At 32.2% G+C, this 118,231-nt stretch overlaps 4 protein-coding genes and 1 long non-coding RNA gene across 7 annotated transcripts; 4 read left to right on the top strand and 1 right to left on the bottom strand.

Annotated features, from left to right (window-relative positions):
• The first annotated feature begins 6,798 nt into the window (after nt 1–6,798).
• On the top strand, nt 6,799–7,934 carry LOC134262522 (uncharacterized). Its single transcript, XM_062744922.1, has 2 exons — nt 6,799–7,747; nt 7,861–7,934. The coding sequence occupies exons 1-2, from the start codon at nt 6,799–6,801 to the stop codon at nt 7,890–7,892; spliced, it is 981 nt and encodes a 326-aa protein (XP_062600906.1). The 3' UTR covers nt 7,893–7,934.
• A 21,798-nt stretch (nt 7,935–29,732) lies between these two features.
• On the top strand, nt 29,733–76,774 carry LOC134262526 (platelet endothelial aggregation receptor 1-like). 3 transcript variants are annotated; one of them, XM_062744928.1, is made up of 10 exons: nt 29,733–29,852; nt 31,064–31,324; nt 32,820–33,074; nt 33,712–33,849; nt 34,870–35,007; nt 35,214–35,354; nt 71,146–71,283; nt 74,523–74,618; nt 76,184–76,295; nt 76,428–76,774. In XM_062744928.1, the coding sequence occupies exons 1-10, from the start codon at nt 29,753–29,755 to the stop codon at nt 76,591–76,593; spliced, it is 1,545 nt and encodes a 514-aa protein (XP_062600912.1). In that variant the 5' UTR covers nt 29,733–29,752; the 3' UTR covers nt 76,594–76,774. The 3 variants fall into 3 exon arrangements, with proteins under 3 accessions (XP_062600912.1, XP_062600911.1, XP_062600910.1); XM_062744927.1 differs by lacking the exons at nt 71,146–71,283; nt 74,523–74,618 and adding exons at nt 35,707–35,844; nt 42,185–42,280; XM_062744926.1 differs by lacking the exons at nt 71,146–71,283; nt 74,523–74,618; nt 76,184–76,295; nt 76,428–76,774 and adding exons at nt 35,707–35,844; nt 42,185–42,280; nt 45,022–45,133; nt 45,256–47,643.
• On the top strand, nt 48,418–57,393 carry LOC134262528 (multiple epidermal growth factor-like domains protein 10). The gene is made up of 6 exons (XM_062744929.1): nt 48,418–48,493; nt 50,632–50,772; nt 54,393–54,536; nt 56,025–56,120; nt 56,662–56,773; nt 56,893–57,393. Exons 1-6 carry the CDS (start codon nt 48,436–48,438, stop codon nt 57,290–57,292), a joined length of 951 nt encoding a protein of 316 aa, XP_062600913.1. The 5' UTR covers nt 48,418–48,435; the 3' UTR covers nt 57,293–57,393.
• LOC134262529 (uncharacterized) lies at nt 56,116–62,212 on the bottom strand. The gene is made up of 3 exons (XR_009991021.1): nt 62,156–62,212; nt 56,454–56,487; nt 56,116–56,252 (listed from the first exon to the last, which is right to left on the bottom strand). It is a non-coding gene; the product is annotated as an uncharacterized LOC134262529 (long non-coding RNA).
• A 10,018-nt stretch (nt 76,775–86,792) lies between the features above and the next one.
• LOC134262521 (multiple epidermal growth factor-like domains protein 10) lies at nt 86,793–103,620 on the top strand (the record flags this gene model as incomplete). Its single annotated transcript, XM_062744921.1, has 7 exons — nt 86,793–86,817; nt 92,376–92,609; nt 93,244–93,498; nt 101,607–101,744; nt 102,592–102,729; nt 102,957–103,097; nt 103,469–103,620. Coding segments are annotated over 7 exons (1,083 nt in total), but the record flags the coding sequence as incomplete, so codon positions are not given.
• Nucleotides 103,621–118,231: the final 14,611 nt, after the last annotated feature.

Raw genomic sequence — 118,231 nt, 5'->3', positions numbered from 1 at the left:
AAAGCAGCAATAATTGTATAATACCTGGTGATATTAATAAATTATTCCCTTTTTCTCATATAAAAAGAAAATCTTATGCAAATGTAGTGATGGAACGATTGTCGCCGACGATCGATTGTCGGTCGTTAGAAGCTCTTCGATGCTACTAATCGATTATAAAATAAATGTCGCCGACATCGCTAACAAAAAATAAAATTGTCATACTTTAATTTTATTACCAAATCCAAGTGCAAAGAGCATAAAAGTAGTGATGAAAGTTGAAAACATGGAAGGATTCCGTGTCTTGTTGATACTTTTACCGCCATGATTTTTGGGGTAAGACTAATACCAGGAAACGGTGATATTGCAAGGATTAACAATACAAAGGAAAACATAATTAGCCTAGTCAATCTTTAAACGTAATCATAATCAGAAATATGTTTTACATCTGGATAACTACTTTTAAAACTTGAAATTTTAACTAATTAAAACTAATTTTTAGAAATAAATACATATATTAAATTATAGGTAGGACTAATATCAGTAAAATACCCATTGCATGGACTTTCTAAAAAAATGAATTCCCATTCTGTTTCAATAGTCCAATATTGTTCAAAGTAAACAAAATATTATTTTCCACATTTTAAAAAAGAAATTTCCATTAATATTTTTGAATATTTTATGTAAGTAAATGATTTTTTGTAAAAGTCTGACAGAAATCTGAATAAGTTTTAACTTTTCTATATTAATTTCATTAGAGTTCAACATTTCGATTATAATCAATTATTAATCGATTATGCCCAGCCGATTATTACCGATAATCGATTCTGATTTTTTTCCGATTCCCCATCACTATGCAAATGTATATACACTGTACAAGTAACCCCCCTCATTCCATAGTTATAGACAAAATGTGCATAGTTACATAATATATAAAGTAATTTAATTTTGATATTTATATTTTAATTGTAGGATGCCTGGAGATGGTCCAAAACAATATCCTGTTACTGGAGCTGTTACTTGTTGGTATTGTCAGTGTCGTGCTGGAGCCAGAGTTGTCGGGGCATGTGCCCATGTGGCCTAAGTATTGTGGTTTCTTGGCTATGAAAGACGCACGAACTTTGCAGTAAGACCTATTCAAGACTGGGCTGACTACCTTGAGGATGCAGCTGTGCAACCTGCAGTAATGGATGGCTCAACAGAAAGTGAAATGAGTGCAACGGAAGAGTGACATGAATTGTGACATTGGATTATTGAGAGTGAACATTCTGCAGATTATAGGAGTCTCCATATGAATGAAAATTCTCAAGAGGGACGTTAAACAATATACAATCAATCAATCAATCCGCAGGTTATGATATCCACTGCATTAGACTTCCATTATTCTTTTCAACAATATAGTGGAAGGCTGTGTATATATTGTTATTAATTAATTGTAAATAGGGATTTTTATGTATCTATGTTTTTTTTTAATGTTTAAATTGTGATTTCTTAACATCTGTTATATAATTGAGAAATTAAAATATAGTACATCCCAAAAACATATTAGATTCATTGCATGAGTTTAATAAGTTCGGTTGTAAATATTGAAAGATGAATTATGTACTTTGACAAATGAAATGATTTGTTATTATCATATGATTAATTGTTATCAAAATTAATATACTGATGTAAAATGCATAATGCATCACAAAATATTTCTCAGATAATAGTAACAATTATAGTTTATTATGCAATGTGTTTATTTGCATATTGAACTTTGTTAATAATTAACATGACTATATAATAGTACTTGTTATTTTTTGTAATACAATGTAATTACAAAACCTTTCCAGACAAACATGTACTAGAATAACTAATTCTTTGATGCTTAGGTCATTTTTATGACATTGTGAGGATGATAAACATTATCTTATTATGAGTAAATGTAGTGTTTAAGGCATGAGTGGTGTGATGTTAAACTTTTATGATCTTTTTGGAAAAAGTATAGGTGGGTGATGGGAGTCTGGAATTTGTTTAGACCAACCCAAATCCCTTATTATTTTTGTCAAGTTTAATGAATTGTTATTAAAAATGTTAGTTGAATACATTTCTTGTTTGTTCACTTTGTGCATTCAATGTATTTTTATGTTAAATACATACAAGCAAATTGAAAGAATTGTGGTGCCCCGCTTTCGGTGTCTTTGTGGGTGAGATGTTATTTTTATGACATATTGTGTCTAATATGAACACCCTATCATATGTCATTTATTTAGAAATTATCATTGAAGTTGATTTTTTTGAAGGATGAAAACCCTAATCCTGACCGTTAAAAACTTATGGCCAAAGTGAAAGTTTTTAAAGTAGGTCAACTCCAAGGTCAAGATCAAAGGGTCAAAGTTGTTGGTATCCAATGAAGGTCTTCTCACAAGGATTATGTATGTGAAGTATGAAAGTCCTAGCAAAAGTTACCGTTCAAAAGTTCTTTAAGGTCAAGGTCAAAGTTGTTGATATCCAATTAAAGCTCCTGCCACAAAGAATATATATGTGAAATATGAACGTCTTATTATCTATCGTTCAAAAGTTGTGACCAAAGTTAAAGTTTTTTAAAAGTAGTGAAAACTTCAATGTCAAGGTCAAAGGGTGAAAGTTGTTGGTATCCAATGAAAGGTCTTCTCAAAGGATTACATATGTGAAGAGGAAAGCCCTAGCCCTCACATTTCAAAAACTATGGTCAAGGTTAAAGTTTATTCATAAGTATGTAAATCTCAAAGGTCAAGGTCAAAAGGTAAAGGTTGTTGGTATCCAATGAAATGTCTTGACTCAAAGAATACATAGGTGAAAAATAAAAGTCCTAGTATCTACTGTTTAAAAGTTGTGACCAAGGTTAAAGTTTAAAAAGTAGTTAAAACTCCAAGGTCAAGGGGTAAAAGTTGTTGGTATCCAATGGAAGGTCTTTTTACAAGGATTACATATGTGAAGTACGAAAGCCTTAGTCTTCAACGTTCAAAAGTAATGGTCAAGGTTAAAGTTTTTTTTCATAAGTACGTAAATCTCCATGGTCAAGGTCAAAAGGTCAAGGTAATTGGTATGCAATGAAAGGTCTTGCCACAAAGAATACATTTGAAGTAAGAAAGTCCTATAGTATCCATAGATAATAGTTATGGCTAGAGTAAAAGTTTGGAATTTTTGTGAAAAAGGGGTTAAACTTAAAGGTCAAGGTCAAAAGGTCAAATTGTTTACCCAAAGAAAGGTCTTGTAACAAGGAATACACATGTGTAATATGAAAGTCATAGCTACACTTAATCAAAAGTTATGGGAAAAGGTTAAAGTCTTTGTGATGGACAGACTGACAGACTTACAGCCTGACGGACAGACGGACAGACGAATGAGATTTAATGTCCCCCCACTTTCCAAAACTGGGGACAAAAACAACTGTTTTACATTCAAATCCGTTTTTTTTTACCACTTTTAGCAAAAAAAATAGTTTCTATTCACAAGTTTAAGATCATTTCTGTTGTACTTGTATTAAACATCCATCTTTTATTTCTTTAATCAATTTACGGGGAAAAAAAATTATTATGGTTCGCAGTCGACTGTAAAGTTTCAGTTACGTCACATCTAGTTTGACAGATGCGCCCGGCGTAAACAATACACGCCTCCTACATAAGATCTGTTTGATTGGTCAACTATTTTTTAGGCGGAGTCAAGTATTACATCAAAAGTTCGGACAACAACTGGAATTTTTTTTAAATTTTAAATATTTGAACATTTTTTAATGCTTAAAAAAATAAATCATCATATTACAGAAAAAAAGAACATCGCAATCTTTATGCGCTATTGGTATTTGGATATTAAAATAAACTATTTGAAAATATTATATAAAATTAGAAACTCTTATGGTATATAATTTGATTTTTTTTAGAATTATCGGAAACTAAAATTATTATGAATCGAACGTTTTTTTTTTCATTGGTAGGAATTTTCTTATAAAAGTAAAAAGCGAAGAGCTAAATTTTTTTAGAATGAACATAAATTGTATACATAATTTATTTAAAAATATTAATACAGAGAGTTTTTTTTGGACAATAAATTTTTTAATTTAAAAAACACAAGCTCAGTGTCATTATAAGCGCTTTTCCCGGGAAAAAAAAATTACTGTATGGTCTCTCTGAAATTCAAAATGAAAATAATAATACACTGCTGATAGAAGATAATCCAATTTAATATTACGCTTTGTTAAATTTTTCCCCAGTTATCTTTATACCCTGTAGAATCGGGTCCTAAAATCAGACTGTTCAAAGATAAAAGAAGTCAGTCGCAGCTTAGTCAGTGTACTTTATCTGGGACTGTATGACTTGTACCCACATCAATGTATATACTATGTAGGGCATCGTCGACTCGAGAAGCGGAGATACAAATCTAATCTTTAATTAGATTGAGCTGCATCCTGTTTGTAATTCTTTATCACATAGATATCATGAAAAAAATAAAAAAAAAACATATACATACATCTCACTTTAATAATTGATAATGTACTCTGTATTTTCAAAAAACGAAAGGGATCAGCTGACGTTATCTCTTCAAAAGCCTCATAAACAGCAATTTTTAAATCGACATTCAATAATGTGATGTATCTATCTGCTTTCAGAATTTTCTTTTTTTTACGAAACACTGCTTCCACTGGGTTCAAATCAGGGGAATATGTAGGAAAAAAGGGAAATATTCGACCCCACGTTGGCAAATAATTGCGAAGCTCCCTTTCTGCCCTGTTGTGGTGTATTGCTGCGTTGTGGCTATCAAAATATCCCCCGGGTAAAAGACAGGTTCCCCCTCGTCGTTAAAACTTTGTGTAGCCTCGGCGATAAATTGAACGTATTCGTTACCATTAGATGGACCATCAAATATTTTCACATATTTTATCCACTTATTCCAACTATGGCATTTACAGTAACGTTTGCATGGCGATTGTATCGAGTTAATTCAACATGGAAAACCCTTTTGTAGAATGTCCATGTATTTTGCCCATCTGAGAGTGTTATTCCAATTTCGTCCATAAATTTTAGTGTGTATGGATTTTTTTTGGTAATGAGATTGATGAAATGTTGCGTGTAATTCAAATTTTGTGGAGAAACGTTTTTGTTTATTTTTGATATCCGCTTATAGGTATGTTTAAGTCATTTCGCAATGACCTAGAAATTGTACTAATACTAACATTCTCTACCGAAGTCGAATTTTTCAACAGTTCATCCCTAATCGATAACAAAGGCATTGATGGTCTCACTTTTTTAAGACATGAACACTCCACATCTTCTTCCGTTAATTTCCTTTTACTTCTTCCATTGGGTTTATTAACTGGGACTTTTACAACCCCTTCATTACAATAATGCGTCCAAAATCTTTTAATTGTAACTGGGTTTAATTTAAATTCCTGTGCCGTTTTTGTACAAAGTCCTCTTGGAAAAGTATTCTCCAGCCTTGCGCCATTTCTTTCCATGTAATCAATGACACTCCTTCGATAGTCAATTCCTGTAAAGTCCCTTGTCATAGACCCTCCCTGCGCTATTTCTTTTTTTATTCGACAACATGCCTTAAAAATCAATTAAAACAATTTGCAGTCGTTAGTATGTATTTGGGTATATAAAAGGGGGAAATATCGGTATCGAAACTTTTTTTTAATTGTTGTTACTCTATATATAGCATCGTTTTTAAAAGTGAGGGGTGGGGCAGCCAGAAAAAAAATGCTTATCTGAAAAAAAAAAATTTACATGCAAAAGATATAATTTTTTTCACCAAAACTCGAAATCCATTTCTTGAAAGGGGGGGGGGGTATTCAATTGGGTAGACCAACTTTTTTTAAATAATAACTTCTTTTGGTATCTTTTTTTTAATGTAACACATGTGTACTACATTACCCTTATTTTACTTTACTGCAAGAGGGGGGGGGGGGGTTTTCAATAACATTTCAATAGTTAAAGTTATGTTTGAAAAAAGTGGGAAGGCCATCCCTCCCTGTTTCATACGTGCCTGGTTACTAAATTCGGATTCCTACGGAGTTTATTCAATAATAGATTTGCTATTGTAAAGTGGAGGGGTCAAAAAAAAAAAAAACCGGTACACAAATATACATGTATGTCCTCCCCCCCCACATCCCTCGACTTCTCATTAAAATTACACAGTACTTATATTGATCATCACATAAAAAAAACAGCAAGGCCTATCTTTAAATCCCTGATGTTCAAACTATATGATGCTACACTCAAAGTAAGTATGCGTGGACGAGGCACAAAACACAGTTTAAGGCTGTCTTATTCACCCCCCCCCCCCATCTAAAGAGAGGCAAAAGCCCCGGGAGGCCCCCCCCCACGTTACTAATTCTTGAACTTCAAATGTTTTAATTAGGAATATTTCTCCCTTACCTATAGATTCTCAGCAAATTGTACAAAAGGTTGAAGGTCAAGTTTTATTTTTGTATATAATTTGGAATTTTTTTTTTGCAGCGGGTACCTATGATTCTCGCAAATTTCCAAAAGGTTGAAGGTCATGTTTTATTTTTATACATAATATGGAATTTTTTTTATGTAGCGGGAACTATCTTGTTGTTTGATTGGTCAATCAAATTTTGACGGGTCTTTACATTAAGTCATTAGACTTTAGCTGTCCAAATTCTTTATCAAAAGAAGTTCAACGCAGCTGATGAGATTGATTTGAAGATTCACTATATGTACTACAATGAAAGTCGAGTCTCGCTATTTATAGAATTTACTGAGCTGATGTCGCTTGGATACATCGGACTGGAAGCAGTCATACAGTCCCATATATAGAAAATACATCAGCCGAATGCCGATGCTGAGAATGTCATACAAGGACAAAGAGGGAGATTATGTGGATCTTTCTCCAGCTAATTTCTCAAAATTCCTCAGGACCGTGCGCACATCAGGTTCAGACGAAATCCCTGTCGTTAATATCAAAGTATCCGAAGGAACGTCGCCGGGACATTTCCAGTCACTAAATAATCCTCGATCCGGAGAAACGGCAGCTCGAAAGGAGTTGAATTTCCAGACACCCACATTTACTAAAAGCACCTATAATCCGAGTGATGAATTTCTCGATTTTTACATCTACCGATCGCCAATCGAACAGTCCATAAAAGATCTTAACAATGACATAGAAGAACTGGAGACAGAAGTAGAAAGTGCAAAGGATTACGCATTGAGTATGCAAGAAAAATACTGTACAGCCCCCCAAAATATCGGAAACTTTACCGGTAAGCAATGCGGAAATTGCCATCTGCGACTTGACCACAATGCAAGACAGTGCACTATTGAAAAATGTGTGACATGTCAGCAATGCGGTGATGTAAGTAAACATCCGGAAGAGAAATCAATTGTTGAAAGTTCAAATGAGCACATCAAACGACTTGAGAAAAATTTGCGAGATAAAAAGTTAGAACAGGAGACAAAAGTGAAGGCAATTGATTCTGTTAAAAACTCTTTCAGTCAGAAAATCAGGGGATATCTAATTAACAGCGACAAAGGAAAATATTTACTAAAAACTGTCAACATTGATACGGCAAAACTTGAGAAACATTTTCACGGAAAAGTGCCAGATAACTTGGAGCAAATATCGCACACGTTTCCTACAATAATAAAGAATTTTGACGGCGGACGTCCCAGACCTCGGAATATTAACATAGGAAATCCAGCTCGGCCAATTCTGGAGGCGAACTCCGTGCGGTTTCCTGCGGCATTAGGAAGGCCCCCAAGTCCAAACGAACCATGTCCCTGGGGTGAGTTAATGTTTTAATTACATAATTTTAATCATGTCACTTTAATATTAAGAAAAAAATCCCGATCTTTTATATTTACCACTTTATAATTTCTAGTTTTTTTTATATTGCAGATGAATCCGTGCCCCCTAAGAAAAGGCGTTAAATGTACATTGAAAACGTGTAATTAAATGGTTATGTCCAACTTTTTTCTTGTTTGTGTTTTTTATTCATTGTCTGTCACGAACAACCAATCAGGGATAAGGAGAAACTACCAATCATTTAGCTTGCGTCTAGGAGGCGGGTACTATTTACCTTGAGTGAGCTGTCAAATTAGATCGTGACGTAACGTGAAACTTTACAGTCGACTGCGAACCATAATAATAAGAATTTCCAGAAATCAGTGAAAATTGTGTTATTTTTGTATTGACCCCAAAATGTCTAAATAGTGGATTTTTCATCAAAATATGTCTGAAAAGGTGTGATTCAATCATAATTCTTTTAATACTTATAATATTTTGTCCATTATGGTTGGGGCATATTTAGGGTCTTAATGCCCCTGATTATTTACATTTACCCTAAATACAGTCTCCACTTCTCGCACAGGAAAGGGGGCAAGTCGATGAGCATAAGTGTGCACACGTATCTCCCCAATATTCTGTTTTAAATCCATATGTACAGTAGTCCTTGAGCTACATTCCCCAATTTTGCAATGGGGGTTGCACTGTTTTCCTAAGATTAAAATAGCAAATACGATTTTCTTTTGCTTTGAAAATCATTGACAGTGATGTAAGCAACTTTTATGTAAGTTGTTCAATTTTTTCATTTTAATTATGAAATGAAGGTAACTACCTCGGTATACTAACAAATGTGGATGACTAAGAAAAAAAGAAATTTGCAAACTTCAATTCAACATCTTAAAAATGAAAAGGATTTCAATAATTGGAACTTTGAACTTACCGTCTCATTTGATCGTAATGGTTTTCCTTACAGCTTGCTGCACAAAGAACTTATATACACGATCCAATATTAAATGTGAAGCATTATAATCGTGCAAGAAACCTTTTCCCTCTGTATTATTCTTTCATAAAAGATTTCAGAAGTGTAATTCAAAGGGGGCGTATTTTTTTTTTCTTCATACAGAACGAAACAAGATGAGTTTCTGAAATACTCTGCCGCCGATGGTAACACTATTGAAGTGGGACGTAGACTGAAATGGTTTACACTTACTCTTGACAGCGCAATACATGTAGTTATGTGCTAGAAAAATGTTGAAAACAAACAGACAGACATGACCCAAAAAATATACCCCCTTGGTCTTTCGATCCAGGGGTGTGAAAAAAAAATGCAAGTGGAATTTATTTTATTATATTGGCAATTTAGCACAAGCACGCTTATTGGAGTATAATGATATATATATTACCCAAATATGGACTACGTCCAAAAGTTAAAAAGAAAAATCCTACGATGGGTCTGTCTAACACTTTTCTGCTAAAATACTAGCTGGCTGCGGCTGTTTACAACTTTATTTGAGATACTGATTGTGACGTTACAATGCCGCTGCACGCGAACTGACCCTCCAGTGAATTCGGCTTCAAATCCAGTGAATACGTAATGTTATGAACTGATTGCGCTCGTATAGATTATATCAGGAATCTAAATAGTACTATATATAAAAATCATGCTTACTTATGAGAAGACCAGAATTAACCGTGAATTCGTTCATAAACTTTTGATTTGACAGTCCATGCATTTTGCCATGCAAACACGATGTATTGCAAATCTGTATCAAACAATTTGCTTCGTCGTTTTGCTTTTTACGTATTAGATTAAGAGGTGGTAAAAACAATTACAATATATATATTTAAAGTATTTAACTAACGGTAATATTTTTTCAAGTTGCTCATGTATTTGGCTAGTTATTTAAAATGTTGTTTAAATTGTATATATTTAGTGATTTGATCGTATTTATGTTTTCAATTGGATTAATTTAATAATTAATGTATATACTGATTGATTTTTACATTGATATGCTAATAAATCATATCATTACTTATAAAATAGTAAAATCAACATATGACACAATTTTACTGGGTGCTGTAGGTATTTTAGATGAAAATTAGTGAATTATGATAACATCAATATTACAAAGTACATAAATTTAATCACAGTTAGGCATTTTTACATGCCTCTAAAAGCTATCAAAAGGATATAATTATTTCCATTCTTGAAAAAAAAATTACTAACATGCATTGATGGCCCTGGTAGTCCCTTTTGCATCCATCAAAGCAAGTACCGTTTTCGGTATGACAGTGTCCACCAAGACAATTACTACTCCACTTCAATTTTTAAAAATAAATGTACACATGTTTGTCAAAGGAATAATAATTTTATATATTTATCCTTGGGAATAACTATATGAATACTATCAAGGGGGCAAAAATCAACAAAGCATAATCAATTGAATGATAAATGCACTTAAATAAATAAGGTACTCCTTTAGCCTCACATTCTGAAAATCAGGCATAAACTAATTGAATGCATTAGATATGCGATTCTCCACAAATCATATAGAAGAAACAGTTGATCTGAAATGTCAAAGATAGCAATTCTCGAAGAGTTGTTCGTAGTTGTTCGTAGAATTTCAACATTAAAGAAATCAACCATACTTATTTATTTATTAATTGATAAATCGTACAAGAAATATCAAGTGTTGCCATTATTTTCACCTAAACTATGATAAGGACGATAAAATATGCATCACATATTATAGTAGACGACAGTTTCAAACCGTTGCATCACATTTTTCCACCAATGACAATATGTGTCCATGGGCGATATATATGAAATGCAGTATACTAGTATATGTTAGTCTTTAAATAAATCGACTGAGCAAGAAGAGTATAAGTAAAGGTGACAGAATCCGAATCAGGACGCCTTCCTGTGACGTCAGGTGGGTAGAAAACGTATATACGGGGGTAGAAAACTGTAAACGGATGTCATATTTGCTTCTTTGATTTCAGGCGCTTTTTTTACCGCTAAAAATATGTCCTTCTACCGCAGAGAGCAGTTGTCGAGAGGCTTAATCCTGTCTCCGACGTCCTAGTATCCTTTCTGTTAATGTTCTGCTCAGGGGAAAATGAGTTGAGAGGTAAGTATTGTGTAGGAAGCATTGTCGTTTTAATAATAAAAAAAGGATTGGTAGAAGTTGTGTTTACGGACAAGTCGAGATTTCAGCTCACAGCTCTTGTGGTTCTATTTGGGCTTACAATTGTGCTATGGAATGTTACTTTGACGCCTTTGTTATTCAGCGCCACAAATTTGACAGAGGGAGCTTTATGGTCAGGGATGGAATGACAACACAGAAAAGGACTCCTATATGATTCTTATTATTATCATTCTAAATTAAACTACGGCGCAAGAAGTATGCAAAATTCCGATATTCGCGATAATTTTTTGCGGAATTCGCAACGATATCACTGAATAACTTAAAAACATAGAGCTTTCTGTATCACATATTTAATACACAAGTTGCACATGTACACTTATTAAATAATTTGTACATTGAACTATAAATGATATCGATGATCCAAAGCAATTAATGAGTATTGAATTTAACAAAACATGTAAATGAAAGTGTTCTGAGACATACCCCCTTCCAACTCATGAACCTACATACATGTAAGTACATACATTGTATACTTACACTGTAAAAAAAAAAACTTGTTAATGTCACAAAAAAAAAACTACATGTAGTAGATTCACTGTCCATACAATCACTACCTTAATAGTAGTTTTACCAGATATCGGTATATTTACTAGATAGGATTAGTAAATTTAGAATTGTTGAGTAACTTTCACTAGGTATCTAAGTATCTATACGACCCCCGCTCCACAACTCACTATCTTAACCAGTAAACGGAAAGTTTACTAATCACGACCAACGCTTTACGAAACACACTAGTTAAATTCATTAGGTTTTTCTTTCAGTGTATTATTAAACAAGGAGCCCATGGTCACATCGCTCATATAAATAGCTTTAACCATGCCCATGTTGTTCTTTACCACTTTCCCCCCTTGTAATACCTTAAGTGACCGAACTCTTCCCCCGGGGGTCATAACTTGGACAATATAAAATCTACACTACCCTATAATACTTTTGCATAAGTTTCAGCTTTTCTGGCCCTGTAGTTCCCGAAAAGATTTTTCAAAATATTTCCTATATATTTTTATGTAAAACTTGGGTTCCCTATAGTGGCCTTACCCTACCCCCGGGTCATGAATAATTTGAACTTTAGAATTTACACTACCATAGGATGCTTCCACAAAAGTTTCAGCTTTTCTGGCCCAGTGATTCTCGAGAAGAAGATTTTTTAATTTTTTTCTTATATAGTTCTATGTAAAACTTTAATTCCCTACAGGGGATACCATATTGTGGTCCAGCCCAAGCCCGGGGGTCATGAATTGAACAATTTCAAATCCACACTACCCAAGGATGCTTCCACATAAGTTTCAGCTTTTCTTGCCCAGTGGTTCTTGAGAAGAAGATTTTTTATTGACCCCATCCTTTTTTCGTTTATTCTTGAGTATCTTCCCTTGTGAATTGGCCCTCCATTTTAATAATTTAAACTTTCTTTCACCTAAGGATGCTTTGTACCAAGTTTGATTAAAATTGGCCTAGTGGTTCTTAAGAAGAAGTCGAAAATGTTAAAAGATTACAGACGGATGCACGGACGACGGACAAAATGTGATCATAAAAGCTCACTTGAGCCTTCGGTCTAGGTAAACTAAAAAGTTTAAGCTACTAAAAATAGAAATTATGTGTTCAGTAATAACAAGTTAAATCTGATTTCTTTAAATACATGTAATTTCTGTTTACAATTATATACATTTATTTTGTAAATTATACATCTGAATCTTCGGAATGAATCCCTGGTGGGATATATCAATAAGTCATCTATGTATAAAGTTTGCAATATTGGTCTCGGTTGACTAAAGTATTTTCAAACTTTTGAACTAAAAAAGTAGCAGTTAGGAATAATAAAATACTGTTATGATAGATTGACCTTTTATTTTTCGTATGTATGTACGAGGGGTGATCAAAAAGTTCGGAAACTAATTGAATAACTTCCATACAAGAAATAATATTTGGTTTTAATGTTGCATATATTTTAAATTAATCCTCCCCGATTTTAATGCACATCAACCACCGTTCTGCGCATGCGCGAATCACGTGATATTGGTGGTCACGTGACCCCCTCCGTAGCGTTCTGTCACAAAAGTTAAAAGATTTTTCGGAGTTTTATATTTCTTTCCATGTGAGTTAATTTTTATGACAAGAACAGTTAATTTGTCAGAAATGATCATATCTCGGCAACAGAATGGGTGGATGATAACATCCTTTCCAAAAATAAGCATGGCAACCATTAAAACACAAATCTTCTGTCTCAGGAGAGACCTTTATTCAAGGTGGATAGAGAATGGGTTCATCCTTTTTATCATATCTAATATAATTAAAGTAAACGATATCTTAGGTATTTAATACTTATATCATTGTTCAAATATTCAACTATTTTTCAAAGTGCTAATTGGAAGTCTTTGATAGCAAATTGCTTAATTAAAAATACATATCTTTTCGAACTTGCTTTCACTGGACAAGATGACAAGTATCATTTTTAACCATCAGCCTTCCTTCACTAAAACGATTAATCCAATCATTAATTAAATTCATAGGAACTCATTTATCTAAATAAACTGTGTACAAATTATTATATGATACTGTAGAGGGATTTCTAAGATATTACAATAAATTGTACAATCATTTGTTGAACGAGTTCGACTGAGACAACCATTTTTCGTCACAAGTGAACTAAATAGTGACGTCATTTTCACATTGTGACGTCACAAACAAGGAGAGAAACTTTATTCAGTATATGCTATTTATAGACCTTGTGTATGGCTATGTGTGTACGGAATTTCATTCTAATCTGAATTGTGGTTTTGTAAATAAAGAGATAGTTTGCGAACTTTTTGATCACCCCTCGTACTAGATTACCCGACGAATTCAATGTGTTATTGTAGGTGTAAAGAACGCATCGGTGCTAAAGGCGGTTACACGAACATATCAAACATGATTTCAGTATTACTTGGCACACAAGTAGAATACACTAAGATACACAATTCTGTATATTGGTTTTTGACTTTGATGAACATCATTGCCGTGGTTACTAAAAATAGAAATTTCTGTGAAATTCTTTCAAAATCCTACTCGAAATACAGTTTTTGTCTGATTATATCATAATGTAGCATGCAAGTAGACTACACTAAGAACATAAAGAGACTTAATCAAGGATCATTATTCTATTTATTGCTGTTGTAAAGTTCCAATTCCCAACTGCTTAAGTACTTTTCTCTTCCTTTATTATATAAGTTCAAACCAGTAGAGCTTCAGTCTCGACAGAGACTTCTGGTTGTTTTACCGAATTTTATTGCAAATGATGCAAATAATAGATTTCAAGAATATAAAGAAATTTTAAACCTTCTCTGATGTTCAAACTCTGCCCATCCGAAACCATCCTTATGTATAGATTATACAAATATTTTTCACTTCAAATCAAATTTTTTTGTGAAACTTTGAATAAAAAAATTAAAAACTACGCGATGAAACGTTTTTCTTTTTTGAAATTGTTTAACTCATTTAAACATGACCCAAGTGGTGGGGTCTCCATACGAGTGAAAAATTCTCGAGAGAAATGTTATACAACAAACAATCAAGCAAACATAGTTATTCCAAGCAACGATGAAACTGTTCACAAATAAGAAAAAAAGGAAAGGTAACGTGCCATTTGTGTTTGAAATTAAGAAAAAAAAATTGTTTTCTTAAAGGTACTTGGACACATATTTGAAGTCAATATTTTCTCTATAATATTGCGACTTATATATTTTAATAGCATTTCACACAAAAATTAATTAAAAACCTTATTTCATTTAAAAGTTATTAAAACTTCAAATTTTTTGACGGGTTTTATTGACACATCCTTGCACTTTCACAAATTTTAACCTTATTCTTAATCCTTAGGAAAAGTGGCAATCTTGTTGTGCATTAACGAGAAATATTAAAATTTTTATCCCGAAAAATAATTTTATTCAGAGTAGAAATATTAGAAAGCAAAACTCCTTCACAAGTATCGTCATTCCGAACTAAGAGTTGCGTACACAGTTTTTGTAAACAGGGCACGTGTTCTGTTATTGTTTATGTTTATAATTCGCCGGGTGCGTTCAATCGTCACAGTCTGCTTACCACAACTGCACGGACTGACAATATATTGTGTCTTTGTTTTGCTTTCCAACATGTCTACTCTGAATTTTCTGGATTATAGTATTGTTATTTTTCATTTATACAAAACGAGATTGCCACTTTTCCTAAGGATTAAGAATAAAATTAATTTGTGAAAGTGCAAGGATGTGTCAATCGAACACGCCAAAAACTTTTAAATTTTAATATCCTTTATATGAAGTAAGATTTTTAATTATTTTTTGTGTGAAATGCTATTAAAATATATGTCGTAATATTATAGAGAAAATAATTACTTCAAATCTGTGTCCAAGTACCTTTAATGTTAACTTTAATTTTGCAAAATTAAAGTATGGCACCAAGTATCCAGACTGTTCATCTTAAGGATGTACAACACACCTACCCCAAAAAATTCCCGTCGTTTAATTTTCGTTATTTTTGTATACTTAGTACATGACTATATCTTTCAGACGGGGGTCGATCACTTTGCTATGATTCTACAAATACGCATTTTTAAAAAAATCAAATTGCTTTTGCTTCAAAAATATATCAACTTAACTTAGACATTTAAAAGTTTTGATATGTAAAGCGTATTTAAATATAGATTTTTAGGCAATTTTTGAATACCCCTATACCACCCCCACCCCTTCCTTTTTTGCGTCGCAGGCCATTAGCGTTTGACGAAACGTTGTTAAGAGCGCAAATATACTAGTATTTCGTCATTTGAATCCCAGAGGTATGCATTAGTTTTTAAATTCATGAATGCAGAATAAATATTGACTACTGGTTTTATACGTATGAGGAAAAAATTACTGAAGGATTTTAGTGTTTAGCCAATATATGTATGCGTTATGCATTCCATATCACATGAAACCTTGAATATGTTGATTTTTAATTTTATTTCTTTAATTTTATTTTTAAAAAATGGTGTATGTTCAACTTTCCTGTGATATTAAGGGCGAAACGATTACACGTGTAAACGGCGACGTTTCGATTATATGCTCTAAACGTTTACAGTTTGAGCAAACGTTTACACGAAGGTCATTATCAATGTCTATCAGAAATAAAGTTTAACACAAAAAAAATTGTTTTATTTCATAATTTACAAAAGAAACACCGTCTTTGGCCATTTGATAAGCAACAATCTAAACCGGAAACATATTGAATGAAAATATCTAAAACTCGATACGGGCTAACATAATTAATTCCGATTTCCGAGTTGCTAATACTAGCGATGTTTTACGACACTTGAAATATAAAACTTGATATATTTTGATTAAATAAATATAATACATTTTTCACAAGTCTTTGAAAAGTTTCAATACATTCAGCAGGTCCTGTTTTACTTTTTTCGAGATTAAAAGATCCATCTTTACAATTATTTTTTCTACGTCCGGTAACCAAATAAACCAAGCAGTTGGGTGACGAGGTCGTAAGTGAATGAATTTAATGCGCCTCAAATTCTTACGGTTAAATCACAATGACCAACAATAAATTTGTAATAACAGCTCATACTTATATTAAAGTGAAAGAATTGATTATTAAATTCGAGTTTCATGAATGAGTAGCCATAAAAATCCAACATAGAATATTTCCCGTTTAAACGGTACCGTTTCGTTTACTGCTATCCGTTTAAACGTTTACAAAATTCAGTAAACGTTTCACCCTTATGTGATATAAATGGAATAATTATAGTTTCTTTCATGTCATTATTTCAAACGAGACAGTATGTGGTCGTGGGGATACATCGACATTTGCATATATGTATGTACACCCCTCACGATGTTATACTCATTCCTTCATTGTCGTTGCTTCTCAAGTTAAAATGAAAATTCCGTATTCGTCCACATTAACTTCAAAATATTAAATATTAAACTCATCATCTATTTTAATTTATATCAAATCGCACATTGGTATTTTTAAAAATCTTATAGGCTACGTTTTGTTTTGATTCGAGGAAATGCGAACCGACATTGTTTACAGTGACAGAAAGTCAAACGATTTGTTGCAATAGGATATTCATAAATTCAGATAATTTCAATACTAGTAAACAATTCTTTTCAATTCTATACTTACATTGTGTGTATGACGTCTATAGGTATTCAATTCTCGGATTTATCAGGTCTTGCTGTAAATGTATCTGATTTTGTGTAAATGCGGAAAACCGAGATAAAGAATAAAGGAAGGAAAACAAACATCTCCTACATTTTCAGAGTTGTTCCTCTTTGATCAGTAAGGGTCTGAGAACAACATCAATTTTAAAATGTAAAAAGTTTTTTGTTTGTTTATTGTTGTTTTATTTAATTAAAAAAGAAAAACAATATTTATATCGTAAATGCACAAATTATAAAAGACCATTAATCGGAATGTTATATAGGCAATTGTACATAATGAGAATTTCGGCAATGTAAAATAAAATTTTCAGAATAAAAAAAATGCTGCGTTTTGATCAAGAATACAATTTATTGTATATGAAATGAAATAAACATTAAGTGATGCTATTTTATGTCTTGCTTTTACGGACTTTAATCGGGTTAATTAAAAAAAAACTTATGGATTGAGTATGGTACTCATAATCACAGCCAAACCCCATATCCCATTTTTCTTTTATGATTGATATACATCGGGATCGTTCTACTCGTCACTTTGACGCTTTATTTTTTAATGTGTCACAAGGGCAGATGAACAGACAGGAAATGACGCAGAAATAGTCAACGAAAACTACCGTTAAACAACATTTTTCCGGAATAAAGAGTATCGTAAAGCGGCAAAAAATAAATTATAAAACGCCCCCTTTTTATTTAATTTTACTGTTTTTTATTTATTCCTTTTTAAAATTATCTGTTTGATATTTTTGTAACATTTTTAAATGGTTAAAAGAGAACTATGAAAATTAACTTTCACTTTCACTGATCTGACGTCATACATCGTGATTTCTCAATGATGAAAGATGAGCATAGGCCTTGGACATTTATTATCTATGTACATGTAAGTATCCAATAGAATACTATTGTTATATGTTAGGAAAAGTACACAATAATTACACCTTTTATCATCATCAGATTATATTTTGTTGGGGGGGGGGGGTAGGGGTAGGATCAATTTCATCTTTGAGTACCATATTTTCAAAGCCCTACCAATTACCTTTCTTTGAATACACTGCAACCCGTGCATGTTGAAAGTGAGGGGTGTTAAACCTACGCCTCAATATTCAATGCCTTTATTATGTCTATCTTTGCAAAAAAGGGACAAACGTTATAGCTTATGTATATAGAGTTTGCAAATAATTATTAAAATAAGCTATTTCTTGAAAGTGACTGTTGCCCATCAGATTCTACGAAATACATGTTCTGCTGTACCATCATTAATTTTTTTTAGTGGCAACTATCAATTTTGAATTTCTTCTTGTATGTTTTTCTCAGTATATGCCCTGATGGACCCCAAATTGGAATTAATAAATTTTATCTTATTCTATCTTATACTTTTTCCAAAGGATATAGTTTTTTATACAAAATGGAATGTGTAGGAAAGTATAAATCTAGAAATTGAACATAATAACTCATTAGGCCCCACTGGGCTAGTGTAAAGCCATACTTTAAAAAAATTATTGCAGAAATTAAATTTCTGGGAACTCGCTGTTGTATAATTTTCTTGTCAAATTTTTGAATATATATACATGTACAATTAACTGTTTTATTTTACATGACTACATTGATACAGAACACTATAGAGATGTCTTCTCAAGTTGTTGTATATAAATGGGTCATAGGTACTGCCTACCAATTAATTAAATTCTCAGGTCCATTTACTGTTAGTATTCGAGAGTATATTTCTTAAACTTAAAGGTAGTCCTTATCTTAACTTTTGTTAACATTTTTTGGGACAGATTATAAATAAACAAGCATGGAAAGAGAGAACTTAAGTAAAAAAAAATCAAAAAGGAATTAATTCTTTTAGACAATTACATGTACTGTGATGGAAATGGATAAACACAACTGAAAATCCTACTATATCAATTGTGCTAGTATGACCTGCATTCAATTTTTACAAATGTTTGGGCATCAGGCAAGTGTTTGTGGTGCCCACTGCTTTAAAGTCACCAAACTTTGTCTAAATCATGATATTGTTAAATCAGTTTTCTACAAATTTCCCTAGCCCGAATCTTGGAGTGTAAACTGCTGAATACATTACATTGTTGACAGATGCTTTTGAGCAATATTTTGTTGAAAATAAAACAAATAATAATACATTAAAATCATATGTCATGGAATTATTATACTGTCACAGACTTCTCCTCTTGCTGTGGCTGAGATATCTAGCAGCCTTTGTTAATTATGCTGATGTTCCTGATATATAAAGTTTTCTCTTTTAAATAATTTTTATTTTAATTTTTAAGACCAATAGAATTCAACACAATTCTGGGACCTTTCTCACAAGGAATCCTTTACTTAGTGGGTCTGTCACATAAATTTGAGGGGGTAACTGTAGAACATCAACCACTGTGACAATTAAGTTTACTACATTCTTTTATAGCAGTGCAGTGATAAAACAAGACAATTTTAGTGTGTAGACAACTCTGACCTTGACATTGTCTAAATCATCCGTGTTCAGGGTCATGTCATTATATCTTATGAGCATTTTCACTGCTAATGGCAACTATAATATTATTAATTAAAAAATAGTCATTTTATTACAAAATTAAGTTATGGACAAGAATTGTACTTTTAAACCTAGTGACCTTGACCTTGTCCAATTGTACAGATTGCACCCTTTGATAGTTGTCACAAGTTGACCTTATACCTCATAGCCGTTGGGACCAGGGTAGGGGGAGGGAGGCTTAGCCCCCAACTTTTTTTTTTTTTTTACAAATATACACATAATATAGGCATTGAAATTGAGCTTTACCTTAATTTTTTGTTGGTAGAGCCCTCCTCCCACTTTCAGTTACCCCTCCCCCCACTTTCAATTTGCTTCTGAAGCCTAATAGCCTATGTGCCTTGTATAAAAATTGTTTTCTCAAACTAGTAACTACTCAAGACTGAGTCTTTGAATCAATCTTGTGTTTAGAAGATAAATAGTGGACCAAGAATAATGCATATGATTCAAGAAATTAGTAAGAATTTAGTTATTTTCAAATCTCAATTAAAACAAAATTTTGTTTGATTCTTAGTAATTAAGTTTATATTACATGTATACAGTTAAAGTATATCAGTGAGGGAGTTAGCAAGATTCCAGTTCCCTAAGACGAGGGATATTTTCCGAGGCAAAGCCGAGGGAAATGGTTCTGGTTGAGGGAACTGGAATCTTGCATGCTTACTCCCTCACTGATATACTTTTTAACTATTTTATCATACCGTATATGTACATGTATATATGATACAAACATAAAATTTAGAGGATTCAGAGAGTGTGATTTTAAAGCAGGGATTATCTCACTGAACTAACAAACTGGTATTAGTCCATTCACATCTCACACCAATGCAAAAGCAAAATCTACAGAATTACTGATAACTGGGAACTACATTTTGAAGCAGGGATTAGTTTACTTGACTAATGCACGGGGAGTAGTCCATTTTTAACGATTTCTAGGGAATTATGTAAGACAGCATTTTCACCAAGTAATTCTTATATTTGTGCATTTGTTCATTTCACCAATTGTAATTATACATGCATGTATTTGAATACATAATTCATAGCTTTGAAAGGAGAAAAACAATAAATATGTTTGTAATTTTTTTTTTAGTGACCACTGCATTAATTTATGCAATTTTTGGAGAGGAATTCATCAACGATAACAGTATATCACCAGGTTTTAGTCAATATCCAGGACTTATCTCTTAGTGGACAGGACTATAAAGTTCAAACCAACAGCAAACCTTGAGTGAAATAATAATAATGATGATCTGGATGTGATTGTAACATAATTATGCATAAAGATGTTCATTCATGTTACAGAAAGATGAACAAGTAGCTACATTTTATCTATATATATTTTTCATCATCAGCATGCTTTGTGTTCAATTTAATTATGCCCCTCAAAGAAGGTAGGGCATATTGCTTTGTTGCTGTCTGTGGGTCCAAAAACAGTTACCGTTCATTTCCTCTTAGAGGTTGCATGAACTGAAATGAAATTAATTAAATATATCTTGGTCAGATTTTGTTTTGGGGTATGATCGAGCAATTTTAGAAAAAATCATGCTACTTGCTCAAGGAGGGAGGTGCAAAAGTGTTCCACATACATCTTTGTTTTAATTTGTGTTGTTTTATTTTTTGTATAATTGTTATTGCACTAAAAAGCAATTTCCATCTTAAATCTTATTTATATTTTCTAAAGTATTTAATAAATCTAGCAAAAGTAGCTAGTCTTACTATTTTTTGCTATAATCTTAGTGACAATCAAAATATTTGCATTCTCCTTTGAAAAGGAAATGCATGTTACAATAGAGAAGTAATAAAATCAAAGAATTTGCAAATATAATTCTGTCAATGATACAGTATGGGTGATGGAATTGGACTAAAGGAGTAATAAATACCCTTTACAAGGCATTTACAAAAAAAATTCCCACCTTTCACTTGATTCGAACAATGGATACCACTCACCCAAGGTGTGGGGTGAGCAGCAATAAACGTGAGCAAAAGTGGCTCAAGAACATGTACTGGTACATATATTCCAGACAAACAGCATGATTGTCTGCATTGACCTTGAATTCTGACCTTTTTATCAGAGGAATGATTGATCTTTAAGCTAGAAACTTTGTAAATACATGTAGTTCAAGGTCACAGCAGGTATTAATTCAAAATCGAATATATGCATGGAGATAATGAAGAGTAATCAAGCTCAAATGTCCTTTAAAATAATTCTGAACAAATCAGGAGCAGAACAAACATGGACCTTTAGAACATCAGAAGTGGGATCAGGTGCCACGGAGGAGTGAATATCCCCTGTCAACTGGTCACATCCAGCCTGTGCTCTTTGCCATGAAATAGGGGAATAAATTAATCTATGGACAATTCAGTGTGTAGATAATAGCCTAATAATTAGTATGAAAAATGTCCATCAGCATTTGACTCAATGATAGACAGTATTTGCGGACAAGGTCATTGAATCGATCATAGAACTTGGTGACTTGGCGATTTCAAATGTCAATGTTAATATTTATGTTTCATAAACTTATTTTATAAGAATTAAATTACACCATCCATTCTAAAATCGGTAGGGACCTTGTATTGAGATGAGAGAGTGTAAGATAATTTAGATCATGCTCATAAGAAACAAATATATTCTTCATTTACTGGATCATTTGACCTTGTATGTTGTGTAAAAAATTGTTGAAAATTTAGCCCTGGTCAGTATAATTATTTTCATTCTATTTAGATTGAATTATTTTACATTCAAATATCCTAAATTAGCTAAAAATGATACACCAGTAGATATAATTGACCAGGATAAGACATAACATAACATATTTGTTGTGTTTTTACTTTAAAAGTCTGTACAGGGAAAGGCTATGTAGAAATAATTATATTTTAGGAAGAAATTTTGTTTAAGAAAAACGATACCCCACCCACCCCCCACCCCCAGCTTTAAGATAAAAGAATGCTTGATTTGCCCTTTTGTCCAAAAAAAAAAAAAATACCGGCATTTTTTTCTCTGGCTGGTCGAGGAGAAATCCTCCCACAGGTCTTAAAAACAACCTAGATTGTAGCTTGTATCTATCATTTCGAACATTACGTGTATCAACAAAAATGATTTACAAATTACTAGTAAATGTAACATTCATAAGATTTTATGTTTGTAAGAGAGAATTTTTTGACACATGTTCATGATTTAAAAATTTTTATACATGTATTTTTTTCTTAAAGCATGTTCATTCTTCTCGTGGGTGTGACTGTAAAATTTAGCTGCAGAACAGTAGCTCCCTGCTTGAAATATTCGGACATTAAGGCAAAGAGCTACAGAATCTGATATACAAGCGTTGTCAAACCTTTCGAATTACACCTCATTTTTTTAATTTATTCAGTTTGTTTTGATTGATTACAATACATATTTGTATGTTTGTAGTTTTTTTTTTTTTGGGGGGGGGGGTGCTCACGTGGGTATTATTTCTTGTATATTACTTTATGATTTTCCTTGCTTTAGAATTTTAATGATATCCGATATTTTACAAAATATTTTTCTCCTTTTTTTAGACAAGCGTATGATCTTTTTGAAAGTTAATTTGTCGCACGATCTCTAACGTCGAAATGGAAATTTTTTAGCCGACATTCCAAAACAATATATAAACGAGCCACAGATCTAAGGGTTGTGAAAAAAGGTTTAATTTATGCCGCCTCAGCTTTTTTGCCGTTCACTTTGGGAATTTAGCCCGCTTTAAAATCAACAATCAAATAGACTTGCTTTTGTTATGCGTGATAGAAACATTTAATAAAATATTTTTTCCGAAAAAATAACAAAACATGTTTCTTGGATGATAAAGGTCACAGCTTTAACAATTGTTTCAATGACAATTGTCAGACAAGCATTTAACAATCATTGGGTGCCACACACCTAAATCAGTAACGGGCGTTATGGCATCTCGCCTTCTAGGGTAATCCATAGCAAGGCGTAACAATATTTATAAATCGACTCCTAGGGTACCCCTTAGCGAGTCAGCTGGGATATGTAATTGCCTCCTAGGGGATTCCTTAGCGAGTCTACTACCTGTTATACCGAACAGGTAGGCCCACTATACCGAGTAGGGCAAAAATAACCACCTGTTATACCGAACGGAGTACGAGGTTACTGTTATACCGAACAGATCCCTCACACAAGCTCCTAGTGCACTTCATAGCAAGCTTGACGTATTGGCTCCTAGGATAGCCTTAGCAAGCCACCACATGCTCTACCAATCACGGAAAATAGATAATCATACATAAACAATTATTAATATAATGATGACAAATGTCTCTGCTTGTCTGACATATCCGCCACTCAGAGATGTCTATACATCTCTGCCACCCAACCAATAAAGTTTAGGAGGAGATAAAGGCTTCTATGGGTGATTGAAGTGTTTGTTAAAATTGGATTTCCCACGTCAGACATATGGACCCCGTCAGCACGGTAAAGCCCCTCCTCCGAAAACTCTATATCAGGGTGATTAATAACTCTGCCGTTTACTGATGCGACCGCCCTACGAGCCGCTCTATTAACTCTTTTTCGCTTCCGTCACGACCCCCTATCCATTTTATGCGCGGGAGTATATCAGACCATATCATTTTGCAAGTTGGTAATCTGTTTGCCATTAAACATATGTCGTGCTCTATTCTGGTACATAATAACTCGCTCTTAATTGATGTGATATCATTCCCCCCTAGGTGGATGATTAAATATGCGGGAGGGGGACATTTAGTTAACTTCTGCTCCATAGAGTCAATGAGCTCCCCCCATTTCATGCCCCTTTTGCCAATCCAGGTTACCTGAACGCCTAAATTTTCCAAGCGTAAGTTAGTAGTCAGATTTGTAGCCGCCCATCTACATGCCCAGTAAACAATTGAAGATCCCACAATACATACAAGGTGCTCTAAAGAAGCAATAAATAATATGGTAAATACAACTCATCTACAAAGCTCACATCATATCTATTCTAATATACTTTAGGAATGCGCTTAATTTCCAGCGTCCCAATAATTGGATTTTGTCATGTGATACCCCTTTTAAAGCAAGACACGTTGCACCTCCAATTCCTAAAGAATGTGATTTGTAAGCAGAAATTGGGTTATTAATTCTCGAAAGGGTTTTTCTCAGGACTGCGTTAAACTGATATCTCGTTAGCGGGGATTTATTGCTATGCACGAATAATGAACCCTCAACACGTGGTTTCACTGCAAGAAATTTTTTCAAGTTATTAACTGGACAAATGTTTCTTTGATGAATAGATGGTAATAAAATATTGATATCTTTTCCTGTTTGATCAGTTTTAGAGAATCTTACCAAGGAACGCTCTTTGACGTACAAAATTTTATATCCTTAATAGTTAAGGGAACATGGGCGCAATGCTCCGAGGTATACACTAATTCCCCTACCCTAAATAGACCGTAAAAGGCCAAGGTAAAAACTGATCTAAACAAGAATGTTTCATATTCCGAATAACACACTTGATTAAGAGCGCAACAGATTTTAGCGAGAAGCTCTTCCGAAATAGGTGCTCTGTGGTCTTTTGTTCTATTCAATCTGCGCAACCCTTCTAAAGATTTCCTAACTATGAATAAATCTGCCGGATCATGAAATATAGGATGAAAATGTTGAAGCTGCTGAGCCCTTGTCTGAATGATATGCTATATATAACAGAATATGGTTTGAAGGAACTGGCCATTTATCAGGTAGTTTTGTCAATATTCTGAAATCTTTAAAATTCTTTAAAGCTTGTAAGTATACAACCCTGGTGTTTGCTGAAACGCTTGCATCTAACAATCGAGTGATTTCGTCTCGAAAATAGTCCAAAGTGCCCCTGGAAATGGTGTCGGCTGACTGTCTGCGTCCGGAGCCAACTTGTGAAATCGCTGAAATTGTAAACGTGACAAACTGTCCGTCAATGACTTCTGAACGCCCGAGACGTGCTGCACTTTAAATGAAATGTTCAACTGCAAGCATTTTAGAACGAATTTGCGCAACATGATCATTACTAATTCTGATTTTGATGTCATCGAATTTACAATATGTACCACTGATTGATTATCAGATCTAAATAAAACTTTTTTGTTGCGCAGCTTTCCCCCACATAAAAGTACTGAAACAAGCAAAGGAAAAAATTCCAACACAGTGATATCCTTAGTATAGCCCTCATTGAACCAAAACTCTGGCCATACACCGTAGGTCCATGCGCCGCTAAAATAAATTCCCAAACCGTTTCCTCGACGCACCGAGCTATCTGTAAAAAGTTTTAAATCTATGTTAGATACCCAAAACTTTTCTTGGAATACCACAAAACCGTTGAATTTATCAAAAAATTCCAGCCATACAAGTAAATCCGCTTTTATCTCTTTTGTTACTCTTAAATGATGATAGGGTTGACACAAACCACGCGTTGCATTTGACAGCTGCCTGCAGAAAGTGCGACCGGGAGGAATTGCTCTGCAGGCAAAATTTAGATATCCTATTAGAGATTGCATGGTTTTCAAGTTGGTTTTCGATTTCTTCAATATGCCTTCAATAATCATGCTGATTTCATTCACTTTTTCTTCCGGCAACCTGACCTGCATTTTTTGAGTATCAATTTCTAGCCCAAGAAAAGTAATAACTTCCTGTGGACCCTCGCTTTTTCCCATGCTATTGGGACCCCTAATTCTTGGCAGACCTGTATGAAGTTATCCACTATCATTTGACACTCGTCTGCCGTATGACCCCCGAACAAGAAATCGTCTAAATAGTGTAGGACTTCTCTAGATGTAGCTCGCTCGTGCACCAGCCACTCTAGAAACGATGAAAATTTCTCGAATGTAGCACAAGATATAGAACACCCAAAGGGAAGGCATTTGTCAAAATAATAACAGCCGTCGAACTTGAAACCCAGAAGCTCAAAATCACCGGGCCAAATGGGCATTTATGTAAAAGCGCTTTTGATATCCGATTTGCCTAAGTAAGATCCACGCCCTAAACGCTGAACCATGCTAATGGCCTCGTCAAATTTTGTGTAATTGACCGAACAAAGTTCTTCGTCAATAAAGTCGTTGACGGAGCTATTGGTAGGGTAGGAGAGGTGATGAATTACCCTGAATTCCCCCTCCGCTTTCTTGGGCAATACTCCCAGTGGCGAAATTCGCAAATTTGACATAGGTCGTGATTTGAATGGGCCAGCCATCCGTCCTTTGTCAATTTCTTTTTTGATATTGTCTCTAGCGACATCTGCATGTTTATAGAAAGAGGGCAAATTAGGTGCTTCTGTTTTTTCCCGAGGACCCAGGTAATGCAATCGAAAACCAAATTGAAAACCATTCATAAGTTCTTTTGCTACTTCTAAATTCGGATAATTTGTAAGAGAATTTTTTAAAGCTGCAGTGTTTATAGGGGAATTTGCTAATTTAATGTTTTTGACCTTTATTGGTTGCAGAGGTGCTGTTTGAGGCCTTTGAGTTACGAAAAGTATTATTTTTTGCACAACTCGATTTTGGGTGCTTTCCTTTACAAAGAGAACATAAATGCGCATATTTGCAATTGGCTGTAATGCAACGGCCTCTATTGTAACTGAAACAGACACCAGTTTGATTTGGTGCATGCGATGCAGCGAGGCTAAGTTCTGGCCTGGGTGGGACAGCTATCAAGCGTAGCCATAAATCGGAATTTAATTTTGACCAATTTTGGTAAGAGAGTGCTTGACGCACTCTAAACTGTTCGTCGTAATTTCTCCATCCCATGCCCGGAAATTTCCTCGCTGCGTCGCGAATGACATACATATATTGAACCAATTCGGCTGCCCTCCCTGGGTGCCTTTGAATATATATGTGCATGAATAATAGAAAAGCGTCAGTCCTTCTATCGATGGTTGCTATCTTCTCATTCAAAACTTTGGGCTTAGCCTCAAGTTCCCCCTTATCATTTAGAACAAAATTACTACCCGCAGCGAACTGCTGCAGCTCAGCGCTTCCCTTTGTAAGCAGGGCTAAGTTTATATAGTTCCCCACCTAGTTTTTTTTGTTTTAAAGCGATTGGAACATGGACACCTATATCGTCCCCAGCGCAAACCTCCATGTTTGGCATCGCCCCGAAATTACCTGCCGGTGATAGGGCAGCTTCCTCCGGGACAGGCCACGAAGTAGAAAAATCTAATTGCCTACCCTTATTGTTAGTAATGAGCGGCACATGCTCCTCCGCCATTCCCGTGGAGGATTAAACGTCTTCCTCCCAGGCCTGGGTACTTGTACCAGTCACAATCCGCTCGATCTCAGGGTCTGCCCTGGTGTCAGCGTGGTGGACAGCGGTTAGGTTTCCTCCCCCCCCCTCTGTCCTGCTGCTGCCTGGCTCCCTTGGTCCACTTGTTTGCCCTGGTGGACTTGACGGTGGCTTGGGACTTTCTGGCTCTAATGGGTGGCATGATTTTTCGATTTTTGCTGAACCGTTCTCGGAGGCTTTAAGTACTTCAAAACAATTATCAAAAGTGCAGAAACGCTGGGAAAGCTATCGAGCAAGAGGAGGAAAACGCCATGTGCGCCCCTCTTTTATACTCGCGGCAATCGAGGGAAAGTATCAAAAGACCTACCCCCTGTGTTTTTCGGAAATCAATTAAATGCGTTTAATTAGCGATTGCTTTAAACGACCTTATTGAAGCAGCAATTCTGGGACATGGTACATGTAAAACAATTACTAAATTCTGCAATATTCTGCAATATATTTGATTGTGAGGATGTGTAGGTGTCTTCTTATTAAAGGTTAATGTTGTTATTTTCAAATTGTACAAGTTTAGACAGCATTTATACATATAATATTGTCAGTTATAAATCTCATTAAAAAAAAACGACCCCATCCAAAAAAAATAATGCAACAAAAAATACCAAAAAAAAAAACAAGATTAAAAAAGTCTTCAATAGGACTAAAACACGGACCATATTAGAGGGGGTATCACATGCCTATGGGAAGTAAGCATCCCCCTGTCGACTGATCTTGCTTGCCGTGAGCTATATGTGTTGATTAGGAAGATGGAATACCTCGCAGTTATTTTTAGTTTAAAAACAGTGTCACAAGAAATTATAGTAAGAAGTTATAGTCTCTAAAACTACTGCCAAACGATAGTTGTTACAAAATACCCCCCCCCTTTCCAAAAAAAAAAAAAATAAAAAAAGACAATAAAAAATATGATTTCTATCACATCAACCATAGCAGCTGTTAAATTTGCTGAATGTTGACTTTTGATGAGGTTGAATCATTATATTCAAAATTACTAAATTGTCGGTAGATTGCCCCAGCTTAAGAAGAAGTGAGTGCACGCCTATAAGCGTCGAATAATTTTGAGACATAACACCATATGCAGCTTTAAATGCAATATTAAAACATTAATAAGGAAAGTTGACAATTAAATAGCTGAAGTCAACCCGTGTGTAGTACAATTAAGGTATAACTTTAGTTTGGAACTATGTCATTAATCAGTAAAGCATCTGAATATGAAGGAAACGTAGCAGGCACTTCAGTACCCTTGATTTATAGATCATGTTGAAATATAGGATTATTATATGAATGAAATTATCATTATTTATTGTTTCTACGTCATCGATTTATGTTAATGCTGAGTTAAAGATAAAATCAAGTATAGGAATGTCCGAATTCTAAAAGTCTAGATTTTCATATATCCTACTAAGATATGAATAAGAAATAAAACAGGGAAAATAAAAATATCGGTTTTCACATAGCAACCAGATTTAAATACCATACTAGGAATATTTGAACAAAAGAGTAACCTGTCATAACTTGGCGCATTTATTATTTGTTAGGGAATGAGTGTCAATAAAACGAGAAATATATAGTAAATATGACGTACTTTATTCTAAAAATAACTGTTCACTTAGGGAAATAGAAAGAAGGAAATATATTGAAGTACATATTGAAGTAGCTAAAGACTAAATTTCTTCAGTAATGATTGCTAATATCCTTATGTTCCTATCTACAACACAAAATCTCATAAAATGTAGATGATAACTGGGAATATTTTGCCTTCTGATTTCGTTCAGAAAAAAGGGTTTTCTTAAACAAAATCTTATTACACTTTATGCACACATATTATTCCGTATCAAACATGAAAAGTGGAACTGCTTTAATTTATTTTCTCGGTGAAATTTCATTGATTGGGAAAATAGCAGAGGCTTATGGTAAGATTATTTATTTTTTTACGTTTCTTTTTAGTGCACGACTTTCATTTTTTTTTTGGCTTTTCTTTTAAACATTTTTATCAATGAGTTACATATCCTTGGTAACAGCTATTTTACACATAAAAGTCTGTCGAACAATTCTATATTTTACTTCTGTCACTAAGAGCTTTGCTTATATTGCAACTTGAAATACGTATACTTTTAAGGAAATTTGAAAAGTGAAATCATCGTTTTTTTCATTTTTTTTCTTGTAATTATGCTGTTTTAATCAACTCCAAGAAAGGAAACTGATATTTCTCAACTCATAAATTAACGAATTTGTCAAGGGAAAAATGACCATTGAATTCCAACCTCCCGTTTTCATTTTGTGAAACAGAACACTACCATATCAGGAATTCGTAATCAGATTTTTAAAAAAAATATCTTTTACATATTTTCAGGTTTAATTAGTTCTTAAGTAAAGTTATAAAATGGTCTGCTGTTGATACAAAAATACCTCAGTCAATACCTTTTTCTTTGGCGTTTGATACTTTGGTCTTTGTATACGTTTTACATGTACTTTTTTTAAACATTCACCTTACTGTCATAAGCTTTATACACGTAGTACATGTATTATCTAATAACTAAATTGGAATAAGATATAGTATTTCCGTTGTATTTTTTCATTTATAAAAGTTGTTATTACGTAGGTCAATAGCTAAGATCTTCAGACTTTTTTTCTGCATTCAATTTTCAGTATCAAACAAACACATTATCTAAATATGTTTTGCTCTTATTGCAAATTTATAAGTCCATTTTGTAACAAAATAAACAGTTACTGTGCATATAAGATGCAGAATAAAAATTAACATGAATAAGCAATAAACAAAGATCTGTATTATTTTTCTGAAATATCTTAAAAGGCTCATTGTATAAAAATACAAATTATGAATTTCCTTCTTTTTATTATCCTGAAAAATCTAGAAGAAACTTTCAGATTTATTTCATTTTCTTTTTTTCCTATGATAATCTTGCTTTCAGAAAACCAACATGGAAAGAACACGGTATAATTATATACAAATACTGGTATACGTATCCACTTGAACATGAATATGTTTTATTTTTAAAGACAATCTTGCTTTGGAGGAAAACACATGCCAGGAGCATTGGAATATTTACAAATGCTTGTACATGTTTCCACATGAATATGAACGTTTTTTCTTTTTTTAAAGAAAATCTTGCTTTACGGAAACCAACATGGCAGCAGTATCCTTATATGTATAACGACTGGCCCACTTATTTAGATTTACTACTATATAATTATCCGGCGGATAAAGCCGTGGATGGATTGTTTTCAGACCGGTCTAATTCTGGTGGACAATGTACAATATCTGGTAATCAAAAAAGAACTGCAACCTGGCGGGTGGATCTAGGAAAAGTTCTTAACATACATCATATAACTATCTATTACAGGACGGACAACCTTCCATGGGGTACAGTATTGTAGTTTATTGTAACAATATAGAAAACAAAACATTTTTCCATATTAATTTTTATAAAAATCAAACTAAAGACTACTCTTTAAAAAAATCATTAACTTATTTCATTAGCAGATAACCGCTGTTTTTAACTATGTTATATTTCGAAACGTTCATGTATTTTATAGATTTTTTTGAATTATATTTTTACCAGTGAAATACTGTAATTTATCCATTGAATAAAAATGGTATTCTGTTATAGTTTGAAAAGATATCTAAATGATGTTCTTTCTCAGTTTGACAAATATCAAACTCTCGATGTTTCTTCCAAAAACAAAGATTCTTGTATCTTGTAAAACAAAAAAAACTCCTTTCTCCGTTAGAAAATGAACAAGAAACATCGAATACAACTGCCAAAGATTTGAGAAATATGGTGTTGAAATCCTTGTTTACATTGCTTTCAATCTCACAACACCTAGCTTTGACGTCTCAAGTGTTCAACTTTGACGTCATGTAGCCTATGACAGCATTGGAAAAAGACAGAGTAGAGGGAAAAAAAACAAAGAAAATTAAAAAAAAAAGGAAAATGCAATGTTTTATAGTTGAATATGGAATTAATTTCAATCGTGAGACAGGATTTTTTGTTACTGTTTCGCACTCGTAAAAAATATAAAAGAAAATTTCAAAAAATCCATTCCCATTCCAATAAATTTCATATTCAACTAAAAACATTGAATATCCTCTAATTCTTTTATGACCTACTTTTTCAATAGTCTATCATCAGCATTATGTTAAGACCAATATCTTGTAAATGAAAAGTGCCTACATATTTACCAAATTTGAGATACAAATTCCTTTAATGATGCTTTACAACTTTAGCTTGGTCAAATAAGGTGTTTCTTGGCATAATTTGTAGACAAACAAAATGAAAAAAAAACTGTATTTTAAAATGTCATTTTCAATAAAAAATTAAGAAAACCAGGCATGAATATGGGAGTTTTTTTTTCATATTGAACAAAGGAAATGTATCCAGATTGTCTACAGTCTCTCAGAAAATTTAAGATAATTAGAATGTTCATTGCCTCTTCTTTAAATCAAGATAAATTTTAATTTATATATATAATATACTTTTCATATGATTTTAAATTAAATGTCATGAAAATATCCTATTTTCTATTTAATTCTGCTAACGCCATTATTTACGGATAAAGAAAGTTGAAATTGATTATGATATCATAATGGATCTAGTACCCAAAAAATTAGCCTAAATTTATTTACTAGATCTTGACCTTAATTAAAATCAGAATTAACTAAAATTTTAACAGCCAACAAACATTGAATATGGGAGCATGCCGTTTATTTTCGTACTTTTTACTTATTTGATTTTTAACAATTAAGTGAACATTTAATACTACGTAAATGTTTTTGATATTTTTTTTAATCACAGTCTGTGAACGCATATTCCTGTAAGTTTCTATTTTACATTTTAAAGTTAATTATATTCCATAAGGCCCTGACAATGGATACACAAGCCGATTCCTTGGATTTTCGCTTTTTATATCGAACACCACCAACAAAGATGACGGTTATCTATGTTTTAAAGACACACACTACACTAGAGAAACGATACCGAGTAATATTACAATAGAATGTATAAAGCATGGACGGTACGTCATCTATTACAATGAGAGACTCCCAGGAGTTACCTACCCTGAAGGATATTCTACATACGCATTCAATGAACTCTGTGAAGTCCAGGTCTATGGTAAGGGATTATAGAATGCATAGCTTATTCTGTATAAGGAATACCAATAAATACTTTACGTTGTACTATATAAATGGTGCCTGTTTTAGAGGGTAACAGTTGAAATTGTCACGCCATGGAAAACCATTGTCAACCAATGCAATGAAACAAACATCTTCAGTTGTTATCTTATCTCACCACCAGATCTCAAATCGATTCATTGAGTTATTCTAGATCTATATAAAGTTTTAAACATTCGTATTTGTTTTTGCAAATACGCAGAAATGTTAGCGAGGATTTAATTTTGGCATTATTAGCGAGGATTCAAAGATCGCTAACATTGAATATCGGAAAAAATTAATTGCACTTTATTTGTTAAAGTTTATACATGTATAGTGAGCTTATAAAAGTCGCTAAAATTACATCTTGATAAAAATAAAATACCAATTTCTAAGAACAAATCGCTAAATACGTATCGCTAATATTTCCACCAACGGTATTTCAGGAGAAATATAGAAATCCCCAATGATTTGTGTTTGGATATATTTAACTCGTTATGCGTTTTTATCCCCCAGCTTTGGCTCAACGTAGAGCTAAATGAAAAAATATATTGAAAATATATATATGGTCATTTAAAATATTTTAATATTCAATATAGGATGCCCTTCCTTTGTTATTTACGGAGAAAATTGCACATTCCCGTGTCCACAGACTTGTCGTGAAGGAAGCTGTAACATTGTAGACGGAACTTGTTTTGGATGTATTGCCGGGCACAGAGGCTCACGATGTGAAAAATGTACGTAAATACAAGCGAATCCTGAAAAGATGGTTTCGTAAGAGAGAGAGAGAGAGAGAGAGAGAGAGAGAGAGAGAGAGAGAGAGAGAGAGAGAGAGAGAATACATAAATTAATGACTTGTGCTTTAATAAAAGTCCTAAAATCTTATTTTTTGTTATGATTATAACTACCTAATGATTAGGTTTTTATACGGTATAAAAGTAAAGGTATATCATAACTATATCTGTTACGTCAAAGAATTTTCAATTTCACCCGATTCAGCGAAACATCTAAAAGAACTCGCATGTATTACTGGATTGCTTGCAGTCTCCTTCATAGTTTGGTTTAAGTATAACACCGAGTGATTTCCGATTCATTTCATAAGCGAAGAGCATAATCAAGGAAGGAACAGGATACTGACTAAACTATTATCATTTATATAAATAATTGAGTACTGTTATCAAAACAATCAATTAACATGTTTGCAAAAAAAATGTCGTTAACATGGTTAGATCTATGAAAGTATGAGGTTTTTTTTTTATTTTTAGGCCATTATCTTTACTTTCTATTCAAATATTTACAGATTTTCCTTTTATCCCTGCAAGACAATATAGCAAATTATATGTACATGTTGCATTTAATTTTCTTTTCGCCTTCATAATTTAGTACAGATTTGGTTACTATAAATCACTTTTAATTCGCGAGAACTTTATTTTCGCGTAATTACGAGAGACAGTGTGCTCGCGAAAAATAAGTTCTCGCGTATAATAGTTTAATATATAAAGCAAGTACCATAATTCGTGAAAATTTTGTATCGCTTATCAAGAGTCAATGACTATCTCTCAAAAATAAGTTGTCGTGAAAATTTTGTGATCTTCAGTAATACAGATTCGTCATGCAGTACCAATATCCTCTTAATGGAAAAAAAAATCCATGAACATATATTGTAGGACTGTCGAACATATTTAATTCCAATTTTGTAATCAAATAATTGTTATATAAGTGATATGGGGTATATTAATTTTGTATTCTATCTACAGTTTGTGACGGAGGTAAATTCGGACAAAACTGTGCTCACTCATGCGGGTCTTGTCTTGATAAAGAACAATGTCATCACATTAATGGGTCATGCTTGAATGGATGCGATAGAGGTTACTATGGAGACAGATGTACACAAGGTTAATCAATCACTTATCTACAGTAAAAATCAGTATATTGTCTTTTTTTCATATCCATCAACCTACGTATCGTCAACCTACCAATTCATTTAAAAATAATATCGACCAACTGATGATCTTACAAAAGTGGAAAGAAACTAAGGAAAAATTTAAAATCTACATAACCTTTGCTACTTTTTAAAGGACTCTCTTCATTTTTTTCTTAGTATGTTCTGATGGGTGGTACGGATACAACTACCTAGACATGTGTGACGTCAATTGTGGAGAGCGGACAAGATGTGACAGGAAAACAGGACAATGTCAAAATGGGTGTCAGCCAGGGTGGAAGGATATAGAATGTGACAAGAGTAATAAATTGTTTTATATATTACATATTTAAAAAAAAAATGAGAGTATTTTACAGAAAATTCAAAATAAAATAAAACTAAACTAAAAATACAAAATATGATAAAATTCGTATACATGGACTTAAGTTATATTTTATTTGAACCCTTCTTTCACAGAAACATTTTTACATGAACCAAAATGACTTATTTTTAGTGTTTTTCTTCGAAATTAATAAATTCTGAAAGTTGAACAATAACGTACATAACGAAAAAAAATATTAGACTTCTAAATTGCATTAAAAAGGTACGTTATTTGCAAATTACCAAACATATTAGACTTATAATTAGCCATAAAAACTTTTTATTTCTTTAGAATGCGACGGAGGTAAATTTGGATTAAACTGTGCTCAGTCATGCGGGGTCTGTCTTGATAATAAACAATGTCATCACATTAATGGGACATGCTTGAATGGTTGTGATAAAGGTTACCATGGAGACACTTGTACACAAGGTAGCAAAATATGGCTCATTCACATGAGAAAAAAGACTTAATTCTACAAATATTTTTTAATGAAATATAACAAAATAATTGCAGAAGATATTTCTATATATTTAGACAACGAAATTTAAGGCTGTGGATACTTTATCATATAGACCCTAAACCGTGCTACGACACCAGTTAAACGGTACGGTTCGGTACGCTTTGTGCACGGAACAGTTCGTTTTGTGAACAGTACGGTACGCTTTGTGCACGGAACGGTACACTTTGTGGACGTTACGTTTTGTTTCTTGCACGAAACAGTTCGTTTTGTGAACGGTACGCTTTGGGGAACGGTATGCAAATGAAGTAGGCGGAGCCAGTTAGCTTTATTTCTTGATTGGCTACTAAAATTTAGTTCATTTTAATGCCCTCTGAAGTACTAAATGCAGGTATATTTCCGTTATTAACAAATTAATATCTCGGTTTCAGTTTAAACATAAATTTATAATGCAGCAGTGATGGAGGAAAAATGAAATAAAGAAAGGCAGAAAAAACATTCTTCCACCGATGTCTTTGGCATTATGTAAAGATTTGTATTGAAAAATAGAACTTGTAAATTTTTTAGTACTCTTTTTACGTTTGCTGAGGCTTCATTTTAAAAAGGAAAAAAAATTATCTGAAATATTTTTCACTTTATATACATGTATTTAACACTACGCACGTATACAAATTTTATTTTAATTGCTTGATCTATAAAAAAAATATGATTATTCTTCAGTTAGTAATCAGAAATGTTGTTTTTTATTTTATTTTTTTTTTAAATCGTAGATCTATCTTTTAAACGATTGCATCAGAAGAGAAATATCAATAAACGAAATAAATAAATAAAGAAAAATATAAAGAAAAATAATTTTAAAAAAACCCAATAACTTAAAGGGAATAGTAGATTTTCAGTTTTTTGTTCCCTTTTTTCTGATACATGTATAAATCTTACAATTTCTAAATCGGAAAATCAGCAGCGGAAACACGAAATCATTACAATATTTCTCGTAAGAGAAAACATTCTGTTCACAGACTACATGTAGTATTTATGATTTCAATATTCCTTTCAGTGTAAGTATTTATTTAAATGATTTTTTTTTTGTTGTTTTTAATTTTATTAAGTTATTCTTTTCTTGTAAAGTGTGTGAATACAATGTCGTGAATGAGAGAGAGAGAGAGAGAGAGAGAGAGAGAGAGAGAGAGAGAGAGAGAGAGAGAGAGAACCCTTGTTGCATAATCAGTAATAAAAAAACAACTTGTATTTACTCTCATTTTCGTTTTATTTACATCGCTAAAGTCACAAGTAATCAGTCTATGATGCTATTTAATTTCGATACTTTGGTTCATACTCAACCCATGTACAACTTTTGTGCAATCAATTCGTTTTCTCTACATGCATGCTGTACGCATGAAATCCTCGTGCATCACCTGTCAATCAAAATTGTATGCCGCTAGGTCACCCTAAAAGTCTGTTTACGAGGGAAGAATTTCTCTTGTGATTTGAAGGAGTGTCATGATCAGTTCAGAGTTCGCAACTGTTTAAAATATGTTGGGTCACAGCCGGAGGGGCGGGGGAGCCGTTTGTTTTTCACACCTTTCAAATTATTCAGTTCTGACTACATCAAGTGTATATTGACTCACTCAACTGACATCCACCGAAACTCTTTTCCAGGTTTCACCACAACATTGATTACAAATTTACATCCTAAATATTCCTTTTTCAGATAATAAATAAGCATTTATTCCTAAATTATAATTTTCCTTAAAAAAAAACCCACAATAACTTTTGATGAGTTTTAAGTAGCAAATAAGTATTGCCTTCTAGAGGAGGGGGGGGGGGGGGGCAAATATTATATGACTTGAAAGACGATTGGTATTTTTTTAATTTTCAGTTTAGTTTGTAAATTATCTGCTTTTTAGACACATTTTTGATACATTTTCTTTAGATTATTTTTTTATTGCTCCAACTAACCATTTTGCAGTTTTCTAAAGAACTTTTAATCAGCTAATTCGTATTGCTTTCTAAAAAGAGGATGGAGGTACAGTGTAACAACCCTTATAATATCATTATTTTTTCGCAAACCTTTTTTTCTTCATTTTTCATAAGATATATCTCAGAATGAGGTAATATTTGTACTGAAATTTGCACATTTAATTTGCTAGAAATTCGGCTGGCGGTCTTTGTATGCAGCGTGTCAGTTGAGTCAGATAATTATCTCTGCCTGTTCAGTAGAAATCTTCATTGCTTACCGCATGTTATATTTACTCCATATTTTGACATGATTACAGATTTTCGAAGTCTTACTGCACCAATGATACGCCTAGTAGTAATCTGAGCAGCATTAATGTGCGAGTCTAATACCGTAACGGTTTTTTTTATTGTATTCTAGACAGATTATATAATTATGTTTTAAAATTCTTACAAAATAATTCATTAGTAAAATGACGCATCTGATATGTACTACATATGAATGCATACTTAAGGCAAAAACGATCATGTATCTTATTAGATTCAACAATTTAAATGAAAAAAAAATTAAAATCGAAAGTAGAGACAACCAGGGAATAAATTCAAAAAAAAATCTTAGTGTTACATGTTCTATAGTCTATTGAACCTATGTTTATATCTAATAGGATTATGAAACATGAATGTACATGTACACATTCAAAGAGGGTTTTTTTTCCCAGGTACGAGCACCATTATATTGAATTTTGGGGCATCTTATAATATAAGTTTAAATATCTGTATAGTTAAATTACGAATATTTAAGTAAAATTAATATTTCAAAAGGAAGTTGATTTAATTTGCGTATAAGAAGAAAATGACGCCAACATTGTTCGAGGTCCACTGTGTCCCGTACGTGTTTTGCAGGAAAAACTCGTGGCCTGTACTTTACCTTTGACCACAAACACAACAAGTTGACCTAATTTATAGCAAATAAGAAATCGTCTCAAACTCTGCGTAAGTGTTTTGAAGTTTGTTTCGAGTAGTTTCCTTATTTTAACAATTGAAAGCCCGGATGCATGATACTTGATAATGTTGTTTCGAACAGCCAGACACAACCTCCGTCCTCCTTTCACAGGCGCCATAGTGAGAAATAAACCAAAATAACTTATTTGGTCATTGCGCGGTTTGAAAATCATTGGGGGCGTGGTTTGAATAATTAACCAAAGAACGGAACGGTACGCTTTGTGGACGGTACGGTACGCTTTGTGTACGGAACGGTTCGGTTCGTTTTTGAGGTGTAATAGCACGGTTAAGGGTCTCTAATTTAGAGTTTGACACAGTGCTGAACAGATGTTTATATGCAATATTTTTTAGTCTATACCTGTGAAACCTGGGGGACTCTAGGTTTCCTTTTGTCTGTCTAGTTTTACTTCTGATTTCTTTCTTCTTGTCTTCTTTCTTCTTTCTTCAATCGCTTTCAGATATTTGGCTGGTCTTTGGTATATATATTTATCATTATAAGTTATAGGTCAGGTTTTAATTGATATTTGACGGAATTTTGACCTTTTCAATTTTTAAAGGTTTCTCGTATTTTTTATTATTATTTTTTTTAAACACTTGCAGATATTGAAATGATTTTATGAAGGTGACTTTGCAATGACAAGTTTAAGAATAAATTTGCCTCTTTTGCTTTAATTGTTTTTTTTCCCCAGTATAATGGCATTTTCATTTTTTTCGGTTATTTGTTTAACTTGCCTGTAGGGGACTAGTATTGCAATACTCTCAGAATGTCTGTCTTATCAATTATACAAAGTATAATTGTACACAACCAAACAATGTCTAAGATACATATAATTGTTTTCTTTAAATCTAAATGACATTCGCTAGGTTACACTATGAAAAAGTCATATTCCCAAGGACAGAGAAATATTTTCCCAGAAGAGCAGCAAATATTACAGCTTTTCGCACTTTTTAAAATCAATGGCTTTTCGCATATTAACGTCACATATGGCGTATATTACTATACTTTATAAACGTTACAATGCTATATGGAATAACGAGGCAACAAAATATATTCTATAAGGGGTGTGTGACATTTCGACTTATTTTAATTCTAATTTTGTTTTTAATTAAAAAAAAAATACAAATTACATACACGTGTATAATACTGGGTCAGACTTAGATATACATGTACATTTAATGGAAGATTTAGCTATAACTAATATTGTTCAATTTCAAAGTCCATAAAAGAATGCAAATTAGGAGCAGAGAAAACACGGACGCCCAATGCATCAGAGGTGGTATCAGGTGCCATGAAGGAGTGAGCCTCCCCTGCCGACCGGTCACACCCGCCCTGTGCTCCTTGTTATGATCAGGAAATAATTGTTAAAATCCGGCGCCATTTCGGTGTTTAAATAATGGACATATAAATAGTAAAACGCTATTCAGCATTTGACTGGATCATTGTATCGACCATAGAACTTAAGAAATGAGGACTTTAAACGAGGCTGCTGGTATTCTTCTTGTATCAACTTGTTAGTCAATAATTTACCTCGTTTAAGAAAATGTTCATACGTAGAGCATGCTCTTGCGTATCGGATCAACTGAGATATATTAACTCCGTATGTAGATGAAGTGATGAATTAAAAAAGATTCCCAGTGGCTGTTTTGGTTTCTTGCCAATTTTAAAAATCAAGATAATCATTTTAAAGGACGTGTATCAATGACATGAGATATGTAATACTTCTTCGAATTATATTATCGTACTGAAATATTAATTTCAATTAGGGTGAGTTCACCATGCATCGGACACATACCTTGCTTCGGACAACTTTAGGCAATAAACTCTCTTTCAACTTAAGAGTTCTGTGTATTTGTTTGTTTCTGTCATAAAGACGAAGATTTAAATTTTTTTAATGATACCGATTGTGTTTATTATGTTGTGATAAAAATACCCCGCAAATGGCCTTGAAGTTACGTCATATTTTACATCATCAAAGGGGAATAACCCGAAATTTATGATTTTGCTATTTTTAGAGTTATTGTTCTTTTAAATTCGACTTCCACGGAACGAGTCGGACTTTGGTGAATTTTGTCAGGGATTGGTAATTTTACATAAATTATAATTAAATTTCACTTCAATGTTTGTTTAATTCTTATTAGAGCTGGTTATTACTAGTATGCTATTTTCACCGTACATCGGACACAAATTAACCATGCATCGGACACTTTTCGATGCAAAGGTAAGCACTACCATTTTCATGCAGAACCGAGCTGACAGCTGTTTTTTGCGGAAAAAAAAATAAAAACTCTATATTTTCAGTCAAAATACAAGTTATTGATATATGACGTCTGGAATTTTACTCAATTTATTTCTACAAACCAGAGTATGATAAACCATGAGAAAAAAGGCGCGAATTACGGCATTATAAGCATTTTAAAGCATTTCTAAGGCAGAGTGAGGTCTCGAGAATCGTTCTAAATTTGTGCAATAATATCGTCGATTAAATTAAAGTTGAGGGTTATTTCTGAGATAAAAGATGAAAATATATCCATATCAAGGATTTTAAAGCACTGTGATAAAGGTATGATATTTTCCCGGTATCCATACCGTCTGTCCGATGCATGGTGAACAATGTCCGATCCATGGTGAATTTTCAGTTTTTACTAAAAACTCGATTTTTGGCGATATTTTCTCAATAAACGGCATATAATTGTGTCCTAAATTGTTATTTTAATCACAAACTAAATGTTAAACTCCATTTTGATAATTTTCCGTCGGTAGCGATATCGCTAGAACTTGTTGAAGTACAAGGGTATCCGATGCATGGTGAATTCACCCTACAAGAAAAATGTTACCAATATTTTTGTGAAAAACCACGTGAGCTTAAAAAGAATGTGCCGATCTGTATTCAAAACTATCTTGAAATACTTAAATTCATGTTACGTGAAGTATTTGTAATTTTTATTATCAATAATTTTCCAACCTTGATGATAACAAGCATTGTGAGAGTTTTGCATTAGTCGTCTATAAGCATATGTTAAGTTTAAACTTGATTCCGATTAAAATTTGAAATGCCAACATTCAAAAATCATTAAAACAGACAAAATGCACACTTGATCTATAATAAATCAAGGTAAAGACATATCCGGGTATCAAATATGAGCTACATATCTGCAAGGTTTAGAAAAAAGTGCGCAATACGGACTGTTTGACAGACAAACAAAGGGACAGCTACCTATAGACGGCCGGATGGACTGACAGACAAAATGACGGACAGATGTAGAGAAGGCCTATAGTCCTTCTGATTCACTGTACAACATATAAAATACAAATGTTACACATAAAGATATCTCTTGATAATGGAGTCTTACTTCTAGAATGCCCGGATGGACGCTTTGGATACAATTGTGAGGGAAATTGTAGCAGCTGCCCATTTATTGAAACATGTGACGCAATATCCGGTCAATGCAATGGTATCAAATATTATAATATTAATTTTATGACATAGAATCTACCGTATAACGTGTTTTCTTGGAAAGTGTAAACTTTGGCGTTTTGCCTGCTCAAAAGTTTGCTAATTATTATGGCTCAATTTATTTAAGCAGAAACAAAGTTGCAGCTGTTTGCACATGGAACATTTTAGCAATTAAAATCCGATCGGGCTATAACTATCACTAAAACGCAAAAAGCCAAAATTAGCTATAGCAAACTTTTAAAATAACCAGCTACATGCATATGGCATATCTAATACAATTCATCTGTTGTACAATTTAAGAACTGAAAAACAATCTACGATAAATAATAGATATTCTGTGATACCTTATAACGCCTAAAAAGGTTCCATGAAGATAATTTCTAGAATATAAATCACAGGCATCGATTATTCTTTCCTTCTAAATTGACCAATAATTAATTTTAGGCTACATTTACACAGGTTCCCATTTGCACAAACAGGTTTTTTTCACCGCACTACCAAGCAAACAAAAATGGTTCAACAAAAACAAAGATTTTGATTGGGTTAAAGATCCGTAAAATGGCCGATAACTCTTGCAATAGAAGCAAGGGTTGCAATTTCAAAATTAAAGGTTATATGATAATTGCGTCTGCGATAAAGGCGCATACACCCACCCCTACTAATGTTATTGTGATTGAAATTCAAGACACGTGGTTTAGGTTGATTTATTTAAAGGTTATAGGGTAGAACCGGTTTTATAAATAAAATTGGCAGTAAACATGATATTACTATAGCCTGTTTCTTTTGAAAAAATGTTCTATAATAAATGTGTTCCATGGCCATTCTGAAAGACTTTCATGATTTTCAACAGAAAAAAAGGTGGCTAAAGGAGGGGGTGTTAAAATAAAAATATATACTTTTCGGCGAAAATTAGAGCTCACTAGTGAGTAATTTAATGGAAACTTTTTCTTAAAAAGGTTTAAATTTCATTTGCTTACATGAGGAACGATGTTTCCATCTTTTTTTAATATATCTGCAAACACATCTATATAATATTTATATATTTCCTTGATTATTTTGCCTTACCTCAGGTTAAAAAATACACTTATCAGAGCGATTTTCAATTATTTCGTAAGGTTTTCCAATGATAATACTAGTAAATCGTCAAGAAAATTCTTAATCAAATGGCAATCATATATTTCAACTCACAATTTCAAATCTATACTACGAAATTGGAAAATTAAATGCACACAGTAGGGTCTTATTTTCGCACAGTGCGAATCGTTTCATTTTTATTTAATTTATATGTAAATTTCACTTATAAATCTTTTTTTTCTGCTAGTAGATGTAGGAGAAACCCTTCCAATGATTTCCTGAGTTTGTTATCTCAAAATGTAATACTAGTAAATGATATTTGTTTTAAGTTCTCAGTCTGCATAATGGTAATGTTTACTGCCTCTGAAATTCTATTCTTTATGTCTAGGCTATTTTATCCGTGAATATAATAAAACATGCCATCAATATGTGCAAATTATATAGGCCTAAATCAAAGCCGAGGGAGTACAGTTACTGATATATGTAGCCAAAATAAATTTAATTAAATTCTACGGAATATTAACAATTGACATTCATCGCAGCTCAATGCTGCCAAGAATACCTGTATTGAGTAACACAGAGTGAGTTATACTAGATCTTGTCCTTGGAGAAAGTGTGCTTAAACTGAGGCTTGTTCCGCTTGACTGACAACTGTACATTTGATTTTTACGGTTCGATATCTCTTTAGTGTTTCTTATATATCAAGAATGGGCATGCATAAAGGATAGATAATTGAAGGAAAATACACAAGTCTATAAAAAATAGTCTTTGAAAAGGCGAAAATCTAAAACTTTAGAAAGTGTGGTACCAGATGAATTCGAACCCCCTACTTTTAAAATATACCGGTAAGTTTGCACGGTGTGATTGATTGATTGATTGATTGATTGATTGCATACCGTTTAACGTCCCTCTCCAGAATATTTCACTGATATAGAGACGTCACCGTTGCCGGTGAAGGGCTGCAAATTTAGGCCTTTGCTCGACACTTACAGCCTTTGAGCAGGGAGGGATCTTTATCATGCCACGCCTGCTGTGACGCGGGGCCTCGGTTTATACGGTATCATCCGAAGGACCGTCCCATTTAGTCGCCTTTTACGACAAGCAAGGGGGTACTGATGACCTATTCTAACACGGATCCCCACGGGGCTGCACGGTGTGAAAGTCAGCGTATATATCAACTGAGCTAGTCTGAATATAATATTAAAAGGTATAAATTAGAAGAAGATTGTCAAAATCAGGTTTCCTTATTTTTTTGTAGGTTGTTTGTGAATTTCGACCGTAGGGCAGGGGTGTCCCTAAAAAATCCTATCTTAAATTATTCCTTACATATAAACCTATCATAATATCACAATTTGATTTAGGTGCATGCCTGCCCTGAATGATTTCTTGGCCAAATTTCATGCAAAAATCAACGCTTTAACGGACAAAATGATTTTCCGACCAACTTTCGAGGTTTATTGTAAAGTTGTAAATAATAACTTTTTGGTATTACATGTAATTATAAATTTGAAAAATTTATACATATATCCGTTACAAAACAACAAATAAAGATAAATTTTTAAATGTCGCTTTTTTTCCGGAAAATTGTTCTCTCCTATAGGTCAATTCTTTTGTCTTTTGAATACATCATTTTGACTGGAAATGCACATGTTTGCTTTATTACAGTCATAAGAGGATCTCCAGATTATATTACATGGATACAATCCAAAACCTTTCTGTTTGGAGTGACAACGTCTTTTTCCATAAGTGTAGGCTTAAACCTCGCTTTAATACTTTGGTGAGTTTGTTTTTAAATGTTCCATTTAATGTCATACTTGCTTAGGTCTCTTTTTTTGGATAATGTCATCAACCAACATTTCTTATTTTTTTCTTATTGGTTTAAAAAATCCCACATATTAGGAGATGTAGTAGAAATGGTTGCAAAAGAAAGAAGAACCAAGAAAACTTTAGAATACAATTGTCAACGAAACCTATAACTGCTGATCCAAAGATCATTGATGATGCTGGAGATAGTGAAGTTTACGAAGAACTAGATCGAAATTCAATTTATGACGATGCTCTTTAGCGTGAAGTGATAGTATATGAGTTTGCACATGGACCTAATTAACATGAAGTGTTATGTGCTTACATTTGAATTTATTGTGAGTTTTCTTTAATAAATATAAAAGAAAATATCAATCAACTTATTTCTACCGTTTAAAGGTTTGAATCTCAATTTGACTTGTGTTTTCCAAGAAACACAACTTAAATATTTTAAGATTTTTTTTTCGGTATTTAAGTTCAGAATTGTGGAACCATTTACCTTTAAATATAAGGATGTCTCCAATACTTCAACATTTAGAATTTAAGACAAAAAATTATATGAGACCAACAATATTGTATGACTGTAACATTCAATTAGCATTTGATGTGTTGTTCATGAACATGTATAATGTTGTTATATTACTGTAGAATATATTGAATTCATCGTGTATAATTATAATTAATATAAATGTCTCAAGAAAGAATAGTACCCATACACTAGATTTCAATGAAATTTTCAAGAATGAAGGTCTTAAAATTAATTTTTTTTTCCTTTTTTGGAAAATTTCTTTCCAGCACCGCAAGATGGACAATTTCCTGAGTAAAAAAAATAAAATTTTGACGCGAATTCTATGAGAGAACAGCTAAACATTTGAATTGGTGACTTCTTAGAATTAATAAAACTAGACTTCTAACTGTGTGCAGGCTCCTTCTCGAGCGACGTTAGTACTATAGACGCTACGAGTAAGAAAATTAAAAATAATTGATTTCTTTTCAACTTTTGTGCCTACTAATATTTTTCTTCGATATATATTTACAGAGCTTATAGAAACTGATCTTCTAAAGAAAACTTAATTTATATATTTTTCTTTGAAAATTTGATCAATCGAAAATCTAGATATTCACATTTCTAAATTTGAAGCGGTGATGTTGGTGGTGATGATGAAATATGCGTGTGTGGTGGTGGTGGTGTTGGGGGGGGAGGGGGGCAGTCGAGCAATTTGTTAAATTTAGCTGATCAATATAATGTGAAGGCAATATTGGATTGGCAAGCAGACAACCCAGGTTAAATCCAATTGCAGTCCTTTTATGAATGAATAACAAATAATGGGGAAAGTCGACTTTGGGGTAAATAGGAAAATATGATATGTAGCTTTAGTTTTATTTGCCCACATACCATTTGTTATATCTTCAATATGATGAATATACTTTCCATTGCTCTAAATTCTGGCTAGAAGAACCTTTTTTTTTAAATTTCATTGAAACTATCACGCATGTTTAATAGAACCTTAAATTCTGCAAAAAAGACGCAACATTTTAATTGTGATGTTTGTTGCGAAAAAGGATTAGCTTTTAAAAAATAGAGTCAGCCACTGGAATACTGGATGATTCTTTCTTCCTCAGTGAAATTACATATATATGATTTGTTTTTCCATCATGCTCTGTTCATTAAAGTTCATTGTAGTGTACGTTAAATTTTCCTTATTGTTTTCTTTTAATTTGTACCTTTATCCTGCACATATATATAATAAAACATAGGATATTTTATTTGTTAGACTGCCTCAAAATCATCCATTTGTTGTACATTTGAAAAATACGTTCCTAAAAAAAATCTTTACGAAAGAATGTCTAACATTTATTATTATGTTTAAGTAAGGCTCATACGAACCTGAAGCACATTTACAGCTCTGTTCTGCAGCAAATCAAAAAAATAAAGCGTGTGTTAAGAGAGCATTTATTACAAATGTCAAAATAATTAAAAGATTTACAATTTCAGAATACAGCTGAAGGTGGAACTAAAAAATTTTCAATAAGAGGGACAATAAACTTAAGGAGAAGGTTGCTCTCGCCCCACTCACAAATGTACTTCAGTTTCGTAGTGTATACACGTGATAATGATATAACAATATGCTTACAATACTGATTAATATAGGGATCAAGGATGGCATCTGCATGTCACATCTTGCACTGTTTTGACTTGCATATCACATCCTGTGGCCCATTTGTTTTTGATATGCTATCTTTTTGCTAATTTTTTGTGATGTTTTGTTAGTCTTGTTTTATATGTACTCTTTCTAGTCGTTTTTCGGGGGATCGTACATTATTATATTTTAATATAAGTAACTAACAACTAGAGCTTGTGATTCTGACCCCCTTTTTGTATGTTCAATTGTTTTTAATTATAACGTTAGTTAAATAAACGACAAAGTTCATCTCTATAAATGTGTTTTATCTGATTTGTTTAAATTTAGCAAAAACAAGCTGTCGTGAGCTTTGAGCTTGCCTAGCTTTAGAAGACATTGATGGAAATCTAAAGATGGGAAATTAATGGATTCCATTTTCAGAATGTATAATACTCATATGTTGTTGATAAAAATGTACCTCATATGGACTTTACATAATACTCGTTCAAATAACTTACAAAGTACATGTACTAAAGTATCCGTCTACACAGCATTGAAACATTATTTAACACTCTTAATAAAATTGTATTTATCTTTGTACAACAATGGCATATATTTCTTTAAAAAAATAAGTTGCACTAGTAAAATGAATTCTACATCCAACTAGAATACATTCAATATCCTCTATCTATTAAACAACTGATACATGTGGAGATAACGAAGAGTATTCAAGATCAAAAGTCCATAATGCAATACAAAATAGGAGCAAAGCAACAAGGGCCCCAAAAACATTAGAAGTGGGATCAGGTACCATGGAGGAGTGGACATCCCCTGCCGACTGGTCATATTAGCCGTGTGCTCCTTTACATGATAGGGGAAAAGAGAAAATCTTATAAACGCAATGAAAAGAAAAAAATATTTAAAAAAAATTCTAAATTGTTTACAATCAAAAAGTGCGTTACTATTTTAAATAATGGAATGTACCTTTCTTTCGATATTTTTTTTTTTTTTTTTTAGGTCTCAAATGAATTCGGAAATAACTACGATTTTTTTTAACCTTACTGCCTCATCCACTAAGGAAAATACTTTAAATGTCTTGATTTTGCTTCCTGTTTTTTGCTATTCCTTATCACTTTACATGGACAACTGAGCTATGTTGTTTTATTTTCTGGGCGAATTAATATTGATCGGAAATATAGCAAATGCCTATGGTAAGATAATTTCTATTCTTTTCTTTTTTTTTAAATCGGTTTTAAATGAATTTTTAGTCAATTTTATTTCGATTATTTGTAGATATGTTTTCCTATCCTTCCCTTAAATCGAAGGAAGTTACAAATCATACAGAAAATTTATTTATATTTTATATTATTATGTTTCAATAAACATAAACAAACATGAATAAAAAACTGTTACTCTAAACTAACAGAAAATAATCAAACATTGTAAATTTAGACTAATATTTTTTTCACTATTTTATCTGCTTGTTTTTTCAAACTTTTATTAAAGAGAATATTACATTTTTAATCAATGTATGTAACTTAAATATCTCAATTGTACTATTGCATTTTTACGGAAGCCAAATTTGACATATCAAAATATATTTATGAATTCGATATAAGGAATTGTCGAATTTGTCATTAAGAATAATATTTTGTAAAAGGCAAATTTGATTACTTAGTTTTTGCCATTTTTATTCCTTTCAATAATATGCGGTTACTCGTGTGCTGATCGTATTGAGATCGTAGGCTGTCATGTAAAGTTAATAATATGCAAATCGTATGACGAAGAAAAAGGAAAACAGATTTCAGATGAAACAATAATAAGGAAGAATTTAAATCATCAGAAATCATCTAGTATATTTTAATCATGGACGAGTGGGAGCTACGGAAGTGTAAAGCTCTCTGTCCTTCTATTATCTCGAAATAAATCTAAGAATATTTGGTTATATAGATATAAGTATTCAAAAATTTCCGAGCAATAAATGAGGAAATAATGTTATTGAGTTCGCGGGAAGGGGATTTCTCAAGAATATCAAATGTCATGGCAATTTGATAAGAGCATACATCCTCTGTTACAACGCACTTTGATTGTGATAATGTACATCACGGAATGGTGGAGAGTTAATCACGGGTAAAATCACAATTACTTAGGATCGGTAAATATTCCTTCTTCATAACAACGTGAAGATAGCGAACAGTGATCGATATCACAAAAATCTAAAAACAATCAAAAAAAATTTTCAAAGTGCATAAGAGCAAGAACCTTTTTGGACCTTATTTGGCCCTGAGGATTTCTGAAAAATCAAAACCAATCACTTTAGGTTGCAAATGCAGTATTTATCACTTGGAGTGTTGGTGACCAGGCCCCAAGACCATAAACTGAGAACAGACTTAAGTCAAAATTTCAAATTGATATAACTTTGGAAAGAAATGTGAAAAAAATAAAACTGTTATCATATGGTTGAATTGAAGTACTTCGCACAATTGCAGAATTTTATTGTAATACATTGAAAGAAATTAAAGGATATTAAAAATCAAAATTTTGACTTTAGTCTGTTCTCAGTTTATCGTCCTGTGACCAGGTATCTATTAATCGTGATGTAAATTTCACATCTAGTCAATGCATTATGACGTCATAAAATGCGTTTTTTTTTTCATATTCTCTCAATTCCTTTGAAAATGACTTGAAGTTGAAGCATTTTTTCAATATTTCATATAGAGCACAACCTCTGATCCAAAATATTCAAATACAGAATGAAACCTCTGTTTCTGAAGATCAGAAAACATATTTTATTTTTGGAACGTGGACTGTGCTCATATTTTAATTCTTTGCTGAATGTATTCAAATACTCATCTTTTCAACAAATTTCAAGAATATTGCAGTTTCTCAAACCTGTTATTCCAATATCTGGATTCTCAAAATGAAATTTTATTATGTAAAATGAAAGCACCAAGTGTCTACTTTATTTTGATATATGAAATGGGAAAGAGGGTGATAGTTAATTAATTGTTATAAGTACAGGGTCATTTTATGCATACGATTGCTCTTGCTCTTTTTCAAAGTGCAATGCCACAATCCTCTCCTTTCGTATCTCCGTATACTCTTAAAATATACATTTCTTTTGGACTTTCCATATCATTGAAATATTCTGGAGAGGGACGTTACAATAAACAGTATAAATCAATCAATCAATCTCTTGGACTTTTATCACAACTGTTTGTCAATATAAATTTTTACAACAGTTCACCTACAGTTGAATGAACACATGAATCAAGTTTAAAAAACACATTAATATATCAATAAATAGTTAATATTAATTCTTATTTTTAGTATTTCTTCCCTTTTTTAGAATGCCTTGAAGGATATTATGGCTATAATTGTCAGGATATGTGTAGTATTAACTGTGGCGTCCCTGGTAGATGTAACAGAGTGACGGGAGAATGTCAGGATGGATGTCAGGCAGGGTGGAAGGACCTCAAATGTGACAAAAGTAAGCTTTTGGTATACAAAATGTAATAGATAAAACACTCGATGTCATTTTTCAGAAAGACAAATAAATAACCAAACATGAAAGTTGTTTTAATAAGTATGGATTATTGCTGCAGGGATCATTTGAAATTGACAAAAATCTGAGAACATTGCTAGAAAGATTATTTTTATATATAAATAGATATATCTCTTTTTTTTGTATTTCTGTTATTTTTTATCATAAAAAACCAATAATCATTTTATATGTACATGAACTTTCCTGTAGAAAATACATATTTTTTTTAAAAGAGCACAATTGGTTATTTTTTTTTCATTATGACTTTATATAAAAATGTAATAAAGGAAATTTAAAAGGCAATATCAAGGTATCAATCTTATATATTTAATTTACATCGTTAAATTAATTTATGTAAAACATCTGACACGGCAGACCCATGTTAGCAATTAAGTTTCTAAATCCCGAAAAATCTTATCCGTGAGATTAAAGCAATTCTCGAAGAATTCTCTGTAAATTGATATGATTTATAGGCTCGGCCGTCGGATGCTAAGATATGCGCGCGGGTTCTCACGACTTTCACCATTCCCTCACGGAACCTTGTCAGTGAACGCGCAAACAAAAATTCTGCTGTAATTTTAATTGCAATTTTTGATGGTTATTTTCCTCGATATGTTGGATCTTTGTTGTTCTTTGATTCGGAATTAAACCTTTTAATATTGTGGAACAGATCTAGCTTTGTTGGTGGAAGTATATATTTCAAAACAGTGAATTGATGCCTACCCTGATTACGGGGATTGCAATGTGAATACCGGTATCCGGCGGTTAATTATTTTGGAATTAGTGGTGGCAAATTATCATAATCGGCTCATATAAATATGTTAGAAAGAAAAAACGCAGATCTACGCCCAGGTGTTCTTATTTTACATAAAGGAGGAAACGATGTTGACAATGTAACAGATACACGAGATAATGAACCATTTGTGAGGGAATTAAGCTTGCGCCTTTTATGCATCGCATATTAATAAACGTTTCCACCACGCAACAATATTGCACATGTGAAAATTTGACAGCTTATGCCTCCGTTTAAAACTCGATTTTTATACACAATATCTTATAATGAACTAGTAATTAAATTCAACAGAAAATTGAAATGTCTGCTGGTACAGAAAACGAGTGTTCAGTATTGGAAACTTAAAAATATTAAACACTTTAAATTTCCGATGTTTTGTGATGGCGTTCACTTTAACAAAGAACATGGGATGATGATATATACAGGAATCTACGTGGGGCAAGAAGACTACCCAACCCTAATGGCATGTTTACCTTCACCATGTTCATGTTACGAGATAAGTTTTATTATTTATTTCTTTATTTTTATGTAATTTATGCATTCAAGATACATGTACTTGAATTTTAAATATCGATTTACAACAATGTTATGGCGTACGGAATCAAAACTTGTTTAGGTTTAAGTGTAGAACATTTTACGATAGCTGCTAGTCATTTGATGCACATGGCATCGTTTTAGTGATCTGTCACTATATGCACTGTGATCTGTCACAGTAGAAATGGCTTCTGTTCATTTTGATGCACATGGCATCTTTATGGGCATACTCTAAAACCTGGCCTGGCCCCTTTGGCCTGGCCTGGCCTCTAAGTTGGCCTGGCCTCTATTTTGGCCTCTAATTTGGCTTCAAACCAAATTTTGGCCTGGCCGCAAAAGTTGGCCTGGCCTCAAATTTGGCCCCTGTAAAAATTTTTGGCCTCACTCAAAAATAATTTCTTTTTCAGAATTTGATTGATTTTATTGGTTTTTTTTATTGATTTCATTTTTTTCACAGATTAAGCAGGTGATTTATATATTTCTGTTGATATGTAAATGTGAACATTAAAAATAATCATGTACTACCACCAATATGCTTTATTTTACTGATTATCAATTGATCAGTGTACACTTATTTCATTTTATTATTTACAGGTATTTAATACAGACACGCTACCAATACTCTTGCTTATAATTATTTAGAAAAAAAAGTATCAGAGTTTATTTTGTGTTTTCCAAATTGTGAACATTGAAAAAAATCTCTAGTAATAATTCATGTCAAATGTCATTAATAGCTTTGAAAAATTCCCACTTGTTAAGTAGATGAATCATCATCTTTCACACACTGTGGAGTGTTGTGTTACTGTTATGCCTGCATCATCTGTGTGATATATGAATACAGGCACCTAAGATTTTTTTTTTCAAATAAATATACCAAGACAGATACCAAAATATTTATATTATACTGATTTGAGTACTCTGTTAAAAATTCATGTTCACTTTAATCTAAGAACAGTTGGTATTTAAAAAAAATTAAGATAAATAACTTTATCAGATAATTTATAACTTTCTGTTCCTGTGCCGTAGCACTGTAATTGGATATCAAATGACAAAAAATTCTGCAGCACGGTTCTTGACAGGGAGTTTAAAGGTTGAAGTTAATCAGTAATGACATGTATATGTGCATAGGCTGTTAAGCCACCCATGATTTATAAAGAATTTCCTGCTACAACTTTCACTACCAACAATTATCAAAACAAAAGTTGAGTTTGATGATAGTTTATTAACACTTGTGCTGTAAAACAATTGCATTCTATCCACCAGACCATTAGAACCCTATCATATAAAATGTGGTCAATTACTTGCATATCATAGTATTGACTCTTTTTTCTATCAGTTTGTAAAAGTAGTCAACATCATCAAACAGATTTTTTTTATTTTAAATAAAGACAGTTTAAAAAAAACTTGTATTAAACAAGTAATACTTAAAATGGCAAATTTAAAATTCTTTTTAGTTCTTAGTTAATTACTACTCATTTGCATCTCTTTGTTGTCTTGATTATTTAATTGTGATGTTTCTAAATGTTTTACTCTGTAAAAATTATCATTCCTACCATGGAAATAAAAAAAAAATAAAGGCACATTTAATAAATCATTAAGAGAGTGTCTTATTAAAAGTAAAATTATATGCTCTGTGTTATAGTCTTCAGAATTGCAACAGATCAATAGAAAATCAATAAAAATAAATCAGATTGGTAGTAGTGTATAATTATTTCACTTTTCGCATTTACATTTCAACAGAAATAAATAATCTGTAAAAAAAAAAAAATGAAATCAATAAAAATTCAATAAAATCAATCAAATTCTGAAAAAGAAATTATTTTTGAGTGAGGCCAAAATTGAGGCCAAAAATTTTTACAGAGGCCATATTTGAGGCCAGGCAAACTTTTGAGGCCAGGCCAAAATTTGGTTTGAAGCCAACTTAGAGGCCAGGCCAGGCCAAAGGGGCCAGGCCAGGTTTTAGAGTATGCCATCTTTATGTTTGCGATCTGTCGCAATGAGCTGTAATATGTACAGCTGAGCAGTTGCTATTAATGTTATGTGCTAGCAGCTTTCAAAGTAAAATGTCTCTACATGCTGATGGAATTATGCTCAAATGTAAATGATTCTATGTTTTTTCATATAGTCATTTATAATGTAAATAAATGGCATTTTTCAATTCACAGAATCTTAATTTTGTTTCTTCGTATCAAACAGAGTTAAACTATTGTCAATGGATTTACATAAATATTTTTAATAGAATGTGATGTGGGCAGTTTTGGACAAAACTGTACTAAGTCATGTGGAGTTCAAAATTGCTTCAGAAATGAACAATGTCATCACATTAATGGGACATGCTCGAATGGCTGCAATAAGGGTTACCAAGGAGACACTTGTACACAAGGTGACGTATACATAAAATCCTTTCATGAATTTTGCAGATTATAATTGGACAATTATTGTTAAGCAAATTAAATAAGCATCCCCTGCCGACCGGCCACACCCGCCGTGTGCTTCTTGTCATGTATAAACTCCTGGTGACAAAGATAAGCTGCTGCATAAATAAGGGAAGTTAACAATTGAATTTTTTTAAGTCAATTAATTACAAAAATACTGAAAGGCATAAATTTACAAGCATGTGTGTCGTGCTGGAATATATCATTAATATTAAATGGTCACTCATTCAGATATCGATTAAAATAAAAAAAAATATATAGAGGATATTCAATGTTTTGTAGTTGAATATGGAATTTATTTCACGAGTGGGACAGGGTTTTTGATATTTTCACGAGTGCGAAGCACGAGTGAAAATATCAAAAAATCCTGTCTCACGAGTGAAATAAATTCCATATTCAACTACAAAACATTGAATTTTCTGTTTATTACATTTTAAAAAAAAAGTTCTTTGATTTTTTCTTTCTCTCTGTATTTTTGTAATACAGTCATAGACTCGTGACGTCATAGTTGAGCGGTTGAGACGTCATAGCTATGTGAGGCGAAAACACTGTAAACATGGATTTAGCAACATATGTTTGGTAATTTTGACAGTTTTATTCGCTGTCAGAATGGTTTATTTATTTCCATCTATCTTATATTAGGTCAAGGAAGATTTTTTTACAGCAATCTTCGTTATGGGAAGGGAAATCGAGAGTTTTCCCGCACTTCTGATATTCGTCACACTGTGACAGGATATCATTTTGATATCCTTTCACAGTGTGACAGGATATCATTTTTATTCAATGAATAAATTACAGTATTTCACGGGTAAAAATGTAATAAATATAGTAAATTACATTATACAAACAATTGTTTTAGAGGGGGGGGGGTCTTTTTTTTAATAAGATGAAAGATTTTCACACCCTGTAAACCTTTTTTTTCAAAAAGTATCCTCCCCGTTGAGCGATGGATTTTAATAGAACATAGTATTCCATTGTTTACACAAAATAAATGCATTTTTCAATGTGTACTTAGAATGCAATTTAAAAAAAATTCCAAATGTGACCATGGGTGTTTTAACATTTTACAGTAATTTATATGTAATCCGAAGTATTTCAACCATTGCGATATACTGAAATTAGGGTTTATATGTATGCAATGGATTTTGTCAGTTTCACCTGAGTGTATGATTAATAGAATTGATATTGCCAGCACTTTAACACAAAAAATGAAAAAAAAGATAAACATATTTTACATATACAGTACAATATGTTTTAAGCAATTCCGGTTTTAATGATTTGACGCCTTTTATAACTAATTATTTTTTAAGCATATTGATATGCTAACGAAAATATCCCATTGCGTATACATATATAACAAGGCAAAGAAAGGCAATTCTTTATAAGTATGTTTTACTCTACATGTCATTGTTATTTATGTTGATTATTTTTTCCAGTGTGCCGAAACAGACGATATGGATACAACTGCAAAGAAACCTGTACCAACTGTAGCTTTGTCAGGAGATGTGATGCAAGATCAGGGAAATGTAACGGTATATAAACACAATCCATTATAGGCAAAAAAATATTGTATACGAGTAGCAACCGAATTTGATGTTGTTTACTAGATCTTGAAAATGCTCTGAATACAAGAATGTAGTCTTCTTAAAAGGTTTAATTGTTTCCTAAAAACAGAAATCAAAAATTAATGTACTTTTAGATTGAGCAGCAGGTAACATTCTTGAATTTATCATCTGCAAAATTAAGTACTTCCTTGAATAATTTTTTTCTACGAGATAGATCGTTTATTTAAAGTTCTTGAAAGTATAAGCCTTAAGGACATAGATTGCATTATAATACTACTTTATAAATAAAGAAAGACTTACCAAAATCGATCAAATAATCCAGCATACATGTAATCTATAAAAAATGAATTGAAATGCTTGAGCTCTTACTGTAATTGGCTTTGAACATATGTATTTTTAAATTTTGATATTTTTTCCAAGAGATAGATAATTGGTTTACTTATAAAATATAGATTAAAGATGAAAGATTTTTTAAAAAAGCACTAATGTTAAAATTACTTTTTTGCAGTGATAAAAGGATCATTAGATTCTGATACAAGTGAGGAGAACCTTTACTTAGTGTACGGATTGATAGCTTCTCTTCTCTCAAGTGTTGGCTTAAATCTCGTTTTAATTATCTGGTGAGTTTTTGTATATTGTGTTCCTTCTCAACTCCTTCGTAGTTAATGATTGCAAATATTTTTAAAACTGTCATCTGCTTACATCTTTCCAACATTTAAAGAAATCAGATATATTTTAGGAGCTGTAGAAAGAAAACGCGCAAAGGAAAGAATCAACAAAGGAAAATAAATACACCGATACCTAGAAAATCGAATGCATTGATTAAAGTTGAAGAACGTTTAGTGCATGTATATGACGATCTGGATGAAACAGATATATCCAAAGAACCTTCCAAATTGCAAGTAGAGATCAACGATGAAGATGGAGATAGTATAGTATATGAAGACCCGGATCAAATAGATATATCCAAAGAACTTTCAAAATTGCAAGTAGATATCAAAGATGAAGATGGAGATAGTGTAGTCTATGAAGACCCGGATCTTACAGATATATCCAACGAACCTTCAAAATTGCAAGTAGAGATCAAAGATGAAGATGGAGATAGTGTAATATATGAAGATCCGGATCAAACAAATTAACACTTCATTTATGAGAATTAACATTAGATTGGTGATGCAGTGTTAATTTAAACAAAGAAAGAAGGGAGCATTCAAATCTAAAAAAAAAAAAGAAGTGTAAATATAAACAAGCTGTTCATTATATATCTTGATATTTCTTTTTTTCTCAAAAAGAAGAAATTAAATAATCATCATGATTACCTCTGCTATTATTTATTAAATTAATAGTTATCTTAATACATATCATTACCTTTGCCATTGTGAATAAATTTTATTTTAAAAAATAATTTTGAACGATACTCTTTATATCCTAAACTACATGACTCCTAATTTTCATCCAATCCCTTATCAAAAAGCTGCATCTTCGTACAAAAAAAAGAGAAATGTCATTTCCAAAAATAACACATGATAAGAGTAAATTTTGATAAAAAAGATTGTTTAAAAAAAATCTAAAAAATCTCTGGAAATGTTTACATATCTGATATCAAAATTTTCACACTGAACTTACATAAGTTTATAGAGTTTAATAAATTGGACGATTAATAAACTGAATTCTTCTGACTTCCAAAGTTTTTTTTAGTTAACTTTCTAAATGATAATTCGATATTTTGTCAATGCATGATGGTGTACACAATAAATTGATAATATTAATAAGAAAGGTATAATCAAAAGGTTTTTTTCAGTAGAGGGGGTTGTTTAACAGAAATGTGTTAGTTTCTTAAGATAACCATTTTACATTTGTAATCTCTGTTTTTAAAACTAATTTAACCCTTACTGATTTTATTTTTTTGAAAATCATTAAATAAAAGATTCAAATAGTTGTAGGTAACTGCTTGTTGCGTTTCTTTTGCGTTTCAGTAGATATTTTTCAAAGTGATATAAAAAAATTAATGCATATCATAAAAAATACTATTTTGTTACGGATTGATTGATTAATTGTATATTGTTTAACGTCCCTCTCGAGTATTTTTCACTCTTATGGAAACGTATGCCGGAGAAGGGCTTCAAATTGTGACCTTTACTCGGAACTCAGGGCCATTGAGCTGTGAAGGACCTTTATCGCGCCTGTCTTGACACGGAACCTCTGTTTTTAAGGTCTCATCCGCAACTTTCACTTCAAGTTTCGAGTGCATAGAGAAGAAATACAATCCCTGAGACGTTCTACTTTTCTATTTTTCCGTTCGCTCACCGTTCGTTCACAGTATTGCGTTCACAAAACGCTTTTCGTTCCGTTTACTTTGCGTTCAACTTGCGTTCACCGTTCACTTATCGTTCAGTCTTCATTGTCATCCGAAGTGAAAGGACATGTTTTTGATGGTATGGATTTACGCGTTTTTTAAATTAATTAATTTAGATATCGTGATTGAAGAATAATTATTTCATTGCAAAAATTATATATCTGTGTTATTTCTACTTCTATTATTATAACTCAGCTGTTACTTATTTCATGAAATTTTCCTGAAAAATAATACATTAAAAACCTATATGTATGTAGAACGATGCTAAAATATTAATTACAAAAAGGCAATTTACAAATGCTTCACGCACGGCATCCATTTGTTGTAATTTTAAAGAGGAAAAATTATTAATGGATGTATAATAATTAATCCAAGTCTTTTACAGGACAAGAATACATTAAAAAATTATTTCTACAGTAACGCGTATTTTAAACTACACGTAGGTTTGAGAATTAAGAACAGTTCTTCAAATATTTAATTAAATATCTCTAGAGCTAATTAAATTGATAGTGTGGTTTAAAATTTTAGAAAAGACCAACTGTTTAAAATAGTCTATTATTAGAGCAGGAAAATTGCTTCCTTCACTGTACCTAAACATGTCTGCCACTAAGTGTAATTAAGACCCCCGGTGCCTTTTCTCCCGAAATAAAATTCTTAGAGTTTTTTCATTATATTTTAATTTATATTTAATGTGTATTGTAACACAAGAAAACCAGTCTTAAAACCAATATCAAAAATCATTCAACAATAGTATTTCAGAATAAACTATTTCCGCAATATTTTAAATTGGCTCGGAATATCTTTCGAATTCAATTTAAAACTTAATCCTTCAAAGTATATATTCCCATTATTTATTTATTTTGTCTGCAGGAATGCAAAAATCAGATCTAGAAATGAGAAGAAAATTTAAAACTTCTTGGAAATGCTTCGGCATGTTCGGTGAAATGCGATTTCCATACCTCCACTGTGTCGAATTATTTTGATTGACAGGGCAAGCACGCTACTAGCACGGACGTCCTGTATACTGTGTGAACTTGATCATGGAAAATAAAGCCAATGATTTCTGTCAAATGGATTTGTTAATCTAAAAAAAATAAATTACCTTTACTTCTTGGAATATTTAGGAAAAATAATGATAATTTTTATTTGATACAACAGATATCTGCGAATTGAGGGGGTTATCTCTCTCTCTCTCTCTCTCTCTCTCTCTCTCTCTCTCTCTCTCTCTCTCTCTCTCTCTCTCTCTCTCTCTCTCTCTCTCTCTCGTACATTTCTCTGTTCAATAAAAACTAATTTAGTTTTGAAAATTTAATCTATTACAAATAATGTTTTTTTTCCCAAAATTTTGACCGAGTATTATCACGGCCGGGAAATGTCTACAGATACATGAAGAAGTTAGCTAAAATAATCATCATAAAAGAATACAAAAGGCACATAAATATAGAATATTTTGCATTAGAATTTAAAAAAAACGAGAGTTTTTATGGAGTACGATATCAGTCAATATCAACAGATAATTCTGAATTTAAAAAAATCCGATATTTTACAAAGAATTGCCTTGGCACGGAAATACATGTATGGTTGTTTCAACCCCGTACAATGCTTTTTTCCCCCAAAATCTTGACCGAGTATTATCACGACCGGGAAATGTCTACAGATACATGAAGAAGTTAGCTAAAATAATCATCATAAAAGAATACAAAAGGCACATAAATATAGAATATTTTGCATTAGAATTTAAATAAAACGAGAGTTTTTATGGAGTACGATATCAGTCAATATCAACAGATAATTCTGAATTAAAAAAAAAATCCTATATTTTACAAAGAATTGCCTTGGCACGGAAATACATGTATGGTTGTTTCAACCCCGTACAATGTAATTAATTCATTCTATAAGTAGTAGTTTTATCTTCAGAAGTCCACATTATTTTATTAGTGAAAAGAAAAAGCATATTTACTATATAAATAGATTTATTTTATATTTCATCTACACGCGTTCGAAAACAAATACACATGTTTTACGGCAATTAAAATTGTGTTATAAAAATATCGATTTAATTCATAGGTGCATATATGTACAGAACAAAAGTGTTTTTATTATTTATTTATTCATTTATTAATTTATTCATTAATCTATTGTTAATTTATATTTAATTACCTAAAATTAGAATTAAAGAATAATAGAATAAACTCAATGGAAGGAAAAGATCAGATGCATTCCAAATAAATCGTTCATCTTGCGTTCACCTTTCGTTCACCGTTCACTTTGCGCTCGCATTTGCGCTCCGTTCGCGTTCTGCGTTCACTCACCGTTCACCTTTCACACATCGTTCACCAAGTTGCGTTCAGCGTTTGCACATCGTTCACCCACCGTTCGCTTTGCGTTCGTTCACCGTTCGTTCAGCGTTCGTTCACCGTTAAGGTGGGAAAGTAGAGCGTTTCAGGGACTGTAATTGTGTACCCATTTTTTATCGAATTAGATCGGTCGCGGCTGATCTGAGATACGAACTCACGACCTCCCGATCATGAAACGAGCGCTCCACCATCTGAGCTACAGTGAACGCTTTTTGATAAGGATGATGTGAAGCTAATAACTGTAAATAAAAGCTGTTTTAAAATAAAATTTAGAATCCTACCCATGGCCCATGAATTCTCAAAAAGTAGTGTTAAGTAAAAATAACACAATCTTTTTGCAATATGAAAGGAAATTCCAAAGCTCTGCCAAACTGACGATTTTCTTTTCCTTCAATTCACAAAGATTTTTTGCCCTTTTTTAGGATATATAGACATAATACAAGCCTTCTGAGACTGTTGCCATAGCAGTAACTTTCCCATGTCGGCAAGAGTAATCTTTTTCTCATTATTATAATAAAATGAAAATGCGATGAAATGAAAAAAAAAAATCCGTAAAAATTCATTGAAGAGGAATAAAAAGCATTCTTAATATTTATCTCATCAACTGAAGGAAAAAGGGCATACCAAAAGTCACTATTATATTTTCAAGCGTTTAAAACATATTGTGGATGAACCCTTGAAAATTAAAGGGTTCTAATTCTCTAAATAAAACCAATTAAGAGGAACGAATTGCAAACTTGATATTTAATTCTTTAGGATAGATTCACAAACCAAAATATCAGCACATCTCTGCAAGCGATTAAAAGTGTGGAAAACTAAACGCGACACTGTCAGATCTGGACAGACAGGGGAAAAGACAGACGAACGTTTGGACAGACGTAGAAGATACATTAAGTCCCTACTGGTGAACTTCCGATTTCACCAATAGGGGACAAATAAACCATTTTGTAAAGTGCCTACAGTGTTGTATATCTCGTACAATCGTTCAGTGATTACGTCTCAATCTCTAAACTATGATGTCACCGTTTCACGAAAGATGGACGCAAAAGCAATTGTAATTGATAGAATATCCTATTGTGTTTTTTTTTATTTGAATAATAGAGTTTCAATCGTGAGATTGATTAGTTTTTTTTTCTTTTATTTTCTCTCGTGAATATAAAGAGAGATTTGGTTTTTTTTTTTTAAGAATAAGGCCCATATATGAAATCAAAATTCTTTATCTAACTACAATATATTAAATATCCTCTATCTTATTAACAATACAAAATAGAAACAGAGCAAAGACGGACCTCCAAAACATCAGACGTGGGATCAGTGAGCATCCCCTGCCGACCTGTCACACCCGCCATGTGCTCCTGATAGGGAAATCTAACAAACGAAATAAAAAGAAAAAGAATACTGAGAAAAAACAAATTTCGAAACTGTTTACAATCAAAAAGTGTGTTACTACTTTGAATAATAAAATGTACTATTTTTTTTTTAAATCTTTATCGTTTAGCTTTTTTTCTGATAAATGTACATTGTCAATATAAGGTCTCACATAAATTCAAAAATAACTATGATTTTTAAAACTGAATGCCTTATCCATTAAACAAAATGATGTCTTATTTTTTGCTTCCCGTTTGATAGTTATTCTGTAGCACCTTACATTACATAGACAGCTAAGCTATGTTGTTTTATTTTCTTTTCGAATTGATATTGTTCGGAAACATTGTATATGCTCTTGGTAAGATATTTTCTTTTCATTTAAATAAATCTCAGTTTTATATTGTATTTTTAGTCAATTTGATTTTTTTTATTTGTATTTTTTTTTCTAATCTGACATAATACAAAAAACATATTTTGCATGACTAATACACTTACAATCGTTGAAAAGTCATAGAAAGTCGGTATATTGAAGATGAGTTTTTATCACAACCTGAAATCCACGTAGTAACCAAAAATAAAGACTATTGATTTATATTTCATATTTTGATGTTTTAACAAACATGAAACAAAAAAACTGTCACAGACTGTTAACATTTGTTTTGCGCAAGAGGAATTGGATATTTCAAAACTACACGTATTTTGCCTGAATCGGTACGGTTTCCATGCTGCAGGAAATAACGTTAAAGATAATTAAGAAATGAATTTGATGCCATCATTTGTTTTGACAGTAAATATTTTTATGTGCTCTTAATTACATGCAATAGTTATTGATTCAGATCACATATGTACAGCACATTTGCAGCTCCACTGTTCTGCAGCGATTTGAATGCATGTAATAAAGTAAAAAATTGTGAACATAGCATTTATTTCAAATACCAAAAATATGACATATATATAAATAATTACAATTCAGGAATGCAGCAAGAGGGAGGGTCCAAAAATATTCCGCACTTTAAACAAAAGAAAACTTGTAATCTTAAGGTAGAATCTGTCAGGGTAGTCTTTGTTATAAGATTTTCAATCTTTTTATAATGATAAATAAGCACTTACTTATCAATCAGTCAAAAGCACATGACATGTTTCCTTGTTATTAAATGAAGTGCAGCCTGTGAAACATGGAATGATAATTACATATTGCGACTTCACAATTTCAGTCATTTTTAGGGGTACTTGTCATGCAAAGAAGACAAAAAATCACAAAATTACCTCTTAAAACATCGTTGTCTTTATTGTTTATTAATTGAACAGTATTAAGCAATATTTCCTGAGAATAAATTCTTTTTTCTTCAATAGACATAAAAGATAAGTCCACATGTTAAAAACTATATGCAAATGAACTCTATTTATTTGCAGTCAATTTTCCACCCTACATTTGTAAATATTTTTGAGAAGTTTTTGTCACGATGTTTTTAATCTTCAATATGACAAAGAATATATCCAAATGATTAAAAAAGTGATTAATATATATAACTTTCCCCTCTAACTAATGAGAGATAGGTTATTTAGCGATGCTAATATTCTTGAACTTTTTTGCACTTACACGAATTTTATTATTAAATGACTGTTTGGGGTTACTTTGAGATAAAAAATATTTATAGAAAATTGAACTTTTAATTAAAAGATCATATTTAATAGAAAAATTGTAATCAAACTCCAAGAATATGAATAAGTAACAAATTATTATGAAAAGGAATGGACATCATTTCATGATATATATCACAAAATGTACACACGATCTACAACACGTACATCTTTGACTAAGACACATTTTACCAAAATATTACATTATTTAGTTGGCAACTGAAGAGTTTTTTAGGATCTTTGCATTCTTTCAAAATAACTACATACTATTTACATTATTACAGTAAGTTGTATACATTGTAATTTCATTACACAAGATATCATGATTTGTCAACTTATTTAAGGGTCAAGATCTATTAAATGAAAGGTCCCTACAGGTTTCTTTAATTCAAGAAATATATTGTCATTAAGCATTATAAGCAAAAAAATACATAAATTGAATTAAGATTATTTTGGCATGATTTTAAATTGAATTCTGTGAATTTCAAAATGCAGCATTTTTTAACCATTTCTACTGAAGCTGAAAAGTACGGGAAAAAGTGACATTTAGTTAATTATGACTTCATAATTGATCTGGTACAGGCTAAACACATTCACTAGTTATGATGTCATACGACGTAGGTTCTACGTTAACATTTAAGGCAATGTGCATGAATGTTTTAGAGGGTGGAGGTGAGAAAACTTTTAAACCACGCATTTTGGAGCCAAAAGCTATTTTGATAGAGATGAGGCTAATATTAATAGCCGTTACTAATGGGCACTTAGAAACTATCACCCGAAAGAAAAAAAAAACCAAGACTACCCTGCAGTGCATTAATACGACATTAATAACGACTAGGCATTTAGATCACATTAGTTCATTCATACACAGCAATACACGTATTTGCTTGAATACAGGCAATAATGAATAATTTAATTGACATGACTGATCTGAGTCAATTCAGAATATGTTTCAAACCTTTTAGTGTGTACTTGTTTTTATTAAGGCGATGGAAACTCCAACCATAAGGAAGCGTGCTGAGACGGTATCCTTTCTTCTGTTTAAGTATTTGGTTGTATTTTAAATGAAAAGGGATTCTATTGAAGGCGATTTCCGCATTTTCCAGATGTACATTTTTTTTTTTTTTTTTTTTTTTTTTTTTTTTTAAGGATTATGTACACAGTTGATAAAATTAACAATCATATAGACTTGTTTTTGTTTTGCGTGATAGAAACATTTATTAAAGCAACAAGTCTGTGACATAGTACATGTAAAAAAAGTACTTAATTCTTCAATATTCTGCAATATATTTGATTGTGAGGATGTGTAGGTGTCTTCTAATTAAAGGGTTATGTTGTTATTCTCAAATTGTACAAGTTTAGAAAACATTTACATATAATATTGTCAGTTATAAATCTCATTAAAAAACGACCCCCATAAAAAAAATAATACAAAAAGAATACCAAAAAAAAACAAGATTAAAAAAGTCTTGAATAGGACTAAAGCACCGACCATATTAGAGTGGGGATCAGATGCCCATGGTAAGTAATCATCCCCTGTCGACTGATATCGCTTGCTGTGAGCTATATGTATTGATAAGTAAGATGGAATACCTCGGAGTCTTTAGTTTTTAAAACAGTTTCACAAGAAATTATAGTCAGAAATTGTAATCTCTAAAACTACTGCCGAACCACAGTTGTTACAAAACCCTCCCAAAAAAAAAATAAATAAAAAAATAAAATAAAAACAAAAAAAATTATTAATTCTATCACATCAACCAAAGCACCTGTTAAATTTGCTGAATGTTGACTTTTAATGAGGCTGAATCATCATATTTACAATTACTAAATTGTCAGTAGATTGTCTCGGCTTAAGAAGTGAATGCACGCTCTTAAGCGTCGAATAATTTTGGATACATAACAACATATGTAGCTTTAATTCAGTATTAAAACATTAATAAGGAAAGTTGACGATCAAAAAGCTGAAGTCAACCCGTGTGTAGTAGTGTATAAGTTTAGTTTGCAACTATGTCTTTAATCGGTGAAGCATCTAAATATGAAAGAAACGTAGCACCGTTTTTGAAAGGGGGGGCAGCCAGAGAATTTTTTCACTTACCTGGAAAAGTGGACATACAAAAACCCCTTTATTTATAGATTACTGTTAAATATTTAGCTATTAAATGAATTAAAATTATCATTATTTATTTGTTAATACGTCATCGATATATGATATTGCTGAGTTGAAGATAAAATCAAGCATCCAGATGTCTAAATTCTAAAAGTGTAGATTTACATATATCCTTCTTAGATTTGAAAGAGAAATAAAATAAAGAAAATAAAAATATCGGTTTTCTCTCATCGACCAGATTCAAATACAATTCTAGGAAAATTTTAATAAAAGAGTAAACTGCCATAAGATTTTAATAAGACCTTTTATTATTTGATAGGCTATGAGTGTCAATAAAACGAAAAATATATATAGTAAATGTGACGTACTTTATTCTAAAAATAACTGTTCACTTAGGGAAATAGGAAGAAGGAAATATATTGAAGAACATGTAGCTAAATACTAAAATTTTTCAGTAATGTATGCTACTATTCTTACTTAGATGTTCCTTTCTTTAATACAACGAGAATTTCTTAGAAAATGGCCATTGTAAATCTGAAGTCTTATAAAACGTTGAAGATAAAGTAGAGTTCTGAGAATTTTTTGCCTTCTTGCCTCGTTCAGAAAAAGTTTTTTTCTTAAACAAAATCTCATAACACTTAATGAACTTAATGCATATAAGTTATCCCGTATTAAACATGAAATGTGGAACTGCATTAATTTATTTTCTTGGTGAAATTGCATTGATTGGGAAAATAGCAGAGGCTTATGGTAAGATTTTTTTTACGGTTTTTTTAGTGCATGACTTTCAATTTTTGTAATTTTTAAAAATATTTTTGTCAATGATGTTTTGAACTTGGTATAAGTGATTCTATACATAAACATATGTCAAACAATTGTATATTTTTTCTTCTGTCACTACGGCTTCAAATACATGTATATTGCAAATGAAATGTACTTTTTAAGAAAATAAAAAAAAAATCTCTTATTTTTTTTCCTTATTCATATTGTACGTTCTGTTTGTAATTATGCTGTTTTAATCACCTCTAGGAAATGAAAGTGTTTCTTTTCATCTCATAAATTAAAAAAAAAATAATGAAGGGGAAAATGATCATTAAATTCCAAACTTGTTTCTTTGTGTCAAACAAAGCACCGCCATAATTGGTATATATAATGATTTTTTTGCAAGAAAATATCTATTAAATATTTTTTGGTTAAATCAATTCTTAAGTAACGTTAAAAATCTGCTGTTGAGTAGATAAGACATCAGCCATTAGCTTTTAAGGCGTTTGATACTTTGTTTTTTTTTTTTTTTTTTTTTTTTTTTTACAGGTTTCACTTTTTTAAACATTCATCTTATTGTCATATGTAAGCATGATAGTACATGCAATATCTAGAAAACTTAATTAAAATATGAAATTATACCTCTGTTCTATTCCTTCATCTAAAGTGACTAATACGTGTAATTACGTAGATGTTTTATGAGGAAAACGGATATCATAAGAAGGTAAACAATTAAAAGAAGTTTCAAAAACACACAAAATAATGAATATATGAGTCTGGGTTTAAATAAAACAATAAACAGTAACTGTGATTATAAGATGCAGATAAAAATAAACATGAATATCAATTAACAAATATGTGTATTATTTTTTTTAATTATCAATAGTGTAATTCAGAAAAAAAAAATATGCTTGTCTGCTGCAAGAAAGAATTCTCATTTTTTTAAATAATGAATTTCCTAGTAGGTTTTTTTCCCTGAAGAATCTAGCAGTAACTTAAAAGTTTTTTTTTTTTTTTCAGAAAATGTTGCTTTAAGGAAACTAACATGGCAGAGGCATTGGTATCAAGACAAGTATTGGTATCCACCAAGTAATGCCGTGGATGGCCTGTTTTCAGACCGGTCTAATTCTGGAGGACAATGTACAATATCTGACAATGATAAAACAACTGCACTCTGGGGGGTGGATCTAGGAAAAGTTCTTAACATACATCATATTACAATCTACTACAGGACGGACAACCTCCCATGGGGTACAGTATGAATAATTATATCACAATGTAATTTAACTTTGATTTTTTTTTACAGATTTTTTTTTTATCTTTGATGGCCTAATTTTTCAGTATAATATTAATTAATATTCGAATTACTGAAAAATTTAACAGCCAATACACATTGTGTATATATATATGTGAATATGTTTTTTTTTAATTATTTTTGGACGTTTTACGTATTTGATTTATTACCATTAAATGAACATAAAATATACGTTTTTGATATATTTATCTCACATGATCCTGCAAGTTTTCATTCACATTTTCAAAGTTTATTATATTCTATAAGGCCCTGCCAATGGATACACAACCCGATTCCTCGGATTTTCGCTTTTTATATCGAACACCACCAACAAAGATGACGGCTATTTATGTTTTAAAGACACACACTACACCAGAGAAACAATACCGAGTAATATTACAATAGAATGTATAAAGCATGGGCGGTACGTCATCTATTACAACGAGAGACTCTCAGGAGTTACCTACCCTAAAGGATATTCTACATACGCTTTCAATGAACTTTGTGAAGTCCAGGTTTATGGTAACGAATTATAAAATACATAGCTTATTCTGTATAAGGAAGTACAATAAATACTTTATGATATATCATATAATTGGTGCATGTTTTGGAGGGTAACAGTTGAAATTGACACCGCAAGGAATACCATTGTCAATCAGCGGAGTTTGCGAATGGTTTTCCGAGGGATGTCAATTTCGTTATTTTGTAAAACTTGTAACGTAGTTTGAATGCAGTGAGAGGTAGATCAAGCAATAATTTCTCAACGTAAAATGTATTCTATAATTAAATAAAACATTATTTACAGATATTCTATAAGCCATTAACTTGGATTCAATATTTTCTTCACGATTTAATTAATATATTTTCTGTATATTACGCATTTAATATTAATACTGCCGTATATTTGTATGCAAGTACACCGGACGGTTATGTGGGGGTCTTAATAAGTCGAGCTAGTTCAAGAACATTGTCGATATTATCCTCAATAATAATAACACATGTGCTAAAAGTTATCGTCATCCCGATTATGAATACATTTTTAATGACAAAATATTGTCGATATTTCCATTGCGCATCTTAATTGCACTGCGTTCGGACGCAAGTGTTATTTCGTCAAGTTTATACCGCTTCTTTCAATCCCACACAAGTGACATCTACGGTGAACCGTAGTGCGTCAATCATTGTCGCCATATTCCTTAAAATATGGCCAAAAGTTTAAGTATTTGTTTTTCGATATTTCACAGCCAAAACATTAAGCACAGCCAAAATATGCAATACATTTAAAATGATATGTTTGAGATCATACATGTTTTAATCTTTGGATCTAGAACTGTGATAATATTCTACTTCTTTGCTGGAGGTAGTCGAACACGCCTGATTTCTTGGAATATTGCATTTTCACATTGCCTGTTTTCCAGTACCTGAATTCCCAAGTAAAATTTTCTTATAGAAAATGAAAGCCCAGATAAAGTTTAGAGAAGAAAATAGTGTCAGTGATATTGATATATCCCTTCCATTGTTACATATTTGTATCTTGTTCTTTGATTAAAAAATTAGATTTAAAAAATGCAATGAAGAAAAGCTGATTTTAACATCTATAGCTTTTATTCAAATCACAAAGAGATCTCCAATCAATTCATCGAGTGATTCTAAATCTTTATAAATTTTGAAACATTTGTGTTTGTTTTTGCAAACAATTGGCACGAAATCAAATAATTTCACCAGAAAAATAGGACCACCATGATATTTATCTAACTTGTTGTGTGTTTTTATCCCCCGGCTTTGGCTCTGAACAAACATAGAGGTAAAGCAAATATACATTAAATGTGGTCATTTACAATATTTTAATATTCAATATAGGATGCCCTTCATTTGTTATATACGGAGAAAATTGCACATTTCCGTGTCCGCAGACTTGTCTTGATGGTCGTTGTAACATTGTGGATGGGACTTGTTTTGGATGTACTGTTGGACAGAAAGGTTTACGATGTGAACAATGTACGTAAATACAAACTAATCCTATAAAGATGGTCTTGAGAGAGAGAGAGAGAGAGAGAGAGTTTCTTACCGTCTTTATAATTTAGTACAGATTTGTACCTTTATTTATCATGCAGTACCCAGATTCTATTAATGGAAAAAAAAATCCAGTAGTATTTATAGTAGGACAATCGAACACAGTTATTTTTTGGATCAGAAGAATTGTTATAAAAGAAATGTGATGTTTATTAATTTCACATTCTATTTATAGTTTGTGACGGTGGTAAATTCGGACAAAACTGTGCTTACTCATGCGGGTTTTGCTTTGGAAATGAACAATGTCATCACATAAACGGGTCATGTTTGAATGGCTGCGAAAGAGGTTACCGAGGAAACAAATGTACACAAGGTCAATTAAACAATTATTAACAGTAAAAGTCAGTATATTGTCTCTTTCATATTCCTTTAAAAATATTTCAAAATTTCTTAATAAATATTCGGCCAATTGATGATAATACAAAAGGGGAAAGACACTTAGAAAAACTTTGCTAACCTTGCTTAGCAAAATCACATATACTTCATTACTCCTTTAAGGACTCTCTTCATTTTTGTCTTAGTATGTCCTGAAGGGTGGTTTGGATATGACTGCCTAGACATGTGTGACATCAACTGTGGAGAGCCGAAAAGATGTAACAGGGAAACAGGGCAATGTAAAAATGGCTGTCAGGCAGGATGGAAGGATATAAAATGTGACAAGAGTAATAAATCTGTTATATATATTACATATATGTACAAAATTGATAGTATTTTATAGAAAAAAGAAAAGTCAAAATCATTCAAGCAGCTCTAAGAAATGCATAATATAATTTTATACATGTACTTAAGATACTAAGATACGAGTATATTTGGTCCCTTGTTTCACAAAAACCTTTTTTACCAGATATATTCATTTTTGTGCTTTTTTCTAAACATTTTTGTACCTTTCATTATAAATATAGAAGGTTAAACAAAAATGCCCTATGCCGAAATATATTAGACATCTTAATTTCACAAAAGAAGGAACAATTTATGCAAATTAACATACATATTCAATTAAAATTAGTCTGAAAACAAATTGGTCATCTCTTTAGAATGCAACGGAAGTACATTCGGACTAAACTGTGCTCAGTCATGCGGGTCTTGTCTTGATAAAGAACAATGTCATCACATAAATGGGTCATGCTTAAATGGCTGCGATAAAGGTTACCATGGAGACACTTGTACACAAGGTAGCAAATTATAGCTCATTCACATTAGAAAATACTATTTTCAAGGAAATTTAAAAAATGCAAATGATATACTGTATAGGGGATTAATTTCATGGGTTGTAATTTTCACGTTTTTCTCTTTTTTGACACAATCAAGGTTTTTTGAATTCGCGGAATTTGTATATGATAAAAGTTTTCTTCTTTATCTATACCTATTGAAAACTTAATCATTGTTTCTTGAATTCACAGATCTATTAACACCTTGAATACATGTATAGCGAATATTAACACCACGAGTTATTTTCCCCCTATACAGTAATAAGATATTTCTGAATGTTGACACAACGCAATTTACAGTTGTGAATACCTTATCATGTTTGAGTTTGACACTGTGCTGAACAAATGTGTACATGCAATATTTTTTAGTCCTTACCGGTGAAACTGGGGGAGGGGGGCTGTAGGTTTTCTCAGAGCCTGTCCGCACGACCGTCTAGCCGTACCTCTGATTGTCTGTCAGTCTATCCCACTTGGTTTGCCGCCATTTGCTTAAAATAATTTCAGATTTTGAGCTGGTTTTTGGTACATAAATTTATCTTGATGAGTTATAAGTCAGGTTTTCATAGATATTTGACAAGATATTGACTTTTTCAATTTTCAAAGGTTTCCCGTATTTTTTGAAACTCTTGCAGATATTGAACTGATTTTTGGTAGGTGACTGTGCCTTGACAAGTTAAAGATTAAAATTGCCTTTTTCCCTTTGATGTTTTTTCCTTTTATTTTGGCATTTCTTCGAGTATCTGTTTAACTTGCCGGTAGGGGACTAGTGTCGTAAATGCAATACTCTCAGAATGGTTATCATCATTTATAGAAAGTATAATTGTACATAAACATACAATACCTAAGATACATCTTGTTTTCTTTAAATCAAAGTGACATTATCAAGATTACCTAGACTATGAAAAAGTCATATCCCCAAGGTTAGAAAAATATTATCACAAAAGAGCAGCAAATATTTACAGCTTCGCGCATTTTTTAACTCAATGGGTTTCCCACAAATTAACGTCACATATTACATAATTATACTTTATAACGTAACAGTGCTATATTGTATAAAGAGCAACAAAATATATTTAATAAGTGGTGTTTTATTGTTTGACTTATTTAAATTCTAATTTTGTTTTACTAATAAAAAATACAAATTACATACACATGTATAATACTTGGTAAAATGTTGATAAATATTTAATGAAAATTTATGAATATAACAAACAGTATTCAATATTAAAGTCCATAAAACAATACAAATTAGGAGCAGAGCAAACACGGACCTCGAAACCGTCAGAGGTGGGATTAGGTGCCATGAAGGAGTGAGCATCCTCTGCCGACTGGTCACACCCGCCATGTGGTCCATGTTATTATCAGGAAATAACGGGAAAATCCATAACCAATTCGGTTTTTAAATAATGGACTAACAATTAGTATGAAAAACGTTCGTCAACATTTGGCTGGGTCATTGAATTGACCTTAGAGCTTAAAAAATGATGACTGTAAACGAGGCTGTTGGTATTCTTGTTATATCAACTTGTTGGTCAATAATTTACCTTGTTTTAGAAATTGTTCATACATAGAGCTACATGTTTACACCATGATGCAAATAAAGTGATAATTAAAACAATTCCCAATGGCTTTTCTGATTTCTTGCCAATTTCAAAAATGAAGAAAATCATTTGAAAGGACCCTTAACCAAAAAATACTATAGTTTACTATAGTTTACTATAGTTAATTATAGTAAATCAAAGTGTCAAAGTTTTTATCAAAGTTTTTCAAAGTGTCAAAGTTTTCACCAAAGTTTTTCAAAGTGTCAAAGTTTTCGCCAAAGTTTTTCAAAGTGTCAATGTTTTTATCAAAGTTTTTCAAAGTGTCAAAGTTTTCGCCAAAGTTTTTCAAAGTGTCAAAGTTTTTGCCAAAGTTTTTCAAAGTGTCAAAGTTTTCGCCAAAGTTTTTCAAAGTGTCAAAGTTTTCGATAAAGTTTTTCAAAGTGTCAAAGTTTTTGATAAACTTTTTCAAAGTGCTAAAGTATCCAAGTTTTCAATAAAGTTTTTCAAAGAGTCAAAGTTTACAATAAATTTTTTGAAGTATCAAAGTTTTCGATAAACTTTTTCAAATTGTCAAAGTTTTCAATAAACTTTTTCTTAGTGCTAAAGTATCCAAGTTTTTCGATAAAGTTTTTCAAAGTGTCAAAGTTTTCGATAAAGTTTTTCAAAGTTTCAAAGTTTTCGATAAAGTTTTTCGAAGTATCAAAGTTTTTAATAAAGTTTTTCAAAGTGTTAAAGTTTTTGATAAAGTTTTTCAAAATGTCAAAGTTTTCGCCAAAGTTTTTTCAAAGTATCAAAGTTTTCGTCAAAGTTTTTCAAAGTGTCAAAGTTTTCGCCAAAGTTTTTCAAAGTGCTAAAGTTTTCGTCAAATTTTTTCAAAGTGTCAAAGTTTTCGCCAAAGTTTTTCAAAGTGTCAAAGTTTTTGCCAACGTTTTTCAAAGTGTCAAAGTTTTCGTCAAAGTTTTTCAAAGTGTCAAAGTTATCACTATAGTAAATCAAAGTTTTCAAAGTGTCAAAGTTACAACTATAGTTAACTATAGTAAACTATAGTTAACTATAGTATTTTTTTGTTAGGGGACGTGTACCCATCAAATGATATATGTAATACTACTTCGAATTATATTATCGTGCTGAAATATTAATTTCCATCACAAGAAAAATATGACCAATATTTGTGTGAAAAACTGCACTGACCTGTATTCAGTACCATGTTGAATACTGAAAAGTGTGTTACCTGAAGTCATAGTAATTATTATTAACAATTTCTACTTAATTTTAATGATAACAAGCATTCTGAGAGTTTTGTATTAGTGCCCTACCAGCAAGTATGAAGTGTAAATTTGTTTCAAATAAAGATTAAAAATTCCACAATTCTGTTAAAAATCATAAAAACGGAACAAAATGTAAACTCGATTTATAATAAATCATGATAAAGTCACATCTTGGTACCAATCATGAGCAATATATCTGCAAGGCTAAGAAAAAAATTGTGCAATACAGACTGACTGACAGACAAATAAAAGGAAACTAGACGACCGGATGGACAGACAGAAAAACAAACTGACGGACAGAGAAAGCCTATAATCCTTCCGATTCACTATACAACATAAAAAATACAAATGTTACACATAAAAATATCTTTTGATCATGGAATCTTACTTTCAGAATGCTCAGATGGAGGCTTTGGTTACAATTGTGATGGGAATTGTAGCAGTTGTCCATTTATCGAAACATGTGACGCAATATCCGGACAATGCAATGGTATTATTATATTAATTTCATGACATAGAGTCTACCATATAGCGTGTTTTCTTGGCAAGTGTAAAATTTGGCGTTTTTCCCGCTCCAATGTATGCCAATTTATTTTGGCGTAATTTATTTTAGCGGACACAGAGTTTCACCTGTTTGCAAATAGAATATTTTAGCGATTTAAATCGGAGTGGGCTAACACCAAAACGCCAAAATAAACCAAAATTAGCACCCATCTAAAATAACCTGCTATACTGTATATCCAATACAATGCACCTGTTGTACATTTTAACAACTGAAAAGCAATCTTTGTCTAACAATAGATATTCTGTGATACTTTATAACATTAAAAAAAATATATTGCAACAAAGAAAATCAAAAATTTTTACATTATATCCTCTGAAAATAACATCGTGTTTTCCGTTCTTATTATTGCTTTTTAATTCCTCTACACAGAAGTCTAATATCAGATCTGTATATTATTTTCAAAAGATTCTCAGACAAAATATGACGATAACTCTTGTAATGTAAATTAACTTACATTACTCATTTTAAAAAGCTGAAGAAAATCAAACATTTTCTGATTAGTAGAAATTAAATGGAAATATATTTTTTTAAGAATGTTCATAGTTTATTTGCGTACATGAGGAAGGAAATTTCCATAATGTTTCTGATAACTTATCTGCAAACATATCTATATAATATTTAAATATTTCCGTAATTATTTTCTCTTATCTTAGGTTTTAAAAAATACACTTAAAATCGGCAAGAGTTAATTTTTTGTTAAGGTTTTTATGATAATATATTGTCTTGAAAATTTTTAATTAAATATTTGCAAAAAGCAATCCTAAATTTCAACTCAAATATTCAAATCTGTATTATGAAATGCACACAATGGGGTCTTATTTTCTGACATTGCGAATAATTTCATTTTTATTTAATTTATAAGTGAATTTCACTTTAATATTTGAATTTAAGCATTTAACACTTGCAAAATGTCAGCCATGTGTTGGTAAACATAATTTTAAGGTTATTCCTCCCTCCTATGATGTCATAGGTTTTTGCAAAAACTGTTGTTAGTTTAAATTCATACCTGATAGAACACTATCTTTTTGAGAAATGCTTTCCAATAGGTTTAATGATAAATATTGTTAACCAAAAAATTATTCAATCTTTTTTAAAAAAAGTTAACACGGGCAATAACTCCTTCTCAGGCCTCTTCATTCGGGAATTTGCTTTATTGTACTTCTAATATAAAATAGTTTCCTTGATATTCATATTGCAAAAGTATATTTTAAGTAGGAAATATTTAGGAACATTCAGTATCAGATTTATGCATATTAACCAGTTTTTACAATTTTTTCATGATACTATTTGCAAAAAAATAAGACATTTTGTTGTTGACATAAACTTCTTATTTATGTATCCCATCTTTAATTATATAGTGACCTTTACATTTTGTGTAACGATAAGAAACTGTAAAGTACATGTATATTCAGTCAGAATAAATGAAGTTTTTGTACTTTTTGCCTTAATTCAGATTTCGACTGGAAATGCAAATGTTTGTTTTATTACAGTCATAATGAAACCACCAGATTTTATTACATGGAAACAATCCAAAGCCTTTCTGTTTGGAGTGATAACGTCTTTTTCCATAAGTGTTGGCTTAAACCTCGTTTTAATACTCTGGTGAGTTTGATTTTAAATTCTCCATTTACTTTCATACTTGAGCAGGTTTCTATTTTTTGGAGGGAGAATGTCATCAACCATCATTCTTTTATTTCAAGAATTTTGACTAATTTAAAAAATCCCACATTTTAGGAACTGTACGAGAAATGGGTGCAAAAGAAAGCAGAACCAAGATAAAATAACAATACAATTGTCAATGAAGCCTTCAACACCTCATCCAAAGATCATTGATGATGCTGAAGATAGTGAAGTTTACGAAGATCTCGATCAACATTCAATTTATGACGATGCACTTTAGTGTGAACTGATAGTATATGAGTTAGTACCTATTTTTACATGAAATTTTATGCGCTTTCATAATGAATGTATGCACGTATTCTTTTAAAAAATATTAAAATGCATTTTTATCACCAATCAACTAATTTTTATTCTTTAAAGGTTTGGATCTTAATTTGACTCGTGTGGTCCAAGAAACAAAACTAGAATATTTAAAGATTGTTTTTTTCAATGTTCGGGTTCAGTATTGTGGATCAATTTACCTTTTAAATATAAGGATGTATCCAATACGCCAACATGTAAATTCAAGATATGAAAATTTATAATAAACGATATTGTATGACTGTATCGTTAATAAAAATATTGGATGTGTTGTTCATGTATATTGTGTTATATTACTACAGAATATATTACTTTTCATCGTGTTTAGTTGTGATTAATATAACAGTCTCGAGGATCATCCATACTGTGGATTTCAATGAAATTTTCAAGAATGAAAGGTCTTTAACTGGATTTTATATAAATTTCAGATTTTTTCTGTCTTTTTTTTTAAACATTCGCGGTTCCATTGCCGGTGTTACATTGAATTTTGACCCGGGGTCAGTTTTCAATGTTGAATAGTGAGACCAAAGGTGTTTAATTTAGACCATAGACCGCCACCCGGACTTTCAACTTGCTTCCGACACCAGTGCACAATCAATGCACACTTAATTCAGTAAATCAGTTACATGTATATTCAGTTACATAATATACAATTAATTCATCAATTTGTTTATTTATAGTTTTTTTGCTGACAACACTTCATTTATTTTAATTTTTAAATTCCTAATATAAGTATTTGGAAAATGGTGAGAGTTTAACGGATGCATGCACGTACGTTTTAATGCTTATTTAGTTATGCACAACATTATTAACTTAATATAATGTCCAACTTGAAAAACGGATTTTTTCAAAATAAAAGGTGTAGTGATCTTTTTCGCATAGTTAATTAAACAGTTCAAGAACGAACCTCACAATTAATACATATTTATTTTGTTAAAAGATGATGTAAAAGGGGGAGGGTGATTTTTGGGATTACACTGTAGTACCATATATATTTGAAGAAGTGTTGGGTTTTTTTTTTGGGGGGGGGGGTGGGGGTTGTGACTTGGTTGTTTTCTACATTTTTGTAGTTTTTTTCAATCAAAAAATGTTTGCCTTAGATATACAACCCTGACTTTCAGCGTTATTAAATTAGCTCATCTCGACGAAGTCGAGATGAGCTTATGCTATACCCCCGGCGTTGGCGTTGCGTTGGCGTTAGCGTCGGCGTCCCAGGTTAAAGTTTTTAGAGTAGGTCCATTCCCAAGGAACTATTAGCCCTACCCTGACCAAAATTGCATGGATGATGCATCTGAGGATGGACACTACCATACTTGCTTCGAATGCTGGATCTGACCTACATTTTCCAGACGAGTGACCAGGTTAAAGTTTTTGGAGTAGGTTCATTCCCAAGGAACTATAAGCCCTACCCAGACCAAATTTGCATGGATGATGCATCTAGGGATGGACACTACAAGACTTTCTTCGGATGCTGGATCTGTCCTATATTTTCCATACAAGAGACCAGGTTAAAATTTTTGGAACAGATTAATCCCAATGATCTTGAAGTCCTTGATACCTGCAGTATTAACAAATTTATGAATATTTTAGGGATGGCAATCGATTACGGAATAGCTAATCGGTTAACCGCAAGACGTTCCTACCGATTAACCGGTTAGTCGTATCAAGATGTACATTTTGACATCTCTTCATATATACACAAGAAGTAAAAAAAAAAAACGTTAGAAGTTATATTCTGTCAATTATCTTGATCGGGATATTTAATGTGCATGAGTAAATTTCATTTGAATTTCAACAAACAAGAAGAAATGAAAACCATTAAATTTCCCTGAGAAATCAGATAGGGATAATTTTCCGACGCAGATGTTAAAGAAGATTACTCTGCATTGTCACCATAATCAAAACTGTGTTTGAACTCTCACTGTATTTGCAATGTTTTTTTCTAATATAAACTAACTTTATAGATAACGTCAATTAAAACATAATTAAACGTGCTAAATGGTAATGTTTTTAATACATGTATATCAATAAAAGATCACCTGCAGGACAGTCGGGGTAACAACATAATGTTTTAAAAACAGCAATTAACACTTTACAAACTGACCAATTACCCCGTTATCTCAATCAGGAGAGCCATAAATACCTCCAAATTATTTAATTACAAAATATGTAAAAGCACTAAATGAACTTTAAGTTGTGGTTTTCTTTCTGAAAAATGAATATTAAGTAAATGTGTTCAAATTTGCATATAGTTTTATTTTTTCCGACTAACCGATTACGGATTTTCTAACCGATTAGCATCGTTACGACCGATTAATCGATTAACCGGTTAAGAATTGCCATCCCTAGAATATTTGTTTACACTATACATGTTTTTCACGCTACATGCATAGAAATGTGTATATGCTATGTAAGGGGTTAAACACAACTTGCAAGAATATTGTTGTTGGGATAAATACAAGATATTAAGAAAATATGATGTGAGATTTGCATTACTTACACTGATAACATTCGTCGAGATGAGCTTCGTAATCTTTGATTACCTATGTTTTTTGTTATAAAGTAGCCATAATATTACATTGAACCCCCCCCCCCCCCCCCTACACACACACACACACACACACACACACACACACACACACACACACACACAAAAATCTGGGAAACGCAGGATAGTTTGTGAGGAATTTTTGAAGCGGCTCTTCCATCCAATTAGAGAAAAATGATTTGGTTTTCAACATTGGCATAGTTTCCCTTTCCAAGTGTTGTTTGCTTGTTTGTTTATTGCGTTTCGTTTATTTACTTTGTTTATGTTTTTTGTCACAATATTTCAGAGGGATTTAATATTAAACCGCTGCCTCTGAGAAAAACTTAAGGATGATTTCTCTCCCCCCGCTCTCTCTCTGTCTCTCTCTCTCTCTCTCTCTCTCTCTCTCTCTCTCTCTCTCTCTCTGCATTACTTACACGTTATGGTCGCTATATCGATCTTTTCACAAATATAACCTATCAATGGATTCATTTTGACCGATGTGTTTCATCTTAATTTTTGGGCTTTTAATTTTGTTAATTTTTTATACTGAATTTGACTAGATGGATGTTCTGTCCACCTCGTCAATATAATACTATAAAGGGCTCACTTTCTAGTCACCAGACTTCCAGGATTTTTGTTTTATGCCCTATTCATAGTGTTGTAGTATTTTATAGATGCGGATTTTAGAAAATATTGTCAAAAATAAAGTTGTCATGCTTAAAGATGAAATCGTGTACTGATCAAAATGTACATATATACACGGGATGATAGGTTTATTTTTTTTATTCTTGAGAAGGGAAAAATTTAAACCGAAATATAAATATAGAGATACACATAAACCCCGTATAATAGTTCAAAACATAGGTAATCAAAGATTACGAAGCTCACCTCGACGAATGTAATCAGTCGAAGTAATGCAAATCTCAAATCATATTTTCTGAACAGTTAGTATTTTCTCTGACAACAATATTCTAGCAATTTCTGTTTAAATAAGTCTTAAAGTTTATTGGGATTGATCTGTTCCAAAAACGTTAACCTGGTCACTCGTTTAGAAAATGTAGGTCAGATCCAGCATCCGAAGCAAGTTAAGATTGTTCATCCTTAGATGTATCATCCATGCAAGTTTGGTCTTGGTAGGGCTTATAGTTACTTGGGAATGGACCTGCTCCTAAAACTTTAACCGGGACGCCGACGCTAACGCCGACGCCAGGGGTATAGCATAAGCTCATCTCGACTTCATGGACTTCGTCGAGGTGAGCTAAAAATGTTCAAACTCTGAGGTGGGGTTAATATTCAACAGGGTCTATTTTCAACTTGTTGAAGTCATTGGGGATGAAAAAAATATCAAGCTGTTGAAAAATGACCCCGGGTATAAATTCAACGACTTTTGGTCTCAATTTTCAACGGAGAAAAAATACCCCTGGTTCAATTTTCAACTGGGGTCAATATTTTACGTTACACCGGGAGATGGACAATTTCCTGAATTATAAATATATCGCAGAAGGTACCAGAGAACCGCTCAACATACGCAATAGAGACTTCTTGGAGATAATAGAACACGACGATTAAATGTGTACAGGCTCTTCCAGGATTTTTGTTTTATGCCCTATTCATAGTGTTGTAGTATTTTATAGATGCGGATTTTAGAAAATATTGTCAAAAATAAAGTTGTCATGCTTAAAGATGAAATCGTGTACTGATCAAAATGTACATATATACACGGGATGATAGGTTTATTTTTTTTATTCTTGAGAAGGGAAAAAATTTAAACCGAAATATAAATATAGAGATACACATAAACCCCGTATAATAGTTCAAAACATAGGTAATCAAAGATTACGAAGCTCACCTCGACGAATGTAATCAGTCGAAGTAATGCAAATCTCAAATCATATTTTCTGAACAGTTAGTATTTTCTCTGACAACAATATTCTAGCAATTTCTGTTTAAATAAGTCTTAAAGTTTATTGGGATTGATCTGTTCCAAAAACGTTAACCTGGTCACTCGTTTAGAAAATGTAGGTCAGATCCAGCATCCGAAGCAAGTTAAGATTGTTCATCCTTAGATGTATCATCCATGCAAGTTTGGTCTTGGTAGGGCTTATAGTTACTTGGGAATGGACCTGCTCCTAAAACTTTAACCGGGACGCCGACGCTAACGCTAACGCCGACGCCAGGGGTATAGCATAAGCTCATCTCGACTTCATGGACTTCGTCGAGGTGAGCTAAAAATGTTCAAACTCTGAGGTGGGGTTAATATTCAACAGGGTCTATTTTCAACTTGTTGAAGTCATTGGGGATGAAAAAAATATCAAGCTGTTGAAAAATGACCCCGGGTATAAATTCAACGACTTTCGGTCTCAATTTTCAACGGAGAAAAAATACCCCTGGTTCAATTTTCAACTGGGGTCAATATTTTACGTTACACCGGGAGATGGACAATTTCCTGAATTATAAATATATCGCAGAAGGTACCAGAGAACCGCTCAACATACGCAATAGAGACTTCTTGGAGATAATAGAACACGACGTTTAAATGTGTACAGGCTCTTTCTTGAACGTTGAAACGCTAAATTTATTATATACCCATCAATTTCGTTGTTTTTGTTACTGTTAATTTTACAGAGTTTGATCCGACTTTCCGGATCACCACACTGTGGTTTTCTGAATCCATATCACCACTCTCTGAAACTGATGACATAGTACGCAAAAACATGACGTTATTTTTCTTGCGCGTTAAAAAGTCCCTTGTTATTATGCTTTGTTTTATGGATAAATATTATACAATTGATCTCCAAAGTTTTATTCGGCTATATTTATAATTAGCTAGTTATAAGGGGGTATATAATGAATTTATCATTATAACAGTAACTTGATCCGAAGAGCCGTATCACGTCTCGTTGACAGGCGCGGATGATCAGATCAAACTCAACGCTTCGCGTCTCTTTAGATCTGATGATCCGCGCCTGTCAACTCGACGTGATACGACCCTTCGGATCAAGTTACTGTTATAATAATATATATGTACCAGTTACAAATTTTAGATGGCTGGAGGGTCAACAAATAAATCTTAAGATATGATATCTTAAGCTGCTGACTTTCATTTGACAAAGAAATGTTTCTTACCTCTTGGTTTAAAAATTTGATCATTTTTGTATATTTACATTTGCATTATATCTTTCTTAGATGAACCTATTGAAGAGAATCTATGTTCAATTCTGTGTGTACATTTTTGGGGGTCAGAGGTCATAGCGGGACCAAATCGCTTGGCGAGGTGATATCTTGTTTACATATATATCTGTCTGTTTTCGTAACTCCCAAGTAAAACTTGATGAAAAAATAACGAACTCATATAGATATTTTCATTCAACAGATCTTCAATTGATCTTCCTTTGGTTTGAAGAATATTTGAAATACTGTAATTACAGACTAAAATCGGAAAACCTTTTTAACATGAAATTCCATTGAAGTTATGATAACTAAAATTGTGAATGTCACCGCTTTTGAATTCAAATATATTTAAAACCCATAAAATAGTACGAATTTTCTCAGTAGGGATCGTTGTTCTTCGATTATAAACACAGCATTCCTGAACTGAACTGCTGAACATCATTGTAAATATTCAAATGTTGGAGCGACAAGAACTTTCAAACCAAAGAACTTCAAGGCCCCCTAAGTCATAGTGTGTCACAGCATAACGTGTAATAAATGCAGTTTTACTCGGAATATATTCGTCTTAAACGTAAATATAAGTAAAAATACATCAAAGTTAAAAAGTTAACCCTTTGGACTTCACAAGAATTGATCACGTGACGAACTAAGTTTATTTCTAAGAGTACTTTTCAGTTTTTTTTTTTTTTTTTTTTTTTTTTTTTAAATATTTCTTTACGCAGCTTTGCTTCTAAAGGAGATAAAAATAGTCTTTTCAAAATTTTTGGGGATATTTACAGAGCTTATAACAGCTCTACTTAAAGATAAATAGAGGATATTCAATGTTTTGTAGTTGAATATGGAATTTATTTCACGAGTGGGACAGGATTGTTGATATTTTGAAAATATCACAAAATCCTGTCTCACTAGTGAAATAAATTCCATATTCAACTACAAAACATTGAATTTTCTGTTTATTATATTTTTAAAGAAAATCTTTGATTTTTCCCTTGCCTCTGTCTTTTTGTAATACAGTTATATGCTACATGACGTCATAGTTGAGCAGTTGAGACGTCATTAGCTAAGTGAGGTGAAAACACTGTAAAAATGGATTTATCAACATATTTTTGGTAAATTTAGAGAGTTTTATTCGCTGTCAGAATTATTTAATATGTATTTCCATCTATCTTATAGTAGGTCAAGGGAGATTTTTTCACAACAATCTTCGTTATGGGAAGGAAAATCGAGAGTTTTCCCGCACTTCTGATATTCGTCAAACTGTGTTAGGATATCATTTTGATATCTTATCACACTGTGACAGGATATCATTTTTATTCAATGAATAAATTACAGTATTTCACGGGTAAAAATGTAATAATAGAATATATTCCTTTTTGGGGAAAATTGATCACTCAAAAATATAGAAATTCTCATCTCTAAATTTGAAACAGAGAGGGGGAAGGAGTAGAGGCAGCCGAGCGATTGGCTGAACGAAACTACTGTACTATCATTGAAATTTGAAGGAAATGTTGGATTAACAAGCAGACAACTCGGGTTTAATTCCATTTAGTCTTTCTATGAATGATTAACTAAAGGGGATAGGTGATATTGGGGGTAGATAGGAAAATAAAAAAAAAATGTAGAAATCACTGCTTAAGTGCTACTTGCAAACATACAGTATCTATATTGTGATATAGATATATTCAGGTCACTGGAATACAACAAAATTCTTTCATCTTTTTGGTGGTATATGATTTGTTTTTTGTTTTGTTTTTTTTCATCAAGTTATATTCCTGAACATCGTTTTCTTATTTGAAACTTTATCCTATAAATAAACAGTGATTAAATACAATAAAGCATAGAATAATTTTTTAGACTGCTTCAAGATCTTTTTTCTAGTTGTGTTTTATAGATCATTTATTACAAATATCAAAAGAAAAAAATAGATTTACATTTTCTGCATGTAGCAGGAGGTTTGGCTTAAAAATATTTCACAAGAGGGACAATGAATGTACAGAGGTGCGTTATTTTTATCTGTTTATCTGTCTGTTGTCAACGATTGTCAACGTTTTTTAACCTTTCCCATAACTTTCGAACCGTGAGAGATAGAGACTTCATATTTGGTATGCTTATTCCAATGTTTAAGTTCTTTAAAATGACCTTGTAACCTTGACTGTGTCCAACCATAGGAGATACAAAATATAGAGGTATCAAATTTGGTATGCTTAGTCGACTAATTAAGTTTTTTTTTCAAATTGCACCAATGTCAATGACCTTTATCCTTAAAAAGAAAACTTTTTCGAACTTTGTTGCCACCGGGTGTACAGTGTTTCACAAACAAATCTTGTTTATCATTTTTTTTATAGTTAAGTAAATCGTAACTAATTCATGAATAATATTATAATAGTAATATGCTTGTTTTCTAGAAATTTTTAAGGTATATTCATCCTCCCATGAAGTTATTGATTTAAAAAAAAACTTTTGTTAATTTAATTTCCAATAGAACAATATCTTTTTGAAAAAATAATTTTCAATTGGTGAAATGATAAATGTTATATAAAAGAATTTTTTAAAATATATATTTTCTTTATTTAATCAATTATTCAATATTTAAAAAAGTATCCCATAATTAGCAGATATTTCGAAGCTTTCAGCATAAGAATTATGCTATTGAACTAGTTTTAACATGATTTGTTTAAAAACTGTTATAAAAAAATGTTTGAATTTTTTTTATGTAGTCACATACTTCTCTTAATAAATGTCTCCTATCTTAAATAATGTAACAACCTATAGGTTTTTTTTTTTTTGCAATAATTGGTAAATTCAAACTATATTAAATGAAAATTAATGCAGTTTTTGTACATTGTACCATTGTGTGGGGAGGTAAAACCTTATTTTTTATTGATATTTTCAGGATATTTTCAGGGCTTTGATTATATAGGTTATACCGGGTATTCAACAATTGTAATAAACACAGAATAAAAGGAAATTCTAGACGTTCTTTAAAACTCTTGTTTTCTTTTACTTCAATTCACAAAGAATACCTTAATTATATACTACGTAGTCCTTTATAGGATATATATAGACATTGTTCATAAGGTTTCTGAGAGTGTTACCCATAGCAATAACTGTCCCCTGCTGGCAAATGTAATATTTTTTTTCCTTAGGAAAGTGAATGTGCATTGAAATATAAATGCATACTGGAAGAATTCTCTGAAGCGGAATAAATAGCATACCTGAGATATAACTCTTTTAGGTCAAGTGGCAAAAGTCACCAGTATATTTTTAACCTCATACAATCGTTCAGCGATAAAGTCTCAATCATTGAACTATGATTGAGGTTATACGTAATCGTATAACAAAAAGATAGCCGCAAAAGAAATCATAAATGATGGAAAATCCATTTTTTTAGTTGATTAAGGAATTTATATCACTTGTGAGGTAAGATTTTCTTTAATTTTCACTCAGGACTGAATACAAATAGTGAGATTTAAAAAAAATCAGTCCGACTAGTGAAATCAATTCTAAATGAATATCCAACTAGAATATATTGAATATCCCTTGTCTAATAAACAAATGAAACATTAGGAGATAACGAACAGTATTCAAGATCAAAAGTCCATAAAACAATCCAAAATAGGAGCAGAGCAAACACGGACCTCCAAACATCAGATGCCGGATCAGGTGCCGAAGAGGAATGAGCATCCCCTGTCGAACTGGTCACACCCGTCGTGTGGTCCTTTTCATGAGGGGGAAATAATAGGAAAATCTAATAAATGAAATAAAAGGAAGAAAAAAAAAATGGGGGAAAAAATTCTAAAATGTTTACAATCAAAAACTTGATTACTACTTTAAATAATGAAATGTACCTTTCTTTAGTTTTTTTCCGTTTCTTTTTTTCTTTTTGTTTTCTGTGTTTTTTCTTTTCTTATGAAAGTACATTGAAAACGTGAGGTCTCACATAAATTCGGAAATAACACTGTATTTTTAACTTGCATCATTCATTAAAGAAAATGCTATAAATGTCTTCATTTTGCTTCCCGTTTTTATGTTATTCCGCATCACATTACATGAACAGCTGAGTTATGTTGTTTTATTTTCTTAGCAAATTAAGGGTACTTACCACAGACAAAAAATGGATGCGCGGGTTGATATATATTTTTTGACTGATTTTGATTTGTAATGACATAAATAATAAATCCCTGAAATATAAAGAAATCGTAGGTTTTCCTTGGTGCTTAGATTTGAGATTTTATTTTGCCTTCTATATAATTCCATACAAAATTTTGCACAATTTTTTAACTTTATGACAAAATCTTATAAAATCCTCCCACTCTACTTGGTAAACATTATTCAGGTTACCAATGTAAATGTAAATCTATGAGAAATAATGCTGATTTCTGAAAAAAGTTTGTTTGTGTTATTTATCCTTAATATTGATTGGAAATATAGCAAATGCCTATGGTAAGATAATTTCTTTTCATTTCAATAATACCCCCACCCTCTTTCAGAGGTCATGGATGGCAACATATTTATCCCCACCTTTGCAAATCTATGTCATTTATTCAATCATATCATATGTATTTTTGTAAATGCCTATTATATAATATTCAATATTATGAGAAATGTGCTTTCGTGAATAAATGACCTTTTCACACAATATGAGTATTGTGTCTAATTTTCGCAAAACAAGCTCGGACTATGGCTGGATATAATTCATTTGTATATGGTTGGCAAATTTAATATATGGGAAAATAGCATAGTTTATGACGACAAGTTTAGATATAAGTATTTTATTGTGTATTTGTCATATTGTTATTCAACTCAAGCATCAGGAGTTTACGCGTAATCTATTACCGGAAATGGAACATGGCTCAGTGCTAGTAAATTATAGGTGTCAGCCGCAGTTCACTCTGCATCATTATGCATACCTCGAAATGCATGCTTTTAATTGGTATTTGAATATGTGTCGCCCCGGGTTTTTTCCACGGGTCTGAATCGTTTGTGGCATTCCTTGATTGGGCTGTTCACTGCAAGGACGATTTAGATCCCGCCCACCTACCTCCCACATTTTTTGTCAGAAACTTTAGATGCTTTTGTTCTTAGGTGGCTACGTATTTATCCCAACCTTTCGCAAAACAAGCTGGGACTCTGACTGGATATAATTTATTAGTAATTGATTGGCATAAATGTTCTTTTTTTTCTAATCTAAAATATAAAAAAAATGTTTAACATGATTTATACATTAAAAAAATCGTTGACATTAATATACAAATATTTGAAGCTGTACATACATTTATAGCAGCAACAAAACGTTTTATATAAACACTGTCATATCTATATATAGATATAATTTTTATTTGTTAGAAGTACTCCCAAACCGGTACTACTTTGTATTTTGTCTCCCCCTGTAATTTTCCCTTTTTGTTATTTTGTTCATTCTATTTTTCTCTTTTGTTTAATTTTCTACATATGACTTTTTCTGTTTTTTTTCTCTGTTACTTTGTTTAATTTTGTTTGTGTTTTTTTTTTCTTCTTTTGTACATTCTTTTAATATCACTATTTGTTTTGTACCTTGACCTAAATGTAGGGAGAGGGCTAAAATAGGCTGCGCCTGCTGCCCAATCCTATTCACGACAACATCTGTGAATAAAATATTGTTTAAAAAAAAAAATCGTTGCACGGTCAAAGAAATTCTGCTATCTGAGATTTGTATTCCTGCCACATCCTTAAATCCAAGGTAGTTACAAAAATACAGAATTGTTTATTTATATTTCATATTATGATGTTTCAACAAACACGAACCAAAAATTGTTACTGTAAATTAACAGTAAAAATCAAGGATTAATCAAAGACAAATCCCTTTTCACTGAATTTATCTACTTATTTTTTTTTATTATTTTATTTATTTATTTTTTTTTTTTGAAATCTATTAAAAACAATATTACTCCTCCATTCAATGTATGTGACTTAAGTATTTAAATTGAACTAAATATGACCATTTTTTGGAAGCCAATTTTGCACAAATCAAAATATATTGATGAATTCGATATAAATAATTATCGAATTTGTTATAACAAATCACATTTTTGTAATAGGCAAGTTTAGTTTGGTCATTTCAATTCCTTGCGGTATTCTTCGAATACTTACATGCTAACATACTGATACCGTAGGCTGGCATTTAAAATTGATAATATTTAAAACTCTTGACAAGGAAAACTTTAAGGAAAAAAATACTAAGATAGACATTGAAAGGAAAAATTTAGATGAACAGAAATAATCTATTGTGTATTTAAATAACGTACAAGTGGAAGCTGTGGAAGTGTAAAGGTCTTTACACTTAACCTTATCAGCTAGCGTAGCAATGTCGAAATCTAAAAATAATTTAAGTTATATGGATATAAGTATTTAAACATTTCCGAGAAAGAAATGAGAAAATAATGTTATTGAATTATTTTCCAAAGATTCCTAAAAAATCTTCACTTCACTTGGGATTCAGAGAAAGATCCTGTACAATGTATTTGCTTTAGTTTAACATTAAAGACTTAAAAATGTTTTTAAAAAGGGAATTGGGAAACATCAGCAATGAGATCGTAGGCATAGTCATAGTCACACAGTCTCAATTACAACTTTTGAAGAGGCGTGAAGGAAAAATATCTTTATTTCCTTCCAGCTTTTTAAATCTGAGTATAGTGATATTTTATACTGGTTATATATCCCGAAAATAAAGAATACTCAGTAATTCAGTTTTATAGTTAAATCTGGGTTTTTTTTTCTTGTAATATATATTTTTTTGGCTGATCCTGTATTGTTTTTAAGTCTCTGTCCTAGCGTATGAAGGCTGCAATGAATCTCATTATTTTACATTATTCTCATATGACTAGTTTACATGCTTTTATAACTGAAAGACTGGGAGAAAGGAGGAAGCTGTCATTATTTAATCTGGTCACAAAATATTCATTACACTTACTTTGTCAGTAAATTAATTCAATTCAAAGAGAAATTGATGATTTATTTCTTTGAGGGAAAATACACTGTACATTTTTGAATTATTTATACTCTTTCTTATTAATTAAAATGATGTGAAATATCTTCTTTAATGGGGACAATTTAACAGATCATACCCTTCTTCTTCAATAGGCTTTTCCCGAATTTTAATACGCTTTTCCCGAATTTCTTACAACAATTATTTATAACTTCACACATGCAAGATTGTGCATATGTACCGTCAAATCTGAATCTGACTCTGATAGATGTGTCTTTTATAAGAATTCCTGCGCCTCCTAAGTCAGTTGGAAAAAAAATATATTAATTCAAATTTGTTCCAAGAAATACATGCATATTTATATTAAAATAAAAATTTTATTGATAAGATAAGAAAAGTAAGACAATGTAAAAAATATTAAAACAAATGTGGAGACTGATTAACACATGTGTGGAGACGTTTTTGCTTTCCTTTGCCAACTAGAATTAGCATGTTCCTTTTTGTTTTGTCTTAATCGATGGTATTCAGTCTTTGCACTTTAACTCAACTAACTTTTCATTAGATTTGCCACCTTTTTTCATATTGATGTTAATAGAATGAAGACATGAAGAATTGAAAAACATCAATATTATTATCACAATGATACCATGTATTTGTAAATAGTTATGTCGACATATTGGCATAAACAAATGTGTGCCAAAGGTGACGCTAATTTATTTTTCTAGATAAACTGTACGCGTAAATAATCTGGTGTACTCAAAATTTAGCGTAATCACTGGGTGTGGAGTTAAGGCGTAACATAAATTAGCGCTACATAATTATGTCCCTTCAGTGTAATGGAATTATTATGTAAATGATTTAATTCTTAGCGATATTCATTAATTAGTGCATTGTTGCCAGCGCCAAAGCCGTTAAAATAAGCCCGTTTTTTTTTTTTAAAGAACACATACCGTATTTCATTAAAAAAAACATTTTGTCAAATCACTGGTATGAGAAGAAATTGTTGTAATTGATAAAAACAATCGTTTTATCTGATCAGCATTTTTAATTTTTAAATACTGTAATTCAAGGTAATTACACCCTCCCTATGACGTCATAGGTTTTTAGTTAGTTTAAACTCGTACCTAATAAAAAAATTCTTTTGGAAGAATACTTTACAATAGGTGTAATGGTAAATATTATTAAGTAAAAGAATTTTTAAAATGTAAATTTTCTTTATTTAATCAATTATTCAATCTTTAAAAAAATGTTGACAAGGGCAGTAACTCCTTCTTAGGCCTCTTCATTCAGGCATTTGCTTTATTGTTCTTCTAATGTAAAATAGTTTCCCGGATATTCACAATTCAAAATAATCTAAAACAGGGAAGCATTTAGGAACATTCTGCATCAGAATTATGCATTTTAACCATTTTTAAAAGACATTTTTAATGATACTGTTTACAAAAAATCTGCAATTTCTTTAAATCTGACATATATTTTTGTTTATTTAAGTTGCGTATTTTAAATGATATTGTGACTTACATTTTTTTGGCAAGAATTAAAAATATAAAATTTATCCAATGAAAATAAATGCAGATTTTGTACTTTGAACTATTAAATTGTGAGGATGGAAACGTCGTAAGTGCGTTAACTTTTACTTCACATACATTGTACTCACAATGAATTTTATAGTCAACCCTGATCTTGAATTTTAGAACTGATGTTTATTGATGAACTATTAATTTTTATTTATTTATTTATTTATTTTTACTATAAATTAAAATATGAAATGATTGTTTAAAGAAAGATAACTACACACTTTATGGTTTAAAGGTACTTGGACACAGATTTGAAGTCAAAATTTTCTCTATAATATTACGACTAATATATTTTAAAAGCATTTCACACAAAAATTAATTTAAAATCTTATTTCATTTAAAAGTTATTAAAACTTCAAATTTTTCGGCGGATTTGATTGACACATGCTTGCACTTTCACAAATTTTAACCTTATTCTAAATCCTTAGGAAAAGTGGCAATCTTGTGTGTATTAATGAGAAATATTAAAACTTTTATCCAGAAAAACAATTTTATTCAGAGTAGCGATGTTAGAAAGCAAAACTCCTTCACATGTATCTTCATTCCGAACAAAGAGTTGTGTACATGGTTTAGCAAATCGAGCACACTCGTGTTATGTACACAGTTTTTGTAAACAGGGCACGAGTTCTGTTTTTGTTTATGTTTAGAATTCACCGGGTGCGTTCTAAATCGTCACAGTCTGCTTACCACAACTGCACGGACTGACAATATATTGTGTGTTTGTTTTGCCTTCGAACATGTCTACTCTGAATTTTCTTGATTATAGTATTAATATTTTTCATTTATATACAGCGAGATTGCCACTTTTCCTAAGGAATAAGAATAAAATTAATTTGTAAAAGTGCAAGGATGTGTCAATCAAACCCGCCGAAAATTTGAAATATTAATATCTTTTATATGAAATCAGATTTTTAATTAATTTTTGTGTGAATTGCTATTAAAATATATAAGTCGTCATATAATAGAGAAAATAATAACTTCAAATCTGTGTCCAAGTTCCTATAAGTACCGATAAAAATATAAAATTGGACAAAAAATGACCATTTGGCAGGGATATAACGAAATTTTGTCTTCAATGAAAAGTTAATGTATAGAGAAAAAATAAGATTATCTTCACATTTGAAAAAAAAAATTGTGTTTGGAAAAATCCCGTTCGGTTAAAGTATTTTTTCCGTAAAGTCATGTTTCAATAAAATAGTACATGTACCTAAACATTTTGTTCGGAAGGTGATGCTTCAGGATAAATAGCGTTTGGATAAATACCGCGGTGCAACTGTATATGAAAATGATAAAAAAAAGAAATACTGAATAGTTTTACATATTTTAGTAAATTTATAATTAATAAAAAAATAATTTTTGACACGTTTAATTTGGTATATATGTGCCATTTCTGAGATTTTTTTTCTCTCTTAGAGAATCTTTCAGTGATTAAAAAAAGTTCGTTTCATTTTTATTTATAGAGCGTCTTGCTTTACGTAAATCAACATGGCAAGATCATCCTTATAGCGCCTATCACAGTTTGATCAAGTCTTCAAATGCAGTGGACGGGAGGTTTTCGGACAGGTCTCTTAATGGAGGGCAATGTGTAATATCGGGAAGGCAAAAACAAACTGCTACCTGGTGGGTGGATCTATCTGGGATTGTCAGCATTCACCATATTACAATCTACTACAGGACGGACAATTTGCAGTGGGGTATCGTACTCAAAATCATCAATTTAACTAAGTTCATATTCTATTTAAAGTTTACAATGCTCGTTGGTAAAAATATTGCTTTTTCTTTATTATTTTAAATAAGAATTTTAATTGACCAGGGATTGGTAAGGTGGTGTAATTTCCACTGTAAAATATTTGTTTACGGTGGGTATTATTTTGTAACATAATTTATTCATGTTGTAGATTTTTTCGCGTATAAAATATAATAACTTTCAAAAGACAAGATAAGATAATTCACTCGTAATAACTATGCAATGACAAAGATATTCCATAGCATTAAAGGTTCTTAGGGTAAAAAGTTTTTTTTAGTACCCCCTCCCCCCTCCAAAAACAAATTGGGGAAAAGACACAAAAGAAACGTTTGCTAATTATTTTGGCATGTCTTTTTAAAAGATAAATATAAACTATTTTAGAGCATGTTGCTGAAATGTGATCATTGCAAACTGGCAAGACGTTGTACGAAAATATTTGTAAATATTATTTCGTCCGATGTTTGAAATAAATTATATTTAATATTATTAACACAAATATATACTTATATCATTAAGTGTTTATAAAAAAATAATAATGAAAAAGCATCACACATTTATATTTATTTAATAAATTTCACTAGATATATCCAATGGCTACACTTCCCGCTTCCTTGGTTTTTCGGTTTACATATCGAACACCACCAAGAAAGATGACGGCTATCTATGTTTTAAAGACACACACTACACCAGAGAAACGATACCGAGTAATATCACATTAGAATGTATAAAGCATGGAAGGTACGTCATCTATTACAATGAGAGAATCCAAGGAGTTACCTACCCTGAAGGATATTCTCCATACGCATACAATGAACTCTGTGAAGTCGAGGTTTATGGTAATGAAATATGAAATACCTAGCTTATTCAGTACAATAAATACGTTATGATATATCATATAATTGGCGCCTGCTTTGGAAGGTAGCAGTTGAAATTGACACCCCATGGAAAACCATTGTCAACCAATACAATGAAGAAAAAAGCTGAATCTAACTTCTTCAGTTGTTATCTAATCTTACCAAGAGATCTCTGATTGATTCATTGAGTGATTCTAGATCTATATAAAGTTTAATTTGAATTTTTTTTTTGCAAATACGCTTGACAGGAAATAGTTTACCGGTATTTCAAATAAATATAGGATCCCCCATGATTTATGTTTGGATATAATTATTTAACTTGTTATGTGTTTTTATCCCCCAGTTTTGGCTCTAAACAACATACAGACCCTGAGACGTGCTACTACCCCACACGCTCGCTGCACGAACGGTACACGAACGCTACACGGTTTGCACGAAACGCTTCACGGTTTACACGAAACGCTACACGGTTTGCACGAAACACTACACGGTTTACACGAAACGCTTTGTACAAAAGGCTGCACGGTTTACACAAAAGGCTGCACGAAACGCTTTGTACACGTTTCTCACACGCTATGTACACGATTCTCGCACGTTTTGGCCTCGGATTGGATTTTCTACTCGGAATATCTCGGGCATTATTACGGTTTGATCATCAATTAAATGGAAATCTTTCACAAAGCCACATTTAGCACCTGTTTAAATTAAATATCAGTACACTAGTATAACATAAACCGATAGAAATATTTAATACTCTGACAGTTATAATTAATTAATAAATAATTGTCATTTCGTATTTATTTATTTATTTATCCAGCTTTTTAAAAACGAAATGCCGATATCATGAATGACTGTTTAATAAAATACATTTTTATATATTAGTCATTCATTTTGATGTAATAATTTTACCAGTATATTTTAATAAATTAAACACAAATTCGATTTCTTACTGCAGGAATATAAACTCATTGATTGTAAATGATATTGATTATATTGTGTTTGAGATTATTTTTCTAGATTTTGATTTAGTAATAAAATTTGCCTATATACTTTCCTGACGATTATTGAAACATTTTTAAAGATTTTTTTTAACCTACGTAAGCATTATCTATAGGAGGGAAACCGGTAAAGAGAGGGGTGGGTTAAATCTGATGTCTTAATCTGTTTTTATTCTCTTTCTCTTTTTACATGAAGCTTATCAAATAACATCAGAATACCCATCATGCTGTAAAATCCTTCATTTCAAAACCTGACTTAACGTATGTATATATGTGAACATTAATTATATAATAGTCGCGGCATTTGACTACACAATACAATACATACAATGTAGATCGATCTTTACACCGGCATTCAGGTATATTACAAGAGAACTCAAATAGATGAAATAAAATGTATACGTGATTTATAAAACAAATAATTTACAATTATTCATGATTTACGCCTCAGCTTTTCTTACATGATATTCATGAAAAGACTACCAAATCAGTTCTGTTTATTTTACTGTTTACAGCTAGAAATTCGGATTTGTAAATAAAAGATGAAATCAGCTGATTTATAAGTTGTACCCATTAAATATTTATAGAACCATTTTATTTCAAAAACAATAAAATCCAGTCGTAATTTTCAGGTGTCATTAAGCCGTGAACTCGTATAACAAAACAGGTTTTCAGTTGCCATGCACTCGTAGCCCGTGATCGCTGTTGTAAATGACCTTGATCACAGTTGAAAGGCGAAAAGAAGATTCCAAACATTTTTAAGGGGTGTATCTGCGCACATATTTAACAAAGATTTAAAAAAGAATAGAAAATGAAGCATTTATTTAATACTTACATTAGATTGAAAGTTATAACAAAAAAATGAAAGAATGTACTAGTAATTTAATTTAACCCCCCCCCCCGTTTCCAAACATGTGGTCGTCAGTACATGTGAATTAAAATTATAAAATCCATTTATTTTTAAATAGATTTTTAAATTAAAAAATAATGAGCAACTAGATGCTGTCATGAGACAGTAATACCCGCACTAAGGTGTTTGCCTCTAAATACACGCTCCTACATATTGGGCGGCTTTCAAAGGAAATAGTCAAAATAATTCTATAATTTACATGTATTAATCAAATTGATTATGAAATTCTCAGACCCTGTGACCTATAACTCAGAACCTCTTATATTTATTTTATACATGCTTAATTCATTATATACAAGTCTGAATTTTATTAATGATGTAAATTCATGCACGGATCTGTCAGGGGGGGGGGGGGTCAGCCCCCCCCCCCTTGGAATTTACAAGGTTAAAAAATGTATACACTAAAACAAGGAAAAAGTTACAATGGACCCCCCTTTGAAAATGCAGATCCCCTCCCCCCCTGGTAAACACGAATATGTGTAAAATAGGTATGAAAAGTTAAACATTTGCGGCAATAGAAGTCACCACTACCCCTTACCCACCTCCACGATATAGGTTTTTGACGTTTGGGTGAGATTTACTTTAGGTTTTTTTTTGATTGTCAATTTCTGGGATAGGATTTTTTTTGACTGAGGTGGACCTCCCCCCCCCCCCCCACCGGAAAAAAATTCTGGATCCGCGTCTGAAATTATATATGTTTTGCTCATAATAGGACCTTTTTAAATTTACCACCCCCCCCCCCCCCCCCTCGACGCCACAATCACACAGCACATACTTTTTGGAATAGGCTAGATGGAAAAGGTTTGTTAAAATTTAATATCGTTTGTAATGAATTAATTTAAAATTTGTTCTTGTACTATACATGTGAACATGTAAATTTCTACATTACATCACGTTGCGTTACCCATTATGATATTTATAGATTAAACACCATTTGGCACACCTCGGCCGATTCCCACTTCATCTGATAAGGTGACGGAATCGACGAAAGTTCGCCAAAATGGCACATGGTTGCAGTCTGGTGTGCATTGGATTAATTCATTTTGTGTTATAATTGGATTTATATTTCATGAAGTTTACGAGACACAGGGAGTCGGTAAGTAGAAGTCAATGATTAGGTTAAAGTTTAAAAAGGGTCAAAGATCATCCCATGCCACACTAGACGAATTTCATATTGTGAAGTTATCTCCCATTGTCGATGTGACATTCAGTTACTGCCAATACTGGTGCGGATCCAGAATTTTTTTAGGGAGTAGGGAGGGGGGTTCACATCTAAGTCAAAAAATTCCAGCCCAGAATTTCGTGACAAGCAGGAGAAAAAAAATGAAAACAAATAAACAAATAAAAAAACAATGATAGGGAGGTCAATGTTTTCTAAGTTTATAGGGAGAGGATGTCAAGAGTCATTTTTTACTTGCTACAGTATATAGTCTTGTTTAAATAACAAAGCAAATGCAAGATGGGGGGGGGGGGAGGGAGGGCGGGGGGATTCCAATCTTCCTACCCACTTCCTGTCCCTGAAATAACAATCTATTTTGTGATTCCAGTTTAATAGTATATTTTTTTTCCATTTGACTAATTATTATACATGTACATATTTTGTTTCTTGTGTTTATAGTATGTCTGTCTATAAGTCTGCAAAAATTAAATCCTAGCTAGCTTGCCCATAAGTTTTAAGTGGGATGGGCTATACATATAGCTTCCACATTTTATAGGTTTATTTCTTGTGACAATTTAATAAGACCTTTTATTTGGGTACCATTAATTTTTACCTCTGATCGCTTGACATGGGATACACATTTTTACAAGAAAAATACCAAACTTTAAACTCTGCCTAATTTTTGATCAGTAGGTGCTAGGGCTTTCATACTTATCATGACATATTGTATTCATTTTGAACTGTCAACAGGAAATATGTTTGACCTTGACCCTAGAGTTTGAACCCCTTAAAAAAAAAATTAACCTTGGCAATTAACTTTTGAAAAGGAATTACTAGAGATTTCTTTATTTAACATAGACTTTCTTCTGACACTAACAATTTGAACCCTTGACCTTTGAGTTTGACATATATTTGAGGAACTTCAACCTTCGCCATAGGCTTCCATACTGGGACATCAGTGTTTCACAAACACATCTTATCTACATTATTATTTGGTGGTGTCTCCATATGAGGGAAGATGTATTCACAACAAACAAACAAATTACTAAAGAAAATATAAAACATAAATATGTTGGTCATGCATATCTCTGCAGGAAAAAAAACAGCTTTTCAAATTAACTCCAACCATATTGTAACCCTTTCAAAACACTCATTTGAGCTTTTTTTGTTTCCTTAGCATATAATGTCTGTCGTGACGTGTTGTCCATCTGTTTGTCTGAAAACTTTTTACATTTTTAACTTCTCTAGAACCACTGGGCGAATTTTACCCAATTCATATAGAAATATGTACATTTGTATGTCAGACTCAGTCCATCTGTCTCAAAAAATTTAATCTTGGTTATCACGGTCATATCTACAGAATGAGAAGAGACATTCATATTAAAATTATTATTAGTATATTTACCTGTGAGAATGGCATGTTTTTTTTTTACATGTGACCTAGAAGTTTGACCAACTTGCAAAAAAATTAAGTTGTTATAAATTCATCATTTTGAAAGAGAAAAGTTAGGGCATTCATATCATAATGCATGTTTATTATTACCTGTGATAAAGACCTTTCCAAATATTTTTACACTGTGACCTTGACCTTGAAGCGATCAAGCCTAACCTACTTTTCAAAAATGTTGCATTTGCTTATAACTTTTGATTGAGATGAGATATGACTCTCACATTTGACATGTACATAAATTACTCATAAGAATTCAAGGTGTTTCCCAGCATGCAATGTTTTTTTTTATGCGCCCCAATTTTTTAGGGGTGTATATTGTTTTTGTCCTGTCTGTTTGTCTGTTTATCTGTTTGTCTGTTTGTCTGTTGTCAAGTTTAACCTTGGCCAATACTTTTGAACCGTAAGAGATAGAGACTTCATATTTGGTATGCATACTCCTCTAACAAAGTTGTTTCAAATGACATCAAGGTCAATGACCTTGTGACCTTGACTGCGACTTATATGCTAAAAATAGGTTTTTCAAGTGTTGGTCATAACTTTTGAACCATAGGAGATAGGGACTTCATATTTGGTATGCATACTTCACTAAATAGGTTCTTTCAAACAACACCAAGGTCAATGATCATGTGACCTTGACTGTGACCTTTATACTAAAAATAACTTTTTCCACTTTTTGCCATAACCTTTGAACCATAGGTAATAGAGACTTCATATTTGGTTCGAATACTGCACTGATAAAGTTCCTTCAAATGACATGAAGGTCAATGACCTTGTGACCTTAACAGTGACCTATATGCTAAAAATAGCTTTTTCTACTTTTTGCCATAACTTTTGAACCATAGGAGATAACAACTTCATATTTAGTATGCATACCCCACTAATTAAGTTCTTACAAACAACACCAAGGTCAATGGCCTTGACTGTGACCTATATGCAAAAAATATAGCTTTTTGTACTTTGTTGATGCCGGGCGCATAGTATTTCACAAACACATCTTGTTACCCCTTGACGTTGATGTTTTACATAATTTTCAAAATATTTAACCCTCCTAAAAGATTATTAGGCTTCTGAGTAACATTAAGGAAGACTTCAAGTAAGACAGGGCTTTTTGCACAAAAAGCATCATTTTCCGACCCACATTTGACCCCCCGGGGCAAAATCTAAATTCCAAAACCTTACTGCATATCTACATGACCCCACCAACCATCTCCCAAAAGATGATTAAGCTGCTGAGTAAAATGTAAGAGGAGTTCAGGGAAAACAGGGCTCTTTGTTTGAAAAACATTATTTTTCAACCCCCATTTGACCCCCCGGGGCAACATCAAAATTCCGAAACCTTACTGCACATCTACCTGACACCACCAACCATCTCCCAAAAGATGATTAGGCTGCTGAGTAAAATGTAAGAGGAGTTCAGGGAAAACAGGGCTCTTTGTATGAAAAACGTCATTTTTCGACCCCCATTTGACCCCCCTGGGCAAAATCAAAATTCCGAAACCTTACTGCACATCTACATGACACCCCCAACCATCTCCCAAAGGATGATTAAGCTACTGTGAAAAATGTAGGAGGAGTTCAGGGAAGAAGGGGCTTTTTATATAAAAAACGTCATTTTTCGACCCCCATTTGAACCCCGGGTCAAAATCGAAATTCTGAAACCTTACTGCACATCTACATGACACCACCAGCCATCTCTCAAAAGATGATTAGGCTGCTGAGTAAATTGTAGAAGGAGTTCAAGGAAGAAGGGGCTTTTTGTATAAAAAACGTCATTTTTCGACCCCCATTTGATCCCCCGGGGCAAAATCAAAATTCCGAAACCTTACTGCACATCTACATGACACCCCCAACCATCTCCCAAAGGATGATTAAGCTACTGTGAAAAATGTAGGAGGAGTTCAGGGAAGAAGGGGCTTTTTGTATAAAAAACGTCATTTTTCGACCCCCATTTGATCCCCCGGGGCAAAATCGAAATTCCGAAACCTTACTGCACATCTACATGACACCCCAAACCATCTCCCAAAGGATGATTAAGCTACTGTGAAAAATGTAGGAGGAGTTCAGGGAAGAAGGGGCTTTTTGTATAAAAAACGTCATTTTTCGACCCCCATTTGATCCCCCGGGGCAAAATTAAAATTCCGAAACCTTACTGCACATCTACATGACACCCCCAACCATCTCCCAAAGGATGATTAAGCTACTGTGAAAAATGTAGGAGGAGTTCAGGGAAGAAGGGGCTTTTTGTATAAAAAACGTCATTTTTCGACCCCCATTTGATCCCCCGGGGCAAAATCGAAATTCCGAAACCTTACTGCACATCTACATGACACCCCAAACCATCTCCCAAAGGATGATTAAGCTACTGTGAAAAATGTAGGAGGAGTTCAGTGAAGAAGGGGCTTTTTGTATAAAAAACGTCATTTTTCGACCCCCATTTGATCCCCCGGGGCAAAATTAAAATTCCGAAACCTTACTGCACATCTACATGACACCCCCAACCATCTCCCAAAGGATGATTAAGCTACTGTGAAAAATGTAGGAGGAGTTCAGGGAAGAAGGGGCTTTTTGTATAAAAAAACGTCATTTTTCGACCCCCATTTGATCCCCCGGGGCAAAATCAAAATTCCGAAACCTTACTGCACATCTACATGACACCCCCAACCATCTCCCAAAGGATGATTAAGCTAGTGTAAAAAATGTAGGAGGAGTTCAGGGAAGAAAAGTGTGACAGACGGACGGACGGACGGACGGACGGACGGACATGAGTAACAACAATATACCCGAACTTTCTTTCGAAAGTGCGGGTATAACAAGTTTTATGTATTAAGATGTATTAAAATGACACTTCGTTTCAAAACTTTCTTTCACGTACTTTACATGTAAAGACAAGGCCGGAGTCCTGAACTATTTTTGCTTTAAATAAAAAAAAATTATACCAATATCTTTATTTGAGAAAAAAAATATTTAAGAAGCCATGATCGAGTTGAAAGTATATTGAATTCAATGACCTTAAAATTTTTGTACATAGTTGATTAATTTGAACACATTTTCTATAGAAGGAAAAGAAAGAAACAAATATAAATTATACATTACCGTGTAATTTCATTTTGTTATTCCTTTTTTTTTTGGTTTTACTCCTAAAATATCACAAGCATAATTAATTCAATAATAAAATACTAATACAATTTGACATCCTGACCGATCGATAGCCATATTTAAAATAAAATGACTTCCGAATGAATCTTACACGATTCTTGCACGAAAGTCACACGTTTCTCACACGGTTCTTAAACGAAAGTCGCACGTTTCTCACACGCTTTTCGCACGCTCGCTACACGGTTTGCACGAAACGCTTTGGAGCTTACACGAAACGCTACATGGTTTACACGAAACGCTACACGGTTTGCACGAAATGCTGCACGGTTTACACGAAACGCTACACGGTTTGAACGAAACGGAAAGCGCACGAAAGTCACACGCTTTTTTGGGATAGTAGCACGCCTCAGGGTCTGTAGAGCTAAAACAAAAATATATTGAATATGGTCATTTAAAGTATTTTAATATTCACTACAGGATGTCGTTCCTTAGATATATACGGAGAGAATTGTACATTTCCGTGTCCGCAGACTTGTCATGAAGAACGCTGTAACATTGAGGACGGGACTTGTTTTGGATGTATTGCTGGACAGAAAGGTTCACGATGTGATCAATGTACGTAACTACAAGCCACTCCTGAAAAATTGTTTGGTGAAAGAGAGAGAGAGAGAGAGAGAGAGAGAGAGAGAGAGAGAGAAAAGGAGAGCGAGATAGAGAGAAAAAACATAGTTAATGATTTGTGCTTTTAAAAAAGTCCTTAAATCGTTTTTTTGTTGTTTTTTTTTTTTTGTGATGATTATAACTCGCTAATTATTAGGTTTTTATGCAGTGTGAAGGTAAATGCATAATATAACTATGTCTGTTACGACAAAGAATTATCTTTTTCACCGATTCAGCAATACATTTAAACTCACACGTATTACTTAATTAGTTGCATTCTCCTTCATAATTAGGTTTAAGTATATCACAGAGTATTGGCCTATTTATTACATATGTGAAGAGCATATTTCAGGAAGGAACATTTTTTTATAATGATGTAGGATACTGACTTAGATATCTCATTTATATAAATAATTGAATATTGTTGTCGAAACAATCAATTGACATGTTTGCAATTTCAATCCATCGTATCTTTAGGTCTATGAATGTATGAAGATTTTCATATTTTTTAGGCCATAATCTTTCCATTCAAATATTCACAGATTTTTCGTTTATCCGTTCAGGACAATATAGCAAATTAAATATTCATGATGTATTTTAGTTTCTTTTCGTCTTTGTTATTTAGTACAGATTTGGTTAATACAGATTTATCATGCAGTACCAACATCCTTTTAAAGGACAAAAAAAAAAAATCAATAAATATCTATTGTAGGACTAACACATTTTTTTTTTCATTTTTTTTTATCAAAAGAATTTATATAAAAGTAATATGATGTATATTAATTTCATATTCTATTTATAGTTTGTGACGGTGGTAAATTCGGACAAAACTGTGCTCAGTCATGCGGGTTTTGCTTCGGAAATAAACAATGTCATCACATTAACGGGTCATGCTTTAATGGCTGCGAAAGAGGTTACTATGGAAACAATTGTACACAAGGTTAATTAATTAATAATCTAGAGTAAAAATTAGTATATTGTCTTTTTCATCTCCATCACCTTACGTGTACTTTTCAAAGTAATTCATCTTTTTTAAAAAATTAGTATTCGGCCAACTGATGATCATATAAAGGGGGAAAGACACTAAGAAGAACTATTGAACCTTGCTTAGCAATATTACATATACTTCAATACTCTTTTTGAGGACTCTCTTTATTTTTGTCTTAGTATGTCCTGAAGGGCGGTATGGATATAACTGCCTAGACATGTGTGACATCAACTGTGGAGAGCCGAAAAGATGTAACAGGAAAACAGGGCAATGTCAAAATGGTTGTCAGGCAGGGTGGAAGGATATAAAATGTGACAAGAGTAATAAATCTGTTATATATATTACAAATATGTAGAAAAATGATAGTATTTTACAGAAAAACGAAAAATCAAAATCATTGAAATGCAATTATAAATGCACAATATGATTTTATACTTGTACTTAAGATACGTAGAAACTAGTATATTGGTTCCCCTGTTTTACAAAAACCTTTTTAACCAAAATTACTTATTTTTGTGATTTTTATAAGCATTTTTGTACCTTTTATCGTAAATTCTGAAAGTTAAACAATGATGCACTATACCAAAAAATATTAGACATCTAAATTTCACAAAAGAAGGAACAATATTTGCAAATTAACAAACATATAAGCCTAAAAATTAGTCTGAAAACAAACTGTTCATCTCTTTAGAATGCGACGGAGGAACATTCGGACTAAACTGTGCTCAGTCATGCGGGTCTTGTCTTGATAAAGAACAATGTCATCACATTAATGGGACATGCTTGAATGGCTGCGATAAAGGTTACCATGGAAACACTTGTACACAAGGTAGCAAAATATGACTCATTCACATGAGAAAAACGACTTTATCATTCTACAATATTTTTTTTATGAAATTTAAAAAAAAATGCATCAGATATTTCTTAATGTTGATGACACAACACAATTTACGGTTGTGAATACCTTATCATATATGAGTTTGACATCCTGATGAACAGATGTGTACATGCAATATTTTTTAGTCCTTTCCGGTGAAACCAGGGGGGGGGGGGGACTCTAGGTTTCCTCTAGATCTGAGCATGTCCGTCCGACCACAGGGGCATCTTATCCACTCTGTTCTCTACTTCACATTTTTATATGTGAAGTAAAGAACAGAGTGGATAAGATGTCCCTGTGGTCCGACCGTCTTTCTGTACCTCTGATTGTCTGTCAGTCTATCCCACTTTGTTTTCCAACACTTTTTAAAACCTTTTTCAGATATTAATTTTTACTTAATCTTTGGTACATAAATACATCTTGATGAGCTACAGGTCAACTTTGCATTGATTTTTGACAGAATTATTACCTTTTCAATTTTTACCAGTTTGTCGTATTTATCTATTTATTTTTTTGGAAACCCTTGAAGATATTGAGCTGATTTTTGGTATGTGACTTTACACTGACAATCTATAGATTAAGTTTTTTCGCTTAAATGATTTTTGTTGAAATTATGGCAGTTTAACTTGTCGGTGGGGGACTTGTATTGCTAATGTAATGCTCGCAGAATGATCCTTTTGTCTATTATACAAAGTATTATGTACACAAAAAGAAAAAAAAATCTAAGAACCATATAATTCTTTTCTTTAAATTTGATCGACAAGGTTTGGTAATAATTATCTAGTATCTCAAAAAATCAGCAAAATATTTAAAGCTTTACGCACTTTTTTAAAATCTCAATAGCTTTCCAAACAAATTATCATCCTATATTTACAATGTTATGGTATAACAGGGCAGCAAAATATATTTTATAAGTAATGTTTGACTTTTTGACTTATTTTAATTTTGTTGCACCAACAAAAAATAAAAAAAACACATATTACTTGGTTGGACTTTGATATACTTTTAAGTGAGCTAATACTATGACAACAATCATTCTGAGAGTATTGCATTAGCTATACGTGTCCCTTATCGGCAAGTGTAAAATGGTTTCCGATAAAAAATTAAAATTCCATTTTTCCGTCAAAAAATCATTCAAACGGAACACAATGCAAAATTGATCTATAATTAATCAAGGTAAAGTCAAATATCGGTACCATAAATGTGCTATATTTTTTCAAGCGTTTAGAAAAAAAGTGTGGAATACCAAGATGGGCCGACAAACAGACAAACAGACAGATAGACAGACAAAGGGATAGCTATAGGGCCGGATGGATAGACAGAAATACAGACAGACGGACAGATAAAAAAAAACTATTATCCCTCCAAATTCACCGGTAGGGGACCAATTGAAAAAAAAGACTGCATTGTCGAAATAGATAAAAAAAAATACAGTAAAACTGGTTTTATCTGAACACCACCGGTAACAAAGAAATTGATCAGATAATTCAACATTAAAACAATTAAAATTGATACTGCAATGAAAGTAAAGTTCACAATATCCCGATAACACATGGTTCACTGTAAACCATATTAGATATGATAAAAAAGTTTAATAATGTGAAGATATTATACAAATAGTTCTCTCTTGATAATGCAATCTTACTTACAGAGTGCCCGGATGGACGCATTGTATACAACTGTGAGGGATATTGTAGCAGCTGCCCATTTCTGGACACATGTGACGCAATATCCGGGCAATGCAATGGTATTAATATATTTAATCTATGGCATATTTACAATACAATGCCTCTATTGTGCAATTTAACAAATGAAAAACAATCTTTGTTTGATAATAAATATTCTTTGATACTTCACAAATATAATTTTTTTTTTGGGAAAAAAAATTACACCAATTCTCACAAGAAAAGAAATAAATCATATGGACATAATATCTTCAGGAAATAACTTCTCTCGTTAGATCTTACAATTGCTATTTCCCTTATACAAAAGTCTAGTAACAAATTTGTGTACTATTTTTTAAAAGATAATTATCGGACAAAATATGCTGAATATATTTTGTAACGTAAATAATATTTAAATAAGCTACATTACAGAATTTGTTCTAAAAAGCTATAATAAATCAGGCATTCTCTGATTTTGTAGACATTTAATGGATTTTTTTTTTAAATTGTTCAAATTTTATTTGCTTACGTGAGGAAGGAAGTTTCCAATTTTTGTTAAATTATTTATCAGCAAACGCTGCTGTATATCTAAATATTTCCTTGAACAATATCCCTTATCTCGGGTTTTGAAAATACACTAATGAGGGCGAGAGTCAATTATTTCGTGAGGATTTTTTCAGATAAGATGTCGACTAGAAAATTCTTAACTGAATATTTGAAAATATTAAATGAATCCTTTATTCAAACTCAAAATTTCAAATCTGTGTTATGAAAATGGGAAATTTTATTTATATGCAAACATGTACAGCCGGGTCCTATTTTCTCATAAAGTGAATCGTGCCAGTTTTATTTTATTTCTATGTGAGTTTTGCTTAAAAATTTAGAAATTAAAGCTGAAAAACATTTTCATCTTTGAGCGACTTGCTTCATACCAGCTAAAGCCGTTTTCCGCCATATTTCTTTCATATACCTTGTCTTATTGTAACGATATATACCCCAATGCGCTCTGTACTATTGAATGATTTTTGGGGTCGGCTATCGACTTGTGCACATCTCCGATGGTAAATCATTTGAGAACATATGAGCTGATCAAGACATTTCAAAACCACAACAGATAAAACAGTCATAATGAAATTCATGAATAATCATTGTTTTAAATCACAGATGATAAAAAAAGAAAGGAAATGCAAGTTTGGAAGTAAAACTTAGTTGCTCGAGTATGTCTTTTTACAGTGCGCCAATATATGCAGAAAGAACTTGAAATAAAAAGCAGCAAAACTCATAAACACAATTTATAATTATTCATAATTAGAAAAGAACAAACTATCAACGTTTTTGCTTTGCATGTCTATAATGCAGTGGATGCATGTCGACAAAACGCATCGAACGCTATTAACCTTTCCATACCTGGTATTAAGATGACTATATTGGTTCTAAAATGTGCACAAGTCAAGTAATATAAACCCTGAATTCTATTTATTGAATTAAACATCGTAAAAAAGTAATTAACTCCATAAAACCCCAAAAGTTAACACACAGTCACTACTCCGTACAGTCTAGCTCGTCAATACACCTAGTCCGTGCTGATCAGATTTTAGTCAGGGAAAGTATAACAAGTAAAAGAATTTATTCAGTATTTGAGTGGCTGAGGAGGGGGGGTTAACTATAAAGTTTTCCTGATCATGAAGTATTACTTAAAATTGTCTAGCTCTAATAAACATATTCATATACTGACACGCAAAAGAAACGCAACACCCTACTTTGGGGGTAATAATTATGTAAAGTAAAGAATTTTGTATCTTAAAATTATGGATATCTTCAATTTGGTAAATATCGGTAATTTAATGGTTGAACGATTTTCGTACCATAACCGGAAGTCAAGGTTGAGTCTGCTTAACAGAAATCAAAAATTGCATGTTTAACAACACATTTGGCAATATTATGGGAGTTTTAAGGGTTTATACTGTTCATCTTAATTAAAACAGCAATATTTCAAAAAATAAAATCTCCTTTTGTTTCCCGTTACGATGCTAAGGCTTCTCGAAAATGGCTTAAGTAAGCATTCCCATTGCTCTAACTGGAAAATCTGAACGTAAAGGTAATAGAGAGTTGATGATGCAAAAATACACTGCATTACGCCTCAACGGGGTCTTATGTATCATATGCATAAATAATAGTCCTTGGACCGGAAGTCCAAGGGTTACTACAATGCGCTAAGTTAGAGAAAATTCGACATAATCATCTTAAAAACAGGCATTTAAAAATGGCAAAGAATAATTCCTTTGCTCAGATCTCGATATTGATTAACCTATTGTATCGTAAAAATTAAGCTGCAATTGCTGTTTAGGATATTCTTGCACGTTGTTATTGAATGGCTGGGAGGGGGGTGTTTTAACAGTCATATGTTACTTAGTCAAGTTAAAAGATAACCATTTAACATTTTTATCAAGCCCCTGATGTTCTGAAAAGTGAGTCTAGCCTTACTGAATTCTTTTTTGAAAATCATTAGATAAAAAATTCAAACCTTTGCAGATTACTGCTTGTTGCGTTTCTTTTGCGTGTCAGTATATATTATGCGGTTGGTATGCATCTCAGAACTTGTTTATCAATTTTAACTGCTTATTTTAGCTCTTATTATCGCAAATCTAAACCAAGTTATATGATAGACGGAAATTATTTAATTGAAAACTTTAAAATAACCAGAATACAAATTTTCATGTATATATCTTTATATTCTTTAACCTGTTAACACGCACGCGGAAGAAGATCATCCCCTATTAAGATCGACATTTAGGCACTTGCATTGTTTTTTCAAGGGGGGGGGGGCAGGAATAATTGACATGACCATATCAATTTCTTTGAAAACAGACATTTCTGCCACTTCCATTTTTGCCATTTTTTAATGATCCGCTCTGCCCACAACGTGAAAATATTTTGAGGAATGTGATTATTTTATAATTATGCACAGGAAGTCTTTCAAGAATGAGTATCCCTGCCTAACAGAATAATTTTTTTTATAAAATAATTTTTGTGGGACATTTCTGGAGAATTTAAAAAGCTGTAGGGTAGGGCTACTTGAAATCCGGACTATAATTAGGGATAATTTTCAGTTATTCTTTTGTACATTGAACACTCTCTCTCTCTCTCTCTCTCTCTCTCTCTCTCTCTCTCTCTCTCTCTCTCTCTCTCTGTCTCTGTCTCTCTCTCTCTCTCTCTCTCTCTCTCTGTCTCTCTCTCTCTCTCTCTCTCTCTCTCTCTCTCTCTCTCTCTCTCTCTCTCTCTCTCTCTCTCTCTCTCTCTCAGGCGGAAACTTTTTTCACAAAATGGAATCATCATTTTACTTTTGACAAGAAAAATAAATAAAACGAAACCTAAACGCCCAAATTGAACAGAAAAAAAAACGTGAAAACTACATCACAGGAATGGGGACAGTTTTTATCAAATATGTTTTAAATTATTTTATAAAATCTCAGATCCCAGAGTTAGTTGGAAAGAAATATTAATAGACGAGAGTGGGGAAAGCTAATTTTAGGTAGAAGATGGACAATTTGCTCTTCCTTCCTATAGGCTTTGGCTTATAATCATTAGAATTGTATGTTAAGAAATACTAGTAATTCACATTCAATTATATTTTTATAATTCATGTACCGCTTAATGAAACTTGTTTATAGTGTATGAATAACATGAAATCAGGTTACATTCATTCTATATCTAAAATAATGAATTATAGTATATTGTATTCATTTGAAAAAAATAGATCCTACAAAAATCCTATCTTTTTCGGACGTTTGCTTATATTATTTGAGGAGAGTGTTTTCATGTTTTATTACCTCCATCCCCATCCCCCACCTCCATTCCTCTTCATAAGACATTCTCTTAAAAGAGGTGAAAGATTCGTAATGATGCATATTTTATAATACATTTACTGTAGCTCAGCCATGTTTATAATTTTTAACTATTACATTTAATGACAAGAGTAATTGTGATTTGTGAAAAAAAAATTGCAAAATACCAGTGAGATTTCCACCTTTGAAATGTTCCCTTACCAAATAAAATGACCAACAGGGACCACGTGTGTCCAAGTGCTATGCAGTAACATTTTTTATTGTTGAGTTATCAATGGATTACATGACTTCTGAAATGCATATTTCAATAAAAGTAATATAGGATATAATTCTTTCGACATGTGCACATCCCGATAGAGTATTCAGATAAATATGTATATCACTGCCTTCGACGCGTTTTATCGACCGCATGCATGCATGCTTTTGCTGAACATGAATGGAGACCGTGTTAGTGTTTTTTCTACATTGCAGCAAATGCATTCATAATTATCCATTTCTCAGTATTGTTTGATTTTTGTTGGAATTTTGCTTTTCAAACATGAATTTGGTCAGTTTATGGTGTGTCTAAATCTATGCTATCGGAGATGTGTACATGTCGACAGCCAGGTTAGAAAAGCTCTCAAGTGAAACAAATTCTCCAGCCTTTACATAGCAGGTACAGGTAGCGAAATAATTTAGATTAAATACGGCGGATTCGAAGAAATATGGCGGAAAGAGGCGTACAGGAGTGTATTAATTCGTACAAAGATGAAAACTAATGCCTATCTAAGAGTTGATTTCAGCTTTAAGCATTTATCACTTGGATGAGTTAAACCATTTGTTGGTAAACATTATCTTTAAAATCAGATTTTGACTGGAAATGCAAAGTCCATGTTTGTTTTATTTTAGTCATAATAAGATCACCTGATTATATTACATGGAAACAATCCAAAGCCTTTCTGTTTGGAGTGATAGCGTCTTTTTCCATAAGTGTTGGCTTAAACCTCATTTAACACTCTGGTGAGTTTGTTTTTAAATTTTCCATTTAGTTTTTTGCTTGTTTAGGTTTCTATCGTATTCATAATGTCACCAACCCACATTTTTTTTTAATTTTTAGTTATCAATTCATTATTTTTTTTTTATTAATTTAAAAATATGACACATTGTAGGAAGTGTAGAAGAAATGGGTGCAAAAGAAATAAGTACAAAGAGAAATTTGCAACACAATTGTCAACAAAAACGAATCCAGATCCAAAAATCTTTGATGATGCTGAAGCTAGTGAAGTTTATGAAGACCTAGATCAGCATTCAATTTATGACGATGCTCTTTAGTGTGAAGAGATAGTTTAGAGTTTGTACCTACTGTAGACGTACTTTTTTACGCGGGGTCATAATTCCGCGGAATCACAATTTATGCTTAATCCGCGGGTAGAAAATTACGCCGATTTCTTAAACTGTCACTATATGCCTTACATTAGTATTAAGTCGGCTTAGACAAATTTTGGCGTAAAATTTGTGACCGCGTACATAGTGTAAAATAACACCACGTGGAAAAAAGTACTTCTACAGTATTTTACTTGAAATTTTATGTGCTTATATCTGAATGTATGTGAGCATTCTTTAAAAAAAATAGATATTACCAGTCAACCTATTTTTGTCATTTAAAGGGTTGAATCTCAATTTGACTTGTGTGTTCAAAGAAACAAAACTTAAATATTTCAAAATTCCTTTTTTCAATATTTGAGTGCAGTATTGTGGGACAATGTACCTTTAAATATAAGGATGTCTCCAATCCTTAAACATTTAAAAATCAAGACAAGAAAATATATAATATAGATCAACGATATTGTATATCTATTGACTGTATCATTAATTTAATATTGAATGTGTTGTTCATGTGCATGTATATTGTGTTTTTTTTTACTGTAGGAGATATAACATTTGTCATCGTGTATATTTGTAGTTAAAATAAAAGTTTCAAGAAAAAATTGTACCCATACAGTGGATTTCAATGAAATTTTCATGAATGAAATGTTTTTTGAAATGCCTTTCTTTTTTAAAATTCCGGTTTTTTTTCTCCTTTTGAAATATTTTGTTCCAAGTGAAAAGTTCCCTGCGTAAAAAATAAAATGTCGCCGAATATACCAGACAACGGCTAAATATATGGACCAGAGTTTTCTTAGAAATGGTAGAACAAGACTTTTAAATGTGTAGGGTCCTTTTTTACGTTGTTAGTACTCTAGAACTATTAGTAAAAAAAAAAAGTTTTTAACTTATTCATATTTTTCTTTTATATTTAAACCCCCTGGGGATCCGGGTTAGAATGGTCCTTAGTACCCCCCTTGCTTGTGTTACTTTCTTACTTACTTATCCTCTTGTCCCCGATGGGACATGGCTTCAACAAGCTGCCTCCATCTTCCTCTATCCTTTGCCACATACTGCCCGACGAGTAGCCCATATCCTCTAACTCTGATGTTTTTTCTTCTCCATGTTGTTGTGGTTACCTCGTTTTCTCTTTCCAGGTGGTGTCCAATGTAACGTTTTGGGATCCGCTCGGGGCATTCTCATTACGTGTCCCAACCATCTCATTCTTCTTTGTTATTTCTGTTGTTATACTTCTGCTTTTGCTTTTCTTGTGCAGGTCATGTTAGAAAACTTTTTTGGCCAGAAATAGGTGGATTTTTGGAACAGGGGTGGAAGCCTTACTTTTTCATGTGCTGTCAACAACACGCCAGCATTCAGCCCAACAGGGAACGATTTACATTGCTATTGTAAAGTTTTAGTTTGGTTCTCAACTTAGTTGTTTGACTTCCAAATGGGCTATGTTGGGGAAAGCTGTCCTTGATTTATGAAGGATTTTAATTTTTCCCGCGCCGTTGTCACTTAGGATACTGCCAAGGAGGAAAATTAAATTCCCAAGTGCCTCTCCATTTATTGTGACAGGTTTACTGGTGATTGATTGTCATGACCTTGGTCTTCTTGGCATTGATGTTTGCTTGTCGTAAAAGGCGACAAAGGGGGCGGTTCTTTAGATAAGACCGTATAAATTAGGCCCCGTGTCACAGCAGGTGTGGCACGATAAAGATCCATCCTTGCTCAAAGGCCGTAAGTGCCCAGCATAGGCCAAAATTTGCAGCCCTTCACCGGCAATCGTGACGTCTCCATATCAGTGAAAAATTCTGGAAAGGGACGTTAATTAGTATACAATCAATCAATCGATATTTACAAGCTCTTAGAAGGTCTTCTAAAAAAACTTAATATAAATATATATAATTTTTCTTTGGAAAAATTTATCGATCCAAAATCTAGATATTCACATTTCTAAAATCGAAACGGTGGTGGTTGTGTGGGGTGGGGGGGGGGGGTGGAGCGGGGAATGGGTGGGTGTGGGTCAGCCAATCGTTTGGTTTAACGAAAATGGCGTAAGATCAAAGAAATGTGGAGGAAATATTGGATTGACAAGCAGACAACTCCTGTTCAATCCCATTGCAGTCTTTTATGAAAAGAAAACTGAATAAATGGGGAAGATCGACATTGGGGTAAATAGAAAAATTAAAAACGTAGAAAATCGGCTTGAGTGTTAATTGCCCACATGTAATATATATACATAATGATAAGTATACTTTCAATAACTCGAAATTCCGGCTAGAAAACATGTTTATACACTGTAATATATATTCAAATTTCGTCAAAGCTATCACACATATTTAATAGAACCTAAAATTTCCAAAGAAAAGGCGCAACCTTTTACTTGTGGTTTTTGGGCGAAATAAGATTAGCTTTACAATAAAATCATGAGAGCCATCCACTGAAATACAGGAGGATTCTTTCTTTTTTAGTGATGGTATATGTTTATGATTTGTTTGTTTTTTTCATCATGCTCTTTTCCTTAAAATTCATTATAATGTAAGTTAAATTATTACCTATTGTTTTCCTTTTTTGTAATTTTATCCTATGCATAGAATAATATTTTTTGTAGACTGCCTCAAAATTATTTTCTTATACATTTTAAAAAACCGTTTCCATTAGAATCTTAATGAAAGAAGGTCTAACATTTCTAATGTTTTTAATGAGGCACATACGAACCTGAAGCACATTTGCAGCTCTGTTCTGCAGCAAGTTAAATAATAATAAAGCGTGTGTTTAGAGAGCATTTATTACAAATGTCAAAAGAAATTATAATAGACAATTTCAGTATGCAGCAGACAATTGGGCTCAAAAATTCTCCAAAAGAGGGACAATGAACGTACAGAGAAGAGTCTTTCGTCAAACTCATGAATGTTCTTCACTTTCTTAATGTATACACGTTATAATGATATTAACGCTCACAAAACTGTTTAATCTGGAGATCAGGGATGGCACGGATGATATTTGCATGTCACATCTTGCACTATTGTGACTTGCATATCACAGCCTCTGGTCCATTTTGTTTTGATGTGCCATCTTTTTCTTGTGATGTTTGAGTTTGGCTTGTTTTAGATCTACTCTTTCTAGTCGTTTTCAGCAGACCAACACTATCATGTTTTACGTAACTAGCAATCAAAGCTTGTGAGTCTGATTCCCTTCTAGTTTGTTTAATTGTTTACATTTATCCCATTATCTAAATAAATGACATAATTCATCTCTATGGATGTGTTTTATCTAGTTTGTACAAATTAAGCAAAAACAAGCTGCCGTGAGCTTGCCAAGCATCAGAAGACAAAATAGTTCAGCGTGCGTTCACTGTTCGCTCTTCGTTCACAGTATTGCGTCCACCGTTCACCGTGCGCTCGCGTTCACCGTTCACAAAACGTTCACCGTTCGCTCTTCGTTCCGTTTACTTTGCGTTCACCGTTCACTTATCGTTCAGTCTTCATTGTCATTCGGAACTCCGAAGTGAAAGGACTTATCTTTTTGATGATAAGGATTTACATGTTTTTTTAATTAAATAACTTTGATATCGTGTTTGAAAAATAATTATTTCATCGCAAAAATTATCTATGGTATTTCTATTATTATAACTCAGCTGTTACTTATTTCATGAAATTTCCCTGGAAAATAATACATTAATTACCTACATGCATGTAGAATGATGCTAAAATATTAACTTTAAAAAAGGGCAATGTACAAATACTTAACGCACGGCATCAATTTGTAGTAATTTCAAAGAGGACAAATTATTAATAGATGTATAATAATTAATCCAAGTCTTTTACAGGACAAGAATACATAAAAAAAAATATTTCTAAAGTATCAAGTATTTTAACTACATGAAGGTTTGAGAATTATGAACAGTACTGCAAATATTCAGTTAATTAAATATCCTTAGAGCTAATTAAATGGATGGTGTGGTTTTAAATTTTAGAAAAGACCAACTGTTTAAAATAGTCTATTATTAGAGAAGGAAAATTCCTTCCTTCACCGTACCTAAACATATGTTTAAATATATGTTTGCCATTCAGTATAATTAAGACCCCCCCCCCCCCCCCCCCTCGTGTCTTTTCTCCCAAAATAAAATTCTTACTGAGTTTTTTCAGTATATTTTAATTAACTTTTAATTTGTATTGTAACACAAGAAAATCAGTCTTAAAACCAACATCAAACAGTCATTTAACAATAGTATTTAAGAATAAACTTGTGTATAGTAGTATTTTAAATTGGCAGGGAATATGTTTCAAATTCAATTTAAAACTTAATCCTTCCAAGTATATATTCCAATTATTTATTTTTTCTGCAGGAATGCAAAAATCAGATATAGAAATTATAGGGGAAAATATTAAAACTTCTTGGAATACTAAGTGAATCTTTGCCTTCGACATGTTCGGTGAAACACGATTTCCACACCTCCACTGTGTCGAATTATTTGATTGACAGGACAAGCTACATGCACTAGCACGAACTTCCTGTATACTGTGTGAACTTGATGATGAAAAATAAAAGCCAATGATTACTGTCAAATTGTTTTGTTAAATTAAAAAAAAAAGATGACCTTTACTGCTTGGAATTTTAAGGAAAAATAATAAGATTTTTTTATTTGATACAACAGATACATGTATCCGAGAATCGAGGGGGTTATCTCTCTCTCTCTCTCTCTCTCTCTCTCTCTCTCTCTCTCTCGTACATTTCTCTGTTCAATAAAAAATATGACAACACATTACTTACTTTGTATTGAAAATTTAATCTATTACAAATAATTTGAATACCCCTTTCCATCATCTTGTCCGAGTGTAATCACGGCCTGGAAATGTCTATAGATACATGAAGAAGTTAGCGAAAATAATCGTCATAAAAGAATACAAAAGGCACATAAATATAGAATATTTTGCATTAGAATTTAAATAAAACGAGAGTTTTTTATGCAGTACGATAACAGTCAATGTCAACAGATAATTGTGAATTAAAAAAAAAATCCGTTATTTTCCTCAGATTTGCTTTGGCACGGAAATACTTGTATGGTTGTTACAATATAATTAATTCATTCTCTAAGAAGTAATTTTATCTTCAGAAGACCACATTATTTTATAAGTGAAAAAATAAGCATATTTACTTTATAAATAGATTAATTTTATATTTAATCTTCACGCATTCGGAAACAAATACACGTTTTACAGCAAATGAAATCGTGTTAGAAAATTATATATTTAAAACATAGGTACATATTTGTACAGAAGAAAAATGTTTTTATTATTTATTTATTTATTTATTTTTTTATTTGTATTTAAGCACCTGAAATTAGAATTATAGAATAATAATAGGTTAATCTCAATGCAAGGAAAAGATCGGAGGCATTCCGAATAAATCGTTCATCTTGCGTTCACCGTTCGTTCACCGTTCACTTTGCGCTCGCGTTTGCGCTCCTTTCGCGTTCTGCGTTCACTCACCGTTCACACATCGTTCACCATGTTGCTTTCAGCGTTTGCACATCGTTCACCCACCGTTCGCTCTGCGTTCGTTCAGCGTTCATTCACCGTTCGTTCAGCGTTCGTTCACCGTTCGTTCACCGTTCAGGTGGGAAAGTAGAATGTTTCAGGGACTGTAGCTGTGACTTCACGTACACAAAGAAGCTTGACGGAGCTTAGGGAGACAAACGAGTGTATATTGCGATATATAATTCCTGGGTCTAATATTGCATTATACCAATATATCAATAATATTGCACACCCCAAGTAGTGACAAACTGACAATTTAATGATTTGAACAATCATTATGCCATAGTTACAATGTATTGCCAAGGGTTGAAACTCCAGAGAGTAGATTGTCAAATAAGGAAAGTTTAGAGTATTTTATTTATATTGGCTTTCAAAAGAAAAAATTTTCAATAAAAATTAAAGCAATATGAGCTGTATGTTTGACATCGGAAAAAATGTTGCAAATTTGTAGTTAGCTATTTCAACAACAGAAAAATAGAACATTTATAAACTTCTGTTGTTCATATTTGCTAAGAAAGAACTTTTTATACGCTTTGATTGAAGCAAAATTGAGTTATTGTCGTCCTGTACAATAATGATTTCTTATATAATACTATTCGGTTGTACAGAAATATTTCTTTTGAAACAATTTTAAACTTTATTTTGGTTTTATTGATCATAAGGGTTTAGATTACATACAGATTAATCATATTAACACATTTTACCAGCAAAATAAAATTCTCAAAAATGCAGCTCATATTGCTTTAAATTAAAAGAATCTGCTAGTGAAAAATATCATAAAAATGTATCATCTGAAGACTATCTTCTCTAAAAGATTTGTTAGGGTCATTCAGCAAACATTTAGCAAGAAATTTCATCAAGATTTATTTCTTGTCTGTCTTTATAAACTCCAAAATGATTGATTTTTCATTGTGTGTACAGATTTCATTCCAAATTCTACACTTCTATTACTGTTATTACACGTTAGTTGAATATTGAGCTTGCCTCACGAGCCTCGCTTCACGACACTCACTGTGCTCACTATAAATATTTATGCTTCCTCTTTCCAGCAAAAATTAAATGAACAGTAATCTAGAATACTATAACTTAACACATGTATGTGTTGAAATTGTTGTTTATTAAGGCTTGATATATTTCAAGCTAGTATATACAAAAACCAAAATGTGACAAGCAAACACGGCCGGTTGAGACCAATTAAAATTTACATGCATTAGCAAAATGTACAAGTCGCGACTTACAAACCTGTTTATTAGAAGTTTTGTAACTACAGTGCCCACTGTCCAATCCGACGACTGTGCAATCCGGCACACTGGCATTTCCGACGCAAAACTTCATTCCCCAAAAAATCTTTATATAACTTATGTAGAAAAATACTTTACAATCCGACCACTGTACATTCCGAATTTCGACACCTTTTTGTAAACACAGCCTATTAATTGCATTTCAATTTTACCTGTGTTATCCGACATAATTACACGGCTCGTTAATTAAACCCCAGGTAGGTATACCATAATTAGCTGCTGGCCAATTACGGGTCCCAGCTGTGATTTTAAAGTCCCATTTGGTCAATTGGTCATCTGAATATGTAGTCAGTGATTCATGCTGAAGTTTGTAGGTGTTTTGTTTATGTACACAATAAATGAACAAAACTCAAATTAAAAAAAACGTAAATAGCATTTGGGTTCGCCTCATACAGATTGACAATAACGTGTGTCAAAAACTAACTCAGACTGGCATTAAAAAATGAAGACAGTTTAAATTGTAATTCATCTCACTAACGACACATAAAATATGCTTTTGGAGAACTTTTTTGAAATAACAAAGAATATCAGGTATCGATAACGTCTTAATCAGGATTCTGTGTTCAACAGATAAAATTATGGTTTAGAAGTTTCCGCAAGTATTACCTCTCAACCAACTCTCTTTCGCGGCCGGAAATGCGAGCGTTTCGTTTACGTAGCTCTTTTCTAAGCGTGGATAAATCCCACGACCCATAATCGGCCAATATATCTTTAAAATTTAATTAAAATAGCAAGGAACACAAGGTCGAAATTACGTTGGCACTCTCTAAAATTGGAAGAACGAAAAGTCACGAACTTAAACGTGTCATGCGACACCTATATAATTCAGGGACGATAATGTGCAGTTTTATTTGCAATTGCTAAGGACACCCGATATTTC

This window comes from Saccostrea cucullata, unplaced genomic scaffold (genome assembly GCF_032062105.1).
Source record: "Saccostrea cucullata isolate Sc308-1 unplaced genomic scaffold, CSIRO_AGI_Scuc_v1 ctg1063, whole genome shotgun sequence".
NCBI classification, from domain to species: domain Eukaryota; kingdom Metazoa; phylum Mollusca; class Bivalvia; order Ostreida; family Ostreidae; genus Saccostrea; species Saccostrea cuccullata.
This window is presented reverse-complemented; position numbering and strand designations above follow the sequence as displayed.

Bases quoted from the DNA above. Each gene is read 5' to 3' on its own strand.
- LOC134262522 (XM_062744922.1), top strand. From the start codon at position 6,799: ATGCCGATGCTGAGAATGTCATACAAGGACAAAGAGGGAGATTATGTG. The intron at 7,748-7,860 runs GTGAGTTAATGT...TTTATATTGCAG, and splicing joins AAACGAACCATGTCCCTGGG to ATGAATCCGTGCCCCCTAAG.
- LOC134262528 (XM_062744929.1), top strand. From the start codon at position 48,436: ATGTTGTTTTATTTTCTGGGCGAATTAATATTGATCGGAAATATAGCA. The intron at 50,773-54,392 runs GTAAGCTTTTGG...TATTTTTAATAG, and splicing joins GGACCTCAAATGTGACAAAA to AATGTGATGTGGGCAGTTTT. The intron at 56,774-56,892 runs GTGAGTTTTTGT...GATATATTTTAG, and splicing joins AATCTCGTTTTAATTATCTG to GAGCTGTAGAAAGAAAACGC.
- LOC134262526 (XM_062744928.1), top strand. From the start codon at position 29,753: ATGCACACATATTATTCCGTATCAAACATGAAAAGTGGAACTGCTTTA. The intron at 71,284-74,522 runs GTAGCAAATTAT...TCTTACTTTCAG, and splicing joins TGGAGACACTTGTACACAAG to AATGCTCAGATGGAGGCTTT. The intron at 76,296-76,427 runs GTGAGTTTGATT...CCCACATTTTAG, and splicing joins AACCTCGTTTTAATACTCTG to GAACTGTACGAGAAATGGGT.